This window comes from Schistocerca serialis, chromosome 2 (genome assembly GCF_023864345.2).
Source record: "Schistocerca serialis cubense isolate TAMUIC-IGC-003099 chromosome 2, iqSchSeri2.2, whole genome shotgun sequence".
In the NCBI taxonomy this organism is placed as follows: domain Eukaryota; kingdom Metazoa; phylum Arthropoda; class Insecta; order Orthoptera; family Acrididae; genus Schistocerca; species Schistocerca serialis.
Window position 1 is genome coordinate 710,225,855 of NC_064639.1, and position 144,179 is coordinate 710,370,033.

Below are 144,179 nucleotides of genomic sequence, written 5' to 3' on the forward strand. Positions count from 1 at the left end.
TGTCACAAACAATCCTGTACAGGTTTATTTTATGTGTGTAATATTATCTGTTGTAAACCATCTACCTTAAAAGATTGATCATCAAATGACAGGGAATGGTAATACAACGAGAATTTCCAAGGGAGATCTTAAGATAGCATCCAATAAAATCAGCACATTTAGAAAAGCTGGATAAAAACAGAAGCTTGGTAGAGTAAAAAGAAGACACTGCAGGAACAAATGAAGATCCTGAAAAATATCCCAACAGAGGGGTCAAAACAACAATTGTTCAAGAAAAAACTGAAGAGGAACATGATAACTTACTACTAAGAAGATATTACCTTCAACTAGTCATAATGATTTTATAGTATACTTAAGTAACATTCAGCTGCTTATTCTATATGTTAATATGTAACTTGCCTTGTTACCAACCCCTGAAAGCAGTTATAGGGATACCCTGTCTGAACGAATGGACACAACACCACTATGTCCTCAAAATGCTGCACAAGTTGTTATGCTGTTTTCTAAAAGGGTCTTTATGTTTAGCAGCCCTTCTTGTTTCAGTGTATGAAAACATCCAAACCAAAATAATCTTAACTGAGACCCTGAAAATTGTATTTACATATTCTAAATTTCATTTTATTACATCAAAATATCTTTTTATAATTAGTTCATTATGGGGAAATGTTGTTGTTTTCACAGAAGGAATGAAAAGGTTTAGTACATTTGAACAGATGCTGTCTCAGAGATAACCATACATTTAGATCTAAGACTTATAATGCACTGGAATTTTGCTTACTGCTCTTCTCTTTCAAAGTTCAACTGTTACATACGTCTGACATTTAGGCTACTGAAATACATAAGAAATCTAAAAACTATAATAACAGAAATTAAAGTTACATCATATACATTAGGCACAAGGTAGAAGCTACTCAATATGAAAATCAAATGATACTTTGTCAGAACATGAACTAGCATGCGAATTACGCTGAGATGGATGTCTTCTTAGTCAAATATCTATCCAGTTCTATCAGCAGTTCTACAAAAACAAAAGGGTTGACATTCTTGCTAAGCTGAGTGAGCAAAAACCAGTTTCCAACAGGCAGAGAATGTCCCAGGTGTTCAGCAACATTCCTTGGAAGCAGGCGAGCTTTTGCCCACAGTAAATAGACTCGGGTATTAACACTCAGCAAGATGATTGCACGGTAAACTAGTGCCACTGCAGACACCACAGCCAAAGCCACAAACCAGAACCATAAGAATAGGAATACCTGGAACAGCATTTTGGGTAATCAAATACAATTTTAATCACATGTGATATGAAAGTATTATGGAGGAAGAACAGAACTGTAGGTTACACTGATCTAAATTTGTGAAATATATATGCAATTCATTCAGATGTACTGTTGCTATGTCCAATAATTGCAGAAGTTCAACAATATAAATGTTGTTAACACTTTACAACAGGCAGGGCAACCTGTGGTGACCCTAAGGCCTGATTTACATACTTTCTTAAACTTGTGATCTGCTTCATCACGTGACAGATCAGTAGCACTCCCAATGCATAAATTCTAAAGTCAAAATATAGTGTACATGTCGTTTATGTTTATGGGGTAATGCACCAATATGAATGGCACTTCTTTCCCAACATGCCAGGCCATCACATTATGCCTCAAAACACCATTTTTGAGAGTACATTCATTTTATGTTCACCCCGTCTTCAGATGTTTACATTTACTTACGTGCTGTGAATGCGTTTTCCTTTTTTTTCCCCTTAGGATGTTTGTCAATAGGTGTCTTAAAAATTTCACTATGCCATTAGTAAAGGAACAATGTTCATGAGATGTCAATAATATACCATGGGATGTCAGGTACCTTGAAATGTCATCATAGAAAAATAAACACTTAAAGGGCAACTGGCTGCAACTAATTCATTATAAATTAGCTTAAATTTCAACACTGTAGTGTTCTAATGTGTCCACAGCAAAGAAGAATTATTTACTACTGTAAATATGAAATATCCTAAAATATGTTCTGAACGAAGCACAATGTGAGGGCCTTGCTTGCTCTCTCTCTTTCACAAATTTCTCAGGCAGGCTATATGGAAACCAATCGTGGTCTGAATCCAGCCTTTGGGCCACTAGATGCCCACCTGTACTCTAGAACATGACAATTTCTATTACACGTATATTCATAGCACCCATGAGCATGTTTTAATCTTGCGTGGTAAGTTCAGGTTCATATATTATATGTGGCTGAAAAGAAATACATTATCATGAAATATATAACTAAATCTGAGGGGGAAATTTCTAAGAATGTATGCCAGAATCATGGACTATAGGAAAAAGCATCATTTGAGATGTGATGCTACAGAGTGGTGACGAAAATTAAGTGGACCTAACAAGGGGAGGCCGCCAATTGTGAAATTCAGATTCGATTCATACTGCGCATAATAAAACCTCATGACCAGAGGTGTAATGTGGCAAAGCACCAAGATGCACTTCTCAGCCGTTGACGAGAAAATCGACAGTTAAAAGAAACCGTTGCGGTGAAATACTCTCTACGTTTAATAATTTTCTACAGCGTCGTGGAGCAGCGGTAAGCGCTCGGGTTCGTAATCCGAAGGTCGCCGGTTCGAATCTCGCGCCATGCAACCATTTGTTTTTTGTAATATATATATATATATATATATATAACAAAAAACAAATACTAAAGTTGCAACAATTATGCATATAATAAGTTGTTGAAAGTCGTTTGTCGTGGAAAAACTGGCGACTTCGAACGTCATTATGTTTTCCGCAAACAAAGTTGTATTTCACAAATGTTATTAATTATGTTCATAATGTTATCCACGTATAGTTAACGGAAGACGTAGAAACGATATTCCGAAACGAATACGTATAGCGTAAGTCAAACGTTCGAATTAGAATAGAGACCCCACGAACACAAATTTGCTGTCGCAGGTATGAAATATAAACTCCGTTATTCGCTCGTTACACTTGAAGGACAGATGTTGAATGGGCCGAAACGAGCCGCCGCATAACAGCGTAGTTGCGTGCTAACTTCGAAAGAAGGTAGATGCGGTCCCTAGCGCAACTTATAACATGGTCGAAAATCAGTGTCGATATATATATAACGCTGTAGGAAACTAGTAATCGTAGAGAGTATTTCACCGCAACGGTTTCTTTTAACTGTTGATTTTCTCGACAACGGCTGAGAAGTGCATTTTGGTGCTTTGCCACATTACACCTCTGGCCATGAGCTTTTATTATGCGCAGTATGAATTGAATCTGAATTTCACAATCGGCGGCCTCCCCTTGTAAGACACAAAGGACGAGAAGGTTATTTGCAGAATAAGCAAGGAAAGAATACGTAGAAACAATGGCTAAATGATGAGACAATGCTATGCTAAGAAATAACTTCAGTGGCACAAAAGGAACCTGTAGAGTGCAAAAACTGTAGGGTAAGACAGAGACTGGAAAACATACAACAAATAATTATGGATACTGATGTGTTATTCTGAGATGAAGAGGTTGGCATAGGAGTGAAGTCAGGTAAGACATATCAAATCAGTCAGAATTCACATTTTCTATAATGTTCACTTGATTCTCCTAGCTGGTACACCAGTCCTGATGAACCACAACTTAGGGCTTTTTCTAGGAAACTATTTCATAAAAGATTTAAGTTTTATATTTTCCACCAAACTTAGGCTTAGTTTAAAAATGAGGCAAGATGAAACAAAGAACACTGTCTACTTCTTTCTTCTAGTGTTACACAGAGGGTATTATCACAATACATAACATTTTCTTACATCCTGTGCTACTTGTACCACTAACATTGCAAATTAATCTTGCTGGACTTTTACTGTTGGCCTGGGCACCCTGAACATTTTCTGTTAACCATTATTTCCTTTCTTTGTAATACTGTCATTCACCACTTCAAATCACCAGCATTTGGCAAATTAAGTATTAATATCTTCATAGACTTCTGAATCAGTTGCCTATTCACAAACAGGCATACCTCAATAATGGCAGTGTTGTTAAGGAGAAAAGGAAGAAAGGATTAGGGTTTAGCACCTCATCAATATTGAGATGATTACAGATGGAGCATAGGCTTGGTTCACACAGGTTTGGTATAGCGTAATGAGCATGGCTTCATTAAAGAATCTCCCTAGTTTTCACCTTTACTTATCCAGTGCCACCACAAAATTACTATATCAGGACAGGACTTTTAATTCCACTTCTGCTGAAGTTGAGTCTAATATTTTAACCTCTGTGTCGTCCTACTCTAACTGAAACTATGAATTTTAGATTCTATAATGACTTAATATGCTTACTTATGGTCCTGCTACTAAAGTGGCTAGAAAAGAATTGCACTTCCACATTAAATCAAATGAATAGATGTTTTAGTTGTCATTGCTTGGCAACTCAAGACAGTTAGTACCTTATCGTTGATATTGTTCAGAGGTAGAATACACAGGGAATCCATCTTGGACATTCCCCCAGATGTACCAAAATAGTACATCCTGCATTTGGCTACTTTGGGAAACATGTGATCCAGAGGAGATGGCATTGTTTGATTTTTTAGACCAAAATCTGTTGATGATGCATATTTGATAAAATTTGGCCCAAGAAATGCAAATTCTCCTCCAAGAAACCTATCCAGCAAGATGATCTGCAGTACCTGAAATTAAGAAAATAACGTCAAACTATTTTTAGTTACATGAGGAACACATAACTAATGAATATAGATTTTTGTTGAGCTGCATACACACTTCCTCCAAAACGACAACCATTTGCATAAAATTTGAAAGGAGAACATTTTTTATAGTTATGTTAGAAATGAGAAAAAGTAGAAATACATCCCTGCAGGGGGATATAATTTTAGATATGAACTCTGTAAGGATCAAGATATAATACTTAATAAGATATGACATTTTTTCTCTGCCATAGAATTTTAGGTCACACTTTACATTTAATTTCAGAAGTTCATTGTGCTGGGTCTTACAATCACAACACTGTCACACTGTGACTGGAATATCAACACGTTACTCTTGGCAGTTCTTTTAATAGCCTCAGGTAAAATTCCTTATGGTAAAATATCAGCCAGTTTTCCATTACACTGACCCATGTTGCAAGTTTTATATAACCATATAAAAATATGATTTCCTTTTGTGTTCAGGTAGGTCTCTAATAAGATGTGGTTGTGGAGCAAACAGGATACATAACATTTTATCAAGACTATGCATGAATCAAATTACACTGAATGCTAAATAATGCTGTATGGCTAGAGTAGTCACAAGAAGGCTCACAAGCTGCATGCAGCTCTTGCTTCAATGTATTGGGGCTCATGAAGTAAAGTATGTACTTATACAATAATGGAAAGGCAACCTATCACGTGTGGAGCACAGTAACACATAACAGCATTTACACTAGCTTTTGGGCATGCTCTTTTTCTGGCTAATGCTTTAAAAATAGTATGAATGCTGTATTCTATTAGGTGTTACTGTGCTCTACTGATCAATGTGCTGTATGTGAGTGCTTGCCTTCCCTTACTTTACATATTGCTTCATCCATGAATTTCCATTATTGTAATATAAAAGCATAAATAAAGTATAAAAATAATAAACATTTGAAATTGTATGAAGTAAAAAGTAATGCCCATATATATGACACAAATGATACTCCTTGCATAGATTCACAACTGAGCAACCTTCTTGTCACTGCACCGCACCGGCTTTGCAACAGCAGAGATCGAAGTTCAGGCAGCGGCTAGTTACATTCACAGCTAATAATGTGATTACTTTTCTCCGTGCAGTATCACTGTTTAAGTTAACTTATGATTATTGCTGGTGTCCTAACAGTAGCTATGTTATCTAAGAAGTGTAAATATGAAGAAGAGAACAGTGTTTAACATTTTTTGTAGAGAGGAATGGTAAACCAATGTGTGTTTTGTGTCAAATGATATTGTCATGGTACATGGCCAATAATCTGAAACATCACCTTGACACTAACCACAGTGGTTTCAGGAAAGACTTTCTTGTTGGTTCTCAGTTGAGAAAAATTAATCTGACATCACTATAGGAAAAACTTCAAGGACAGAGTAGGGTTATGGCTATGTTTACCATAGGTGCAGATTTAAGAACCTTACACAAAGGGTGAGTTTGTAAAGAATGATATTGCACATCTCGTTTCTACACTCCTGCAAATTGAAATAAGAACACCATGAATTCATTGTCCCAGGAAGGGGAAACTTTATTGACACATTCCTGGGGTCAGATACATCACATGATCACACTGACAGAACCACAGGCACATAGACACAGGCAACAGAGCATGCACAATGTCGGCACTAGTACAGTGTATATCCACCTTTCGCAGCAATGCAGGCTGCTATTCTCCCATGGAGACGATCGTAGAGATGCTGGATGTAGTCCTGTGGAACGGCTTGCCATGCCATTTCCACCTGGCGCCTCAGTTGGACCAGCGTTCGTGCTGGAAGTGCAGACCGCGTGAGACGACGCTTCATCCAGTCCCAAACATGCTCAATGGGGGACAGATCTGGAGATCTTGCTGGCCAGGGTAGTTGCTTACACCTTCTAGAGCACGTTGGGTGGCACGAGATACATGCGGATGTGCATTGTCCTGTTGGAACAGCAAGTTCCCTTGCCGGTCTAGGAATGGTAGAACGATGGGTTCGATGACGGTTTGGATGTACCGTGCACTATTCAGTGTCCCCTCGACGATCACCAGTGGTGTACGGCCAGTGTAGGAGATCGCTCCCCACACCATGATGCCGGGTGTTGGCCCTGTGTGCCTCGGTCGTATGCAGTCCTGATTGTGGCGCTCACCTGCACGGCGCCAAACACGCATACGACCATCATTGGCACCATGGCAGAAGTGACTCTCATCGCTGAAGACGACACGTCTCCATTTGTCCCTCCATTCACGCCTGTCGCGACACCACTGGAGGCGGGCTGCACGATGTTGGGGCATGAGCGGAAGACGGCCTAACGGTGTGCGGGACCGTAGTCCAGCTTCATGGAGACGGTTGCGAATGGTCCTCGCCGATACCCCAGGAGCAACAGTGTCCCTAATTTGCTGGGATGTGGCGGTGCGGTCCCCTACGGCACTGCGTAGGATCCTACGGTCTTGGCGTGCATCCGTGCGTCGCTGCGGTCCGGTCCCAGGTCGACGGGCACGTGCACCTTCCGCCGACCACTGGCGACAACATCGATGTACTGTGGAGACCTCATGCCCCACGTGTTGAGCAATTCGGCGGTACGTCCACCCGGCCTCCCGCATGCCCACTATACGCCCTCGCTCAAAGTCCGTCAACTGCACATACGGTTCACGTCCACGCTGTCGCGGCATGCTACCAGTGTTAAAGACTGCGATGGAGCTCCGTATGCCACGGCAAACTGGCTGACACTGACGGCGGCGGTGCACAAATGCTGCGCAGCTAGCGCCATTCGACGGCCAACACCACGGTTCCTGGTGTGTCCGCTGTGCCGTGCGTGTAATCATTGCTTGTACAGCCCTCTCGCAGTGTCCGGAGCAAGTATGGTGGGTCTGACACACCGGTGTCAATGTGTTCTTTTTTCCATTTCCAGGAGTGTATTTTAGACCTCAAAAATAAGAAACTACATAAAATACCAACTTCTAGACATACAACAGGAAGGCATGATTCTGGTATTAGTGATGATATTGTAAGTAATGTGCAAATATAAAAAAATATATAAAGTGACTGCTCAGCAATGAGTCTGGCTTCAGATGAGTTTACAGATATACAAGATAAAACTCCAAGTTTCCATATTTGTAAGATATGTATTGAATTACTTGGATTTGGTGGAACAGCTCTTAGAGCTTTTTACATTGAACAATACTGCTCTATGTTGTGACACTGAAGAAGCCCTGGAGGTGTTTCAGTGAAATATGCAGTGCCTACTGGGAAGATTGTCAGCATATAACAAATAAAAAGCATGACCCTGTGGGGCTTTTAAATGCAGACACTTCATATTGTGTCCACTGTTACTATTCACAGACAACATTAAGCATATAAATATTTCCAATATTGACTTGTTATGCAGGTGGTGCTAAAATTGTAAGCTACATTCCTTCAAGTTCCAGAACACACTGGCAGGTCAAATCTTTCATAGAAGAAATGTGTACTGATGACCCTTCTACTGATGTGTCTTGGCATTGCTTAGTGAAGGTAATGTTCCAGGCAGATTTTTCAAATTATTGAATCCAATAAAGCTATTTTTGCAAGAAAAAGGAAAATCTTTCCCTCAACTTTATGAGCCACAGTGGCTTACATTGGCTCTTATTACTGATGACGTTCAGCATTTACTAACACTAAACACAAAGTTACAATGAAGAGTGAAATTTATTTGTGATTTAGTGCAGCCTGTGTCATCTTTCATAACAAATTAAGACCCTTTCAGAAATAATTTGAGACTAAAACATTTGCTCATTTCATATGCCTGAAGACAATTACTGAAAATCTGCCTCTATTTCAGGTGCAAATACAATGTTATTTATGAGAATGCCTGCACTTGTTGAAGAAATATAAATGTAAGATTTACTAATGTATGGAACATTCTGGTTGAGAATAACAAATTATTTAGGAGTGAAGGACACGACTCACTTAAAGACAGAAGCACTGCGTCGTCGACAGATACATACACAAAAGGTACTGAGCTTTACTTTGCTAGCTTTCAGAATGGAATTCCTTTCTAAAGCTGTAGGAGGAACATCCACACAAACACACAGTCACTCACATGCGCACACTTGTCTCCCTACATTGTACTCATTCAACTACTGAATCGAATGAGCACAGTGTAAAATCTAGTGAGGTTATCACAGATTCCGAATGTGAATTAATCAGGATGAAATTGAGTATCAAAGAACAGTCAAAAATGGTGATCAGACGCTTCTTTTACAGATCACCTGGGTCAGAACTTGCAGAATATAACTAGTAATTTACCTGATCAAACTGTTGTAATAGGGATGACTTCAACTTACCAGGTATAGATAGGGAGTGTTATGCCATAAAAACTGGTGCCAGAGACAGGGATTGGGGCATTGTTCTGGGTGTCTTGTCTGAAAATTACTTGAGCAGATAGTTTGAAAATCAACTCATGACAGTAACATCTTAGACCTCCTGGCAAAACTTATCAAATCAATTAACGTAGAGGAAGGAATCAGTGATCATAAGGCTGTCACAGCATCTATGATGTATCGAATCAGTCAATGTAGAGGAAGGTATCAGTGATCATAAGGCTGTGGCAGCATCTATGATGACTCGTTCTACAAGGAATGTTAAGAAAAGTAGAAAGATAGATTTACTCAGCAAGGGTGACAGGATACAAATTTCAGAATATCTCAGCAGTCAGCATCAAATATTTGGTGATGAGGATGAAGATGTGGAGGACAAACAGAAAAAATTGAAAGGCATCGTTCAATATACCCTAGACTAGTATGTTCCAAGTAAGGTTATAACTAGAATGGTGGAAGGGGTCAAAATGACCCCTGTCAGATGTTTTTTTGTTCATTGTCATATCCAATTTATTTACTTTGTTAATGAAATTATGACCTTTCTGATTTTTTCTCCTCTTTCTGAAGATATTTTAGTATTTACAAAATATTTTACTTTTCCTCACCATTTCATTCAGTATACCTAGAACGGTGGAAGGGGTCAATTTGACCGCACTGTAATCTCTTCTAAATGTAAGTAAATTATCCAACAATAGTGGCAACAGTGAGTAGTAATGCAGAGCAGTTCCTCCTCATTGTTGTGACTTGGCACATGTACATTCCAATCTGCCACAGCTTACGTTGTGTCATTCAGGCAGTCTTTGTCTGTGGAACACATTTTCAAACTTGTATGTCAGCGTGGACTTTCTGATGGAGAAGTGTCACATCTCTTAGAGAATTCCAAAGTCGAATCAGAAATTGACTTCTCTGATGAAGATGATGGTTATGTACCTGACACAAATGAAGATGAAGACACTGTGAATGAGAGGCGATTAATGGAAGAGGATTCAGATGCTGATATATATCAATCATCACATCTTTCACAACAGCAGGTATGGTTGTAAGCGTCTACAAAGATGATTACAAGGGATGAAACTATGTGGGAGATTGGAAATTATTCATTTTCTGGAAGGCAGTCCGCTGTGATTGTTCTGAAGGAGAGAGGAGGTTCCACTGCTTATGCTTGCAACAAGTTCTGTCACCAGTTCCTTCTGTCTTAATTTTGCAGAAGCAATGCTATGTCTCATGATACACAGAATCAAATGCTCACAAAGTACTAAAAAACAATGACTGGACTGTTTCACTTGAGAAACTGAGAGCCATTGCGTATGTTTGGGGTGTATTGTGCATAAAATGTATGCCTGTGGATGATCTCTGGTCGAACTCTTGGGGGCCTGCTTTTATCAAGGACATAATGCCAAGGGACAGATTTCAGGAGGTTCTTAGATTTCTCCGTTTTCATGAAAAATCAACCTGGGCTGAATGCCTGGCAGCCAACAAATTCGCTCTTGTATCTGAAATTTGGGGAAAGTTCACTGAAAACACTATTTGTGCTTACCACCCAGGAGAAACTATAACCATTGACAAGCAACTGTTACCAAGCAAAGCAAGATGCAGGTGTCCAACAAACCAGACAACTGTGGTCTCCAAACCAGACAAATATGGTCTCAAATTCTGCTTGGCTGTTGAATTAACGACAAAGTATATATTTAATGCTTTCCCATTCCTTGGCAAAGAGGACACGCACAAAGAGAAACAAGCACTTGGAGAGTACGTCGTTCTGCGTCTCATGGAGCCATTTGTAAATCACGGAAGAAATGTGACCACAGGCAATTTCTTTACACCTCTTCAACTTGCTAAAAATCTCAAAGGAAAGAAAACTTCATCAGTTGGTACAATGAACAAGATCCGCGGTGAAATCCTCGATGAAGTAACGAAGCCGAATGCTGAAATACACTCCGCCACAATACTGCACAATAATGGTAACACAGACTGCACCTTGACTGTATATCAAGGAAAGAAGAATGAAAATGTCATTCTTCTGTGTATGAAGTAGCAATAAGCAAGGAAGGAAAGAAAAAAACCTGTAACTGTAATGTTCTACAATGCAGCAAATTACAGGGTGGACGCGGTTGATCAAATGACTCGTAAATATACTACGAAGGTTGCATGTAGGAGATGGCCAATGAATGTCTTCTACAACATACTGTACATGGCAGCAATAAATGCATGGGTCATCTATAACACAGTAATGAACAAGAAAGTGGAAAGGAATAAGTTCATACTTTAATTGACAAATGAACTCGAGGGAACGAAAGAGCAAGAACATCAGGCAAAGGAAGAGGATATGGGACTGAAATCACCTAGAAAGCCAAGGAAGTGGCAAATCAGGGTCTGCAAAGGCAAACAGACCAGCAAAAACTATGGGAAGTGCCACAAATCTGCATGCGGAAAATGTGTGCAAGAAACACAAATCACCTGTGCTAAGTGCGTCTAGCAGCTTCAAATGACTTGAGTGAAAATTAATACAGAGCTTTTTGTAAAACACATGTGAATGTAAAATGGACCAAATATACTAAATGTGTCTTGAAGGGTGTATGAATAGTTAATAAATTAAAATTTATAGTTAAGAAACTTGTTAGCAGTAGTAACAATAAATTAGTATGGTATATTGTTGTTCAATGAAATTAGTAATTATTATTTATAGTTGTAAATAATTATTGTGATTACTAGAAATAAAGTATGGATCAACAAACACTAAAAAAGTGCTTGTTTAAGTCAAATATGAAAATATTTTATACGGGTCAAAATGGCCCCTTTTCGCTGTTTTAGGAATCTCAGAAACTCTGCCATTCTAGTGTTAAGGGATGGAAAGATCTACCTTGGTTAATAGCCTTGTTAGAAAAGCACTATGTAAACAAAGAGCACTTCATCTCAGATTCAAGAGAAGTGAAAATGTAGGTGACAAACAAAAATGAATGAAACAAAAATGAGTAAGGAAAGCAATAAGAGAAGCGTTCAATGATTTTGAAAGTAAGACGTTGTCAACCGACCTGAGTAAAAAACCTAATAGATTTTGCTCATATGTAAAATTGGTAAATGGGTCAAAATCATCTATTCATTCTCTCAGCGACCACACCGGCACCGAATCTGAAGATAACAGAGAGAAGGCCAAAATACTGAATTCGGTCTTCTGAAGTTGTTTCACAGTGGAAAATCATAACACTGTCCCTCCTTTCAATTGTCCTACAAACGTCAAAATGGTGGATGTTGAGATAACTGATGGCGGAATTGAAAAGCAGCTACAATCCCTTAGTAGTGGAAAGGTGTCAGAACCAGATGATATACCTATAAGATTCTATAAGGATTATGTGAAAGACAGATCCACACAATTATAGACCCATATTATTGCTGTCAATATGTTGTAGAATTATGGAACACGTTTTATGCTCAACAATTATGACATTTTCCGAAAATCAACAAGTCTTCTATAAAAATCAACATTATTCTGCAAATAGAGATCCTGTGGAACTCAGCTCATTCTGCTCCACCATGAGATCCACAGCACAGTGGACAAAGGTGCTCAGGTTGATGCTATGTTCCTTGATTTCAGTATAACATTTGACACTGTCCTGCATTGCCGTTTGTTGTAGAAGGGGGGGGGGGGGGGGGGGGGGCAATGCAAGCTTACGGAGTATCAGAGCAGACTTGGGATTGGATTCAAGACTTTCTTGCAGATAGAACTCAACATGTCGCCCTTAATGGAACAAAACCAACAAATGTAAAGGTAATATCCGGAGTACCACAGGGAAGTGTGATAGGACCGTTGCTGTTTATAATATATATAAATGATCTAGTAGAAAGCGTTGGATGCTCTTTAAGGCTATTCGCAGATGATGGAGTTGTCTATACCAAAGTAGCAATGCTAAAAAATAGTAAGATTTTGCAGAATGACCTGCACACAAAATTATGCTAACAAAATACACAAGTTTCATACATAGCACTGACCAGACACTACTAGATCCTTCTGTACAAGTTGTGATACAGCATCAAATATCCAGTTATTACAATCTCAATCTCAGAGATTGGCTTAACTTAGATATGCTATGTATGACATTGCGTGAAGCTGAATTTTTCAAGGCTGCGATTAATCATGGCGACTGGATCACCAGAGTCAGAAAAACAATGACATTCCACAGTGTAATGGATAGTGTATAGAATTGATGTGTAAAAGGTTGTAGGTTCATCTCTTGTCAGTCATTTACATTCAATTAAATGATTTAAAAGGCAATGGTTAGCATATAAACCTGACATATGGATAGTCATAGGTTCAAATCTCATCAATTGCAATGAATATTTTTCAAAATCTAATCAAAGACTTATTACTATTTTCATCAACATATTGACTTTTTTGCTGTTAGCACTAACACTGTAATTTTTCTGTTTTGAGTTTGCTCGTAGAGGTTAGTAGTAAACAGCATGAACAAAGAAATTGTGATTTCAGTTTCACCACAGATTGTTGCTCACCATTTTCTCAGACACATTGTACATTGTGAGGTTGTAGTTAGTTAGGACGTAAGTTTCAATTCAGGGCTACAAAACATGTCGATTGCCTCCGTTCAGACACTGGACACTTAAAATAATCTGTCAACTGAGCACCTCCCATTTCTGTCACACTTCGTGGTGGCTGCTTCCAACATTGCTTCACATTACAGGTCAACAGCATTTGTGAAGCAATCCACCATGTTTGTGTGTCTCCTCTAACCAAAAGGTAGCTGGTAGGAGATGGGCGAACACTGTAGCTGCAAGTGACAGACATGAACTATCACGTAATTTTAACCATATTATAGAATGGATCTTAGATCAAGTATGTACCATTGCTAAATTAAAATAGTGAAAGCAAGAGCTTGGAAACCTGTTAAAATGTGTCATTTGAAGTGCAAAGGTTACCTTTAAAAATATTTACTAGGAAGTGGGGTTAATTTTTTTCATTAATTTTGGGCTGTAGGATATCATGGCAGGAAAGTACATTGCAACATTGCTCTTGTTGACTTAGAGGTGCTCAAAATATCAACAAGAACACAGCACCTACACAATGACATGGCACAAGTATTATATTTCTGCAAATATGTAAAATAAATTTATATTAGCACATGAACTACGCAATGAGATATTCTACATATTTTATTTCTGCAAAAGTGTTAAATGATCCTGTATTAGCATATGAATTATACAATGAGACATTCTAGATACTGGCACAAGTATTTTATTTCTGCAAAAATGTAGAACGATTCTGTATCAGCACATGATCATTTCATGATACTTATAATGCAGGTATCTGCCAACAGAAGTTCAAGTGTACTGACATCACATATTGCAACGAAAGCAAAAGGACTGTATTTAGAAATAAGCATTTCAATATTAAATGAAAGGCAATTGTGGATCATATACAACAATTTCCTCAATGTAAGTCACGCCACACATCATATATGTGGAACCTTAGACCTGTCCATTTATACAGCCCTCCATTTCTTTTGAATCTGATCCAGCCATATTCTATTTCAACATAAGATATGTAACTGATCATACTGGTCACTATTAGTGACTCACATTAAGCTGATGCGATAAGACTTGTGCAAAAATACAACATATTTTCTCCTTCTAGGGCCTATTACTCCCTTTGATTACTGGTGTACAAAGTTGTACTATGATGACATGCTAAAATGTAATGCCTCCACGGTGGCTACTCAAACTTAGGAGATAAAAAGAAAAATTCTTCTTCTTCTTTTGCTAATGCCTTTGCACAGGGTCGGCGTGGTTACAATCGCATTTGGCAAGGTTAATTTGAAGGGGTGGCCAGATGCCCTTCCTGCCGCCACCTCGTACCTCCCGGGATGGAATCAGTGTACCCCAGCTGTCTGCGTCTAGTGTAAATCATGAAATAGTGTGAATGTGTTTCAAATGTCTGCAAGTCATGTAACTGAGGTGGGATGTGGGGACCAGCCCAGTATTCAGTTAGTGGGATGTGGAAAACCACCTAAAAACCACATCCAGGCTGGTCGGCACATGGGCCCTCATTGTTAATCCGCCGACTGGATGCAATCTGGGACCAGCACGCCCACCCGAGTCCAGGAAGCAGTACATTAGCGCTCTTGGCTAACCTGGTGGGTCTGGTATAAAATGAAAAATAAATAAATAAATTTGCTGAGAATTCCAGGTGTGAGGGTGAAGATGGTGTCAAAAGCTCCTGATAAGTTAATGGTGAGCATGGTGGGTGGGTTAGGATGGTGGGCTAAGCTATAAAAACCACATTTTTTGAACATTGATCATTCATGTGGAATAATGTTCATATAAGTATTTTAAAATTTGTGATTTGTAATGGTCAATAAAATTAAATGCCAATGCTACGTTAATAACACAGGGTTCCCTGAGATTTTATGAAAATCCTGAAATTCCCAATTTTTCTGGGTAAAAGGTAATCTCCCAAAAATTCAAAGCTTTCCAGAAGAATTGTCATCCTGGCAACCACTTTTTCTATGGCAAAACATGCAATGTTGGGTTGTTTATAATTGTAATGAAGGAAACGGTGATGATAACCTCAACATGTGTGACAGAGACCGGAGTGGACAACCGCACATGGAAACCAACGAGACTCATTGGAATTGGATTGATGAACTCATCAGAGAAAATTCTTGGATAATGCAGACACAGCTCTTAGGTGTGACAGAAAACTGCTTGCACAGTGGGTGTCTCAAATGCTCACTCCTGACATGAAACAGAGAAGAGTGGATATCTGTCAACAATTTCTTTTGTGTTTTGAGTGCATGGGTAATGGGTTTCTCAACAACTTTGTGTCAGGTGATGAAAGCTGGATTCACCAGTTTGATCCCAAAAACAAGAGAGCCAAAAAGGATCACTGAAACCAAATAAGTTCAAGACCGTGCCATCAACAGGCAAATCATGTTGGTGCATTTGGAATTCATATCTAAGGCACCACCATAACTTTTGCAAGATACTGCGAGACCCTCGGAAAACTGAAAGCACAAATTCAAAGATTTTATCCACACATGGAGCACCATCCCATTTAGCACTAATATGCCAGACCACGCACAAGCACTGCAACATATGCAACAATCCAATGCCTTGGGTTCACTGTAACTGATCATCCTCTAAACTGTTCCCACTTGCCCCCATCCACTTTTCATCTATTTCCAAAACTTAAAAAAACATCTTCAAGCACTTTACTTTGATAGTAATGAAGTGGTGCAAACAGAGATGAGGTTGTGGCTCAGTCAACAAAATCAAACATTCTAAGTGATGATACAACAAGCTGGCCTCTCGTTGGGAGAACACAAAAGGAAGCTATTATTCTATGCATACTGTGATGTCCTAAAGTCTAATACTTATTATGAAATCTACAAAACCATCAGAAACCAATCACTTCAGATAAATTTAAATACCAAATTTGTGTAAAAACTGAACTTTATAAAGATTGTGAACTACCACTCCATTGAACACTCATTTAACGTTTGTGTAATATTAAATTTTACTACAACCTACAAATTCTAATTTTGTAAAAGCAATTGCATAAATATTTATGCAAACTTTTGTAATATTTTAATGTCACTTCATGAGAAAATAATTTCAAAAACATTTCTACTGACTATTTGTGACAATCACTCACTTCTTTCAGGAACATGTACAAAAGGATCTACATCCTGCTCATTTGCTAACACTTGGTGGGAAAAGTTGTTGATGATGGGAGTGTAGGAAAGACAGCTGTAAAGAGTAGTCACGTTTAGTGTTAGTATTGTAGTTAGTATAGAGTTTTGTCAGGACTGGCTCTCCCAAGTCCGTCAGTAGTTCTAATGGAATGTTGTCTTCTCCCGGGGCCTTGTTTCGACTCAGGTCTTTCAGTGCTCTGTCAAACTCTTCACACAGTATCATATCTCCCATTTCATCTTCATCTACATTCTCTTCCATTTCCATAATATTGTCCTCAAGTACATCGCCCTTGTGTAGACCCTCTATATACTCCTTCCACCTTTCTGCTTTCCCTTCTTTGCTTAGAGCTGGGTTTCCATCTGAGCTCTTGATATTCATGCAAGTGGTTCTCTTTTCTCCAAAGGTCTCCTTAATTTTCCTGTAGGCACTATCTATCTTACCCCTAGTGAGATAAGCCTCTACATCCTTACATTTGTTCTCTAGCCATCCCTGCTTAGCCATTTTGCACTTCCTGTCAATCTCATTTTTGAGATGTTTGTATTCCTTTTTGCTTGCTTCATTTACTGCATTTTTATATTTTCTCCTTTCATCAATTAAATTCAATATTTCTTCTGTTACCCAAGGATTTCTACTAGCCCTCATCTTTTTACCTACTTGATCCTCTGCTGCCTTCACTACTTCATCCCTCAGAGCTACCCATTCTTCTTCTACTGTATTTCTTTCCTCCATTCCTGTCAACTGTTCCCTTATGCTCTCCCTGAAACTCTGTACAACTTCTGGTTTAGTCAGTTTATCCAGGTCCCATCTCCTTAAATTCCCACCTTTTTGCAGTTTCTTCAGTTTTAATCTACAGTTCATAATCAATAGATTGTGGTCAGAGTCCACATGTGCCCCTGGAAATGTCTTACAATTTAAAACCTCGTTTTTAAATCTCTGTCTTACCATTATATAATCTATCTGATACCTTCTAGTATCTCCAGGATTCTTCCATGTATACAGCCTTCTATTATGATTCTTGAACCAAGTGTTAGCTATGATTAAGTTATGCTCTGTGCAAAATTCTACCAGATGGCTTCCTCTTTCATTTCTTACCCCCAGTCCATATTCACCTACTATGTTTCCTTCTCTCCCTTTTCCTACTATCGAGTTCCAGTCACCCATGAGTATTAAATTTTCGTCTCCCTTCACTACCTGAATAATTTCTTTTATTCATCATACATTTCATCAATTTCTTCATTATCTGCAGAACTAGTTGACATATAAACTTGTACTACAGGTAGTAGGTGTGGGCTTCGTGTCTATCTTGGCCACAATAATACATTCACTATGGTGTTTGTACTAGCTTACCCGCACTCCTATTTCTTTATTCATTATTTAATACATTCACTATGCTGTTTGTACTAGCTTACCCACACTCCTATTTCTTTATTCATTATTAAACCTACTACTGCATTACCCCTATTTGATTTTGTATTTATAACCCTGTATTCACCTGACCAAAAGTCTTGTTCCTCCTGCCACCGAACTTCACTAATTCCCACTATATCTAACTTTAGCCTATCCATTTCCCTTTTTGAATTTTCTAAACTACCTGCCCGATCAAGGGATCTGACATTCCACACTCCGATCCGTAGAACGTCAGTTTCCTTTCTCCTGATAACGACGTCCTCTTGAGTAGTCCCCGCCTCTCCAGGAATGGGGGACTATTTTACCTCCAGAATATTTTACCCAAGAGGACGCCATCATCATTTAACCATACAGTAAAGCTGCATGCCCTTGGGAAAAATTACGGCTGTAGTTTCCCCTTGCTTTCAGCCATTCGCAGTGCCAGCACAGCAAGGCCGTCTTGGTTAGTGTTACAAGGCCAGATCAGTCAATCATCCAGACTGTTGCCCCTGCAACTACTGAAAAGGCTGCTGCCCCTCTTCAGGAACCATACGTTTGTCTGGCCTCTCAACAGATACCCCTCCATTGTGGTTGCACCTATGGTACGGCCATCTGTATCGCTGAGGCACGCAAGCCTCCCCACCAACGGCAAGGTCCATGGTTCATGTCATATTACATTTTAATATTTATTTTCAGTTACTAGCTTCATCCTACACCTGATCAATATGAGATGAATCTCAAGGATGGTGTTATGAAACTGTATTATATACCTGACGTTAAGTCACTGAAGATAATAATTTGCCATTTCCAACTGTCTCCATTGAACCTGTTGTAAAGTTGTATGATTTTGACAAAGAGAAACACTGATGGCTGCTTGGAATCTACAAGGAACACTGAAGGCTGCTTGGAACAGACAAGAAAATACAATAAGACCAGGGCATTATGATAAAACTAAACCTGGCCCTGCTTAAATACTTTTAAACCAAAGTGTTTCAGCAGCAGCTAAGTATGCAGTAGTACTATGGATACTTTGAGGTTGTGCTGTGTCAACTGCATATTGTGTACACGTAATTTGCTAATGGTTTAAACTAAGAATGTGAGGGAAAAGAAACATTGCTATGTGCAAAGCTGTTGAAGGAAATCATGATGAATCTCTGTGTTATTGCACTGTCTGAAAATTTTAAAACTGAGAAAAATGAGGCCTGGAAAATAATAGCAGTTCTGACAATAAACACAGCAAATGACAATCAGAACTATATTCTGATCCAAAATGTTTCCTCTTTGTTTTATTGTGCACAATTTTGCAAGTTACCCTGGAAAACGTTTTCAGCGTGGTCTGAACAAATGATCTAGTTCCAGATTCCTTCAGTTTTTAAGACAATACTGTGACTTATTGCTGTGTCACAGTGTTCCCATTCTAGTCATCATTCAGTGCAGTTTTCATGTTTCTCATTCGAGGAACATAAAAATCAAGATAGTTCATGAAGAACAAAATGACCATAAACATATTATCTTTCAGAAGGTTTCCACAATCATCCTTCATACAATTCCTTTATGTTGTTACGTGAAAGCTGTAAAAACATTTTCTATCAATAAATAAATAAATTGTTTGCATAAAAATCCTCATAACTTAGGCTAACACTTCTATAATACGCATACGGTTTTCTCTTACTCCTAGTCAGCAACATCGCCAGAGCTTCACCCAACAAGAGTATGTTTTCAGTTAGGTGACCACATCTTGAAACTTAATGATTTTTAAGCTTTAATTACATAAAAATAACAGATATATTGTTGGAATATTGACCTAAAATGCTATTTACATGTTTCAATCATTCAGAATAACAATCTGAACCATATTTTTAACATAGGAAAGTAGTTAAATGTCACCCATTGTGATGCCAAAGTTTGGAATTTGGCTCAAAGATGCCTACAACCTTCCTCTGTAATTGTGCAAAAGTATAGTGCTTCTGCGATGTCACCTTCAGACTGGGTGATGCTTCTTACAGCAAGGAGCTGACATATGTGAAAAAGAGGCCAGAGATCAGAAGTTCATGTGAGGTGTAAGGTGCATCAGTGATGCCACAATAGCACTAAATTTCACCACAGTTCTAATCTATGCTGCCATGGACATGTCATATGATGGGAGGGTCATCACACCTGCTCTTACCCTCATTTTATTCCCTCTCTTGATATCTCTGCAATGTAGATCAGAATCGTAACACCTAGCACTGAAATCACAAGGTTTTCTTCTGGTTAGCCAAGAGAATCAGTTCCAATACAATTTTTCTTAGAACTGATATGAAAGGGCCTCAGGAGTTGGCATAATGAGTATCAATGAAACCACCTCTTGTATTGGGGCATTGATTCCCACACCAAAAACAATAGTTAGATGAGCAACGGGATGATATTCTTGACAACCTGTGACACCGATGACAGGTCCCCCTCCTCCCCTCCCATAGACAATTCATCCTTTTTCTAAGGACACTGTAGTCCTGCAACCCCACTGAATGTGATTACACTCCTTTGGAATGTAGGACAATCACATCTTTGCCCTGATGTACAAGATGGAACAATTAGGTACTATTAAACACCATGTGACAAAATTTGAGCATGATTTGAAGCAGCAACAGTGTTTGTGTTTTTTTAGCCATACTGTGGCATGATAAAATGGGGGCAGAGGGTGGAACACTGACATGTATGAATGACAAAATACTTTTCAGATTTCATTACAAATGGTTCTAAGTACACTTGAGACTTGTCAATGTCCATTCATGTTCTCACTTTCTTCAAATTGATACTCAATTGATGTGTCTCTTTTTGGCAGGGCAAGATGTGAGCAGGGTTGATTCAAGTACATTTTTCCACACAAGTGACTTCTTGTTTGGTGCCCATTCCTCTATGACTCCCCAGTTCAACAACACCCTCAGAGCCCAAGCACATCTGTTGGGAACCTTAAAAATGTCCCTGTATGGAGACAGCCATTCACTGATTCATAGGCACTGACGTAACAGTCAATCATTTCAACACACATCAGCTGAGTGGCGTTACATCACTGAACTATCGCCTTCTACCTGCGTGCAAAATCTAAGGGCTGTGAAAAGGGATGCCTGTCATGATGGTGCTTAGAAATCAGTGAATGGCTGTATCTTTACAGCAACATTTTAAAAGTGCTCAACAAATATGCGCAGGTGGCACATAAGGTACTGCTGAATTGGAGGATCCCGGGGGGATCCATGCATATGTTAATGTCCCCGCCCCCAGACCACCTCTAATCATACCACAAGAGAGAATAAAACAAGAAGACTGGAGAAGCACAGACACCTTTTGCTGCTTTGGATCACATTCAAATTCTGCTGAATGGTTTTCAATGGTCCCTAGTGCTTCCACTGTTCACACCAGAGCAAAAATTGCAGTTGAACTGCACTCCAAAGGAGTGTGATTAAAGTTCAATGGGGTTGCAGGCCCATGATGAGCTTACAGCAGGGTTAAATCATCTGGGGCTGTCAGCAGTGTCAAAGGTTGTCCTGTTGCTCACTACACTGTGAACTGTTGTTTTCAACAAACATGTGGGAATCAACACCTAAAGTGAAGGAGTGGTTTCATTGACTCCTTTTATATCAACTCCTGAAGCCTTTATGTGTCTATTCTGAGCACAATTGTGTCTGAAATATCTTCCTTGGCCACCCATAAGAAAACTGTGGTTTCAACATAGGGTGTTGTAGTTCTGACCTCTATTGTAGAGTCATAGAGAGAAGGTGTGTAATGTGAGTCAGGGTGTGATGACCTTCGAATAATGTAGCACATCTGTGGTGGTGGTGGGCAAAACTATGCCAAAATTTGGTGCCAATGTGACATCCATAATATACCTTACACTTCACATGAACTTCTGATCTCTGGCCTTTTTTTCACATATGTTGACACATTGCTGTTTGAATTGTTGCTGAGCCTGAAGGGGACGGCAAAGAGTGACGCACTTTCGCACAATTGCTGAGGAAGTTTGGAGGCACCTCTGAGTCAAATTTCTGTATTACATTGGAAGTTAACTATGGGGTTTCAAGAAAGTTACTCTCTAATTGTGTTGCTCAGTGCATTAGACAGATTCTGATTTGGCCAATATGTAGACAGCTAACAGCAGGCTGTGCAACGTTAAAATATTTTGTTTATGGCAGTATAGGAGGACCAGTGGCTATTTTGAAAGTAGCTGTTTTTTCCCTAACATACACATATAATATTATCTAGAAGTAATTGCTAATCATAGTCTGTTGTTAGTATACTTTACAGAAGTAGCCAGCAATTGTTTCTTCTATTTATAAGATGCATTCAAATGAAACTCGGTCGCTAGTGTAAAGTAATAGTAATGATTTTATTAACTCAAAAGTTTAGTTATACACAGTACACATACTCAAAAATAGCCACCAAAATTGTCGGCACATTTATCCCATTGCAACACTAGTCGGTCCATTCCATCCTTGAAAAAGCTAGTAGGCTGCTGTCACATCCTGGCCTGGACCTAGTCACACACTTCGTTGTCCATTGCGAATCGATGTCCGTGAATAGCTTGTTTTAGAGTGCCAAACACTTGAAAGTCATACGGTGAAAGGTTGGGACTGTAGGGTGGATCAACACATTGGCCATTTGTGGGCAGGCATTAGGAGGATAACACCACTGAACAACATGCCTCGGCATTTCGACTACATGGCTTGTCTAAGGTTCTGTAAAGTGGCTTAATAATGCTGGACATTGATGGTGGTTCCCCATTCTAGGAACTCGACAAGCATTGGGTCCTTGTGCTCAAAAACCAGAACTGGTGTGCACAGCCTTTGATTTCTTTGGAGGTGGTGAAGTCGCATGTTTCCACTGCTTGCTCTGATGCTTGCTTTCTGGTTCAAAATGGTGACACCATGTTTCGTCACCTGTGACGGTATGCGACAGAAAGCTGTATTCCTCCTCATGACAATGTTGCAGATGCCTCAAACACAGTGCCATTCAAGTGTTGTGCTGTTCGGCAGTCAGTTGGTGGGGAACCCACTGCACACAGATTTTTCGAAAGTTCAAGTGTTGACGCATTGTTGTGTGGGCACTGACCACGCTAGTACCCAGTAACTGATGGATGGTGATTCTGTGATTGTCCATGTCTAAAGCATTCACTTCTGCAACCATTTATGATGTGTTGACACGAAGAGTCTGTCCAGGATGAGCATTGTCTTCCAGTGACTCATGTCCCTCAAGGAATCATTTGCATCATTCCCCAACACTTGAACGACTCAGACAGTACTCACTGTACACAGTCTTCATCTGTTGATACATTTCATGGTCTCCCTCACAGCCAAAAATCGTATTATTCCTGCTTACTCCTCTGCATTTTCAGTAGTGGATGATAACTTGTGTGACCACCTTCTCTTCAGCGTGAAACACACTGCCACTATGCAACCTCAAACGGTGCGCATGTGTCAATCTCTCTACCAACAAATGGCGCCACCATACCCGCAGTTACGTGGTGCTACCTTACATGTAAGGCTAGGGTAGACGCACTCATCAGGTTTCATTTGAATGAACCTCATATTAATGAATGAATACTATTTCTCTCGTTCCACATCCCTGAAGACTCTCCTTCAAGAAAAGACTGACAGAACTCAATGTGTGAATGTATGAATTTACGATGATGTCAGTTACTGTGCATGTTGTTGGTGCAAGACACATAAGATTAATCACTGGTTTATCAGTGAGTATTGATTACACTAGTCTGCATGGTATCAGATGAATGAAAACTAATATGTGATACTACCTCAACTTTTTTCTGCTGATTCCAAATCTGTTTTCAGTTTTTTCTATCACACACAGTTTTGCTGCAATTCTGCTGTGCCAGTAGGTTATGCATATTCTTGAAGGGAAATTTCTGAATACAGCCCTGTATATCTTTAGATCGTTACACCTGTTGATGCTAGTCGTGATTGTGTGATGGTGAAAGCGCTAGTTATCACACAGGCTTGGATTACCAGTGCTACATTGAGATTATTCTGTATATTTAAGACAGTAAAAACTTTGCGTAGTATTGATAGTTGCTACAATGTCAATAGGCAAGTGTGTGCAGAACCTAAATATATTCTGTTACATCTTTCATGAAAGAAGGTTGTATACATGGAAGAACCCTGGAGATACTAAAAGATATCAGATAGATTATATAAAGGTAAGACAGAGATTTAGGAACCAGGTTTTAAATTGTAAGACATTTCCAGGGGCACATGTGGACTCTGACCACAATCTATTGGTTATGAACTGTAGACTAAAACTGAAGAAACTGCAAAAAGGTGGGAATTAAAGGAGAAGGGACACGGTTAAACTGATTAAACCAGAGGTTGTACAGAGTTTCAGGGAAAACATGAGGGAACAATTGACAACAATGGGGGAAAGAAATACAGTAGAAGAAGAATGGATAGCTTTGAGGGATGAAGAGGTGAAGGCAGCAGAGGATCAAGTAGGTAAAAAGACGAGGGCTAGTAGAAATCCATGGGCGACAGAAGAAATACTGAATTTAATTGATGAAAGGAGAAAATATAAAAATGCAGTAAATGAAGCAAGCAAAAAGGAATACAAACATCTCAAAAATGAGATTGACAGGAAGTGCAAAATGGCTAAGCAGGCATGGCTAGAGGGCAAATGTAAGGCTGTAGAGGCTTACCTCACTAGTGGTAAGATAGATAGTGCCTACAGGAAAATTAAAGAGACCTTTGGAGAAAAGAGAAGCACTTGTATGAATATCAAGGGCTCAGATGGAACCCAGTTCTAAGCAAAGAAGGGAAAGCAGGAAGGTGGAAGGAGTATATAGAGGGACAATATTATGGAAATGGAAGAGGATGTAGATGAAGGTGAAATGGGAGATATGAAACTGCATGAAGAATTTGACAGAGCACTGAAAGACCTAAGTCGAAACAAGGCCCCAGGAGTAGACAACATTTCATTAGAACTACTGACAGCCTTGGGAGAGCCAGTCCTGACAAAACTCTACCATCTGGTGAGCAAAATGTATGAGACAGGCGAAATACCCTCAGACTTCAAGAATAATATAATAATTCCAATCACAAAGAAAGCAGGTTTTGACAGATGTGAAAATTACCGAACTATCAGTTTAATAAGTCACGGCTTTAAAATATTAACGTGAATTCTGTACAGATGAATGGAAAAACTGGTAGAAGCCGACCTCAGGGAAGATCAGTTTGGATTCCGTAGAAATATGGGAACACGTGAAGCAATACCGACCCTACGACTTATCTTAGAAGCTAGATTAAGAAAAGGCAAACCTACGTTTCTAGCATTTGTAGACTTGGAGAAAGCTTTTGACCATGTTGACTGGAATAATCTCTTTCAAATTCTGAAGGTTGCAGGGGTAAAATACAGGGAGCGAAATGCTATTTACAATTTGTACAGAAACCAGATGGCAGTTATAAGAGTTGAGGGGCATGAAAGGGAAGCAGTGGTTGGGAAGGAAGTGAGACAGGGTTGTAGCCTCTCCCTGATGTTATTCAATCTGTATATTGAGCAAGCAGTAAAGGAAACAAAAGAAAAATTCAGAGTAGGTATTAAAATCCATGGAGAAGAAATAAAAACCTTAAGGTTCGCCGATGACATTGTAATTCTGTCAGAGACTGCAAAGGACTTGGAAGAGCAGTTGAACGGAATGGACAGTGTCTTGAAAGGAGGATATAAGATGAACATCAACAAAAGCAAAACGAGGATAATGGACTGTAGTTGAATGAAGTCAGGTGATGCTGAGGGAATTAGATTAGGAAATGAGACACTTAAAGTAGTAAATGAGTTCTGCTATTTGGGGAGCAAAGTAACTGATGATGGTCGAAGTAGAGAGGATATAAAATGTAGACTGGCAATGGGAAGGAAAGCGTTTCTGAAGAAGAGAAATTTGTTAACATCGAGTATAGATTTAAATGTCATGACGTCGTTTCTGAAAAGTATTTGTATGGAGTTTAGCCATGTATGGAAGTGAAACATGGATGATAAATAGTTTGGACAAGAAGAGAATAGAAGCCTTTGAGATGTGGTGCTACAGAAGAATGCTGAAGATTAGATGGGTAGATCACATAACTAATGAGGAAGTATTGAATAGCATTGGGGAGAAGAGGAGTTTGTGGCACAGCTTGACAAGAAGAAGGGAACGGTTGGTAGGGCAGCTTGGAGGGTAAAAATCGTACAGGGAGACCAAGAGATGAATACACTAAACAGATTCAGAAGGATGTAGGGTGCAGTACTTATTGGGAGAGGAAGAAGCTTGCACAGGATAGAATAGCATGGAGAGCTGCATCAAACCAGTCTCAGGACTAAGACCACAACAACAACAACAACATTTTTGGGAATTATGCAGTGGCTAAGCAGATGTTTTGTAAAAAGCTTACCACTCTTATTTTAAAATGAATCTTAGTGACCAGGACTTGATATGGGCGCCAGATAAAGTTTGCCACCATTGTGCGGAAAGCTTAAGATTGTGGACAAAGCGAAAGAAAACATTCATGCCACTTCTGATTTCAGTGGTGTTCGGGGAGCCTAAAAGTCACCTTAATGACTGTTACTTCTGCTTCATTAATGTTCAGGGGCACAGTTCAAAAAATAAGACAAATTGTGAATCCAAGCATTCATTCAGTCATTAGGCCAGTTTGCACACAGAGAAGATCTGATAGTTACTCTTCTTCCAGCTGCCGCAGAGAACGTGGCAGAAGATGATGAAGAAAATGAAGTTTATGCAATTACCGAAGATGATAGTGATGTCCATGAATATGAATTTACTCCATAACTTTTCCCAGAGTGAACTTAATGCTCTCACATGAGATTCGAAGTTGCCTAAGGAATCTGAGGAACTATTTGTTCATTTATTTTCACAGAATGAGTCTTTGATGTACTGCAGTAACATAAATGAGATAATGCACTTCTATGGCATTGAAAAAGATCTTATACATTAGAGACTTTTCTAGACTCTTCAACGAGGAGCCTGAAAGGTGTGATACTGCATAATGGAAACATGTACAGGTCCATTCTTGTTGCCTATTCACTCCTCCTGTTCAGATCCCGCCAATCCTTAGCCCTCACCAACAGTCCTGCAAAACCACATCAACAAAGCCCAAACTTCCTTGCAGTACCTTCTCTCCATCCACAAAATTCTCCTGCCATGCAATCCCAAATTCCTGAAACCCATTACACACATTGAAACTCTTGCGCTCCACGAACTAAAGCAAAATGCACAACGGCACCTCAAAAATCTCTTCACCCTGCTTACTTCCTACTTCTCCCACCTTGGAGTACCATTGTCCACCACCTCTTCAACAACCTCCAAACCTCTACCACGTCCCCTCATAGCTGACAAATGCTATCTTGCAGACCTACTACATTTATCCCACCCTCCAAAACTCCCTCCCACCACCACACAGAATTCAGAACACAAACAGACCTTGAACCACTGTCATGAACCTTTCCTACAGAAGAGTTAGCCCCACAGGTATATCAGTCCTTTCCAAAGGCCTCATCTTTTGCCCCACTCCCAAATTCAATCTTGCAGTACCTGTTACAGACCTTCTCTCCTTCTCCTGGTCTTTACAGTGGAAACTCGTTTTTGCCACCAACCCTACCAATCAGAATCACCCACTGCTGCTCGCACTGTGGCTACAGTTGCCTGAGACTGCATTTGTGTGTGTGAGTTGTGTTTGTGCGAATGTGCGTGTGTGTGTCTTGACGAAGGCCTTATGTGCTGAACACTTTATTTGTTATAGTCTTTTTGTTGTGCCTTTCTGTGGCTCAGCATCTCTGCTATATGGTGAGTGGCAACTTTCCTTTGCATAATATTGTTACATTCCATCCCAGCTTTTCTATTTTTGATTTTAAATGTATTTCATTTTTAAATTTATTTTTATCTCTTCTTGTGTGAAAAGATGTTCTCATTTTTAAATTTATTTTTATCTCATCTTGTGTGAAAAGATGTTCTAACACATTTGTGGGCTCAGAAGTGAAAATTGCAAAATATTACTTTTTATTTTGTGTAAAAATCTGATGCAATAGACAAAAATGGTAGTGATTTCTAGAATCAGCATTAAGAATTCATTCAAGAACACCTACTTCCAACAAATTATCCAACAAAAAGTTTTAAAATGCAAACTAGTGTTATCAATGTAGAGTTTTGTTCATTATTCTTCGTATTTACGTTGGTTACAATTGGGTGTGTAATAAAGTTATTTATTGAGTAATATTGTGTCCACAATTCACAAGGAAATTATTTATTGTTAAATTACCCATAATGGTGACACTGACATGATTTCTCAAAGAGAAAATTCAGGACTGAGATGGACGTGACATCAAAATCACCAGAGACTGAAGTTAAAGTGGCAGAAACCACATCTCCAGCAATGCCACTGCATGCAGTCACTGACATAAATCAGCAGGATATGTATTCCTAAACCCATTCTGGTCTTGACAAACTTCTACCAATCTGGTCTAATCACCTGCTGATGTGCTTTGTGCACATAAAGTGCATCTTTCAACAACTCAAAGAGTGCTCACTGATAATGACAAGTATATTGTCGTGGTTGCATATTTAGGAGTACCAGAGACAGAGAAAGTAGATGTTCCACTGCAATACTACTACATATCATGAAAGGAGACACTTGTAAGACATTATACACTATCTCTGGAGTTTCAGCTGAAGGAAGTTTGTAATGACAAGCTGCTAGGTTAACAGATTCCTACATCAGATGTTGTGAGCTTTAAATGCTTTAGACGGTCCTGATCTGTTGCCTGAAATGTTGCCACACATGCTGTGGCTTTGTAAGCTCCCAGTTGGTATTTGCACAGTCAAAGCAATACATTGAGATCTGTCGCTGCAGGTATCAGCATTGAAAGCTGATGTATTAGCGAGTATCCTGTCTGAACTGCCATTAGGCATTAAAACTGAGAGTGTGACTGACAACAGTCATGGGAAGCACTGAGTACTGCTCCTAGTACCAAAATGCATATGTTAAGTCCAGATGTGTCAACTAGGAGCAAGGAGTACAACAGCAAGATGATCACAATTTTGCACCTGAGCCTCAAGCTATCAGCACAACACAAATTCTGAGCTGCTTTGACCATACTTCTGAGCAGTGGACAGGGCACTGGAAAGATGATTAGTGTATACTTGATATGAATACTGACCAATGATGCTGGTACCATGGGTGTTTTGGAGATGCAGCTTGCTAGTGCACCAGCCCTCTCTGTTACCCAAATATAGCAGATTGACATTAGAGGAGACTGATGTTTAACATCAACAATGCATGCATCTGCAAGTGAAGGGTGAAAAGCAGCATGAAAACACAACACTGTCAGCATTGCACCTGTCACAGAAGATAGTCATGTACACTCTCACCTCTGGTAAAAATCTTCTTGTATATTATGGGTCTGAAGTAAGTTTTTACCCAAAAAGTCTGAGTGTTGCACCTGCCACACTGGTGCGCCATATACTCACTGCAGTGAACAATTTGTGCACTGAAACTTTTGGTGAAGAGAGAATGACATTGGATTTGGATCTTCAATATGAGCATATGTGGCCATTTATTATGGCCAATGTCACCTATCCTGTACTCAGTGTAAATTTTTTATCTCATTTTCATCTTTCACTGGATTTTGTCAAATGTCATTTAATTACAGCGACCCACAGTGTCAATCACCAACCGTGTTATTTATGCTGGTAAATGAGGAGTCAATTGTGTGCATACAACAGTATGGAAACCACCTGGTGTTGACCATGGGCCCGAATGTTTTTTTGGCCAACGGAAAACGCTGTTACGGTAAATGATGACAATCTTTTTGGCCATGTACTTCAAAAATATAGCAGCTTTTTCAGTGCCTACAGTATGGCACAGAGATTAAAAAGGCAAAGAGTGTTTTTGGTAAATGAGAGGTGCAATTTTTGGAATATGTAGTCACAAACAGTTAGTTTGCCACTGCTTCCTGGATATGGAGCAGTAGTGCATGACATGACTTTATCAACAACCTATAAAGGACCACACAGATTTTTTTGGAATGATAAATTACTACCGGCAACACCATCCGACCCTGACAATACAGCAGGAATCACTTACCACACCATTCTCAGGCAAGTATACAACAGGTAATTGGAAGGTACAATAAACTTCAGTGAGTGAAGCTGCACAGCTAGTTCACCCACACATTAGGGACCCACTGACGGTAATGATCGATGTGAGCCAAAATGCAATCAGCGTAGCACTGCAACAGAGAGTGGATGGTTGATTGCAACCACTTGCCTTTTACTCACAGAATCGTACAACACATCAGAAGAAATGGAGTGCTATTGATCATGATATGCTGGCGATCTACATGGATATTAAACATTTTCAATCATCTATTGAGGGAAGACATTCAACACATGTCATATTTTAGGTAGAAACAACAATGTTGCAGATTGCCTGTTGCGAAATTACACTAGCCTACAGGCAGTTCTATGGATTGAGATAGCAGCTAGGCAAAAAGAGAACACAGTGCTGCACAACTTGCTCCAAAATGAACACATAGCTCTGCAGCTTTGATGTATTTCTGTTCCATATTGTGTGCTAAGAGTGTCTAGTGTGACACATCCTGGGACAAAAATGGCCATGCATTCCTGCAGAATTTCAGCAGATATGTAGTTTTCTGAGCACTACATAAGCTGACTCATGAAGGCAACAGCAATGTTAGTTTCACACAAGGTGGTGTGGCCAGGAACCCAGAAGCACTGCCGAGAACAGGCACGCTCCTGCCTAAATTGCTAGACAGGAAAGTTGACTAACATACCCTTGCATTGGTTGCACATTTTCCAATGCCAAAAGCAAGATTTTAACACATACATGTGGGCATAGTATGCCCGTTACCCTTCTTCGATGGTGGCTGCTGTCTAGTTGTGGTAGCTCATTTTATGAGGTGGCCTGCTGTTATTCTCAGGACTGTAGTCATCAGTAATGATGGATCTGTGATGTCCACCACCCCAACTGGTCTACAATGAGAAGCTGAAAATGCCAAGCGAACTCACTGTACCAACACATCATCACCACCCACTCAGTAAACAGAGACAGATTTCATACTACAGTTCAGCTCCAAGATGAGAGGTTTGCACAAAGACCCACCTGCCATATATGGAGAAAGAAAGGTTCTTATCAATAAAGATCTGCTTGCAGCATCACATCTATGGCTCAGATATGATACTGTGCTCACACCATATACTGATCACCACAGAGTGCTGTCAAAAGAGAGTCTCCATCAGCTGTTTACCTCCACACGGAGGCACTTCCACAGCACCAACCTGTCAGTTTTCCACTAACCTGCACTGAGACTAAAGTGTGGAGCATGGAGCGACAATGCAGTTACTCTCCCCCCTCCCCAACACAAGGAGTCTCAGGACACCTACACTATTCCCACAGCAATGTCACCCCACACCCTCCCAGCTGATCAACATGAGGGCTGCATGACAGGTATATCACCAGCACTCCAATAGGACTGGAGCACCCAGCTTTAAAGAGAGGGGGGGAGGGGGGGCTGGGGTGTGACATCATCACTATCTACTATCTGTGCAAGAGTAGCCAGCAAGCATAAGAGCAAAAGATGAATTGCTGATTTAGCAGAGAGTATTTATTATTGATGTAGGGTTTTGTTCATTATTATTTATATTTTGATTGGTTATGATATGGGGTGTAATCAAGTTACATATTGGGTAATCACCATATCTGCTATTTACATGGTTATATTTCTTGTCATCTAATTACCCATAAATTAATTATGTAAAGTTAACATTGATAAAGCGTTTGACTCGTATTTCTGTAATTATAAATATGACTGTGAAGTTGCAGTCCTAATTTGAAAAATAAAAGTTATGGTTAAATCAATATATAGATCAGGGTTTTCCAACTTGTGGTCCCTGGACCCCTTAGGGGTCTTCCAGCTCTTTCTAGAGGACCCGTGGCCACCTTTGATCAAAACCTGTAGAAAAATGAGCAAAATTATAACTTAAAAAATGTAAATTCATCAATATCATCTTTCTTTCATTTGAAAAATATGTGTATGTTTATGTCAGGTTGTGTTTCCATGCAGCAACTGCAGCTGCAGTTTAGTGCTGGAGAATGTGGCCTCCCTGCTTGACTGTTTCTGCAACCCTCCATGGGTCAAGTGTGTTCCAGCTCATGATGCTTACTGCACAGAAACCATTTATCACATGTGACACGAGCTCAGTCAACCAGTCAGAGTGTTCTCTGACACATGTGTGTTCATTCAACATTAAACTTCCTTTGTGAGTATGCTGCCTGCTTCATCATTCACTTTTTGACTAGTGTATTACTTCGAACATGGATCAATGGCTTAAGTCAGGATCACTGACAAAGCGAGCAGTTTCTCCATCACCTTCACAGCAAGTAAACTCCTGGTTGAAATCTAGGAGGGAGGACAGCCAAATGAAGAAAATAACATGAAGTGCCAGTGTCAGATTTATTACTCAAAAACTCTGCAAGTGCTCCTCCAGTTGCAATACCATGCAGAAGTGGAATAACTAAAAAGCGTCAATGCACTGAAAGGTATTTCTTAATGGGCTTTATCAAGACAGAGGAGGATAAAGCTCAGTGGTGTAATTTGTGCATGAGTCCTTCCAAACAGTTCAATGATTTCAGTTAAATTGCACCATCATTTTGAGGGTACTCATGCAGATTTACAGACTAAAGAGATTGAGTTTTTCAAAATGAAGAGCACTGAATTAGCTGCTTCTCAACACTGCATGAAAATGTATGCAAAATCAATTAATGAAAACTCATTAAAAGCTTTTCTTGGTAAGTTAGTGAGTGGCAAAGGCAGGCAAAGCTCATAAAACCATGTGTTAGTGATATTGTTTCTTGAATGTTACACAAAAAGGCAGTAAAATTAGTATCTTTGGTGCCACTGTCAAACAATATTGTCAAGAGACAGGTAGTTGATATGTCATGTGATGTGAAAGAATCTCTGGTTCCTCGCATCCAACACAAGTCATTCTCTCTCCAAATAAATGAATCTACTGGCTTGTGGGACTAGTGATTTTATTAGCTTTTGTCCATTATGAACCCTTGGGATGTTTCGAGGAGGGCCCCTTATTTAAGAAGCCATTACTTGCCAGTATAGCAGATGGTGAAATATTCCATTTATTGGATGATTAGTTGAAGACCAACAAAATTTCATGGTTGAATAGGCTATTTTCCTACATTAAAAATATGGTTCGGATTGTTGTTTGGAGTGATTACAGCATTCAAATCTCATTTACAGTCAGTTTTCTTACAAAATATCTCTTATTTTTATGTAATTAAAGCTTAAAAATAATTAAATATCAAAATTTAGTTATGTGATCAAAAACACTCTGTTACTGGCTGAAACTCTGGTGACATCAGGCTAAGAGTAAGATGAAGCTATACATGTGTTACAGGAGTGTTAGCCAAAGTTACTATGTTTTTATGTATGTTTTCTACTAATAGCTTAGATATTTGGTGATGGAAAATGCATTTACAACTTTTGAGTAACAATAGAAAGGAATTTTGTGAACGTTAATACTGTAAACCTTACAAAAATCGATGCATTTATCTACATCTACATGGATACTCCACAAATTACATTCATGTACATGTCAGGGCTTCTTCGAACCACCTTCACAATAATTCTCTATTATACAAATCTTGTGCAGTGTGCAGAAACAACAAACAGCTTTCCGTGCAAGCTCTGATTTTCCTTATTTTATTATGATTATCATTTTGCCCTATGTAGGCCAACGTCAACAAAATATTTTTGCATGCAGAGGAGAAAGTTCGTGGTTGAAATTTCATGAGAAGATTTCGCTGCAACGAAAAATGCCTTTGTTTAATGATGTCCACCCCAAGCCCTGTATCATTTCAGTCACACTCTCTCCCCTATTTAGCGACAATACAAAATGTGCTGTCCTTCTTTGAACTTTCTCGATGTACTCCATCAGTAATATCTGCTAAGCAGTGCAGCAATATTCTGAAAGAGGAAGGAGAAGTGTAGTGTAGGCAATCTCTTTAGAGTACCTGCTACATTTCCTAAGTGTTCTGCCAACAAAACACAGTCTTTGGTTAGCCTTTCCCACAACATTTTCTGCGTGTTCCTTCAAAGTTAAGTTGTTTGTAATTGTAATTGCTAGGTATTTAGCTGAATTTATGGTCTTTAGATTTGACTGATTTATCATCACTCATGTGGATGACCTCACACTTTTCATTGAGTCAATTCCCAATTTCTCCACCATACTCATATCTTTCCTAAATCATTTTACAATTTGTTTTGATCTTCTGATGACTTTACTAGTTGATAAACAACAGCATCATCTGCAAACAACCTAATATGACAGCTTAGATTGTCTCCTAAATCACCTATATAGATAAAGAACAGCAAAGGGCCTATAACACTACCCTGGGGAACACCAGATATCACTTCTGTTTTACTCAATGACTTCCCATCTGTTAATATGAAGTGTGACCTCTCTGAAAGGAAATCACGAATGCAGTCACATAACTTGAGATGATATTCCATAAGCATGCAATTTCACTACAAGCCGCTTGTACGGTAGAGTGTCGAAAACCTTCTGGAAACCTAAAAATAAGGAATCAATTTTAAATCCCTTGTGAATAGCACTCAACATGAGTAAAGAACTAGTTGTCTTTCACAAGAAAGACGTTTTATAAATCCATATTGACTTTGTGTCAACAGACCATTCTCTTTGAGGTAAAGCATAGTGCTCGAACACAATATATGTTTCAAAATCCTGCTGCATATTGATGTTAATGATATGGGCCTGTAATGTAGTGGATTACTCCCACTATCTTTGTTGACAATTTTCTGCACCTTTCCAGTATATTTGATTGTTACAATAGGGCTGTTGTATCAGCATACTCTGAAAGGAACCTACCTGGTATAAAGTCTTTTGTTAAGTGATTTAAGTTGTTTCACTACTCTGAGGATATCTGTTTCTACATTACTCATATTGGCAGCTTTTCTTGATTCAAATTCTGGAATATTTACTTTGTCTTCTTTGGTGAAGGAATTTCAGACGGCTGTATTTAGTAACTTTGCTTTGGCAGCACTGTTGTTGACAGTATTTCCATTGCTATCATGCAGAGACGGCACTGACTGTGTCTTGCCACTAGCATACTTCACATATGACCAGAATCTCTTTTGATTTTCAGCCAGGTTTCAAGAGAGGGTTTCATTGTGGAAACTATTATAAGCATCTCGCATTGAAGGCTGCATTAAATTTTGAGCTTCTGTAAAAGATCATCAATCTGCCCATTTAAATTTGGCATGTTTTTTCATTGTTTCTGCAACAGTGTTTTAACCTGTTTTGTGTACCAAAGAGAATCAGCTCCATAATTTGTTAATTTTTGTGGTATAAATCTCTGAATTGCTGCCAATACTACTTCTTTGAATTCAAGCCACATCTGGTCTACACTTGCATTGATAATTTGGAAAGAGTAGAGATTGTCTCTCAGGAAGGTGACAAGTGAATTTTTATCTGCTTTTTAGAATAAGTAAATTTTTTATTTACTTTTGGAGGATTTGGGGGCTGTTACATTCAATCTCACTACAACAACCCCATGTTTACTAATCCCTGTACCCATTTTGGTGCTTGTTATTAGCTCAGGATTATTTGTTGCTAAGAGGTCGAGTGTGTTTTCACAACTGTTTACTATTTGTGAGGGCTCATAAACTGACTGCTTGAAGTAACTTTCATAGTTAGAAGGGAAAACAAGATGGCAGCTAGTGTTGATATGCATGTTATTCATGTGGAAAAAAGTGAAAATTACACCGATAAAAACAGCGTGTGCACGAATTGTAGTGATGAAATCAGAAAGTTAAATGATCGTTTAAGTAGTCTGCAACTAACCATTAATACTTTGATGAGCGAACTAAAAAACCTTACGTCCAGAAAGTGTGAACCTACATCAAACTTGCCTCACAGTAACCACGAAATTCCAGGCAAAGTGAAAAACAAAGTGCCTCATTCTCAACAAAGGTTATTGTATGACCCTAATACCGCGTTTACAAGCAGGTTCAGTGTGCAATCAACTGTGCAAGGTAAGAAATGTTGTGCATGTGATAAAACTAACTTCCGAGCTGAATATGAAACTACAAATACGCAGAGTGATACATCCAAAAGAATGCCTAACAACTCAACTACTGTTATGAAAGGAAATGAAACTGAAAGACCTGAACACTTGCGTGACCCAAATATCAAGTATTTGTCCAGCGCTGATACTAAATTGTTTGGCCATAACGACGGTGGACCTTCTAAACAGGCAGAGAAACCTAAACGAAGAAAAGTGGTTTTGATGGCAGATAGTCATGGTCATGGATTTGCTCGCCTTCTGAACGGTCAGTCCAGTTTACAAACAATCGCTTACATAAAGCCTGGTGCTTCTATGTCGGAAGTTTGCAATCATGTACGATCCACAGATGTTGCTGACTTATCCTCTGGAGACTTTGTTGTGCTAATTGGTGGGTCAAATGACGTATATAAAAACGAAACCCACAATGCAAAACAAGAACTAAAAAGGTGCTTAGGACAGTTGACACACACAAATGTTTTAGTGCTGAACATTCCACATCGGCATGACTTACCATTTTGGTCATGCGTAAATAAAGAAATAATCAATGTCAACCAACAAATTTCATTACTTTGCAAACCTTTCAAAAATGTAGAATTCGTAAATGTTAATAATATTGGGCGCAGATTCCACACATTACATGGATTGCACGTTAACAATATGGGGAAAAAACTGCTCGTCGGAAAAATTGAAGAAATTATCACCAAGAGGCATCAAACACTCAAAAGCGAAATCATCTTGGATTGGCCCCCCAAATATTCGAAGGAAACAACGCCAGCAAGACCTCACTCACCAACATCAACAACAAAAGAAGGAACTAGGTGCCTCCAATATTCAGGCACAATGAATGCAGTAACAGCTCTACCAATTGCAGACCCAGCTCTCACCAGCAGCAATATTATCAACAGTAGGTGCAGCAGCTGAACAACTACAAGGGGAGCCAGACACAGAAGAAAATTCTGCTGCAGATGATAATAGAAGAATAGGTGCAGTCGGGAAAAGAAAAGCAGTACTTCCAGCACACCTGAATGATTTTTTATTGACAAGGTAAAGGTAAGTGATCAATTAAATATGCCAAAGTCTAACAATATGCCAAAGCCTAACAAACTCTTTAATTTCATGCTGATTCATCAAAATGTCGAATCATAGCTAAACAAATTAAGTGAAGTTGAAATTTTATGCACTGATGAGCTAAAAAACGTTTCTGTAGTGTGTATAACTGAACACTGGCTGCCTAAAGGTGCAATGTCAGTCACAAAACTTGCAAACTTCAATCTTTCTTCATCATTTTCTAGAATTACATCCAGTCATGGAGGGTCATGTATATTTGTTAAAAGTGGCATTGATTATTGTAACATAAAACCCATTGAACTGTTAGCTGAAGAGAAAATTTTTGAAGTATCCGCAGTTGAACTCCCTGCATTAAAATTAATAATCATTTGTGCATATAGGAGCCCTGATGGGAACTTAAATGATTTCTGTCACCAACTAGAAGCAGCTTTAAATACTATAAAAAACTTCAACAAAACAGTGATCATATGTGGAGATTTTAATATTGATTTTCAAGAAATCTCAAAAGACCAGCAAAGCTTGATGACCCTACTGGAAACATATAACATAAAAGCCACCATAGACTCTCCTACAAGAGTTACACCAACAATGAGCTCAACAATTGATCAGATATTAATAAACACACATGTAAATCACAATTTCTGTGCCGGAAATTTTAATACTGGCTTCAGTGATCACTATGCACAGTTTATTGCTTTGCACACCCCAAGTGAAACAACCGAGAAAGAGGAATTTGTAAAAGAAGCAAGGAAATTCACTAACAAACAAATAAACCTTTTTGTACAGAGACTAAGTGAAGAAACTTGGTATAGAAAGAGGAATTTGTAAAAGAAGCAAGGAAATTCACTAACAAACAAATAAACCTTTTTGTACAGAGACTAAGTGAAGAAACTTGGTATGAAGTGTATACTTGTGAAAATACTAACAAAAAGTTTGAAAAATTCATGGAAATCTTCATGTCATACTTTGAAGCTGCATTTCCATTAAAATAAGCAAAAATGTCAACCTAACTTCAAAAAGAATAAATGGATTACAACAGGTATTAGAATATCTTGTGCAGAGAAAAGAAGATTACACGATATAGCAAAGACACAGAACATGCCTCATGAATTTCATTTGTACCTGAAGAATTACAAGAGGATCCTCAAAAATGTTGTAAGGAAAGCCAAAACAATGGCAAATGACAAATACATTGAAAACTCAAGAAACAAATCTAAAGCTATAAGGGAAGTTATAAAAAATCAAAACAACAAGTGAAACTAAACAATATAAAAATGTGAACTTACGTTATGAAGAACAAATGATTTCTTGCCCAACAGAAATTGCAGGGACCTTCAACAAATATTTTGCAAATGTAAGTGAACAGTTGGTGAGTGGACTGGAAGAACACAAAATATCACCTCCAACATGCAATAGTGTGAGAAATGTGTCTACATCTTTGTTCCTTTCACCCACAAATTCTGAAGAAATTTTATCAGTTATAAAAACCTTGAAAACAGGGTACTCAAGTGGAATTGATGGAATACCAGATGCAATTATTAAAAAATGCTGTCTTGCCTTAGCTGAACCCTTGACACATTTGTGCAACAGCTCACTGGCATCAGGAACCTTCCCTTCATGCTTAAAAACAGCAAAGCTGAAACCACTGTTCAAAAAAGGAAATCCAGAATGTGTTTCAAATTATAGACCAATAGCCCTACTGCCTGTATTTTCTAAAATTTTAGAAAAAGTTTTTTTATAAGAGATTGTCCGATTTCCTAAATAAAAATAAAATTCTCTCTCCTTCACAGCATGGCTTCAGGAAAGGCTATTCAACTGAAAGTGCAATATTTGAATTTCTTAATGAAATCTATACTAAACTGGATGCAAGTGAGTTTGTGACAGGCATATGTCTTGATTTATCTAAAGCTTTTGACGTCATTGACCATAGTGCCCTACTGCAGAAGCTTGACCAGCTAGGAATTAGAGGTATATCCAATGAGTGGCTCAAGACATACCTATGTGGTCGCAAACAGGTGGTTGAAGTGCAATATACTGACCATAACAAAATCAGCTACTACTATTCAGGATATGAAAATGTGAAATATGGTGTCCTTCAAGGATCAGTATTAGGACCCATCCTGTTTCTCCTCTATGTCAATGATCTTATGTACAACAAGTATTGCCAAACTGCCCTCCAATTTGCAGATGATACAAGCTTCCCTATTAGTGGTAAAACAGAAGAAAAACTAAAAGACTCCACTATCCAAACAATGAACAGTGTAGAACAGTGGTTCAGCTACAACAAGCTAATTATAATCAAAGAAAAGACAGTAGCACTGAATTTCTATAATGTAAAAGGAAGACACCACCCAAACATAGAAATAGAACTTAGAGACAGAGTTCTTGAAAAGTGTTGACAGCACTAAATTTCTGGGACTCTGGCTCCAGAACAACACAAAATGGGAGGTACATATTGAATATTTGCAAAAACTAAGCAAAACCTGTTACATGATACGGATCTTAAAAACTTGTTGCAGCAAAGCCAGCCTGTTAAATGTATACTACTCCTATGTGCATTCTGTAATTAAATATGGCATAATCTTCTGGGGCAATACAACAACAAATATTAAACTTTTCAGGATGCAAAAGAGAATACTAAGAATTATTGAAGGGGCAAACAATACGAAATCGTGCAGACCCATATTCAAAAAACTGTCAGTTCTTCCTCTTCCTTGCATTTTTATCTATGAAACATCAATTTTCATCAAACAATATATTGATAGACACTCAGATATCTTATTAAAAAATGGAGATATACATGCACACAATACAAGGCAAAAATCTGACCTTCATGTGAAACAGGTGAGAACATCATTGTACCAGAAAGGCACACTACATACTGGGATAAAGATTTTCAATAATCTACCTAAACACATTAAATCAATAGGTAAACTCTGTAGTTTTAAGGCTGAAGTAAAGGCATATTTAATTGATCATTGCTTTTACAGTCTGACAGAATATATAAAAGCCAAACAACAAAAATAAAGATGCATTATTAATATTCTACTTTGTATGTTGCCTGTAATGTTTGTTGTATTTATGAATCTGTGCTAAATTACTTCAATATCAAGTCCTTAGGATTGCAATACAAACTGAATTTTATCTTGTAAATACCTAACCATGTCCAATATCCTTGTATATATTCTATACATATAGGATTTGAAGGACTAAATAGATAAATAAATAAATAGAATACATTTAGCACAATTTCAGATGATGTTTTATGTGTACATGTACTTTCGCCAACATATCGAGGGTAAATTAAAGTCACCACCAACTATAGTTGAATATATAAAATATCACCATACTCCCACAGAACAATGAGTCGTATGCAGATGAGGTTTTGTATGTGGAGAAATATAAAGCACACAATGGAAAATCCAGAGTGGGATCCAACAATATTATGAAAACGAAAGTTGCTACTCACCATATACCAGAAATGCTGAGTCACATATAGGTGCACTAAAAAGACTGTATGTGTGAGTTGCATTGGTGTGTGTGTGTGTATGTGTCTGTCTGTCAAGTAATTTTGATGAAGGCTTACTGGTGAAAAGCTGTACTTGTGACAGTCTTTTTAGTGTACGTATATGTGACTCAGCATCTCCGCTATATGGTGAGTGCCAACTTTTCTTTTCATAACATTGAGATATAAAGCACATACAACATACAGGTAACACAAATGTAAGGGCACTGCTGTTTGTGAGTGTAAACTAATGTCAGTGCCTTAAGCAGACTTAAGTTCATCTTATGTAAGATCATGAAATTTCAGGTGGTCAGACAATAAGGATCCTAGCTGGACAATATGAAGATAGAAAAGAAATATTGTTTCTAATCAAGTAAAAAGTGTGTGCTCACATCAACTAGAAAATATATTGTTAAACATGATATGTGTGAACAGCTATTCCAAAATGTAAGCACATGTAAACGTCAAGGAAAACAAGTAATGCAATGTTTCTAATCGGAGTTGTGAAGTTTTGTAATTTTAGTTTAATTTCATATGAAAGGACTGTCAATTTGTTTTATAAATAAGTTCCAATATTTTTGCAGGCTATATTCAATGCATCAACCTACGGATATTATCTATTTAATATTCACCAGTTCGCTGCTTTATCAACCGAACTACCAGCAGTGTAAGACAGAGGGTGTAACAATAACTTTTACTATGAGTTTAATTTTGTCGACTGCTCTATCCTTCTTTGTACCAGTGGGAAAGTATATCTCAGAGATAAATCACTGTTAACTTCAGAGTGCAACACATTTTTAATTAAGTAAGCGAACTTGGCCATCAACGTGATCGCATTTTGTTGGTACAGTGCAACTAATTATTCTGTACTTTCTCATTCCCTGAAACACTCAACATTAATTTTTCAAGAGTTTCTATGGATGTATTTGTATAGTGTGATGTTAAACACTATTTGCAATCCATTTTCTGAAATGTAAATTCTAAAAGAAGACATCACTGTGAATTAGCATTATGACAGTACGAGCAGCAAGCTAGCCAGTGATGTCACAGGCATCACACAACTCAAATGGAGCATTTCAGCGTGCTTTCAAATTATTTGAGTTTCATTTCTGTTTTTGTAAAAGAATACTGAAGTTCAAGAAGGAAAGACGTGTTATGAGCATAAAATGATATAATTAACCATTTAAGATGATTCCCAGAAAACAGGCAAATACACTATTACATCAATGTGTGCCTAAATGGTGCAAAAGCTATGATGGGTACAAATGATGGAGCAATAACTAAAATAAAAAGAAGAGCTTTGAGGACTGCAGCAGTAGTCATTGTGCTCTCCAGAGACATGCTTTAGCTATGAAATAAATGCCTGCTTCCTTCAAGAAAGTTTCAGTTGAATCTGTCCAAATTATTAATTACATAAAATCACAGCCACTGGCGCCAAGACTTATCACAACACAGTGTAAAGTTATGGGAAGCCTTCATTGTTCCTTGCTTCTCCACACAGAAGTGTGCTGTCTAGGAAACTACTGCGAAAGCAAAGACAGCTTCACTGGAAATTTTAACGCAGCCAAAACTCTCTGCAAGAGAGGCACTCTGCACCGCAGAGTAGCTTGCTGTCCAGGTTTCAAGAGGGTGCATTTCTGGATGAGGTATCGAATATATTGCCTCCCCCTACTTATGCCTCCCAAGGAGATCACGAATGTAAAATTAGAGAGATTCGAGCGCGCATGGAGGCTTTGTGGCAGTCATTCTTCCCACGAACCATACGAGACTGGAACAGGAAAGGGAGGTAATGAGAGTGGCACGTGAAGTGCCCTCCGCCACATACCATTGGGTGGCTTGGGGAGTATAAATGTAGAATGTAGATGTAGATACATTCTCTCAATTATATGAATTACGTTTAAAAGACCTAGCTTCACTTTTAGACCATAACACCAAATTAGCAGATGTTATTAATGACAAAAAGTGGCAATGCCTACTTGCTTATTTGGCAGATATTTTCTCCAAAAGGAACAAAATTAATATTTCACTGCAAGGCAAATGTATAACAATGGTCACTGTGAATGACAAAGTTTGAGCATTCAAGAGGAAAATCAGTTTTTGGCCAAAGAGTGTCAAGGAGCGGGAGGTTAACTGTTTTCCTCTTCTTAACAATTTCTTGAAAGACAAGAAGTTGGATCTTGGGAAGAATTTGTTTCATAAAATCCTCAAACATCCCTGAAACTTGTCACCATTGTTGGAGCATTATTTGCCAAGTTCAAGATGAGAAGCTGCAGAAATGTGAATGAATGGTCAACCCATTCACTGTATCCAAAGAGGCAAACACTCCATCATCAAAATAATCAGACTCAACCTCAAAATCTATTTTTGATAATGACAGTTATCCACACTTTTGACTCCATTTGAAAAACAAAATTTTACCCCTTGTTGATGAAGGCAAAAATGTTCTACTTCCATTTGCCACAACACACATGTCAAATCTGGATTCACAATTTATGCCAACAATAAAACTAAGTAGCAAAGCCATCTAGATGCTAAACCAGACATCCATCTCCTGTTGTCAAGTACTGAACACGACTTTTAAGAATTCTGCCAGCAATTAACACATTAAAAGCCCATTATTAATCCTACGGACTCATCTCTCGTAAAGAAGAATGCCATTTTGCTTCATCAACGAGCAGTGAACATTCCTGGACTATAAATTTTGTAGGTATTTTGTATGTTTTTTCTGTTAATTACTTAATATTTAATTGAATTCTGTTGGTACTGACATTTTTGTTCCAAAAATTAAAATGATATCCAATGAAATTTGTTTTTCTTTGCAATATATTCCCCTCCACTCAATTAGAATATGGCCTTCCTACTTTATTGAACAAATGGAGTAAACCTAACAGAAAGTATCTCAATATAGTGAAAATTCAGACAAATGGGAACATCATTAGTTTGAAGTTGTTTCCATTATCAGTAAACCAAAGACTCTTGGTTATTCATGGCATTAGTGGAGTAATGGCACTTGCATTCAGAAGTTTTTCATTCCCATGGGCTTCACACTGCATTTCAACAATTACTGTGTGAAATTACAATTAAATAAATACCCTTAGCTTCTTACAGGGGGGACAGCTAAAAATGTATGCCCCAACCGGGACTCGAACCCGGGATCTCCTGCTTACATGGCAGATGCACTATCTATCTGAGCCACCAAGGACACAGAGGATAATGCGACTGCAGGGACTTATCTCAGGAATGCCTCCCGTGAGACCCACATTCCCAACTTAGTGTCCCGCACTATATTCATAGTGCCCCTGCCCATTATACTAATTACTCGCGACTTTACTGCCTATTCCCGTAATAGTTCGGGCACTGTTTGTGCAACTGCACAGAAGAAGATATATAGAGGGAAACATTCCACGCGGGAAAAATATATTTTGCCTTTACAAATGCCTGCTTGTGTCTGTGTATGTGCGGATGGATATGTGTGTGTGTGCGAGTGTATACCTGTCCTTTTTTCCCCCTAAGGTAAGTCTTTCCGCTCCCGGGATTGGAATGACTCCTTACCCTCTCCCTTAAAACCCACATCCTTTCGTCTTTCCCTCTCCTTCCCTCTTTCCTGATGAAGCAACCATTGGTTGCGAAAGCAGAATTTTGTATATATATATATATATATATATATATATATATATATATATATATATATATATATATATATATAATGGAAGGAAACATTCCACGTGGGAAAAATTATGTCTTTAAATATGTCTGCTTGTGTCTGTATGTGTGGATGGATATGTGCGTGTGTACGAGTGTATACCTGTCCTTTTTTCCCCCTAAGGTAAGTCTTTCCGCTCCCGGGATTGGAATGACTCCTTACCCTTTCCCTTAAAACCCACTTCCTTTCGTCTTCCCCTCTCCTTCCCTCTTTCCTGATGAGGCAACAGTTTGTTGCGAAAGCTTGAATTTTGTGTGTATGTTTGTGTTTGTTTGTGTGTCTATCGACCTGCCAGCGCTTTTATATATATATATATATATATATATATATATATATATATATATATATATATTAAAAAAAACCAAAGACGATGTGACTTACCAAACGAAAGCACGAGTCCTTTCGTCTTTCCCTCTCCTTCCCTCTTTCCCGGCGGGGCAGCCGTTGGTTGCAGGGGCTGGAATTTTGTGTGTATGTTTGTGTTTGTTTGTGTGTCTATCGACGTGCCAGCGCTTTCGTTTGGTGGGTCACATCATCTTAAACCAAAGATGATGTGACTTACCAAATAGTGCTGGCAGGTCGACAGACACTCAAACGAACACAAACATACACACAAAATTCAAGCTTTCGCAACAAAGTGTTGCCTCATCAGGAAAGAGGGAAGGAGAGGGAAAGACGAAAGGATGTGGGTTTTAAGGGAGAGGGTAAGGAGTCATTCCAATCCCGGGAGCGGAAAGACTTACCTTAGGGGGGGAAAAAGGACGGGTATACACTCGCGCACACACACACACACACACACACATATCCATCCACACATATACAGACACAAGCAGACACCCTCTCCCTTAAAACCCACATCCTTTCGTCTTTCCCTCTCCTTCCCTGTTTCCTGATGAGGCAACAGTTTGTTGCGAAAGCTTGAATTTTGTGTGTATGTTTTTCTGTCTATCGACCTGCCAGCACTTTCGCTTGGTAAATCACATCATCTTTGTTTGTGTGTGTGTCTATATATAAACAAAGATGAAAGTGCTGGCACGTCGATAGACACACAAACAAACACACAAAATTCAAGCTTTCGCAACAAACTGTTGCCTCATCAGGAAAGAGGGAAGGAGAGGGAAAGACGAAAGGATGTGGGTTTTAAGGGAGAGGGTGTCTGCTTGTGTCTGTATATGTGTGGATGGATATGTGTGTGTGTGTGTGTGTGTGAGTGTATACCCGTCCTTTTTTCCCCCTAAGGTAAGTCTTTCCGCTCCCGGGATTGGAATGACTCCTTATCCTCTCCCTTAAAACCCACATCCTTTCGTCTTTCCCTCTCCTTCCCTCTTTCCTGATGAGGCAACAGTTTGTTGCGAAAGCTTGAATTTTGTGTGTATGTTTGTGATTGTTTGTGTGTCTACTGACGTGCCAGCGCTTTTGTTTGGTAAGTCACACATCTTTGTTTATATGATATGAATATAATAGAGGGAAACATTCCACGTGGGAAAAATATATCTAAAAACACAGATGATGTGACTTACCGAACGAAAGTGCTGGCAGGTCGATAGACACACCTTACCTTAGCTAAGGTAAGTCTTTCCACTCCCAGGATTGGAATGACTCCTTACCCTCTCCCTTAAAACCCACATCCTTTCGTCTTTCCCTGTCCTTCCCTCTTTCCTGATGAGGCAACAGTTTATTGTGAAAGCTTGAATTTCATGTGTATGTTTGTGTGTCTATCGACCTGCCAGCACTTTCGTTCGGTAAGTCACATCATCTGTGTTTTATATATATATATATATATATATATATATATATATATATATATATATATATATATATATATATCTAAAAAGAAAGATGATGGAACTTACCAAACAAAAGCGCTGGCAGGTCGATAGACACACAAACAAACACAAACATACACACAAAATTCTAGCTTTCGCAACCAATGGTTGCGTCGTCAGGAAAGAGGGAAGGAGAAGGAAAGACAAAAGGATATGGGTTTTAAGGGAGAGGGTAAGGAGTCATTCCAATCCCGGGAGCGGAAAGACTTACCTTAGGGGGAAAAAAGGACAGGTATACACTCGCACACACACACATATCCATCCACACATACACAGACACAAGCATATTTAAAATATGTCTGCTTGTGTCTGTATATGTGTGGATGGATATGCGTGTGTGTGCGAGTGTATAGCCGTCCTTTTTCCCCCCTAAGGTAAGTCTTTCTGCTCCTGGGATTGGAATGACTCCTTACCCTCTCCCTTAAAACCCACTTCCTTTCGTCTTTCCCTCTCCTTCCCTCTTTCCTGATGAGGCAACAGTTTGTTGTGAAAGCTTGAATTTTGTGTGTGTATATATATATATATTACTGTGTGCTTGACTGACAAGGGGCCTACTGTGCATTTTCACCTGAAAAAGGAGCCCGCAAGCTATAAAGTTTGGTAAGTCCTGTTATAGATTACACAGGGCATAAGAAAGCCATTTGAAACTCTTTGAGGCCTTAAGACAGCAGCATACCAAATTGCAACCTAGAAACCATATGTTAAGAAGTTACAGGAAGGTGTACAGAAAAGTTATAGTAACAATAAATAAGTTAGCAAATGAGATCAAATGAGATAGAAGGAATTAACAAAATGAAATCACTCTGGAATGTTTTTAATGACAGCGTGGACAGCAATAAAGTAGTCCACAATAAATTCATAATAAAATGTGAAGGTAACGATAACCACATTTATGGAGGAATGTACAAATATATATTTTACAAAATTAATGTGAATTTCTAACAGCTGGGATAGAGGAAATGCTACAAATAAAGTTATGAAAAGTTTTCAGAAATGACTGAGAATGATTCAGGAGAAATTGACAGGAAAAGAACTACAAATTATACAAGGAAAGACAAAGTATAATCTGCAACAAACAACAAGATACATGGAAGTTCAGGCAGTTTGTTTCTACAATTCCTATTTGAGCTGTAATGTTATCTGCAAAGCCACAAAATCAGATTGTATAATGTGGTTATAGACTCCCAACTTTTCAATGTGAAATAAGTAATTTTGTGCTGAAGACTCACATAAGGAACAGAGAAAAAACTTTCACATAGATAAAATGTTCTTGTTTGTTATGTGGCTAAAAAAACATGAATATTATTGATGACACGTTAGCAGCCATAACCATGTGGATTGTGAAATTTATAGTTTTATGCCTGAGATCCAGATACTAACACCAGTGATGAATTTACATGATTGATATCAAATTGTATGATTTGTTAACATGTACAGTAAATTTGGTTGTTGAATCATTCCACCAAAGGCATACACAAAGAGGATCAGGGGAGGGTAGCTGCCACCTGCTCCTCCCCCACAGAAAAAAGTCTTCAGAAGCTGTACACAATTTCAGGGCCAGCTTAAGGTCCAAGCGACAAAACCTTCACTTGGTGTGCCACAGGTACCACAACTGTAACATTTCTATACATGATGTATCACAATATTCAGTTGCTGCTTGAGGTGCTGAGCTGAGATGGGTGACATGGGCATTCAAGTACAAGAGCTGTATACAGCACATATCACAATTAGTAGCGAAAAGAGACACAGGTGAAAATGTGTGCGGGAAAAGGTGTGAGGGGTGGGGTGTGTGCCAAAAGAAAAGTCAACTGAGTGAAAAATGTTCTTGGACCTGTCCCACTCACATCCTGCCCTGCCAAACAGAGATATCAGTTTGAAGAAAGCCAGAACATAAAATATCTCTGACAAGTATCAATTGTATTTAGAACCATTTGTAATGAAATCTCAGAACTATTTTGTTGTTTACCATGAAACAAACATGAGGCTTCCCCCTTCCCCCTCCATTCCCTGTTGCAGAGTTAGGTCCTCTTGACTTCCTGTGCATTATAGATATGCCGAAATACAACTTTCCAATTCCAAGCAGTGACACTGAGGGAAACCAGTTTAACTGATGCTACATAATATTGTACTGTTTCAGAAACTATAAAACACTGTACTTTTTAGTGGTAACTTATTACTCAAGCCATTTATGTTAATGAGATTCTTCAAATTACTGCCATCTAGCTCTTCTAATTTAGAAAATGAAGTTTAACTGGATAGATAAAAAATCTGCTCACCAAGTGGCAGTAGGAGAAAGCTTGTATAAAGGTTAAGTAAATGTGCAAGCTTTTGGAGCCAGTGGCTCCTTCTGGTGGAAGGGTTGAAGGGGTAAGGAAGAAGGATGAAGGAAACGGACTGGCAAGATTTAAAAAATGGGGAGGTTGTGGAAAAGTCACCCAGAATCCTGGATCAGTGGAGACTTATCAAGTGGGATGTTGGGGACTTCACCGGATGAGATTGGAAACCTAAGAGCTTAAATGTAGAAGATGAGGTAATAAGCGAGACAAAGATTGCTGAAAAAACATCATCCCAGGGATTAATAAGAGCGGAAAGCTAATCATATCGTATGTGGCAGAAGTGAAGGGTGGGGAAACATAAACAGTTTAGAAAGTAAAAGATACCGGAAACTAAAAGCATGTGAAGCAAGAAATGGTTAACGAAAAGAAATGCTGTGACCAAAGAAAATGATGTAAATTAAGGCCAGATGGGTAGCGAGAACCTAGGACATGTTGTGACATCAATTACCACCTACAGAGTTCTGAAAAACAGGTGTCTGGGGAAGAAATTAGATGGCATGTGTGGTGAATAAGTCACCAACTTCTTGTGAAATTTAATTGGAAGAATATCATGAAGTTCTATTCCAAATTCCAAGCCACCTTCCTTGATGTTGACCTCATCCTCACTACATACTTCTGTTTACATTTAACATATTAACAACAGTACTTACATCAGTACTTACATGAAACTTCCTGGCAGATTAAAACTGTGTGCCCGACCGAGACTCGAACTCGGGACCTTTGCCTTTCATGGGCAAGTGCTCTACTAACTGAGCTACCGAAGCACGACTCATGCCCGGTACCCACAGCTTTACTTCTGCCAGTATCTCGTCTCCTACCTTCCAAACTTTACAGAAGCTCTCCTGCGAACCTTGTAGAACTAGCACTCCTGAAAGAAAGGATATTGCGGAGACATGGCTTAGCCACAGCCTGGGGAATGTTTCCAGAATGAGATTTTCACTCTGCAGCGGAGTGTGTGCTGATATGAAACTTCCTGGCAGATTAAAACTGTGTGCCCGACCGAGATTCGAACTCGGGACCATTGCCTGGCATCCCCCAGGCTGTGGCTAATCCATGCCTCCACAATATCCTTTCTTTCAGGAGTGCTAGTTCTGCAAGGTTCGCAGGAGAGCTTCTGTAAAGTTTGGAAGGTAGGAGATCGTGTGGTATTGTTGACCGGGAGGCCCCATCTGGCGAAGTCTGGCCGCCGGTTTGCAAGTCTTATTTCAGATGACACCACATTGGGTGACTTGCATGTCGATGACGATGAGGACAACACAACACCCAGTCCACAAGTGGATAAAATCTCCAAGCTGGCTGGGAATCAAACCCAGGCCCATCGCATGGCCGGCAAATGCATACCATTCAGCTAAGCAGGCAGACTAGCTTTCTATATCTTTTATTTTCTGGCCTGTCTATTTTTCTCCTCTACCACATACAGTTCACTTAGTTTTAAGCTCTTATTAACTCTTGCGTGATGCTTTGTCAGTAATCTCCATCTTGCTTATTACCCTATTTTTCACCTTTAAGATCTCAGGTTTTCAAATCTTGTTTGGTGTGGTCATCATTTCCTAAACCTCACCATTAGTTTTCCTTCAACCCTCTACCTTACCCTTCAATCCTTCTGCCAGAGGAAGGAGCCACTGTCTCTGAACACTCGCACATTTACTAACTTTTATATATGTTTTCTCTTGCTGTCACTTGGGAAATAGATGTTTTTATCTATACTGTTGCATTATATTTTTAAAAAAATTGATCATTTTCACTGATAAATTGGATCTTATAATTTAGAAACAGAAGAAGACTATCTAGATTCATTTACAATTCACAACTTCTACAAAAAAAAGTGGTAATTTGAATGGAAATGCTTCTGACAACCAGTCTGTCTTTGAGCAGTTGGTGAGGGGCGAAATTTACCTGCCTGCATAGGACACACATCCTTTCATTTTTTGTTGTGCAGATATAAATACAGAACTCACCACATTGATGAAGTTTAGAATCTCACAGAAAGTAAATCTTAAGACGTAGACTGTAAAAGGGCGCAGTTTTGTGTCAGCAAGGTACTCCACAATAGTGTTCTTTCGTTCCGGATTCCATTCATTTCCCAGTACTGGAGATCCTGAAATAAAATAATGAATAATTATTATCTTAACCGTTTGGATGCTACAGACATGCTGAGCTTAACACAAAGTCATTACCACCAAAGTGGGCCACCTGTCCTAAGTAGCCTGCATTTGTGTTTCTAACTCGACTGCAGTTACATGAGTGGCCTATCTCATCCTGTGCTAAATATTTCTTCTCCTTCTGTCTCTGAATGGTTTTTCCCCACTCAGATGAACATTATTGTACGTGCAAAAAATAGTTGCTCACTCTGAAACTTCTCTGCAAATTTATGGTTGTTACAAATCTGCAGAAATGTAAAGATAGCGTTTCTTTCAACAGTGTCTGACCCATTTTTAAAAACACTTTCCAAACCTTGCTGTCATTTTCAGATTAGAAAGAACTATGAATTACATTATGAAACTCTAATGTTACACCTGCTGAAGTAGATGGCTTAGGACTGTTACTTCCAGAATTTGTGGAGAAGTTATCACTTATGTCGACATCAAATAATTCATCCAAACTGTTACTTTTTGAGAGTCTCTCCATAACTTCTTTATCAGTGCAGCCATGACACCTTTTCATTTTCTTCATAGAACAGATTATGAGAGAAGCATTGTTATGCCAATCCTGACGAACAGTAAGACATATAGCGAAGTTGAATGCAGCATACTGAGATCAAAACAGACTAAGCATCCAAACACAAATTAGTAGCCAGACCTGTGACAAGCTACTGAGATACGGGGTGGAGATTCTGTTGTATGCTGAAAGTCATCAGCAATACGCAAAGCTCCTGAATGGTGATGATATTCACCTTTAGAACTCAGGAGTCAACAAGGAGGCATGACATTTTTTTTATCAACAGCACTGAAGGAAATCCCCAAGGCCATGCTTAAACTTATCAACAGCACTTGCGGAGTGGTGACGTGTGAACAGTAAATACACCAACAGCAGTCAAAGGGTTAATTATACAGATATAATTAAATGCCAGTAACTCCAATCACCTACATTATCTTCCCACTGGTAAAGGCACCTACATACTTGCAGCGCATGAGCTGTGTGACACTAGATGTAAGGTTTCTATGGCAAGCATAAAGAGGTGCTCAGGCTCTGTGAGAGACCGCTGTTGTGTACTGTCAGATGGCTCAGGTGAGGTTTGCAATCCAGCTTTTTTTCATTTTTTTCATGCAAGTGTATGAAAACTACTTTGAGCATAGTAAAAAGATATTTTTTCTGTATTCTTTATATCGTTAACTGCAGTTCAGAATCTGTATGATACTGACCATACAATCAAAGGTAACAAAACAACAGAGCTTCCTATCAAAGACAATCTAGGATAATGATTTTCATTGTTCCATACTCCGTCAACACCATTACCAGAATATCGTTTCCTAAAAAAAATTTGGAGTACTTTAGTGCATCAGCCAAATCAGCACTTCATCAAATAGCAGCACAGAGATACTGCCAAACACAACAAATGGTATCCTCTTTTTGTCTCCACTGCTTTGTTTAGCAAATATGCATGTAGTTCCACACAATAAGCAACTACATTGTCTTAATAACACACTTAATGAAAATTCCTTTCAAATTCATTTTCCAGCATAATCTGATTTTGGTTTCAATTCATTCATATTATCTTCATCTACACGCCACTGTTTCACACAAGACAAATCATGCTGAAAGGTTTGTGGAGCAAGATGTGCTCATAAAACGAAGATGCACATAAATGTGTTTGAGCTTATAGCTGACACCTAAATATTTCATGGCAGACTATGGCAGAAAATTACTTTAACATTAATAATGAAAGACACAATAAATTATACAATGAACACACTTCTCTAGAAACAGTAAGAGTGAGGAGAAAACCTGCACCATGGTTTACAGACCATCACAAACACCTTACAAGTGTTAGAGATGCAGCACACGGAACACAAATGGCATACAACCCCTGATAATCACCTCATCTACAAGCAACTATGCATTACACAACCAAGTTAATCAGTCTGTGAGGAATGAAAAACTCAGGAATGCCCACTAGTTAAATAAGGACTTTCAAAGACCTGCCGTTCTGTCGAAAAATCCGCAAGGTCTAGCCATGGGCAACTTAAATCTGCTCTAGTTCCTATTGATGATCTAAATGAGTGTTTCATCATGCTGATATCTTTACCTGACCAACGCACAGAAACCATCGATTCCCTTACGGTATCACCGGCTGGTACAAACAGAAATTTTTCACGATGTTTTAACAGTGAGAGAAAATGTCAGTTTTCTCACTGATCTGCTAGTACCAAAATAATGGACATTTTTAACGATTCTCTGACCTCCAGCATCTTCCCAACAGCCTGGAAGCAGTAACTCATAAAACCACTACCCAAGAAGGAATCAGCCAAATAACCTTCTGACTATATGCCCATTTGCAATCCACCAGCATTATCCAGGGCTTTAGAATACACAGTTCATGAACAGCTCACTAATTATTTAACGTCAAATAACCTTTAAAACTAATACCAGCCTAGTTTCTGGCACAATCACAGCATGATGACTGCTCTTTCAAAATGTGACCGACAAGAGTGAAACAAGCTATGGATGAACAACAGGAGACTACACTATGTGCTTTTCGGATTTCAGCAAAGCTGTTGACACTGCTGACTTACACATACTACTAGCTAAACTCACAAGAAAATATTTCTCTCTTCAATTGCCTTACAGTGGTTCCAGTCATACCTTACATTTCATCAATGGTATGTCATAAATGGAACAGAAAAGTCACAATGGAGGGGTGCAGTACCAGGGTCCCTACGAAAATCAATACTGGACCCATTACTCATCTCATTATATGTTAGTGATAAGTCAAATATTCTTTCAGGTGATGTGTCAAATATTGTTTCCCATAGCAAATAGCACCTACACACTAGTGACATCCACTTATATCTAAGTGCAAATCCAACAAATCTGTGCACATTCATCCAGCATGTAAATGCCGATATCCTGCCACTACCAGTGTGAGCACAGGGCACAGGTATGAAACTTAACCCATCTACAACAGAAGCCATCTTAGTTGCTCACAAAAACCAGCCACCCCACAGTTCAGAAAATCTCTTCCACCATTAATCCTAAATGACACAGAAATAACATTTTCTTGTTCTGCAAAAAGAACTTGGTGATAATTCTGGATCATAACTTACACTGAACACACAACTGCAGTCTATAAGAAGGTGTCAGCATCACTATTATCTGAACAGCACAACAGGAATCTTGTTCTAAACAAAGTAAAATTCTCTCTGTACCATCACTTGACAATGAAATGTTCTCTAAATTATTGTCAGTATCAGGAACACAGCTTTGGAACAATCTGCCTCAAACTATCAGAAACATTTAATTCCTTGCAAACTTCAGAAGGCAGCCAATGACCCACTTTCTGTCACATAGCAATCCCTCTAATCAGTCCCCCATCCATAAATTTTCTTTGCCCCTTGTCAGTAATTCTGTGTTTACATTCTGTCATTTCCTAACAACCACTGTCATTGTTACTTCAATCTGCTCCTTTTCCTCTCTTTACAGCTTCAAATGTGCTAAGCCAATCCATATAGTTCTAAATGCCCATTACCATGATTATTGTCAATTATTATTGCCATTATTATAATTATTGGGAATATTTTGTAATATACTTGGTATGCTTTCACGGTAAAATGTGAGAGAAGGCCTTCAGGCCCTAATCTGGTCAGGCTAAATAAACAATAAATAAATAAGTATTCTTGTGAAATAATTACAAACATATATAACTTTTGCCACTACTAGTTTAATATTTTCACTAAACTTCCTTATTGATTTGAACTCTGCTACAGCTTTAACATTTTCTAATGACACATCATGAATCATCAGGAAAACTGTATCTCAGACTGACAGGATGTAATTAAGATTTTTTTTAAAAATCAAGAGAATACCTTAACTTCAAAAATGTATGTATAGTATGGATCTAATTTGTTATTTTGTTACGCGATGAACTCACATCATATATGGTGGCATCTGATTCTCTCACATAAGGTGGTATCTGATTCTCTCACATAACATCACACAAACTAAAGGGATTTTCATAACGTAAGCTTCCAACTTGCGGATGAGGTCAGAGCTCATATCAAATAGACTATATTTGGCAATTAGTGCACATAAAATAATAAACAATAATCGAAAATCAAGTGTGGAAAGCAGCTCAGAATTCATAAAACTGTTACTAAATGGTTGGCTCAATACACACACACTGCTCAGAAGCAACTATGGTGCGTTACTAGAGCTTTATTACTACTCTATGACCTTTTGGACATAATTTTTTTAGCATCATCAAAAAGGGATAAAATGTACAAAAATTTAATTCACCTTGACAAATAATAATTCAGTACAAAATTGTTTACATACCTAAATCAACAGCAAGCATATGAATACAACCTCCTTCCCATGCTTTCCAGAGGTAACCAGGTGTGGCAAAGAACAGAGCTTCAAGAAACAGAACAAAACACACCCACTGGTAATAATGCTGAGATGTCAGCTTGTCCTTACCCTCTTGCTGTGTTGCAACACCTGGTTTCACAATGTCCACTCCCGCAGAGCCTGAAAGTTCAAAAACACAATTTTTGGAGATTTTATTTCTGTAACACATTGTGGAAATATGTGTAAATCTTCCAAAATGTGAAATTACCCATTATGTTAATCCCTTTAATAGAAGGAACAGTCTAATGAGCATAAGGTTACCATATTATGAAACCCCCAAAATGGGGAAACCCTCAAAGGGATTGATTAACATGCTTTTAGGATGGTTGTAATCTAGATCTTGGAAGGATGGTAGAATAGCGTAAATATTGCTGACATCATATCACATATGGCAATGCTAGAATCTTTTTTAATAACAATATATGATTGCAGTATATCTTGTCTGAGCATAGCATAGGTAATAAGTATTAGGTTTGGATGTTTTTTGGCTTTAAATAAAGAAGTATGACTGCCACAAAACAGTGGGTGTTACGCTCCAATCAAGATCTGGACTAATCCCATTAAGACTACCAAATTAATCTTTCTACAGAGATCTGGACTAATCCCTTTACGACTACCAAATTAATGTTCCTACAGAGATCTGGACTATCCCTTTACGACTACCAAATTAAACATAATTAGTTCAATTTTTTGTTGTCAAAAAACTATATTACAAACGAAACAAATAAACAAAATGTTACACACATCACACATACCTACATTACTTTACAACCCACGTCCCACATGTATTTTTCACTTTACTGAATGGGATTAAATGTTACTTTTATTGACACAAACAAAATTTTACACAAATTGATTTTACCACTGCAATCTAATTTTAAGACTCTTTAAGTATAAGTTTAAATTTAACAACAATAGCAGTAGGTCATACTGTAATAAAATAAGTTGAACAAAACATTAAACATGAACTGATAAATGTGCAATGATATACAAATGCAATGAATTTTTGTAGGCCAAATATAACATGAATTTCCCCTTTCAGATGGCAGGCAATAAAGTAAGGAAATCATCACAATAGTCTTGGGATGCTGCACAGATGCAGCAGGCTACAGATGCTGTTACCAGCAGCGAGATGGGATAGCTGCTGGCGTTTCCAGCAAAATTTCACGTCACGATAGTCTTGGGATGCTGCACAGATGCAGCAGGTTATATAGATGCTGTTACCAGAGGTGAGATGGGATGGCTGCTGGCGTTTCCAGCCAAATTTCGACACTGTATTGGTGTGTGAACTGGTACAACTCCTGAAACTGTTGGAATCACACATGTTGGTATGACTATGAAGGATGTGGGTCAACTTCCATTCCAAATAGCTGAGAAAAGCAAAGAGGTAACTTAGTTTTGGGAAAGATATATTGTACAAAAATGATCTTTTTTAGCGATAACAGTGATGCTTCTAAAGATTGTCTCTGTACTGCTTGTAACTATACTTGGTTTTAAAACCAAGAGAACTCCGGTTAAGGTGTCATCAATGTAATTTGTGAGCACACACTGAATGTGCTGGAGTAAGCCATGAAAAAAACTTTATTGGTTATGTATGTATTCAAATAGATATGACTGGTGAAAATTATTTTTTCAAAAACGGAACTAATTTTGTTTCTCGTGGATTAACATTCATAATTCTAGTTTCAGTCTTGAATTTTTGTAAGATTTAACTGAGAAACCTTAATTGATACTGTTGAAGAATTGTTTCAGGAGTGGCCTTTTATTTGTTAAATACAAATCTATTAAATATATGAAGTATATAATGTTTATCTGCATTTCTTACTTTTTCTTACCCCTATGCCATTTTGTCCTGACATCAGTCTAAAATGACATATTATGCCTTTTTACAAGTGTGTCAAAAACGTATGGTTTACGGTACATTAATTTAAAAACATGGCACTAAAACTGTGAAACCTACAAGTGAATATGGCATGGTTCTGATAAAAATTTTATTTAACATCATGGTTTATAAGGGAATAGTGACCTAAAAACAAAATGGTATGTCATTTTAGCTGGACTTCCCCTAACTGTACCTTTGTTCTGATTTTCCATCACATTATATAAACTTTATGAACATGCAAACTTAGCAAAAATCTTATGTAAGTCCATGATAATGATATAATTCGATAACAAACATAGAGAATATAAATTCTTTAAGATATGAGATGAAAGCAAAAATCGGAAGTTCTTAATTTCCGAAACTAAAAAAATGTGGACATCAGTAGAAATAGAGAAAATGTATGTGGACACTAATTTAACGCCGAAAATGCGGGCGTGTCCTTTTTTAGACGGACCCTAAATGAGCACATATTTACGTTGTGTATGCTAGACAACATATATATGCCATATATAGATATAAAACATTAGCATGGCCCTTTCAATTTTTTTTTGCTTTGTGTGTGGAAGATTTACTGTTATTTGTTTTTGAACGAATTTCCTGACACTAGCTGGTTTCATGACTTGTACACCTCATCATTGCTAAAGTCGCTATCATGGTACACCAGCATGCCAGTTATTCAGTAGTAGCAGTATGTGTTTCTGTCATTTGGTCTCATTTCTTACGGTACCACACATCATACAACAGTTCTTGTGTATTGTAGAAATACAGCCAAGTATGTGTGCATTATGACGAGACTTTGAAATTCCAAATCCATCTGCCAAGTACAAATGGAATGGTTCACAGACAACTGTCAACAGATTGCTGAGACAAAGAAGTATTCCACCACCTACAGTATAGTAACAGGCAGTCCTAGAGGTAAATACACTACGACTAACTACTTCTATGTGTTACATATAGGAGACATAAAAGAATACGTATGAATGCTGCTCAGTTCCAATCTGTGACTGTGAGTACAGGAAAAGAATGCGTATAAATGCAGCTCAGTTCCCATCTGAGACTGTGGGTACAGAGGTAGCAAACATATATGCAAATGGGAAAAAACTTTAATTTCGAACTACATCATTGAAATAATTCCCATAGCAAAATTTCGCAACAATAATCATAATTATCATGCAATAGTAATCATAATAAATAGCACTATGACAGCTGAAATGTACAGACACGGATATTTTGAAACGTTTAGAGTACAATGACTAGATTTGATGCGTCCATGTTACCGACGCGCAGTTACCCTGTACCGAAAATAGTGAAATTCAGTATCTCCATACCATATGCTTGAAATAAGAACACGAAACAATGAAAACGGGTGTGAGTTGCATATCAGGGTGATCAGAAAAAACTGCAACATTTAAAACGAGTTATTTCGGACGATAAAGCTAGTCACTGCATTTACTAGAAAAGCAGAATACGTGAAAAGTATCTTAGCGAATAATGTCCGGAAAAAAAGGATACTGTGGTATGGGTACCCAATAATACAATAAATTAAGTAATCACAACTTGCGAAGTGATAAAGAATAATAATAATAATAATAATAATAATAATAATAACAATAATAATAATGTGCGCTCATATTGATAACCAGGACTAAAAATGCAAAAATCTTAAACTATGCACACCTTTGAAATGGCGCTCCACCGTGAAAGTCGCATGGATCCAACAAAAAGTGTTTAAAGTCTCGCGGTTAATGTCCGGAGCTCCAGGTATACAGTCAACTGGTTCACCGAAATATTGTTTCGATGTCACAAGCAGTGAAAATGCTATTAACATTAACGACGTTAACTTGTAATGCAAGCGAAACACATTATTGTCTGTGCAAGCATTTTCGAGCTTCAGGAAAGCCGACAGATTGCGGACCAAATCTATCATAGTGACGAAATCCAAAGTGGTCTCCAAACAACTAACACTTCTCCAAGCTGTGAAATGGAACAATCAACTGTTACGGCGCCTCTGACCTACGTTCATTGTTGCGCTAAACGCAACGGGCAATACTGAACCAGCAGTGGTGCCAAAGTGACAAGTGTTCTTACTGGCGCCATTCGTAAACTTTCCGAGATCGTGTTTCATTATTTTTTATTTTATTGGCTTATAGCATACAAACTTTTTAGCCATCACCATTTAAATGGTTGATACACAGTCATACACAAAGCAAGATATCATTTGTTCTTCATTCATGTATGCCTTCAGATCGAGATTGTTGGGCTTATATTCGAAAGACACAATTGACAGCTAACCGCCTAGTTGCCATTTAAATTCTTTAGTTAAGTTCAGTGATCACAATTCCGTTTAAATCTTTATGTCTTCTTTTGCTATAAATCTGGATATGGCGTCGTATCGTATGTTCTCCTGTTTGTGTCTCTGACAACTGGGATCGTGCAAAGTGGTTGGCAGTACCCGTCTGAAGATCTCCTTTAAAAGCGTCTACATTGAAATGTCATTTATATTACCAATCTTTCCTTATTCACACTGACACTAGGGTGTCTCCGATACTCCGATTTTATGTCAATGGGTAGGGAAAGATCCACAAGTGAGTCGCATTCTCACAATGGATGTTATAATTTTCCTTGAGTGTTTGAACCTCGGCAATCACGGCTTTTTTGGTATGACTGTCTGTATATGTGCATAGCTTTTAGCTCTTGTTTGTTGACTTTCATTCCATTCTTACCCACACGAGAGAAGCGCTGACCGTGTTTCTGTAGTTCTGTCTATTCAAGCCGTTATTGCTTAGGGCAAGCGTTTTGGTGTCACTTTTGCGGCCACATTCGTTAGCTTGTCCAAGGACCATAGTGAATAGGTGCGTTCTAATGCCTCTCTAACGACGAGTGGACTAAAAAGTGAAGCAAAAAAGAAATTGAAAAGACGACGCCATCATAAATGATGACTGCTTTTCTGTATTGGAGTCCGTAAAACTATGTCATGAGTCGTTATTTTACCTCTGTATAAGTTATTAGGTAGATATCTGATGTGTACTGTTAGCCTAGAACATGTAGTATGCGGTGAAACTGGAAAGCTGAGCATTTACTTAGAAACAAATTCCATCTCTAAAGATGTTTGCGTCGAAGGTTTATTAAACCAATGATCTCTACCTAGAACAGTCAAAGTAATTAGTCAAGTGAAGTGCTTTACTATGTTAAAATAATCATGAATGGCTGTGAAAATCATTGATCCCCCGTACCGAGTCAGAAACGCGGGTTCACTTTCGGACAATATTTTCAGATTTTTTGTCCACAGTATGCTACAGGATTTAAAACTTGTTCTGTGAGCTGTTCGAAGTTAAACCTTGAGTAGGATTGCCATCCGTCCCAATACATCGAGAGCTTCACCGTTATGGACCTTCTTGTCCCGACAAGACCCATTTATGTCCAGATTTTGTAAAATAGTGCCAAAATTATTCAAGTATTTATTTTCTATTTCTGCACACAACGTCACTGTGGAAAGGGTATTTTCGCTGATGTTGGCCTAGTGAACTGATGGAAAAAATCGATTGCTGCGATGGATTGTACCAGCTACTTCTGCCGCAACCAGTTCCCTGTGATTTGTGTTCTAATCAGAAAGTAATTATATTAAATCAATTTTTTAACTTTATTTTTACACTACCATCTGAGAGTATCCCGACGAGGCCGAAGCTAGAAATGGGAACCCTTCCCTAAAGACACATCTCTATTGACTCAATGTTAGGGAGACGAGAAGGCAAGTAAGTTACATACGGTAGAGTTGCATTGGGACTGAGGATACGAAATGCACTGGCACAAAGGAGTTATAGCTGGTCCACCTTATTTAGTTACAGGTCTGCAGAAATAACGATTTGAAATCACATTTCAATTCATTAAAGTTTAGCCGTTTAACACTCCCAGATTTAAACGGCAAATTAGCTTCCTAACAAAAACAGGAAGCTTAATGCATAAAACCCACATACAATGCCTTATAAATTCTCGTGAAAATATGTTATTTCTAATGATATATGAATGGTGAACCACGGCGATAAGAGCCGTACCAAGGTGATCCTGCGCCATTGGCAGCCAACTACCAAAGCTGTTCCCCCAACCCAACTCCTGTAAAAATAAACCAACTTTCGGTAATTTTTTCTACAGATTTAGCAGAGTTTGGAAATAGGTTTAATGAAAGTGAAACATTGTTGAAAAATTTTGTCGGCATCAGTTGCCATGTCAGGCGAACTTGCGTTTCAATTTGTCTTCATAATGACGCTGTCCACTTTTCGGAATATTGGCTTTTCCCGAATACTTTACTCGGCTGCATTCTCGTAAGTCATATGAACATTAGTTACAGAAGAAGATCAATTTTCAGAGGGACCAGTAAACTACAAATACTCTCCACCTTTTCTACCTACTTTCAGCACGTCGTGTCTAGCTTCGCTCATCAACCAGCAGAAATATAGAAAAAATGGAAACCTTCGGAAATATAGCATATACGCTTCGGCACCTACGCGTCGCCCTTTGGAAACATAAAATACTGTGTCGAATTAGCAACAAAAACTCCACTGTCGCACATGAGCAAGCTGTTTAGGCGGCTGTCATATGAAACACGTGCACTGTTGCCACTGAATTCTGATAGCGATAGATGATACTACTTTGGCGAAAAGACACTGTAGAAGTGGCAATGGCCACAAAATGCTAGTTTACAACCTTGAGCTGCAGTTAGGGTTGTTTCTCGTACGCAGAAGATGGTAGCAAGGGAGACAGGTGACTGACGTACCTGTTCTGATAAATTCTTAAGCCATTTCCTATACTGAATTTTTTAGGTCGGTTTTGTGCACCCCATTCGCCTGAAGCCTTTGCGGGGGCCACTCCCACCGTAATACACTCGACTTGTCGAACGTTATTTGTACTAGTGAATGCAGAAGGGCACTTAGAACAGAAACTTCAGAGAAGAATAAATCATTTGTAATACTCTGGTTTTCCTGCAATTAGAATGTTTTTAAAATTTAGGCTTCTCCAACATGAAGTGCTTTAGACAATCCGTGACAAACACTCTGGATGACTGGTTTCACAAAATGAAGTCACTTTGAGTATAACTGTTGTTTCGGTCTTGATATTCATAAAACACACATGCTTGTAAGATTTTATGTTGCGCGTCCACGGAAAGATGCCATAGATTTTATGTCTGTGTTTTGGGTAAGTGGATTAGCAGAACTCAGATGTCTGTTGATGGCTCACCTTCTGATTGCTGTCGGTGCTCTGTGCTCTTCCTCCATTCGCGGATTTCTCGTCTCGAACTGATGCTGAGCAACGGCGTGGGGCGCTGCAGGGACCATTGCATTGTCGAGACTTCATCTCAATAGTGATTTGTTATTTACCCTTCGAGGATAAACGGAAAATAATCAGTTCAATTAATGAAGCTACAAGGGGCGGAAAAAATATGAGAACACAAAAAATACAGCACATTACCATGCCTACTAGGCCTACGTTAGCGTTCGAAAAAGCTTCCAGTCGTCTCTAGATGTATACATATAGCTCCTGTATGGTTTTCAAGGAAATATTATACCATTCTTCCAGCAAAATAGTGGCAAGTTCAGGTTACGATGATGGAGGACAGCGACACATACTCTTCTTTCCCAAATAGGCTCAAATGTTCAAATGTGTGTGAAATCTTATGGGACTTAACTGCTAAGGTCATCAGTCCCTAAGCTTACACACTACTTAACCTAAATTATCCTAAGGACAAACACACACACCCATGCCTGAGGGAGGACTCGAACCTCCGCCGGGACCAGCCGCACAGTCCATGACTGCAGCGCCTCAGACCGCTCGGCTAATCACGCACGGCCCCAAATAGGCCACAAAATATTGACATCTGGTGACTGTGGTAGCCAGGGGAGATGCGACAATACACCCTTTTACTCACAAAACCAGTCCTGAACGATGTGTGCTGTTTGAACAGGGATTCTGTCGTCTTGGAAGACAGCATTACCACCATTGGGGCACTCACATTGTACCGTGGGATGGACCTGACCATCCAAAATGGTAATATAATCCTTGGTGGTGGTGTGTTCTCGCTGAATAACCATGGGGCCCGTGGAATACCAAGATATAGCTGCCCAAATCATCGCCGAATCCTCTTCGTATTTTATTCTTGAGACATAAACTCGGCCAGAACTTGGAAACAGTGTGAAAATAGACTCATGCAGCCAAACGACTTTCTTCCATTGGTCAATAGACCGGGTTTTATGGTGTCGGTATATAGTTTTCCTATTACTGGCATGTGCATCATTGATGAGTGGTTTTCGAATTCCAGGTCGCCCTGCCATATCTAGCTTATGGAGCTCCCCTCGTGTTGTTTTGGTGCTGACAGGTTTCGCAAATGTGACATTCAGTTCTGCTGCGACTTCTGCAGCTGTTGTTCTCTTATTTTTCGCCACAATATTCACTGAGCGTCTGTCACAGTCCCGCACCACTCACTTTCGTCCGCGATGTAATTTAGAAGATGACGGCTTTTCGCATCCCACCAAACACTTCGGCTACCACCATAAGAGCACCAATAATTTGTCCACATTTGGACTCACTTAGCTCCGACATAATACACTCACAACTACACAGAACATTGTTTTGACTTCTACTGACAGTTGCGGCGTGTTGAAGACATCCCATAGGTGCCACTGATGGTCAACTGTTAGCTGCACCAGGCGGATGACGTGCTTTGTTGGTGCTGCAGACTTGCGGCGTATTGAGGACATCGCACAGGTGCCACTGATGGTCAACTGTTAGCTGCACCAATACCCCGGTTATTCATATATAAAAGCATACTTCGGAATCTTCTTCTGTGTAGGACCAGGTGTACGTGTCCATCATTATATTTTATTGATTGTATCAGTACCCGTTTGTATTGTAGCGTATTGTGGCATTTCGAACATTCGCAAGTGCCGCGATACACTCGTACCATTATCGTCAATTATAGGCTTTAACTTAACTATGCTCTACCAAATTTTTTTAGAACACTAGGCCTATCCTCGTTGAAAACAATCGTTCTCTAATTTTATTGAACAATTACATGAGAAATAGGTTAATTTTAAGAATTTTGGGACAGTTAAAAAACTATATTTTCGTAAGTTACTGGTACGTGTGTTTTGGATATGTAATTTATTTCGTAGCAAATCGGAGTTTGTGGTTCACAGTTCTGCCAGCGAATACATAATCCCGGAATTTCATTGTATATCAGCGCAAATAAACATGCGTTTTTGAGAATTTTCAGAAGTTGCCATTGTCCTTTGCGTAATATACGAGCAATCAGTAGTAGATTGGCGTTTTTTATTTAGTTACTGTAGCAGATATTCTAACATGTCGTGTTACGTCTAGTTTTCCCTTAAAGAGGAGAAGCCCACTATATTATCTGCGTTTATCGTAAATTAACTCTGTATTCGAGTTTGCAAACAATTATAATTAACCTAAAAAGGTTTTGGGAAACTAGTAACTTTTACCACAGGTTTTTGTGTTATCTTAATAGAAATGTCGTTTTGTGTATTTGCTTCAATTATTATTGGGAATTAGTAACTTTTTAGCTCAGAAGATTAAACGATAACGAGCGGGCTTAATTGAAAGGTATTTTTCACTGCCAAATGCAGCCCTACTGTGAAGCCGGCCGGTGTGGCCGAGCGGTTCTAGGCGCTACAGTCTGGAACCACGCGACCGCTACGGTCGCAGGTTCGAATCCTGCCTCGGGCATGGATGTGTGTGATGTCCTTAGGTTAGTTAGGTTTAAGTAGTTCTAAGTTCTAGGGGACTGATGACCTCAGAAGTTAAGTCCCATAGTGCTCAGAGCCATTTGAACCATTTGAACCTACTGTGAATGCTGTTTTCGAACACGAGGTGAATTGGCTGACTTTTGTAAGCAGCTGTAAATCGCCCTGACTACTGTCAAACGATTGGCAGCTGCTGCGAAGCAGTGAGTTGAAGAGCTCTTGAGATTCGCGTAAAGTGATACCTGTACCAGAGGCGCCTCAATTACTTTCCTCACCTGCGGATCCTGTCTCCTCTATAGAAAGTACAGGATTATTCACCTGACTGACTGCAAATGATGTGTTAATGGTAGATCTAGGTGTCCTGTACAGGATCAATGAGAACCAGGGAGGACTAAGGGTGTAGTTCTGATCCCTCTAACGAACAAGTTTGAGGTGCTGTCTCTCACTGAAACTGAAACTCAGCCAGTGAGACTCACATCACCTGCTTTGGGGCAACCTATTTTGTCCAGGGTGAAGAGGGAGCAAACACAAAAGGGTAGGGGTCCGTTAATGTCAGCAGTTCAAATGTGTGGTGAATGACGATACCCCTTAGGAAAATGGCAGCAAGGTACAGGAAAGGACACCAAGTGCACTCAGTGTGTGTGTGCCTGGGGGTCTCATTCAACACTGAGGGAACAGGCTGCAACCAACTGCTGATTGTGGCGCTCATTGGAACAAACGAAGCCTGTCAACTGGGCTCTGAGGTCACACTTCGGTCATTCCAGCAACTGGCAGAGAAGATTAAGAAGACCAGCCTTGTGCAAGGCGTTTCAACGAAACTCACAATTTTCAGCATTGTTCCCATAACTGATAGTGGACCTTCGGTTTTGAGTTGAGTGGAAGGACTGAACCAGAGACTTTGAATGTTCTGTGTCAAGCTAGGCTGTGACGTACTGGACTTGCGCGATAGGGTGAGAACTTTAGGGTCCCCCTAAACAGGTCAGGTGTGAACTACACACCAGAGGCTGCTATTCACGTAGCTGACTGTGTGTTGGAGGTATACAAAGCTTTTTTAGATTAGGCGACTCTCCATCCAATCTAGATAACGATAGTTGTAAGAAAGCGAGAAGTATCAGTGCAAGATCGAAAGAAATGCATCCCACAGGTGGGAGTATTAAAATCCTAATGGTAAACTGCCAAAGCACTCGCAACAGAGGGCCGGAGTTTGAAGCGCGCAGAAAAGCAGTTAAGCTCACATAACACTAGGTACAGAACGCTGGTTGAAACCTGAAATTGATAGCACTGAGATTTTTGGGAAAAATTTAAGTGTATTTCGAAAGGATAGGGTAATGGAATATGGAAGTGGTGTATTTGTCGCAGTAGACAAGAAACTCAAATCCAGTGAGATAGAGATTGGAGCTGCATGTGAGATTGTTTGCGCAAGACTCAGTATCAGGGGTGAGTATAAAATGATAACTGGATCCTTCTATCGCCCAACAGATTTGTCTACTGATGTAACCGAAAACTTTAGAGAAAATCTCAGTTCACTTGTACGTAAGTACTCAATTATACTGTAATCACTGGTGCAGACTTTACTCATCCAACAATTAACTCGGAAAAGTACAGTTTTGTTAGTGGTAGGTGTGATAAGACATCCTGCGAAACATTACTAAATGCCTCCTCTCAAAACTACCTACTCATGGTGAAAATATATTGGATGTAATGGCAACACATAGACCTGACCTCTTTGAGGTTGTCCACATCGAACCTGGTATCAGTGACTATGACGCGGTTGTGGCTACAATCACTACCAAAGAGCAAAGGACTGTAAACAAGAAGAAAGATATATATTTTCAGTAAACTAGATAAAAAATCAGTAGTGTTATATCTCAATGAGGAAATTGAAACTTTCAGCACAGGGTAGGAGCATGTAGAGGAACTATGGCTCAAGTTTAAAAGAATAAATGATCATGCACTTGACAGAATGTACCTAGTAGAACAGTTCACAATGGGAGGGACCCTCCATGCTGTGCAGTCACTGTAAGGAAACTTCTAAAGAAATGGAGATTACTGCATAATAGGTGTAAAACAAAGCACAGAGCTACAGATGGAGACATGCTGAATGAAACGTGTTTGGCTGTCAAGGGAGCAAGGCGTGAAGCCTTCAGTGACTACCAAAGCAGAATATTGTCAAATAATCTCTCACAGAACCCTAAGAAATGCTGGTCTAATGTAAAGGCTGTTAGTGGCACCAAAGTTAGTGACCAGTCCCTAGCGAAGGGACAGGAGCTGAAACTGAGGGTAGCAAAGCAAAAGCTGAAATGCTGAACTCTGTTTTTAAATGTTGCTTTACAAAGGAAAACCGAGGAGAATTGTCCCAGTTTAATCCTCGTACCACTGAAAAGATGAATGAAATAAGTATTAGTGTAGGTGCTGTTGAAAAACAGCTGAAATCGTTAAAACTGAACAAAGCTCCAGGGCCGGATGGGATCCTTATCAGCCTCTATACCTAATTTGCAGCTGAGTAGGTCCCTCTTCTATCTGTCGTAGATCCCGCGGACAAAAACCGTGACCAGTTCTTGGAAAAAAGCAGAGGCCACACCTGTGTACAAGAAGGGTAGTAGAAGTGATGCACAAAACTACCGTGCAATATCCTTGACATCGATTTGTTGTAGAATCTTAGAACACATTCTGAGCTCAACCATAATGAGATATCTTGAACAGAATGACCTCCTCAGTGCCAACTAGCATGGTTTCCAAAAACATCGATCATGTAAAACCCAACTCGCACTTTTCTCACGTGACATACTGGAAGCTTTGGATCAAGGCAGTCAGGTAGACGCAGTATTTCTTCGTTTCCGAAAAACATTTTAATCGGTACCACAAAAAGTACTATCATATGGGGTATCAAGTGAAATTCGTGACTGGATCGAGGATTCCTTGCTAGGGAGGACTCAACATATCACCTTAGAGTTGTTGTTGTTCCAATTTTAGTATATGTACGGCCGAAACGAGTACATCACCTTAGATGGAGAGTCGTCGGCAGATGGGGAAGTAGCTTCGGGTATACCCCAGGGAACTGTGTTGGGCCCCTTGCAGTTCATGTTATAAATTAATTACCTTGCAGACTACATTAATAGTAACATCAGGTTTTTTTTACGGATGATCCAGTGATCTATAATGAAAGAAGATGCACAAATATTCAGTCAGGTATTCATAAGATTTCAAAGTGGTGCTGGGATTGGCAAATTGCTTTAATGTTCAGAAATGTAAAATTATGCATTTCAAAAAACGCAAAAAAGCAATATCCTATGACTATAATGTCAATGAATCACTGTGGGGATCGGCCAACTCATACAAATACCTGGGTGCAACACTCTGTAGGGATATACAGTGGAGTGATCACATACGCTCATTCGCGGGTAAAGCAGACAGCAGACTTCAACTTATTGGTAGAATACTGGAAAGTGAAATCAATCTACAAAGAAGACTGCTTACAAATCACTTGTCTAGCCCATGCTAGAATATTGCTCAAGTGTGTGGAACCCATAGTAAATAGGACTAACAACGGACATTGAACATATACAGAGAAGGGCATCACGAATGATCAAAGGTCTGTTTAATCCGTGGGAGAGTATCACAGAGATACTGAAGGAACTGAACTGGAAGAGTCTTGGAGACAAACTTAAACTATCCCGAGAAAATCTATTAACAAAGTCAAATGGTGAATCTAGGAATATCCTACATTCCACTACGTATCACTCACATAGAAATCGTGAGGATAAGATTAGAATAAATACTGCACGTATTCAAACAATCATTCTTCCCGCGCTCCATACGTGAATAGAACGGGAAGAAACCCTAATAAGTTGTGCAATGGGACGTAATCTCTGCCATGCACCTCACAGTGGTTTGCAGAGTATAGATGTAGACGTAGTTATGTTCAAGCATGCTTATGTCACGGTGTCTCCGTATTTTTGTCCAGCCACTGTGTTTTGTGATAAGAGCGGGATGTAGGTTAGCTGTGACACTTGAGGCAATGCTGCAAGATTGCCAACGACAGGGGGTCCACAGTGCGCGAAGAAAAGAAAGGAAAACTTTAAAGAAACAGGACAATTGGAAATATAGGAAAATTGATCAGTCAATCGCAATATTTCGATATTCTAAAAAATCAAAGATGGTTCTGGATATCATTAGCATCTTTTGTGCACAGCAGTGGTGTAACTAGTGTGTGGCAGCCTGGGCACGTGCAATGGCCGCTTTTTCTGTGAGGGGTTGTTGGAGTAGTTTTGTGGCAGACGAAAGAAATGGAGAAGAGTAAAACCACAGTCGAAGCGGGAAGGTGAAGCAGGAGGGGTAAGAACTAGTAGTCGTAATAATACTAGTAGTGGTGATAATAGTAGTAGTAGTAACAGTAGTGTGAGCAGAGGAAGAAGAAGAAGACGAAGATGTGTGGGCAGTTATTCACAAAACATACTTTCATTGTTACTTCACCCTTGTTTCTTTGATGGAGTTCTTCATCTCATTCCAATAATCCAAAGCAACGAAAGTATGAAGAGTTTATTTTGTGTTTGTTATTTACAATTTGTACAGAAAGCAGATGGCAGTTATAAGAGTCGAGGGACATGAAAGGGAAGCAGTGGTTGGGAAGGGAGTGAGACAGGGTTGTAGCCTCTCCCCGATGCTATTCAATCTGTATATTGAGCAAGCAGTAAAGGAAACAAAAGAAAAATTCGGAGTTGGTATTAAAATCCATGGAGAAGAAATAAAAACTTTGAGGTTCGCCGATGACATTGTAATTCTGTCAAAGACAGCAAAGGACTTGGAAGAGCAGTTGAACGGAATGGACAGTGTCTTGAAAGGAGGGTATAAGATGAACATCAACAAAAGCAAAACGAGGATAATGGAATGTAGTCGAGTAAGTCGGGTGATGCTGCGGGAGTTAGATTAGGAAATGAGACACTTAAAGTAGTAAAGGAGTTTTGCCAATTGGGGAGCAAAATAACTGATGATGGTTCAAGTAGAGAGGATATAAAATATAGACTGGCAATGGCAAGGAAAGCGTTTCTGAAGAAGAGAAATTTGTTAACATCGAGTATTTATTTAAGTGTCAGGAAGTCGTTTCTGAAAGTATTTGTATGGAGTGTAGCCATGTATGGAAGTGAAACGTGGACGATAAATAGTTTAGATAAGAAGAGAATAGAAGCTTTCGAAATGTGGTGCTACAGAAGAATGCTGAAGATTAGATGGGTAGATCACATAACTAATGAGGAGGTATTGAATAGAATTGGGGAGAAGAGGAGTTTGTGACACAACTTGACTAGAAGAAGCGATCGGTTGGTAGGACATGTTCTGAGGCATCAAGGGATCACCAATTTAGTACTGGAGGGCAGCGTGGAGGGTAAAAATCGTAGAGGGAGACCAAGAGATGAATACACTAAGCAGATTCAGAAGGATGTAGGTTGCGGTAGGTACTGGGAGATGAAGAGGCTTGCACAGGATAGAGTAGCATGGAGAGCTGCATCAAACCAGTCTCAGGACTGAAGACCACAACAACAACAACAACAATTTTGTTCGTTACGGCTTATCAATGATCGGCAATAAAAAACGAGGTCCGATATTGTTGCAACCAATATAAATTTCGTCTGTGTATTGGTTGGTTGATTTGGGAGGGGGGGGGGGGGTGGGGGAGGGGGACCAAACAGCAAGCTCATCAGTCCCATCGCATTAGGGAAGGATGGGGAAGGAAATCGGTCGTGCCCTTTCTAAGGAACTATCCCAGCATTTGCCAGAAGCGTTATAGGGATTCACGGATAACCTGAATCAGGATGGCTGGCCGCAGGTTTGAATCGTCATCCTCCCGAATGCGAGTCTAGTGGGCTAACCACTGCGGCACCTCCCTCGGTGACATGTTTTGAATTGCGTCGTACAAAATAGAGTTACTGAAATGTGTTCCCTTTACTTCATTGATCTGAATCAACGAATAAACGGTGTAAGTGATGATGATAATTTATCACAAATAACAAAATATTTGAGGTGTGGGACCGAAGGGTGTGGGTGGAGATAGGAGGGACAAAGTCGAAGTTTGGACTGGGCCCCAGTTACGCCACTGGCCACGTCAAAGATCGATGTCAAGTAGGATTCGAACGTTCGAGACAACTGGCAAAGTTTATAAATTTTTTGGCAACAGCATGCTACGGTGATAGGATTGTTACGTTGAGTACTTCCGCTGTGACGCTGAAGACAATAAACCCAATGCGGAAGAAATGACAACTTCACACTTAACGAGAGATTCATTGACGTTCTTTAGTCTCTGAGAAACATAATTGTGACTAGCAAGAGATGTAACGAACGAAGTGTTGTTCATTACAAAGTACTAGAAAGAGTCAACATAGTACCTTAGGCCTCGAAATCTGAGGGAATTGACGTTGCAGCTGCATATGACCGGTTAGTAACGCAGTTGTCAGAAAGGATTATTCGAGAAACTACTTAACGAAACTCGAAACTTTCAACAGCTGTGAAAGATAAAGCATCGAGTGTAAATTATCTAACAAATGAATAGAAAAACTAATGAAGACTGACCAGTCTCTAGCTAGACTTAGAATGACATTTTATTTCCCCGATAACTGACAAAATTTATTCGCTAATAAATACCTAGTTTTAGTGAATGATGTAAGTTACAGATGCAAAAAATGCTTCAAATGACTCTGAGCACTATGGGACTTAACATCTGAGGTTATCAGTCCCCTAGACTTAAACCTAACTAACCTAAGGACATCATACACGTCCGTGCCCGAGGCAGGATTCGAACCTGCGACCGTAACAGCAACGCGGTTCTGGACTGAAGCACCTAGAACCGCTCGGCTACAGCGGCCGGTGTACAGATGCATACTGAGCAATATCTACTCTTTTGTTTCTATTATACGAGGGGAAGATGTACAAAAATATAGTATGAGAGTTCTCCACTGGTCTCTCCTCATGACACTTAGCTTCTGCATCCAGTTCAGCTGATGCTGTTCACACTTTATTTGAAGTGCGAGCAGAGCTGGTATCGAGTTACACGTCTGCACAACCGTTCTGATGTACGAGTGTGTAACAAAATCTGTGGGTGTAGAAAAGCTGCGCTTTTTTTTTTTCAAACTAAAAACATTTGAAAAATAGGCCTGCTTACATTACTTACACTCTACGCTCACAGTCAGTCACTATCGGTTATTTGGGCTGACAATAGTATCAGTAGGAAAGGGGCTGTAAGTAAAGTTTCGATATTGTTCGACTCGTGTGCTAGCGTAATAGCAATGTTAAAAAATCGTAGCTAGCGCAACTCGAAGCAAAACGCAGCACATCTCGCCATACCCGTCTATCTGCGCAGAAACTAGAAATATTCTTCAGCCGCCCACGTCTCCATCCCTGATAAAATGAGGCAAACAGTAGTTCGCACAGAGAATTACAGGTTGGGGCATATAATAGTGGAACTGAGTGGATTCGATTTGACGTGAATGTATGCACAAAATCACACCACTTGATTTGAACAGGATGGAACAACCGCCTATACAGCCGGCCGAACCTCGGAGCACATTCACATAATCTTCACGCCTGACAGAGCTGTCAGCAGAGGTCAGTCCGGTCGCAACCCTAAGAGGCCACCCGGGTCACCTGATCTTTCAGAGTGCGATTATTTTGTGTGGGGAGCACTCAAGTCGAAGGTACATTGCAACAACCCTCATGATTTTCAGGAACTGCAGCTGAATATTTCAGATGAAATTACAGCAATTTCGGCTGTACAGCTTAGATTACCTACGGCAGCTTACTGACCAGGGCCCAAAAGTGCCAAAAGATGAATGGTGTACACATTCGACATGCGCTATAGTCCTGTTAATACTGTATTTCCTTTCCTCTGCTGTGTTTCTTTGTACCTTGGAACTCTATTCTCCTGCCACTTTTAGCTACCCCGCTCTGTACAAACAGTTATTCTTCGCACGCTCCACCTGCGCTCGGAAGAGGAACAGACTTTCAGGCATGCTTCAATAAAAAGTATCCTCTGCCACACACTTTGCACTGGCTCGCTCAGTATAACTGAAGATGTAGATCTATCCATAAAAAATGAAAGAGCACGAAATACTAATTTTTATAAAATAATATACCATTTTGCAGATACATACGAACTCCAGGAAATACACTACTGGCCATTAAAATTGCTAAACCAAGAAGAAATGCAGATGATAAACGGGTATTCATTGGACAAATATATTATACAAGAACTGACATGTGATTACATTTTCACTCAATTTGGGTGCATAGATCCTGAGAAATCAGTACCCAGAACAAACAACTCTGGCCGTAATAACGGCCTTGATACGCCTGGGCGTTGAGTCAAACAGAGCTTGGATGGCGTGTACAGGTACAGTTGCCCATGCAGCTTCAACACGATACCACAGTTCATCAAGAGTAGTGACTGGCGTATTGTGACGAGCCAGTTGCTCGGCCACCATTGACCAGACGTTTTCAATTGGTGAGAGATCTGGAGAATGGGGCTGGCCAGGACGGCAGTCGAACATTTTCTGTATCCAGGAAGGCCCGTATATGACCCGCAACATGCGGTCGTGCATTATCCTGCTGAAATGTAGGGTTTCGCAGGGATCGAATGAAGGCTAGAGCCACGGGTCGTAACACATCTGAAATGTAACGTCCACTGTTCAAAGTGCCGTCAATGCGAACAAGAGGTGGCCGAGACGTGTAACCAATGGCACCCCATACTACCATCACGCCGGGTGATACGCCAGTATGGCGATGACGAATACCGCGATGTCGCCAAAAACGGATGTGATCATCATGATGCTGTAAACAGAACGTCGATTCATCCGAAAAAATGGCGTTTTTCCATTCGTGCACCCAGGTTCGTCGTTGAGTACACCATCGCAGGGGCTCCTGTCTGCGATGCAGCGTCAAGGGTAACTGCCCCCATGGTCTCCGAGCTCATAGTCCATGCTGCTGCAAACGTCGTCGAACTGTTCGTGCAGATGGTTGTTGTCTTGCAAACGTCCCCATCTGTTGACTCAGGGATCGAGACGTGGCTGCACGATTCGTTACAGCCATGCGGATAAGATGCCTGTCATCTTGACTGCTAGTGATACGAGGCCGTTGGAATCCAGCACGGCGTTCCGTATTACCCTCCTGAACCCACCGATTCCATATTCTGCTAACAGTCATTGGATCTCGACCAACGCGAGCAGCAATGTCGCTTTACGATAAACCGCAATCGCGATAGGCTACAATCCGACCTTTATCAAAGTCTGAAACGTAATGGTACGCATTTCTCCTCCTTAAACGAGGCATCACAACAACGTTTCACCAGGCAACGCCGGTCAACTGCTGTTTGTGTATGAGAAATCGGTTGGAAACTTTCCTCATGTCAGCACGTTGTAGGTGTCGCCACCGGCGCCAACCTTGTGTGAATGCTCTGAAAAGCTAACCATTTGAATATCACAGCATCTTCTTCCTGTCGGCTAAATTTCGCGTCTGTAGGACGTCATCTTCGTGGTGTAGCAATTTTAATGCAGTTACACATGCCGTCCTACGCTAACAATAAGACCATTGCGCCACAAGAATTGCTCACTGTGAGACGTTAATAAATGTTCCGGGTTTTCACTTACCAGACACAGTTCTGCTGCGGCACGGATAACGTAACAGGTGCATCACAGTGTGGGTATGAAATGGCGGACCATCTGTAAATGTAGATCTACTCCAAAGTTTAAGGCGCTACAATGCGATTCTTGTCGGCAAACGCGCAAGACTGTTCGCACAGTGGCACCGATGTCGAGGGATTCCGCCGACGACCGCCATCGGCCGAAGACGGCCGTTTTTTTTTGCAAATCAGTACTCCACGTCATGCGCGGTCACCCCGTAGCCGATCTCATCGTCAGATTGTACAGACTTCGGACGACAATAGGTGGAATTCACATCAGTTTGTTTTCTTCGTTCAAATCCGTCGACGTTCTCACATATAGAATATGGGCTATGAGAACTTGAGAAGTTCAGTCCAAGCAAGAGTGAGTTTCTGGCATCCTGAGGAAAAAAAAATAAATATTATGATCGGAATTTATTTCGGAATTTGTGGACTGAAATTACAGGCTTACAGGAAACAACAAGTAGGCAAAATCTTAATCGGAAATTTTAGGCTTATTCTATTACTCCAAAAAATAATTTGTTCAAGTGAAAAGCGTGGCATACTTATGCTTATATAGCTAATAAAGTTGATCTTTTTAGGGCTGTGGTAGGTGTAATTAGGTGTCTACAAATTAATACTACTGCTTTTTAGCGTTTTTATGCCACTGTTGTGGTAATTCTGTTATATGAAGTGGTTTGCAAATGTGGTCTACATGTTTCTGCTTTTCAATGTTTCATTTGTTCAGAGTATTTTATTCTAAAAATCGTCTTTCACACGTATGCTGAAAGATATTCGTTGAAGGTTAACTGACGTTTTTAGATTAGATTTACTTTCATTCCAGTTGATCCGTAGTGAGGAGGTCCTCCAGGATGTAGAACATGTCAGAAAAACAATAATACATGACAAATATTTACAACTGAAACAAATAAGCTAATGTAGCTTCCACAGGTCCCAAGTAGAATGATCGTCATTTTTTAATGAACACTATATGAAAGAATCACTGCACATGCACTGAATTTAAAATAAAAATGTTTTTTATTTGTAAGGTAATAAACATGTAATAGTACTTATTATAATAATTATTTACAATGACACATTACTGCACTGAAATGGTGCGGAAGTCAAATTGTACTTACACATACACACACAAACACACACTTATTTACAATGATTACATTACTGCACTGAAATTGTGCAGAAGTTTATATATAAATCATCTGGTTCTACTGAGAATTTCATCAATGGAGTAGAAGGAGTTGGCCACCAATAAATCCTTTAGGCTTCTCTTAAACTGAATTTCATTGCTTGTTAAGCTTTTTATGGCTGCTGGCAAGTTATTGAAAATGTGTGTTCCTGAATAATGCACACCTTTTTGTACAAGAGTAAGTGCCTTTAAATCCTTGTGAAGATTATTCTTATTTCTAGTATTGATTCCAAGAATTGAGCTGTTGGTTTGAAAAAGTGATATATTTTTAATGACAAATTTCATTAAGGAATGCCGGCCGAAGTGGCCGAGCGGTTCTAGGCGCTTCAGTCTGGAACCGCGCGACCGTTACGGTCGCAGGTTCGAATCCTGCCTCGGGCTTGGATGTGTGTGATGTCATTAGGTTAGTTAGGTTTAAGTAGTTCTAAGTTCTAGGGGACTGATGACCTAAGATGTTAAGCCCCATAGTGCTCAGAGCCATTTGAACCATTTCATTAAGGAATAAAGATATTTGGAAGCAGTAGTTAGTATCCCTAGTTCCCTAAACAGGCTTCTGCAGGATATTCTTGAGTTCACACCACATATAACTCTTACTGCACGTTTTTGTGCCCGGAAAACTTTAGCTGATGAATTACCCCAAAAAATAATCCCATATGACATTATGGAATGAAAGTTGGCACAGTATGTCAGCTTTTTTTCATTTTTATATCCCTTATGTCTGACACAATTCCCACTGCAAATAGAGATTTGTTAAGACTTCTATACAACTTCAAATAAATACAGCAAAGCGAAGTGTTCGTAATATTTTTACCTTTTAATGTCACCACGAATCATGTTGAGTATGTAACAGAACGTTTCTCCCTTCATCTCCTATTTTCGTAAAACTTGTCTGGTTACTCCAATATCTAAGGACAGATCATACAGTACTCGCCGCATTCTTTTCGAGACAGATATAGCTCTTTCACATGCATTTGGTGGCTATTGCCATTAAACTCGACACATAACTGTGTTGCGTTTTCTGAACATTGTTTAGCGACTGCACTGATTTCATCTCTAAGTAATTTTGTTGTTGCTGCATGTGTATTATGTAATTCTTGTGCAACGGGTCTAATTTCTTCACTACTATTCCTAGCACAAGCCTCAATTTCCTCACGTAATTGTTCTTTAGTATCATGACATTGCACGGCAACGGCTGTAATCTGTTCATTAATCTGTTTAAAGTTCTCATTAGTTTGTTTGATAGACCTGTCCTGTTTTTTATTAAGTTGTCTATAATTGTTGTCTTGTTTTTCATTACGTTGGTGGAAAGTGTTGTCATGTTTTTGATTGAGTTGTAGCAATAATGCCACAACTTGATCCATGCCAAAATTAGCGACTCTATTCTCAGGACTGTCTGATGGTGTATCTACATTTGTCACATTTTGTGTAAGCATTTGGTCATTGTCTGATTCACGAAAAGGTTTGCTAATTGGATGTGCACTGTTGGTCACTACATCGAAATCAAATAAATCTGACGTATTTTGAGTACGTTGTTCATCTTTGTTAGAAGCATTTATCTGTTCACTGTGTAAATTTTGCAAATCAGGTGTGTCAAACTGGGCAGCGTTCATTGTAGCGGAACGTGCCGAGTCAACAATTGTCATTAAATTTACTGTGGACGTAATAGAATTTGTTGGCTCAACATTTAGATTAAAATCATTACTGGTGGTCGGCACGCACTGATTATCTGTAATTGGAGGATTATCATTATGACACGTCGCAAGTATTATCAGTCAAATTACTCGAGTCCGCTTTTTCACTCATTAGGCATCGCGATACTGTTAGCAGTTTTTCGCGGCATTTTCACAAGGCAAAAGTGAGCACAAAATCAAACAAAGACAAAGCGAAATGGAACAAATACAATAACAACAATTCGCAATAAATTTCCGATGATCTGTGAAAGAAGGAGTGACAAATTAGTAAATACGTTGCGCCAGATGCAAACTACATTTAACATTAGGTAATTAAGAGCAGATACGTAACTGACTACTTCTCAGAAATTCACAAACAAAATACGATCCTGGCCGGATGTCGGCAACCGTTTAAATAACTATAACATTCACATTCAGTTTAACCTCCCAACAGATAAAATTATTTCCGCAACCTTGGAATAATAATGTGACTAGCCTCTCAATAAAAATTGTGACTTATACATAACCTGCCAATAATTAACTGACTGTGAAACTAAAATGGTAAATCTGGACGTCAACAATGCTGCGTCATGGCCCTGAAAAATCATTCTGAATAAATTGAAAATTCTTACCTCAATGAAGTCGCAAGAAATTTTTCTGGCGCAGTCCAGTGCAATGATGGCCACTAGATTTGTCATGTATAAAAAGAAACAACTGATTTTTCTTTACGATAATCGGGATGACCATGGATAAGAGAAATTAATAAAATCTTTAAATTCAGATGAATGATTGTCAAAAGTTATTTTTATAAGAAAGATTATTATTAAAAGATTTAAAAAAAAAGTTTACATGGGACTTGATATAACAATAGTACAAAATCAGTTGTTAGAAATACATATGCGCATGACTGCTTTTACCTTATACTGCATCGTTCAGGGACTGCCATCGCTCTCCATGACCGCCCAATCCCCAGACTGCGAGCCACTACCACTACTGACCGAGCTACAACTACTACTGCTGACAACACTGCTCTCTGGTCTGCGATTCTATTGTAGCTTACATATCGCAGGCAGCGCGTGAGCAATCCACCGAAATTAAATCTGCTCGAGTGCGCTAGCAATAAATTCCTTATTCATGGACCACTCACAATGGTGAATCGCGTAAGACATAACACCCCCTGTATTGCGAGGGCGATTGCACGTATCTGTATGCGGTTTTCGGCGAATCATAGCCGACTGTGGGGCACATACGTTGGTACATGCACAATAATCACAACGTTTATATTGACCGAGATAATGAGGCAAGTATATATTTTTTAAATGGGACGCTATACTTTTTTTACCATCATTCGAATGCTCTGGGAAAGACGCGTATAGTGGTGTAACGAATGTTGCTGTTGTGATTCAAACTTTGCTTAAAAGACGCTGGGAAATACTGAACGAGTGAAGGTCGAGGCGGTCGGAATCGGCTGCAGACTGTAAACACGCCTCGCGCGACCCGGAAAGCAGGCCGCGTCGTACAAGTAGTAGGTCGTGCGACGTTGAACCAGTAGGACGTGCGTGTCCTATCCAGACGTAGTTACTGCTGGAACATTACTTCCAGATATGTACACAAATCAGGAGAAGTTAGACATGTTACTTCTGTATGGCGAATGTCGTAGGAATGCTGCCGAAACCGTGCGCCGCACAGGGATATGTATCCTGATCGTCGGTGTCCTACTCGCCAGGCCATTTCAAGAATGATTACTACACTAGTGCGAACAGGCAGCTTTAACAGCAAACAAAGGAGGACGAAGAAGACTGCGACCGACAGAGACCACGAAGACGCTGTTCTGGCCATGACGTTTATCAGTCCTCATTGTGGCACGAGACGTACTGCCGCGGAATGTGGGGTCAGCCAGATGAGTGTCGTGCGCATTCTGCACCGGCACAAGTTCCACCCATATCACCTTTCACTCCATCAGGCACTCGAAGGACGCGATTTCGAACTTCTTATGGAATTTCGTCGATTTGCTCTGTGACGCCTGCGAGATGATAATACATTCTTCAAACGTGTGCTCTTCACCGACGAAGCAACATCCACTAATCGCAGGGATGTAAATTCACGTAACATGCACTACTGGGCAGCTGAGAACCCACATTGACTGTCAGGTACAGCACCAAAGGCCATGGCGCGTCAACGTGTGGTCTGGCATTGTAGGAAATTACATCGTAGGACCTTATTACATTACAGGAGTATTAAATGGAAATAAGTATGGAGACTTTCTTAGGAACATTCTACCCGTTCTGCTAGAGGAGATACCACTCAATGAGCTCCTGTGTATGTGGTTCCAACACGACGGCTGCCCAGCTCACTCCTCACGTATTGCAAGTCAAATATTGAACGAGACATTTCCTGACCGCTGGATTGGACGGAATGCTGGTGGCCTGCCAGGTCCCCCGATTTGACTCCACTTGATTTCTTTTTGTGGGGAACACTGAAAGTTGCGGTCTACCGCGAAGCCCCAACAACGCCAGATGACATGCGCCGCCGAATCGTCACAGCTTGCTCCGCCATATCATCCACTGACCTATCGTCTGTTACCCATTCTCTTGGAACGTCGAAGGTAAACCGTTTGAGTACATGCTTAGTAAAGTACAACGTCATGTTTTGTTAAGAACACTATGAATTGTGGAGGTTATCAGTAGGTACCAATGTATTATTAAACGATATGTGTCAATGACCAGTAACATCCTTGAAGTATAAATTTAACGTGTGTGGACAATGTGTATACCACGTAGATTGTCCTTCTGTCGTATTGTTTGGTGGGAGGTGGTCAGCATATGAATGTGAATAAAATGATTATCGTATCAAATGTGTATTCTCTCTAATTATTATGTCCAATACTATCTGTGGAAACAATAGTTTCACAGCAGACGCTTTGTTGCCCCACAGAAACACTCAGGCGTCACCCGGTGAAGAGTTTCCCATGGCGCATCCATCAATAACATTATCAGCGGCTTACAGTGCGTCAGATGTGACATGTAGGCAGGAAGGGGGCAAAGCTTAAATGAGAAACTGCGTGACAAAGCGGTTGCTACGTTCACACGATAACTATTCATTTCAGCCTGGGAATGGCCATGGATTTGGCATAGTTCCCATAATCCCCTTTTGATATGCAACTAGCTAGCGGCATGTGCCACAGATAAATACTAAACGCGACTTGCCATCCCTGTACCTAAGGTGTATCGTGAGGAGGACGGATGAAGATTTACCTACATATCAAGGCCGTGCATGCTACATAGAGCACGGCAACTCGGCCTGCGGGTCGCGCGAGGCGTGTTTACAGTCTGCAGCCGATTCCGACAGCCTCGACCTTCAATCGTACAATATTTCCCAGCGTCAAAGTTTGAATCACAATAGCAACATGCGTTACATCACTATACGCGCCTTTTCCGGAGCGTTCGAATGATGGTAAAAAAGTATAGCTTCCCATTTAAAAAACATGTACTTGCCTCATTATCTCGGTCAATATAAACGTTGAGATTATTGTGCATGTACCAACGTATGTGTCCCACAGTCGGCTATGATTCGCCGAACACCGCTTGTCGGTACGTGCAATCGCCCCCGGAATAATGGGGGTCCCGCCCTCTTGCACTGATGCATGCCTGTATTCGTCGTGGCATACTATCCGCAACTTCGTCAAGGCACTGTTGGTCCAGATTGTCCCAATCCTCATCGGCGACTCGGCGTAGATCCATCAGAGTGGTCACGTCGTCCATAAACAGCCCTTATCAATCTATCCCAGGCAAGGTCGATAGGGTTCATGTCTGAAGATCATGCTGGCCACTTTAGTCGAGCGATGTCGTTATCCTGAAGGAACTATTTAAAGGTGCGCACGATGGGGACGCGAATTGTCGTCCATGAAGACGAATGCCTCGCCAATATGCTGACGATATGGTTGCACTATCAATCTGAGGATGGCATTCACGTATCATACAGCCGTTACGACGCCTTCGATGACCACCAGCGGCGACCCTCGGCCCCACATAATGCCATCCCAAAACATCGGGGAACCTCCACCTTGCTGCACTCGCTGGACAGTGTGTCTAAGGCGTTCAGCCTGACCGGGTTGCCTCCGAACTCGTCTCAGACGGCTGATAGATTGAAGGCACATGCGACACTCATCGGTGAAGAGAACGTGATACCAACCCTGAGTGATCCATTCGGCATGTTGTCGGGCCCATCTGTACCGCGCTGCATGGTGTCGTGGTTGCAAAGATGCACCTCGCCATGGACGTCGGGAGTGAAGTTGCGCATCATGCAGCCTATTGCGCACAGTTTGAGTCGTAACACTACGTCCTGTGGCTGCACGAAAAGCATTATACAACATGGTGGCATTACTGTCAGGGTTCCTCCGACCCATAATCCCTAGGTAGCGGTCGTCCACTGCAGTAGTAGCCCTTGGGCGGCCTAAGTGAGGCATGTCATTGACAGTTCCTGTCTCTCTGTATCTCCTCCATGTTAGAACATCACTTTAGTTCACTCCGAGACGCCTGGACAGTTACCTTGTTGAGGGCCCTTCCTGGCACAAAGTAACAATGCTGACGTGATCGAACCGCGGTATTGACCGTCTAGGCATGGTTGAACTACAGACAACAAGAGCCGTGTATCTCCTTCCTGGTGGAATGACTGGAACTTACCGGCTGTCGGACCCTCTTCATCTCAGAGTCGCTGCTCATGCACGGTTGTTTACATCGTTGGGCGGGTTTAGTGACATCTCTGAACAGTCAAATTGACTGTGTCTGTGATGCAATACCCACAGTCAACGTCTGTCTGAAGGAGTTCTGGGAACTGTGGCGATGCAAAACGTTTTTTGGTGTGTGTATATGATGCGAGTAATCTGACTGAATCTGGAATCGAACCACATTCCCAAGAGCTGGCTGACGGTTCAAATTGTATGAATAACTCATTGCACGAATTTTATTACGATGCACATGTCCTCATGAAAAAATGATAACTGAAGACTTCGAAGAAGAAATTTAAAGGCCATTTGCACATAATCAACCATCCTTTTCTATTGCTGCCTCCACCAGCTTTCCGACTGCGGAATTCTCCGTGGAACTACGTAGATGGGTGCAAGCATATATCATCAACGTACGAGTACCAGTATATGAACATCTGGAGGAATAATTTCTTCGAGATCATGAGAATAAATTATGCATAACTTGGGGCTAAAGATTGCTCCCTGGGGTATGCCCCTGCAGAGAGCCAGTTGTCCTACAAATGAAACAATACATAAATCGTTCTCTTCGAGAGAAAAGTACTAATGTCGTACATCCGAATGAAAGGAAGACCATTTCGCTTCCCATTGGCTGCCGAAACTATAGCGTTACCAATCTACGCACATACGCAGGAAAGATCCGCTGCATTGAGCCTATTCTTGACGTCGAAGTTCGCATAATTAAAAGTTCTCTTTCTCTTGGCAGTCCCCTAGTCGTATCCATCTCGAAAATCACAAAACAAAACTCAGTAGTCGTATCTCGGACGCTTTCGAAGACATACAAGTCAGTCGGCAAAAATTCATTATTAGTCCGGACGGAAGGGAAGCTGGCAACGAGGGCTGTGATTACGTCTCTTCCAGATAACATACGAAATTGTTTTGAATAGTCCCAGATGTAGCGGCTTTTGCGGAAAATGTGGGAACAATGGGATTTGTTGGAATATTATTTCGTGGAAAAATAGATTAACATTGAGTAGCAGTGAGACGTTAATATGTGACGTATATCATGCGTAGCGTAACTTCTTCGCAATCCAGCGATTTCCGAGTTGGCGGTTAGGTTGGAACCAAATAGCACAGCTCATATTTTATATACGAAAATTTATATTATGTTGTGCATATTTATATTTCATTGTACCGCCATTGTCTACGACAAACTGTTGCGAAACTCTATAGGCAAAGAAAGATACAACCTTTTCATAGCTGCTACGATGCTATTCCTCCAACTGGTTGGCATATAATAACAGAAGGGCACATGATATCAACTGAGAAACTGCTATTTTTAATGTTGTTAATTACATATTTCCCAGTCACTAAAGGATGGCGATTTTTATAATACGGAAAACTGCCAATGTTAACACACTGTAACAAAATCTGAGTGCAATGTAATATATACGGTTCACCGTAGCCGAGTCCTAGTCGTATGATCTCAAATTACGTAGGTCAAACAACGAAAATTAATTGTGTCCTAATTAAGTTAAAAAATAACTGATTACGAGTATATCTTCGTGCCTTTAAAATACCTTTTGTCCTTGTCCTGGCTTCTATGTCTTGCGTGTACGTACAACGCTTATCTGTTCTGCTTCCCAGGTACTAAAATGTATATATCCCTTCCAGATTTGCTTTCCCGGCTGCAGCACGTCCATTTATGACGCTTTCGTCTTAATTATGTGCACATCTTAACCTACAGCTAGCACAAGTTCCATTACAACTAGCACAAACCCAAGGTCCTGTGATTTTCGGCTACCACAGCTTTATCATCTATTAATTGTATATTACTAGTTTTCTATCCCTGACAAAGAACAATAGTCCATTATTTCCCTTATTCCCTTTTCAATGAACAAATAAAAGTGCTCACAATGAACTTGATTTCCACCTCTCCTGGTTTTTACCTAGGTTTCCACCTCTCTCTGCTACTGAGAGCACTCTGTCTTTCTTCCTCTTTCTTAAAAAAAAAAAAAAAAAAAAAAAAAAAAACTAAACTGCCTATCCATATTTATAGCATCACAACAATCTTCGAAACTCGACGTCATATTCATTTTGAGTGTGTTTCTTCATATGAACTAGAGGTGCAAAAAGTAACTTAAAGTAACTTATTAGCGAAATAAGCAGTTATAGGTATCAGGCTGTTATTTCAAAATAATTGCCAATACCGCCCGCCATCTTTCAGCCGAAGTGCGTACGTCGTGCTTAATACTTCCCTTTCGGTCTCGCTCTGTCGCACCACGAATTACGAACACATTTTGTTCATAGCGGACACAACAGCAAAGAATTTATTAAAAGAAGCTGGCATGATTCCAGCAAATGTGACGTTCGTACTACCATGGAGATAACTGGGTGAGTAATTGCCAGTACTACGCCATCTATTTACCGATGAATGTACTTGTAATTCGGTCTCGCGCTATCTGTTCATTAATAAATCGCAGTGACTTTCCGATATTCGTACTATCATGGAAGTAACTGATGGAATAACTGGTTATTTCCAAGGATATAGGAATACTAGTGGTTGCTAGTAACCGTTATACTAGATAAGTGAAATGTCAAAGAAACAGAACTGCGTTGAGATGTACCTCCATGCAGAATAAAGTTCTTGTTTTATTAGACTGTCAGTGCGTTAGTTTCACTGTACGGTAGCTTACACATCTTCTCATTTAGAAATATTTCCTATGATGCGTCATTCATGTGCGACCAATAATAGCAATGTACAAGTTAAAAAAAAGATATAATTTTTTAAACATGTTCCAGCATCAAGCAATATTATAAATGTGGTGAAGGGAGTGGTCTCAAACGCTTAAACCTCGTAAAATGGATATTTTGCTTTAACATATATTCAAGACTTTTTTTTTTTTTTGTTTTAGCAATGATAGCCTAACCTGCGTAACATGTAGGCCTACTTACTTTTCCAACAGTAGCCTGTTTGCTTCTTTTCTCGGAACCTCAGTTTTTCAGGAATAACCGAACATCTCACAATTGGAATGTACGTCTACTGTGATCATCTCCTTCATTTTGCTCTTAAATGTCGTTTTGAAGGTTTCAAAGTACAGAAGTCTACATCGTCCTGTGTGACACACCAAAAGTTAGTTACTTTACTTTCATATTCCACGTAACATTTGCACAGTAAATCTTAATGATCTCGAAAGAGTCATTTTATATTAACATCAATTTTTTTTATAAATATACCTCCATGTTGATCATTTGTTAGTTTTTTAGTTTTTTAATTAAAGACAGACAGACGTTAGTAATTCCTAGTCGTCACCATTTACATAATACAATAGTAGGTAGTCTTTTTGCGGAACAGGATGAGTTATCAAAGAGAAACGTTTACAGTTTAGTTTCAAATGTCAGGTATTTTATATCACTGGCTAAGTGATAAAAAAATTTCATTGCAGCATTGTGAATGCCTGTTTGTGCTAAGACACCCTTAGTGTGGCGTAATGAATGTCCTTTTTTTCTTCTGGTATTGTAATTATGTACAAAATTGTTTCTGTTGAAGTGCAGTAGATTACTTAAACAAATTTCGCGAGGAAATAACTGTGCGGCGGTTAGATTGCTACTCACACCCCGAGCAGCAGGTGGGCACAACGACATGAGCGTTCACGTAACGTTTCGGCCAAAGCTAAGGAAGCAAGGAGCACGCATGCCTACACACATTCATACATTCACACACAGAACTCACAGACACGTGAGGGAGGGATAGAGGGAATGTGAACAATGCATAATTATCGTCGGGAGGAATTTAGGGCATTAGATGCTGCACCAGCAACCGGAGCGATCATGTAGCCGTGTGTTTTGTGGGGACGAGACCTTTGATGCGGTGTGGTTCGGTTGTCAGAGCGTTTGCAGTTTAGAAGGCGATGAGAAACAAAGGAAAGATTAAACGTAAATATCGCACCCATAATTCATGTATACCATGTATGTTTGCTTGAACGGCTAAACTTACGAATAAAATGTGATTCTTTTAAATTGTAGACTACGATCGGATCACCCGTAAACGAAGCAAACTGGCATTTTTTACGAAATAACTGCGACTCCACAAAATCGAAGCACTGGATACGACCACGAAAGGTGATAGATATCAGAGAAGATCACAGGGAAGTATTACTGTGGTGGAACACGGAGGTATAAATGCGATGAACCTAATGCTTTCGACTATGTGAGATGACGGACGTCGGCTTCAAGTTTGTGACGTTATGACAAATCCCTTCTTATTTTACCTCCATCATTTCACAGTACGTACAAGTTATCTTTGACAGTTATTTATGACCGCTATAAAGAACCGTTACCGAAAAATAACTTAACCGCGATAACTGATATCGGACACTAAGTGATTTGCCCGTCCCTAAAATTCAGAATATACTATTATTTCGCTGAGTGCTTCTACACGTCAGCCGCTTGACGGCGCTTCGGTAGCGAAAAACATCCATGAGAAAAACGGTGGGTGTTTCGTGACTTATAGTCTTGTACCGTCGTGTAGCTTCCTAAAGGTAACGTCACGATGATGTTTCTCGATCCCAATACTGTTATTGGCTCTGCAGTCTTTTGTATAAACAGTCAGCGTCTCTCGTTGCCAACTGCTATCTGGTATTGCGCATTATTTTCCTTAAACTGTTATCGAAAGATACAGCAAATACGTAGCGGTAGATACACAACTTGTCTATATTTCAGTATCGTGTATATTTATGTAATGTAGGCCTACGGTTTTTAATCGTTTTGTCTATCTGCTCAAGTTTTGTCAGTCAGTTGGTTAACTCGTCGCAAAAAAGGAACAAAATTAATCTGTGGAAACAGTTGAAGACCAGCGTTGTGTGCAGTCTCCCGGACAACGAAGCGGCGAGCGGCATGTGGCCACAATGCAGGGGGAGGCGGCTGCCTGTGAAACTCACGGGCGTCACCGCCGCCCCCGCGGCGGCCACCGCTGTCGTCCCAGCAGGGGGCGAGGCCGCCCCCAGTGGAGGAGGCGGCACGGCCAGCAGTCCCCCGATCTCTCTAATGCTGAACTGCACACTGCAGACGTCTCCCGATGGCAGCGAGAGACGTGTCCAGGCAACGGCAAATCTCCCTGCTTCTGCTGACCAACCATGTGGTTGCAGTCGCAAGCCCTGCTGCTGCCTCCCGTCATCGGGGGCGGCGTCGACACCAACGACTCAACACCAACCGACGGATCAGCTGCGACCGGCGACCCATGAACCAAGGGATGGTCTCTTCTGGTAAATATGCGTTTACATACTCCCTGTCTGATATGGCTTTAGAGTAAAAGGGTCCAGATGACTCTGTGATATTAGTCGTCTGCTTTGACCAGTGGTGTAATGTTAGTGGCTAGCTCTTCATACGATACTAGATTTGTTTCACTGTTAATGGCTGCTGTGACGTCACTTCTTGGTGCGTATTTTGAACTGGATCCCTTTATAGCATTATTTGCTATCGTACTGTCGGTGGTTTAAAGATAAATTATTTTTTTAAAATCTCTAAAGTGTTTGGGAAACAAGATACTGTCTCTTCTGCATCGGCGGAAATTCTAAGATTTCGTCCTCTTAGTTGCGTAGTATGGACATCGCGGTCGTTAGCTCTCTCACTGCCTTCGAGAACTTAGTATGACAGATTTGATGACGTCACGCTTTGATTCAGCGATGAGGTGGCAGATTCGTAAGCAGGCGTCAATCATATTCCACTCACGTGCGGTTGCATTTTCAGATATAAAATTAATCACGACTTATACGGTTTTAAATTCGCAATATTTTAAAGAACTTTTAAATGGTATGCATTGGGAATTAACAACAAATGTACAATGACAATCATTACACTGCACTCTATTTGTCATATATAGGATACATGTATATTACGTTAAAATATTTCCTAAATAGTTTTCGTGTCAGTATATGAATTAATATTGCACAGATGCATACGTTAAAAAAGAAATTATAAAATGCATATGACGAAATATCGAATACAGTTTACAGAACAGTAAACGGTTATAGGATGTCAGGTAAGAGATGAAATAGTCAGAAACGCAACTCTCCAGGAAAAGCTAATAAGCATTTATGAATATTGTCATTTGACAATATTGATTCGAAATAAATCTAGTAGACTAGAGGATTAGCTATGTTTTTGTAATACTTGTACCCTCCAGACAGGGGGTACGACAACCAATGTTTTGGTTGACTCATGATATTTATACGCTCGCAGCTACCGTTAACTACCCGAGAGTGGTTCTGCACGTCAAGTAAAGATAAACCATAGAATTCCGTCAGTAAGATGCATTTCGAATCGATATTGGTACCTATAGACGCAAATAAAACACTTATTACTTGTTAATGCAGTTTTCACCTGTTCGTCTTTTACCTATCGCGATAGTATCGAAAAATAATGATTTACAATGCTCAAGTGTTTAAATACCCTTTGTCATTACAGTTACATAAATATTGAAGCTTTCTTAAAAGTATTTTTGCAGCTAAATAAGATTGAGGTCCTTTTGTGGATTGGTGAATTTTTTTCCTCAATATAAGAGTTGATTTCGATCTTAAAATAGTTGTTTAATAGCACATTCTCCCAAGTGTCTTTGCTATTGCCAGAAACTTCCATTACAGATTTACCATATTCACAGGTTATTTGAAAGTACTGTAATTCCAACATATGAAAAATTAATGACTTCAAAATTACATTGGTCGTGACACGATTTGCTAATATTGTTTCACATTTGTTTGAAACAAGAGTCTGAAATATTTGATTAATAAGATTCCAATTACAGTTGAGAATGAAGAGGGATATTTCAGACGTGCACAGTTCAAAATGTTAAGATTGCTCACTACTGCTGAATCTGTCGTCAAAAGGACTGTACGTGTTACAGATGTTAATCTGTTATGCATCTTAATGTTAACACATTCAGAAAGAAATCCAATAACTACTGAATTACAAGAGTCCATTTCAGTTTCTAATGCTTCTGCTACAGCAACTTTTACAAACTTGTAACCTTTAGTTTTCTTCCAGATTCTACAACTGGCTGGATTGAAACACTGCATTATAACCACCCATTCTTCCGTATTTTCTAAATCTTTGTTCTAAACAATCTTTCTGGAATGTTCCTAACACTACACAATGCAGTCCTAAATGACTGAGCTAATATTCACACAACTTTAACCAATTTGTCAGTGGTATGTAATGAAGCTGCAAGTGTTACTCTGCTGAATTTCCCACTGATCTTAGGAGAATCAGTTACAGTCATATCATCTCAATTTTGCAGCCAAGTGCAGAGTGACTGCAAATACTTGATATTTTCTTGATTCGTTCTACTAACAGAATGAGTACACTTCTCTTAAATGAACCCCCTTTTCAGGATGCTTTACATTAACTGTAAATCTATTAATTTCTTATTATTTCTAACCACACTCTAACGCCATTACCGTCAATCCCTGCTAAATTTGATACAGCAGCTATTGTTTTCACGTCAGCCAGAGAGAGGCACAACAAGAGTAACATTTTGCCTTTAGATAACAAACTCCTTTAGAAAGGCGGAAGTCTGCTATACCATGTTAAGTCTTTGTTTCTCATATATTTGTCAGATATGCTTGAACTGATTGTTTTATGTTATTTGCATCGTACATAGATGAATAAAGAAATGAATTGTTCTTCTCATTCAACCAGCTATTTCTTATGATTTTTGAACAAGTGACCTGCATCAAACAGAAGAAAAACTTTTTTACACATGCCACATGGATGAGTTACAAAAGAAGGAACCACTGAATAAAGTTTTATATGCCTTATTATTGGCCTTATTACTATTAGCAATGATATGTACAACATTATAAGCAATTTCATGATGTATTCTTAGGATATTCACTGTTGCCTTGTGTAAAAGTTCTGCACCTAAGTGCTTCACAGTAAATAATGTCGCTAAGTTTTTATTATTAGACAAAATTCATTTGACCATGAATGTCTGGACAACAGAAGCTGCTTTCATATCCACTGAATTACTGGCCATCACTACCAGTCCTTTACCCTTGTATGTAATTTTTGGCTTCAGTTTTTCAAATGATGTGGATGTGGCATAACAGTAAGTTTAAACTCTCACAAAAATTTGTAATTTACTGGGACTGGGAAAAAACAAAAGAAAACTGGAAGCAGTGAGAAGCAATTCTGAGGAGTAACTCAAACGTTTGGATATGAGGAGTCGCAACTGCTCACTTTAACTTGAGACCTGGCGTTATATCATCATCACCTTCACTTTTTTCCATACATTTAGTTGGCAGTGTCTCAATTCTACATATGTTTTCCTTAATGCTAATTTCACTGACCTCAGTATTTTTAATAGTAGCTAATAAATTTTCCAGTGTAGCATATGAATTACAAAGAGACTGTGACCCTAAAATCAATTCAACCTACTAACTTCTATGTTTTCATTATCACACACTAAGTAAGTTTCAAAATTATTGCTGAAAATGAACACTTTGGTAACAGAGGGACATTCGTAAAATTCTAATGTGATGAAGTGTAAACAATCATTGTGTTTTTTAATGAGCCAGTCTGTGTAGCTAAATGTTCCTCGATTATTGGTAATACCATTTAAACAGAAAGCGTTGTCTTCTGAGAGACAGTCAGCAAGTCTGTCAATTTTACATTATCACGAACTTTTCTTCAGACCAGTGAGCGTGTACGTTGATGAATAAAATGGTTCAAATGGCTCTGAGCACTATGGGACTTAACCACTGAGGTCATGAGTCTCCTAGAACTTAGAACTACTTAAACCTAACTAACCTAAGGACATCACACACACCCATGCCCGAGGCAGGATTCGAACGTGCGACCGTAGCGGTCGCGCGATTCCAGACTGTAGCGCCTAGAACTGCTCGGCCACCCCGGCCGGCAGGAATAAAATGATAAGACAAGTATGTGGGTAAATTTGGAAGTAAGTATGGAACAGTATCACTTTCAAGAGCTAACGCTTTATGAGGCCAGAAGCTAAAAAAGAATAACCTTTGAGAGGCACCCACTTGCCTTTCTCATACTGTGGCATCAAGCAGTCAGGCCTGCAAGATGAGTGGTTTGCCAAGCGAGTGGAATCTTCCTTAATTTATCGAGCAACATGAATTCTCGTATCTTACTATTTAGTTACAAATTATCCTCCTGTATGAATAATACGCAACGGAAACACGCATCTGACTATCAGTGATTTATAGAACTCTGACTGTACACTACGCACTGGCAATACCACATTTACCTTTTGTCTTTGATTTAACGGCTTTTATATAAATTCGGGACATTACGATAACATACAATTTAATGAAAAAGGCCACCAATCTCTTTCTTTTCACTATTTGATTTATTCCTAAACACACAAATTCTACAACCTACAACAAAATCACATGAGAAACTCCGCCCAGTGGGCATGGCTTTACGTTAGTGAATCTCTATACTATGGTCTCGTAATCTATTTACCGCAACAGTGCACTCCCTGGATCGGATGGTGGATCTTTTATTATACCTCACACTTCGCCTCTCACAATAATCCTCACGAAACTTTCCTCCAGATCGAGCGATACAGAAGGAACAGGCATACCCACAAATCTTTCGAAACTACCTTGCTACTCCCATGCAAAACACACATACCCAAATTACAAGACATACACAACACAACAATATGAAATATTACACAAAGAACGGTTACAACTTCATCACTTTCCGCTTTCCCACTTCAATCAATATTTATCCCAGTTTCACACGACACTGCCCCACTTTGTAATTCTACTTTCCTACTGTGAACTCTGGAGATAAACGCACGTCTTCCTGTGCAATGCAAGCCAAGTGGCGTTGCTGGAAAAACGGCCGACTCACCTTGATTCTCTCTCAGAGTTTAAATTCAGCGTCACACGGAATGATATTTCTTAAATACTTCAACTTATGATACACACGCTATTTCTTAAATATTTCAGCTTATTGTACACACGCTATTAATTCTATTTCAGCTTATTGTACACACGCTATTAATTCTTAAATATTTCAGCTTAAGCTCACGGAAGTATCTCAACTTATAACTACACGTGGGCTCTTTGTGACCGTTGGTTTACTACAATCCCCTTAAAATTACCTGCCTCACTTTGTAATTTTCCCCACAAAAGGTCCTGTGAAAGAGAAATTATTAATTCTAACTACTCTTAAATATTCCACATCCATACCATGCCTCCACTCTTTCATTACGGAGCACAACAAAAAAACAGGTCTTTACAGCAGAAGGTTCAGCGGCAGAGTACCTGAAACATGGCCGTATTCCGATTCTCTCGCACCTCTCTCGAAGTGGGAGAAGCACCCTGCTACCTTATTGGTCAGCCACATTTCAGACGCTCAAAGCTCTGGTAACTTCCATCTCTTTGGTCTCACCAAAGGTAGCCAAAGGATCGACTCAAAGATGATCATATATTCCGATTCACTATCTGTGGTTAGCAGACGACCATACATTCATTCCTTTCACAGATCTCACCAAACTGGATGTAGGGATTTATTTTGAGGGAGTGCACATGTGATCAATTAAATAAATAAATTGTCATTCTTTCCCACACTGGTATCCGGCTTCGCTGTATTAATTGAAATTGAGTTATTTTACAAAAAAAATGTGTTCTTCTGACAAAAATTTCGTACCTATTTTCAATGTTGGGCGGTACTGTACCCTTTCACCTTATCTTCAGGACCAGTGTTGGTGCTTTTCATACCCTATAAAATATTTTGTAAAGTATTAATAATTAGTTATAATCAGATCGAGTTGCTCTGAGTTTCCGAATAATTTGATCCTCAAGAAAATGTAGTATGCTGACTCCTATGTTCTTTGCAACTACCAGATTTTCCCCTCGGAGTTTTTTTTACCCACGTTATCCTCTTTCCTTCTTCAGAAGGAAAAGAAACCACTGGCACAAGTTTGCCTTTAATTAAATCTGCAGGGCGGGACAGTATAGCTTCTAGGAATTATATCAACAAAAAAGAACAAGAAATCTCATAGAAACACGCTCTGTTAGGCTGAATCCACCTACTCACTAAAACAGCAGATTGTGTTAGCGTCAGTTCTACACTAAGGCCTGTATCTATCTCGAAGGCAGTGGTACTGCACCATATTTGGAAGTTATTTTGGAAGAGAGTTGAGTACTGAAAGTGAAAGTTCTTAGTGTGTTTCATTGGGCTAAAAGTGGTTGTGGAGCTTAGGGAGCCTACCAAAACTATTTTCTGTTTCATTTTGTATTATCAAGGATCATTTTGTTTAAATAGCTTCATAGTTAGCCTTGCTTTGTTGCGTGTAATGGTACGTAGGAATACTTATCTGCTGAACAGCCTATGATTGTAATTCTTATTTCTGTAGTATCTTTATATTTGACAATTTTGTGCTGTCCTGATTAAATACATTTGAGTTTCTTTCAGTTAAATGTTGAACCGATTATGATAGGCTGTCATACCGTGGCTCACCTTGCATTCTGGATCTATGACAGTTGGTTAAGTCACATGTGTGAGCTATATAGTAAAATTCGGCGTTGTAGCTGAACGTGGGTATCCCAGTCCCAACTTGAGGTATGTTGCTTAATTGTGTTTTCTGATACTAAATTTGATTTGTTTATAACTGCTATTTTTTGATTGATATGTGTGTCGTGGTCTCCATACAGCAGTAGACTCTACTCAGTTTCTATCTGACGAATAGTTAAATTTCTTATTGTCACAATCGATTCGATTCACTCCTGATACCTTCGTAAGTCTGTATCACGATCATTAGTAGAGCTATATAGCTAAGGTGTATCTTCCAACGTTAACTCTGATTTATTTTAATTCATACAATTTCTGTTGAATTTCACTAGTGACGTCGTAACAAGCCCCAAAATGCAACGCAAACATCATTTCAAGATGGCAATCAATAACATTATCTCTTCGCATGATGCTGAATAATACATATCAAACATAGAATCGTACAAATGCTGAATAATTACTAAAGCTAAAGGGGCAACCTTCGGCAGTTGGGGGCTTTGGGCGCGAACAAACTAACAACCACGAACTAAAGATAATTGCAAAATATACAAAACGAAGCAATCAGAAAAGTACGACATAATGGCTGGTTTGAAAGACGCAAAAACACAAAATTAGAGCGTTTTAACTTCAGCAGATATGGAAAACATCTCTTGACCTTTGTAGTTCAGCTTAAAAGACAAATACGAATATAAAATGCCAAAAACCTTTAGCAATACAAAAAGCGATAACAATACCGTTAGCCAAAAATTATGGCACTTAACGAAAAGTACTATCGACATTTTCATTTAATCTGTATGTCAGCTTAAAAGGCTGATAGCAGTCCAGAAAGCTCAAAAGAGGTACCAATACAGAAACCCATAAGGCGATACCGACATACTTCGCCAAAAATTGAGGAAACTAATCGAAACACTGTATCGAAAACTTTACTTTATCTATACAGCTCAACCTAAAACGCTGACAGAAATACAGAAAAAAATCCACGATAGCAGCATAGAAAGCCCAATAGCGATACCAGTACACACAGCCAAAAATTGCGAGAACTAAGAAAACGCAGTTTCCAAAACATTACTTGATCCCCCAGAGATAATGTTTAATCTCAGACTGATGAATTACATCTACCACCACAAGAGTGGTGCGATACGGCTCAAAGCCGATGTGCGGTATCGATTGCTCAAGTTGAGCAGTATGTTTTATCTCCACTACAGCTGTGGAACTCTTACTCGATTAGATTTATTCCTAAGAATTGTTTCTCTTATTAACACGTCATTGGGTTATAATGGTTGTAATTCGAATTATATTTTCCCAACGGAGTGTAGGGAAGCAGCTTACTCACGCCATATAAAATTCACATCAGTCTTTCCATTGTGTGCCAGCCTAGTCCGCTGTAACTAGCTCTGACGTCATAAATGTTGCGCAATACTTTAAGAATTAAGTAAATAACCTGAAACGTTTCTAGCATGTCAGGAGTAATACTAAATCAATATGTGTTGAATATCAGTTCGATAACTTTAACCATTTTCGAAATTTGGACGTTTTTCTGTAAAAATCATTGGCGCAACAGAAAAGAGCTAGAAACTTAAAAATTTATATTCAGATTCCTTTTTCATAATAATTTAGTAGAAACAGTCTTCTGGATCTCTCAAATTAAAATTTTAATTGAAATTCATGATTTTCTGGTTTTTGTCTAAGAAATTAAGGAAGCAAGATAGATTAAGTAGGCGAATAAATAAGGCTAGGATGTCTAAATTGAAGTAGAAGGGAGATCCGCTATAATCATAAAGATGTGAGAAGTTTCAACTGAATAACTATAAAACTATAACGATAGCGTATCTCCAAAGGGCAAGTTCAGAGCTCGTCTACTGCGGGTAGTGTAATTAAATTGATTCTCTCGCCCAAAATATTTGACTTAGCCACGTCAGACTTTTATTATGATTACTTACCTGTGTGCTGATTGCACATTTAAATTGAGAGCTTCATCGGCCATCAGCAAAGGAAGCAATGATTTATTCGATAACTCAAAGTGGTGCATTACTAGCCCAGCGGCTAGTCGGGAGAGCCGATTTGATCAGGCGTTCCCTTAGCCGTCCGCACCGCGGCTTTATATATACGAACGCTGCGCGAGAGAGTAAGGCCCCAGTTCTCTCCAGACGCTGATTAGCGCACCATCTGTGCCGGGAGTCGCGTCGCATCGGTATCATTGCTATAAACAGCCTCGGATGCCGTAATAAGTTACTCGGGATACGCATAACCATGAAATCGTTTTCGAGTGAAGTGTTAATTCTGGGATGACTTTAATGATCTGTCTTCAGTTTGCGTATGTCGTATTTTCACGTGCCGCCGCGGGACAGACATTCTACAATTATTAGCGTGGTGTTTGATGAACATTATCATCAAATTATGGCGAGCATTCACTTAAACCTTTAATTTGAACAGTTATAGTTGCATCAGCGCATTAGACTCTGAACTGCTCTGGTAGTTGGATTGTGTGGATTCTTTTTTGGTCCGTGACTTTCAGAATATAGTGAACATTTTAGAGAGAATCGTTTTTGATTATGAATCCCAGACAATCTCCTAATTCCTCAGAGCTATAAGCTGTAGCTATAAGTGTATTTCTCAGATTAAGTGGGCACTAGGAATTCTAATTACAGGCTTCACGTTTTGCTAATCACTTTCTGGTTGCCAATATTGTAGTTAGAGAGCCAGTGTTGAGAACGGCAAACAACAGCATTAAATAAATAATAGGAACATTCTACATTTTATAATAGCAATTATTCCACCTGCCGCCCACAGTAGTAAATTCTCATAATCATAACTGTCTATGTTATTTATGTTTCAGAACACAAACACTAATATGACCAATTATGATCGCCACGTTGTTCATGTCTCCTGTCACATGCTCACCACATCATATTGAAAGCTGACGGCTAGTATTGGAATTTTCACTTTATCTGGCAAGGGGACCACGCAGCAATGGGATTTTTGTAATTTTTTGTATTTATGGTACATGAAATTTAGAACCCAAATATGCATCTCCCAAAGCAATTTAAACTCCCATAAATACCCGAGAAAATCAAGTCTGTAGTTTCCCAACCATTTTTAACGTGCTAATGTAAAGCAGTGTAGCTATGTGGTGTAGTGCTTGGGTGATATGTGCGGGCCTCTGGTTCGAATCCTGGCAGAATCAAATTTTAAACAAAGGTGTGTGGTCTAAGAAAATTTACGTGAAGCGTAAAATACAATAGGTAGAAAGAAATTCAATTTGTAATTTTTTAAATTACACCTTCTTGGTTAACAACCTTTTATAAAATATTGGTAATCGAGAATTTTTGTTTGCAATGAAAACTTAATTCATAATTAGAAATATGATTAAAAATACGAAGATGAGCATTTTTCGTAACAATGATGATTAGATATGTTAATTATCATATATTTGAAGAATTTTATATTGAAATGACGTAGCTATTTTAACTTAACGGAAAAAAACAAAAAAAAAATAATGACGGAAACGAGACTGGATCTAGCGGTTATAACTCTCGTGTGCTTCGTGTCATCTACGCTTCGTGGAAATGCACTTAGAACACAGCCCTTTCTTTAAGAAATTTATTTCACCTGGAATTTGTATTGCTGGGGATTATTTTGTTTAAACAGCTCCATAGTTAGCCTCGGTTTGTTGTGTATAATGCTATATAGAAATATTCAGCTGCTATTGGTAAGCTTACAACGTGATGGCACTGCACCCCTGCATAGAGTTTGACCTGTATAATATATTAGATATGTTAATTAACAGATATTTGATGAATTTTATATTTAAATGCTATAGGTGTTTTAACTGAACGGAAAAAATCAGAAAGAGAATGACTGAAACAAAACTCGGTCTAGCGATTACCAGTCTAGTGTGCTTTATTCTACGCTTCACGGGAATGCTCGTAGAACACGCACTTTTGTTTAAAAACTTGATTTCACCTAAAATGGAACCCAGGACCTCCTCTTTCCAGTCCTTCCACGATGGTCCCAGGTCCACCAAGCCTGTTCTCCCTGGATTTTTCTCGCCGCCCTCCCTCTTCCTCAAGCCACGGCGAATATAAAGGCTGCACTCGACGTGTCCGAGCCTGGGCTTGCGCCACAGACTTTACCTTTACTTTCACAGTGATGTTTCGACTCTCCAGAAAATGAGAACCGTAGCCAGTAAAAAACTGAATGAAAAAGAAAAAGTTGGACGATTTTTTGTGCGAATGCGAATTAAAAGCAAGTGATACGAAGTACAATTTGTTTTAACAATAATTCTCTAAACAAATTATAAACTGCAGCGATAGCAGTTTCTCTAGAACTGATAAAAAAGGTATGTTCCTTTTTTTAAACCGCTATCATTAATGTAAGTTGAGGAGAAGTGGCTCCTACCTACTAACATATGCTTAAGCTCAAACATGGGATCGCAAAGGGGTGGCTTCTACTCTTTGTAACATTCTACTATCCTACTATTGGAAGCTTCGCTTTCACCTTATTAAATGATTTTGACTGATTGCCGGGAATATTTGGCAATCGTGATGAAACGCTTGGAATTCTGTACGATCATATGGTAGCAAGCATTCCTCTGTGGCTTAATTTGTCATACTAAGAGCCAAGATGCCACTCGGATGCTCTTACTATCTAAGGGGTCTCTTTGGGAATGTGATCTCATAATCATTTAACATATACAGCAAGATCGGTAGGGGTGGAGAGGGCGAGAAATGTGAATCGACTAACCTGACTATCTATTACTTAGAATTCTTTCTCCACATCGAAGGCCATCCTTACATTACGAATAAACATACGCTCATTAAGGTCCCTTACACAATGAAGTCTATATCTAATTAACTAAACTGGCCAGCAAGAATTATTGACTTTGATGCTATGTTAGTTGACTTAAACAAATAAAGCTGAATCATTCCATATAATGAATTATACAATGGGTAGGAGAAACCTAAGTTCGTCACACCTGACAAAAAAGAATTAATTCAATATGACCCAGGGACCGATTTGCATGCATAGAAGGATTCGTTACATTCGGGATAATTAATACCATGGAAATAAAGAGGAAGATAATGGAGGGGTAAGGGAAAGACAGAGCTACTCCGTCAAATAAGCAACATCAATTTCAACAAAACCGATTTACAGATAGTTCTAATCATCTATACAGGGAGTTGTTATACTCAGGAAGATGTACACTCTATTAGTAAAATAAAAGTGAAACACCGATTCGAAACCACGTGGTGGCCAGTACCATACAAAGGATAGGTTCAAATTACCGGACGCATATTATGGAACGAGAAACCAAAAGATCACGTTTGGATATATCAGGGAAAGATCACTGAAGTGGGCCAAATGGAAGGACAATGAGTGGAGTTTAGATTGCTAGGTACGGGGGTTCCTCGCTTATTATGCACAAAAATTCGCTACACCTGAACAAATTCATTCACGATGCGTACCATGACAAACTAACACTTCACGCAGACACTGATATTAAACAATCGTATCGAAACCCGCGAGATACTATACTTAGTAACAACTAATATGTAATCATAGCTTGTAGGCTTTCACGGCCGCCGCCTTCAGTAATTAAAACTTCCAGGCTAAGAGGCCGTGGTCCAATAGTAGAAATACTTCTCCCTGACGTTTCGTTGCCAGCTACGGGCAACAGTGAGTCTACGACTGGCTGCTAGGCCGTGGAGGTCCTGTTTATATAGAGCGTGTAGAGGGCGCCACACAACACGTGACGAGTGGTGGCGCCCTCTACACGCTCTATACAGGGTGTTACAAAAAGGTACGGCCAAACTTTCAGGAAACATTCCTCACACACAAATAAAGAAAAGATGTTATGTGGACATGTGTCCGGAAACGCTTAATTTCCATGTTAGAGCTTATTTTAGTTTCGTTCTTCCACCGCCGCTCAGTGGAGCACGTTATCATGATTTCATACGGGATACTCTACCTGTGATGCTAGAACATGTGCCTTTACAAGTACGACACAACATGTGGTTCATGCACGATGGAACTCCTGCACATTTCAGTCGAAGTGTTCGTACGCTTCTCAACAACAGATTCGGTGACCGATGGATTGGTAAAGGCGGACCAATTCCATGGTCTCCACGCTCTCCTGACCTCAACCCTCTTGACTTTCATTTATGGGGGCATTTGGAAGCTCTTGTCTACGCAACCCCGGTACCAAATGTAGAGAATCTTCGTGCTCGTATTGTGGACGGCTGTGATACAATACGCCATTCTCCAGGGCTGCATCAGCGCATCAGGGATTCCATGCGATGGAGGGTGGATGCATGTATCCTCGCTAACGGAGGACATTTTGAACATTTCCTGTAACAAAGTGTTTGTAGTCACGCTGGTACGTTCTGTTGCTGTGTGTTCCATTCCATGATCAATGTGATTTGAAGAGAAGTAGTAAAATGAGCTCTAACATGGAAAGTAAGCGATTCCGGACACATGTCCACATAACATATTTTCTTTCTTTGTGTGTGAGGAATGTTTCCTGAAAGTTTGGCCGTACCTTTTTGTAACACCCTGTATGTATATAAACAGGTACATTAAAATACACGAAGAATATCCAGTACCTCTCGGCGTAGGAAAGCGCTAATCCATTCATACAGAGTGGTCATAAAGCCCCGATCCATTTTTACGAAATAATGGATGCATTTATATAATATCACATATGTTTATTTTCAATCTATGTATACATTTTCATCGCACATCGACATGGCCTCCACTGACTTCAAAGCATTGTTCCCATCGCTGAAGAGCAGACCTGAATACATTCCGAAGAATATCTTGTGCAATAGCCGACACTGCATCCCGACATCGATCTTCTAGATCCTGGAGATCTCTTACCTCTTTTTTGTACATTCTTGTCTTCTTGTATCCACAGATGAAGAAACCCAAGAGTGTCTAATCAGGTATACATGATGGCCACAATCTTATTGAGCCTCTGCATATCCATCTTTTACCGAATCTTCGATTTAGGCACTCCCTTCCTACGAGAGCAAAATTACAAGTTGTTCCTTACTGTTTGTACAAAACGGTGTCAGCAATGTCTTCTTGTTGAAGCCCTGGTTTCAGGAATTGCTCCAGCATATCATGGTACATATTTGCTGTAAATGTCTCTTCCGCAAAAACGAAGGATCCATAAACAGAAGTCTTTGTAAATCCAAGCAAGGTATTTATTTTTTGTGTGTCTCTTTGTCATTCAGTTGTGGCGTTGCTCGTTACTACATATGCGGCAGTTTTGTTCGTTAACTTTTCTGCAGCTGTGGAATGGGGCCTCAACAGTAAGGAAAATGTGATCCACGAGGTGTTCGTTGTGTGCAGCTTCCCTCAAATCGTAACACACAGCTTGGCGAACTGCGTAATCTTGTGGTGTGATCTGTGAAGTACTTTAATTTGGTACTCTTTTTCCCTTAGAGTAACGGCAAACCTTTCAGAATTGTTGTTTCTGGCACAAACAACTCGATGCCACGAATATGAATTATAGTTATGTACTATTTTTTAAAAAAATGGATCGAGCCTTTCCTATCATCCTATATTTTAAAAAGTGGAAGTGTGTGGTTATGTTCCACATCTCCTCCCAAACCACTGGATTGCTTTCCACCAAACTGTCTGGAAAAAGCCATGGTGGGGATTAAGAACCACATACCTATCAGAGGGGGTGGGGTGATAAGAAGCGAAGCTCACGACGAGCAATTAGCTAGACTGTATTCATCCGCTATATGAGAGCACTTAGTGACTTGCAGTTAACTTTACACGTAATTTTAAGCATTTACGAGACTTTCTCTCGCTGAAAGCCCCCATAAGCTGAGGAAAGGAGAGAGTTTACCGCTAACCACATTTTCGCTGTGCATCCAGTTAAACTGCCGCATTAGGTATGACCATTTAATTTATTACTTCTATACTACTAACTCTATTCGAATATGTTTCGCAGACAGTATTCACATACACCACTAGATGTAACTGCAAAAGTGTATCATTGTGCGACACATTGTTCAGGAGATATGGCGTCATAAACACTGAGGTGCATGAAAACGAAACTGCAGGGCGACATTCGATAGGGAGACATGTGAAATATGTGTATAAACATGTGTGAAATATGTTAAATATGTGTAAATTACATTTGAACCTTGCATGGGGGCTTAATTATTATGCAATAATTTTAGTAGCTGTGTGTCCGGTTACGAAGTCTCGTAACCGGTTGGCCCTGACTAGTATTAGTACGCAATCTGATTGCATAAAATAACAATAAAGAGTGTAAGGAAATTTCCGTTAACACACTTGATTAATGAAGTCCCCTGCAACTATAAAAGCTACGAAACAACAAAACAAGTGTAACTGTTCTGTGTGTGGAAGTGTGATTCAACGTACATGTATCTGGCACGGTTCTCCCTCAATACGACAAGATATTTTAAACACCATTTACAATGAACTAATTGAAAAACCAGAAATACTATAATTGCACATAGAAACCAGAATTACAATTCTAATACATGAATACGAGCCAGATTCTTTGTTGACTGAACCTGTGACCAAGAGGTATTGTCATTAAGGAAATGTGAAATAAATTTTTTTTTACCTCCATATATATTGACTGTGATCATTGCAATATCTTCCATCTATACATTAGACCAACCGAACAGCATCTATTATCTCACCCAACAGATCAACAACTGCACACGACATCCTCTGAACTAGTACTGCTCTCGACATCCTCTCAACAAGTACTGCCATCGGCAACCTCTGAACTACTACTGTACCAGTGGAGGCGGCGGAATAATAATCTTTGGCGCAATCTCTGGCGCTGTGGCTCAGTGTAGCCACCTTTCAACCTCTGGATCTATTTCAACCAAACTTGGTGCAACATACTATTTACTGTCTGGAAAGAAATACTGTGGGAGTGAGATCCAACAACATATTGGGTAAATGTGATAACATGGAGAGAGCAGTGGGGAGGAGGAGACAGACATATAAAGAGGGGGAGGGGATATGGTCAGAAATGGAAGAGGAGCCGAGAGAGACAGAAGAGGGGAGAGGAGAAAATGGACAAGAATGGTAAGAGAAGGAGATCGACAAAGAGAGGGAGGACAAAGGGGTGGTCTGAGAGAGGGGAGGGAGGAGATGGACAGAGAGAAGGGGAGAGAGAGCGGTGGAGGACATGGAGAAAGGAGAGATGAGCTGACAGACAGAGGGAGAGAGAGGGGAAAGGAGTAGAAGACTGAAATGAAAACATATATGGAGTACGTTGGGTAGTCTATATACATTGATAAGCCAAAAAACCATGGCCACTGGCCACTGCGATGATGCATGCCGCCTGGTGGCGTTGCGGGCACGTGACACTGTAACTTATACAGTGGAGCAGACACGGACAGGGGATCACCCTAGCGAAGATATGGGCTACAAATGGGGAAATCCTTTGAGATAAGCGACTTTGACAAAGGGCAGATTATTATTATGCAGCGTCTGTGAACAAGCGTCTCTAAAATGGGGAAGATGTTCGAATGTTGATGTCCTACTGTCTTCAGCGTCTATGGTAAGAGGTAGAAGGACAGTGAAACTACCACTAGGCGCTAAGTGGTTGGACGTGTATGACTCTTCACAGAACGAAGGGTTTGGAGGCTTGTCTGCTCTGTTAAGTTGGATAGATGCTGCTCTGCGGCATCTCTGCCGAAAGAGCACAATGCTCTGCTGCACGCACGAGTGTTTTGAGGCAAACTGTTCATTATGTATTTCGTTCCAAAGACGAACAAACAAGCTATTAAGCAGGTGGTCATAATGCTTTGGCTCATCAGTGTGTGTGTGTGTGTGTGTATATAAAGCTGGGTACTAGAGGAACAGAGAGTTTTGGGAGGAACAGATGGACTGATAGAGAGGGAAGTAGGAAATGGACAGAGAGAGGGATAGGAGGAGAGAAGACAGAGAGTGGGGGAGGAGGACAGGAAGAGGGGAGAGAAGGAGATGGACAGAGAGAAGGACAGAGGAGATGGAAAAGGAGAGGTGGAAGGACGGGTGGGCTAATGCAATAATTACATACATAGGCAATGCTGTCCTATCTCTCTCTGCCTCCACAATTCTCTGTCTCTCTCCTCCTGCCCCTCCTGTCCATCTGGCCATCTGTTCCTCCCAAATCTCGCTGTCCCTCCGCTCCTACTCTGCCCATGTGTTCCTCCCCCTATCTTTGTCCATCTCTTCCTCATCCCATTCTCTGTCCATCTCCTCTCCCCCTCATTGTGTTCACCTTCTCCTCCCCAATCTGTGTCCATTCCCTCCTCCCCTCTCTCTGTCTGTCCATCTCTTCTTCCCCCCTTCTATCTCCACTTTATCACTCCCATCTCAATAGGAGGTTGCTGCTTCTTACCCCCAGACTATTTTATATGTATTTTATATTTAGCGATATGTTATCAAATTTGGTCGAAATCGATCTAGACCTTGAGGAGGAGTTTTTACCCACAGCTCTGCCTGTGCACGCACATGTCACATATGTTTCACATAAGTTTAACGTATTTCACACATGTTTGTACACGTTTCACTTGTATTTCTAGAGAATTTTGTACTGTAGCTTCATTTTCACATAGCTCAGTCTCTATGACGTCATAATGCGTGAACAATGTGTCATAGAATGATATAGGTTTGCAGGTACAGTGATGCTCATAAGTATCCGAACGACCTGAATTGCATTTCTCTTGATTCGCATGCAACCCGCATAACGCAGCTGTCTAGCAGGTCCTCTAATCGCTCCTCAGTACAGTCGTTTGACTATTGAAAATGGTTCCAACAAGTCACCATTTGAAAACACTGCCTTGTATCACACTAACTCAAGATGTAAAGTTATACCGCGATACTACAAATATCAGGGAACACCTTATCACAGATAAGACTGTCCTTAAGGTTTGTAAGCTCACATTTATTACAATAAATGACATACCTGAAATGTTACCACTCTCATTATTACGTCAGATAGGTAATGGACGTAATAAGTTCGTCGTATTCATGATTTCCTCTTCAAAGTAACATACCGTGCTTATTATTTAACACAAAATGACATTAAAACTTTATATTATTCACGAGCAGCTAGTTCAGAATATGTATGAACTTCAAATGAAACGACGAACCGTCTCGTTCTGCATACGGGTTCAAACCCAGGTCATGCAGACTAAGCAAAGATTTCGTGACTGACGGAAACTGTCATTCCTGACTATGCATACAGAGAGTGATATACCTCGATTTTAGACAGTTTCAGTTGGCAAATATCAACTTTAAATTACATAACGTAAACATTATTAACAGACAGGAATTCCTACGAAGCAACTATTGTCCCTCTTAACGAACTACGAGAGATGTTAAATACTGATTTTGACAAGTAAATTACTTGAAATGCAGTGAGGTAAGGCTTTGTGTTGGACAGGCATTCGAACCCAGAACCGAATCAGATTGTTATCGAAGCACAATCAACTGCGCATATCGGATTTTCTCGGCAGTAGCTATATGTTTTAACTGAAATGATGAGACGAAACTAATTTTTTCCTTCCCAGGGCTCCAACACGACACCTATCGCTGTTGTATTCTAGAGAAAACGAACGTTAAATATGGGTTTGTTACACCAGCAGCGACAAAAATGGTTCAAATAGCTCTGAGCACTGTGGGACTTAACCTACTGTAGAGAAGACTCTCTGCCAGTGCTCTTTCTCACTGGAAAATATGCAATTCACTCACTGGGCTCCATAAGTACACTGTAACAGTAATTGCTGTGTGTAGGCAATGCATACGGATTGTAGAATTTAGTGGTGCTCTCTCTTCCACTTCCACACAGAAATTACTGTTACTATGTACTTATGGAGCCCAGTGAGTGAATTGCATATTTTCCAGTGAGAAAGAGCACTGGGAGACAGTCTTCGCTACATTAGGTTACTTAAACTAGTGTCACTCTGAGCTACACTTTATGGTCAGCGACGAAGTGTAAGGTCAATGAGGCGGATGCGAGTTTTGCAACTGTGAAATACTTTCCTACATTATAGAAGCGAATATTAAATTTGAACTAATATTGCGAAAATTTTGAACTTGGATAGCTTAGAATGTAAATCTTTCTGTTTATTGCAAAGAAAACAATTGATTTTCTAAAACATTCTCTGTCACACACGACTTGAAGCAGGTCACGTCGACCAAATTATATGGAAGAAGTGACAGGGACGTATATCTGAAGGCAGTGAGATCCCTTGGCTTTTGGTTTGGCAGTATCCGACAGCCATTTCTAGTCGCAAGTAAATGTGAAGAAAGGTAGCGCGTTTTTGTTATCAAATAACGTCTTCATAAATTACTTTAGTTTTAATGTAATCTACAAGTAATAGTTGATGTTTGATGTTAACATGAAAAGGATTCTGTAGACCGGTAAAGAACCTGTTCTTGGGCAACTACTTCTATAATGACCAAAAGGCATTAAATGATCTTCAAGCACATGTGTTCCAGCAGCGGTATGAAGAAAAAGATAATAATAATGACGGTACTAATCGAATTATCCGGTAACTTCACACTTCACAGTGGATTTTCTCGAACTAAGAAATGTGCTGAATTAGTGAAAATTTCAAAATGGCTTCACATCGAGGCTATGATAACTAGAAGAGTCTTTCCATCCTGCTGACATGAGAATAGCATAATCTCCGCGTCAGAAGCGTACTTCTACTTAACCATTTAATAGACTCGTATTTTTTCCACCGTGACTAATTTTGTAAGCTAAGCACATCATCCGTTACAGCACACCCCTGGGCTTGGAAATGTGGCCACAATAGTCTGGTGGAATGAACTATCACAAGTGCAATGCGTAGGTTAAGGCATCTACTTTTAAGAGGCACAGACGTATTTACTTTACATCTGGGAACCTCGAGAGAAAGACGTTATAATCCAGAATCTGCATTAAACATCATGTTCCTTCATTACCAACTGGGCAGAGCCGGTTTACGTAGGGAAATGGTTCAAATGGCTCTGAGCACTATGGGACTTAACTTCTGTGGTCATCAGTCCCCTAGAACTTAGAACAACTTAAACCTAACTAACCTAAGGACATCACACACATCCATGCCCGAGGCAGGATTCTAACCTGCGACCGTAGCGGTCGCGCGGTTCCGGACTGAAGCGCGTAGAACCGTTCGGCCACACTGGCCGGCACGTAGGGAAATGACATAGGCGAAACTCATGGTAAACACAAATACTGTCGCCAGTGAACTTACTTACATTAGAAAATTTTATTTTATTTGATGAACTGGTAGCCATTTAAAGGAACAGGGCTCGTATTTTACTTGTACTTGACTGAAATAGAGTCGTTGAAAAATTTGGTGCTGGACTGTGATTCGAATTCGTATCTCCACTTTCAAGGATCTCAATCTCTCGGAACAGTATAGTTCAATCATTTCGTTCCTTTTCCCAAGACTGCAATCTTCTCTAGGTCTCCTCCAAAGGTAATTATGTGGGTCCGAATCCTGATACAGTGCAAAAATATTCATAATTTCATTTCAAGCCATATCACGTGCACACTGGCCTGCTAGTGAAAATTAAGGTGCATTTTTAATGTCTGTTCATGTGTTGCCAACAATCGCAATAGGTGTCATTACTTCTGATCAAAACACGCACACATCTTACTGTTGGTGAGTAAGCAATTGATACTTAAGCTATATTCGTCGATGATAAAGAAAGACGGTAGGTGTGCGGTTCGATTGTCGCTCAGGCACAAATATTTGTATCCTTATTTTAGATTCAAACACCTAGCAGCTGGTAAGAAAAACCGGTAAGTAACATTTTATTTTACTTAGTTAACAATCCGATTACGTGTTGGGTTCGTATCTTTGTCACAGAACTTCACATCATCCACTTCATCTTTAAATGCGTGCACACTTTGTTACCTCTGAATGGAGGTGTATCAGACATTTTTCGTGGTTAGTTAACAGGGACGAAAGGGTCTTGATAGGAGCCCTGGTTTATTACAAAAACTGTCGTCTTTTATTTTCAAGTTTAGATTTGGTTACTGATTTTGGCGAAACTTTTGGTAATTCATGACGCTTCATGGATAGTTAGCAATATGATATGATTAGATTAGATTAGATTAATACTTGTTCCATAGGTCATGAATGCGACATGTTGTAATGATGAGGAATGTGTCATTTTAATGAAAGATTTCTTTACATACCATGATTCAATTTCTTCACAACAGTTTTTTACTCTCTCTCATTTTCTTTTATATATATATATATATCTTCTGTCTCTCTCTCTCTCTCTCTCTCTCATACACACACATTCTTTTTTTATATTTGTTTGTTGTGCTCGACTATTGGTGAGGCTCGAAACAGTCCATGAATGAGTTTCTAAGTTTTGAGTACACTTACGAAAGAAATATAAAAACAACTATGAGAGTTATTGATTTATGATGCTTAGTTTGAAGTCAGTTCTGAGTATTGTTAGTAACTACGCTACAGTCCCTAAACCTAGTTACAGAAATGCGAATCAGACGCATTACGTATTCCAGGTCGTAGCAGCTGTGTCTTTGAGACTCTAGCTATGGTCACTTCCTAGCCCGCTGTAGTATCACATCGATTCGTCTTCTTCCTGTTGGTACTGTAACTGAGATTTGGCAACAAGGCAAGGTATGTTTGGCAACTCTATGATCGACGAGTTACTTCTTGGTGTGCACGGAATTAAGCATCAAAGTTCACTTGATTTTTCCTGTCATTTCCATTGAATAATCTGAGTTATTATCATCTGAGGTGTAACAAAAGGTTGTAAATTTACGGTTTTCGGCCCAGGACAGTCGTTGCACGTGGAAATCGCAACTAATCTCGTCTTTTAAATAGCTGTTTACGAGTTCTAGCCACTATTGGGCTCGTAAGAGGAAACTAAAATACGTACCTCTTCGCCGGCTCTGTAGTTATGTGCTAACTTGTAAAGAAGTGTCTGTTATGGTTCGCGGTTCCAGTCTCGCTGACGGTAACGTTTTTATCTCCTATGTGAAAGACCTACAAGCAGTCACATTAAACATCGATAAGGGAATCGCAAGAAAATACTTTCGGCTCATGGTGTAATGGTGAAAAACTTACAATGCTGCATTGCAGGTAACGCCTCTTTCCGTTGCTGACAATGAATGTATAACTTTGTTTATGAAATGCCACAAATGCATACCTCTTGAGTATGATACAACATACCAATTAAGCACAGACTCAATCGAAATATAAGCGTGTAGTATTTTACTAATTCGTGCCAATAGAGGCACACTTGTGACAGATACTCAGTTTTATTAAAATAGACTTTCGTCGTAAGGTCATCATGCGTAGTTTTATTTCATGTCTTATAATACTGCGCATAATTTTCGTAAGGTTCTATGAGTGTTGTTAAAAGAATAATAAACATGAGAGAGAAATTAATCATCAATGATATATGCGATTTCTCTGAAGTTCTTTATAACAGTATGACAATGCATCAGCAGTTTATTGATTACATGCATGTAGAAAACTTGTTCTGAGATAAAGCTGTCAAACAAGGTTTGAAGAAGAATAAAATGCCACTACCACACGACAGATAATGTAGAAAATACTTTTCTGGCGTATTTCGGCACGATGCGCTCTTCCCATACATAATACAAAAGTTTCGAGATTCGTATGCTTCCTGGTTGTCTATTAAACCTGAAAATAACAAAATGTTGCAGAAGTTAGCCCTTTTTCCACATGCGACTATTTTGGGTAGAGAAGTGAAGGGATTATGTTCAAAGTTCCATTAGATCGATACCTTCAGCAGACAGCAGAATTGCGTTTTAAAACAGTAGCAGTGAATGTACTCGAACTCGCGACAGCTTATATACGGTGTGTGATGCTGACCATTATGCTACTAACTGATACGGAGGTATAGCACCCCCAGAAGTCAATAACAATTCCTCCAGAATTTCCGCATTCCACAGTGCTGTGAGATAATGCATATGACCGGATCTAGACTTCTGAGAGACAGACAGTTACAGCTTTTCTTTTGCACTGCACGACGTTTTCAGCAAACAGATAGCGCAATAGAGTGGCTCAAGTGGAAAGGAACACTTCCTATTTAAATTTCCGCATCCTACACTGTTGGTAGTTCTGTGTAGGTGGCAGTTACGTGGTTTTATTTCGGTGATTACAAAACAGAGTCGAATGTATGCACTGGGTAATTGAGGCAGCTAGTTCATGGCGATTCGGTCAACCAAGTAAATGAATGTACTGAACATGCTGCAAACCACTACAGGGAGCCTGTGTCAAAATTCTCATAGAGTGTGCCGCAATGGTGTTATGGCAGAAAAATGAGTGTCAGTGAAGAGGATTTGGTGGTGTATTAGATTGCTGATTGGTTACTATGATGATGGTCTTGGTTCGGTTCCAACTTCTGCTGATGGTTTTTAATAGGGAGAGACAGATTCTGTTCTCTTCTGGCTACGCAAGTGAAGAAGGTATAATGGCATTGTGGTTTGAAAGTCAAGTTAAACATGATTTTCCTTCCCTACCATGTAGACGTTAGGTTGAACCACAATAAAGTCAAAGTGGCGAAATGTGGGAATTCTATCACCAGTAACCTTTCTTATACTAATTATTTATTTCTAGTGACGAAACATACGCTATGTAAGGTCACAGGACACTTAATCCATCTTTTATTTGAGCTTCTGTTTGTCGATAATATTTTTCTGAACTTGGAATGCAACCCAGACCGCCCTTAACGCGGAATTTGATCCCTTCATGACAATACAGCTCGACTACTATTTGTTGTTTGTTCAAAACTGCAGATTCCTCCACATCTCCACATATTGCACGTGAATGGGTTCGAATCCTGGCCTGGGGATAATAACTTTGGTTTTTAATGCATTTTCATTCGTTGTCAGTACTAACGGTATCTGACGTTTTTGACTCCCAGTGAGCCGTCCGAGGTGGCCGAGAGGTTCTAGACGCTACAATCTGGAACCGCGCGACCGCTACTGTCGCAGGCTCGAATCCTGCCTTGGGCATGGGTGTGCGTGATGTCGTTAGGTTAGTTAGGTTTAAGTAGTTCTAAGTTCTAGGGGACTGATTACCTCAGAAGTTAAGTCCCATAGTGTTTAGATCCATTTCATCTATGTTTTGACTCCCAGTGAGACACAGTACTATTTGAGAGATCACTGAAAGTTCAAGGATTTTATTCCGAGCTGCTGGTGGAGAAAAATTCGGTAGCTGACGTCTCTTTGTGAGTAGTGAACAACGATATGTCTGGGGTTCGATTCTCCGTCAGCACTGTGCTCTTCATCATATTATTTCTAGTTCAGACATGCTCACATGTCGCTGCTGGTGTAACAAACCCATATTTAATGTTCGTTTTCTCTAGAATATAACAGGGATAGGTGCCAGGTTGGAGTCCTGGGAAGGGAAAATTAATGTCTCGTGTCGTCATTTCAGTTAAAACATATAGCAACTGCCGAGAAAATCCGATATGTCACAGTTGATTGTGCTTCGATAACAACCCGATTAGGTTCTGGGTTCGAATCCCTGTCCAACACAAAGCTTTACCTCACAGCATTTCAAGTAAGTTACTTGTGAAGAAGCAATATTTAAGATCTCTCGTAGTTCGTTAACAGGGACAATAGATACTGGATAGGAATTCACGTCCGTTAAAAATGTTTACGTTGTATAATTTAAATTTGATATTTGCTAACTGATACTGTCTAAAATCGAGGTATATCACTCTCTGCATGCCTAGTCAGGAATGACTGTTAGTTTCCGTCAGTCACGAAATGTTAGTCTGCGTGATCTGGGTTTAAATCCATATGCAGAACGAGACGGTTCGTCGTTTCATTTGAAGTTCATACATATTCTGAACTAGCTGCTCGTGAATAATTTAAAGTTTTAATGTCATTTTGTGTTAAATAATAAGCACGGTATGTTACTTTGAATAGGAAATCATGAATACGACGAACTTACTACGTCCATTACCTATCTGACGTAATAATGAGAGTGGTAACATTTCAGGTATGTCATTTATTGTAATAAATGTAAGCTTACAAACCTTAAGGACAGTCTTATCTGTGATAAGGTGTTCCCTGATATTTGTAGTATCGTGGTATAACTTTACATCTTGAGTTATTGTGATACAAGGCAGTGTTTTCTAATGGTGACTTGTTGGAACCATTTTCAATAGTCAAACGACTGTACCGAGGAGCGATTAGAGGACCTGCTAGACAGCTGCGTTATGTGGATTGCATGCGAATTAGGCGAAATGCAATTCAGGTCGTTCGGATACTTTTGAGCATGACAGTACATTCAGTGATATAATTTGATACTGTCTGCCAATGAAGCTAATAATAAAGACGTAATATATAAAAGAATAATAATTAAAATATTGTTCATGAAGTGTCAGTTTTTCACGCATCTCAGTGTTCATAACGTATATCTCCTGAACTATGCGCCATACAATCATATAATTGTGCACATACATTAAGTGGTACGTGTGAATACTGCAAAAAAGTAATAAATTAAAACCTAATGTTTGATGTGCCAATTTTACTGCCTGGACAGGAGAAGTGGCTTGGTTCAAATGGCTCGGAGCACTATGGGACTTAACAACTGAGGTCATCAGTCCCCTAGAACTTAGAACTACTTAAACCTAACTAACCTAAGGTCATCACACACATCCATGCCCGAGGCAGGATTCGAACCTGCGACCGTAGCGGTCTCGCGGTTCCAGACTGTAGTGCCCAGAACCGCTCGGCCACACCGGCCCGATCCGGCGACAGCAGAAGTGTAGCAAGCGATAAAATTTATCCCTTTCATCATTTTGTGGTGTCATCAGTGAGAAAAAGTTCGTAAGGGCTTGGTACTACGTGTAAAGTTTGTTGCAAGTCGTTAAGTGCTCTCATTCTCAAATATTGAATGAATAACGTCTCTGAATCCGCACGTCGTGAGGTACACTACTTTTCCACTCTCACCTCCACGTCTTTGGTTGGTACATGGTTATTATTCCCACAGCGATTCTCTCTAGATAGTATGCGATATATATTGGTTTGAATCAGTCGAATGGTTTAGAAGAAGTTGTGGTAGATACATACATACATATGTCTATACATACACCAATTTTTATAAGATGTATGGACATATCCATAAATATTATAAAAATGGTTGTGCATACGCAGTCCATTCACATTAATGTCACCAACGCCTATGTTCACTGTCAACGTACAATAAATACTCGTAAATGGCATGTGGCAAGCAATGAAGGATATATAAAGCGTGTGCAGTCATTGTGCTAATGCCAAAATGGAGCGATTTATCTGACGCCCAAGAGGCTTTTGGGTCGAGTGTGGAAGCATTTCCAAAACGACTAACAAGGGGAGGCCACGACGTTTGGAACGTAGATTTACTGCAAATTTCGTACACTCGTAGTAATCCATGAGGACAGCAAAAAGTGTAAGCAGTAGCGCGCACTTCTCAAGCGTTATTGAGAAAATCGCAAGATAATTTCGGTCGTCAAATATATATATGTGCGTGGCCATTTTAGCCATAACGCGGCTGCAGGCGAGTGGTGCCGGCACGGTAGCTCAGCGTGTTGAACGACGAAGTAGATGTATGCACTGCGTCCGTCTGTTAATAACGTTGATGGCAGTGTGTTAGGTTTTATTTTATTTTATTATTTTTTTCCCCGTCCATATACTCCACATCACAACCAGTGTGTGGCGTCCGGCAATTGGGCACTAAGTGCTAAGAGAGGACAACTGTTGACATAGAAGATTACATACAAATGGGGAAAAAGAAACGGGACCAAGCTATATGCTTGGGATATACCATAATAGGCAACCCTCGAGAAGACGAGCGTTGAGTGCCGTCAATAAGCCGAGATATATCACGCAGAGAATAGTGGAAACAAACAATTAAAAAAAACCTTTTTTGTATATTAAAAAAAGTTAAAAAAAAAACAAAACAAAAAACGGAAAAAACAAAAAAAGAAAAAAAACAACGAAACAAGATGAAAATAACAGTTTTGCAGCAAAGAGTCATCGACAGGAATGAAACGTTTCCCTTGCTGCAGAAGCAACGCACCTTGAACTTTCCACTGCAGTGACAACACGTTTTCTTTTCGTGATGTAGAAGAAGCATCCTTTGTATTAAACATTCTTTTAACGGCATAGAAGGCAAGACGAGAAGGCAGAAATTGGCGAGCGTAAAAAAAAAAAAAAAGTGTTTTAAGGCGTCTGACTAGAGGAAAAAAAAGCATGTTCGGTCAGAGCGTTAGCTTTGCATTGTAATAAAAAAACTGAACGAACGGACCATCGAACAAACTGAATGGGTATCATCGGACGTCCGCCCTGAACAAGTTCAGCGAATAATATAGAACAAAGTGTTTATTTTTTTTTTTTAAGTGGTTGGCGTTCAAGCCGCTGGATCGCTAGATCGAGTTCCTTTCGTCAGTTGTTTTTTATTTTCAACACAGTCATTTTCTTTATTAGTTATATTACAATTGATATAATGGGGAAAATATGTGCAATCAGATGAACTTTTATTAAATTTACAATGTTATTTGGATGTCTACTAATTTTTATTATCACAGATAATGTAATATTCATAACTATCGAGTAGTAAACTGCCAAACGCATAAAGTGATACCGAAAATGTATGCTTATCCGTGGTTTGAGAAATCCCTTATACCTGGAAGGAGCCCGAAACGACTTGTTACCTCCAATATTTGACCGGCACAGACAGCTTTCGAAAGATGTACAATTAATCGTCGCTTTCGACTTTAGGAATACAAGTTGCAGGATGGTATTTTTCGTAAAAACATGGAAAACATGAAGTTAAACGGCACCAGCTGCATTGAATAAATGCTGTGTTTCCGCATACGCAAGGTCTTTTGACGTTTTCCGTGGAAAAACAAACCTCGTTAACATTTTCAAAAACCTCTCATTCAGATGATAGTTTGGAAGCAAACCATCATAACGCAGTATTTCCTTAAAAATCGGCGCTGATAATTGGTTATGCAGTATCGAGTGTATTTTAATAGCGTCTTCCAAGAAGCAATTTCTCGTTCTCTTTCGATTAAATACGAACGGTTTTGAAGACACGGACAAGCACACATTTTCAATATCACTTTATGCGTTTGGTCGTTTACTAGTCGATAGTTATGAATATTATATTATTTGTGAAAATAAAAATTAGTATTCTGCCATATAACATTGTAAATTTAATAAAAGTTCATCTGATTGCACATATTTTCCCCATTATATCAATTGTAATATAAATAATAAAGAAAATGACTGTTGAAAATAAAAAACAACTGACGAACGGAACTCGATCCAGCGACTTGAACGCCAACCACTTAAAATAATAAACACTTTGTTCTATATTATTCGTTGAATTTGTTCAGGGCAGACGTCCGATGATACCCATTCAGTTTGTTCGATCGTCCGCTCGTTCAGTTCTTTTATTAGAACGCAAAGCTAACGCTCTGACCGAACACGCTGAGCTACCGTGCCGGCAGCAGCTTTATGGTTAAAATGGCCACGCACACACACACACACACACACACACACACACACACACACACACACATATATATATATATATATATATATATATATATATATATATATATATATATATATATGCCAACCGAAATTAATTTGCAATTTTCTCAATAACGCTTGAGAAGTACGCGCTACTGCGTACACTTTTTGCTGTCCTCATGGATTACGAGTGTACGAAGTTTACAGTAAATCCGCGTTCCAAGCGTCGTGGCCTCCCCTTGTATGTTAGTAAACGTTTCGCATGGTGCTGTGGTTAAAGTATACCATGCATGGTAAAATGACGCAATCCAAACAAGTGTCGAGGCAATTGCGGTCACCATAGGCCAAAGATGACATAGAGAATGACGTCTGTCGAGATGTGTATGAGCGAATAGATATGCAACTGTAGAGCAACTGACTGTCCAGATGGTAGCGCGGAGTGGCCGCGCGGTTTGAGGTGCCATGTCACTGATTGCGCTGCCCCTCCCGCCGGAGGTCCTCCCTCGGGCATGGGTGTGTGTGTTGTCCTTAGCAAAAGTTAGTTTAAGTAGTGTGTAAGTCTAGGGACTAATGACCTGAGCAGTTTGGTCCCTTAGAAATTCACACACATTTGAACATTAAACATTTGACTGTCCAGATGAACCACGGAGCTACCAACAGTATCTGCTCCATGAGCGTTCAGCGAACGTTGCTGCGCCTGGTTCGTGCACACATGCTGACTTCTGTTCATGGGCGACGAAAGCTGGAATTTGTACGGGATGCCCGCTGAGTGGCGACAGGTGGCCTTTTCAGATGAATCACTTTTTATTTCCATCTGACAGATGGCCGTTGGCGTGTACGGAGTGAAACATCTGAAACCAAACCTCCTGCAACAACTGTCGGAAGGCTCAAGACTGGACGGCATTCCCTGGGTAATGTCGTCATTCTGGAAGGCGCAATGGATCATCACCAGTATGGACCTATCCTCGGGGACCACGTCCACCCCTACATGCAGTTTATGTTTTCCACAGCACGATGGCATCTACCAGCAAGACAATGAACGTGTCACACAGCTCGCAGTGTATGTTCGTGATTCGAACAGCACCAGGATAAGTTTACACTAGTCTCCTGGCCACCTAACTCCCCAGTCGAGAATCTGTGGGACCACCATGATCAGGCTGTTCGTGCCATGGATCCTCAGTCGAGAAATCTAGCGCTGCTGGCGACTGCACAGGAGTCGACATGGCTCCAAATCCGTGTCTCTACCTTCCAGAATCTCACTTATTCCCTTTCTGCGTGTCCGCGTGCCAAAAGGTGGCTATTCAGCCTTTTGGGCATTAAAGTGACTGCGCACCGTATGTGTCTATGTATTTATGTTCCATATCTCCTGCTAGACCACTGAACCAAATGTAACCAGACTTAGTACACATATCACTGACTATCTGTGAAGAATCACTTTGGGTGTAAGAACCAACTACCTATGAAAGGGGTGGTGGAGGCTGTGGTGAAGAAGCAGAGTAGCGAACGACGCGCGAATACTCTTACTTCAGTTATCCAGTTTTGAGAATGAGAGGACTTTGTGACTTGTAAAAAACATTACACATAATTTCAAACCCCTACGAAACTTCTTCTCGCTGACATTTGCCACAAAATGATGAAAGGAAAGAAGGTTATCGCCTACTTCATTTTCGGCATTCATGCATTAAAACTGCCACATGAAAAATGACGTTTTAATTTATTACTTCTTTAAAGTCTATTCGCAACACATTACGCGGACGGTAACCCCATATGGCGCTGAATGTAGAGGAAGGCGGGGCAAGATGGGGAAGCTAATTTCAAACCCTTACAAAAGGGACAAAAATAAACAAATTCAAGTAGGTTTGATCATCATTTGTTTATTTAACCACTGAATTACAATAGCATGCAAAGAAACCTGCAAACTTGTTACATTTAGTTAGAAATATCTCGATTTGAAACATAAACTACCAATTCCCCGTCTTGCCCCATATGCGGGGTAAGATGGGGAACTAGCATGAATTCATCTCTAAAGCTTAAATAAGGACTGGAGTAACGAAATCATGTGACGATAAGGTTTCGAAACATGGTTCTACGAATGGTAGAATCAGGTATTACGTTTTATTTAGGCCTCTTACTTTCACATAGTACACAAATGTGGACAGCCTCGTCATCATCACTTTCTGTCCCTGCACAAGTGTCGTGGGCACCCCGACGCTGAAACACAGATTTCTGTGGCACGTTGAACTGTCGAGCAGCCCTGAAAGAACCCATATGACCTTCTATAACAGCATTTACAGCGCCTTCCATTGACTCCAATGACCAATCTTGCCTAGACGTTTGTCGTCGATACTTGCGAACCATCTGAAATAAAACACGTGGAACGCACTATTGAGTCAGATCATTCCTGGTAATCTATATTATACAGTAAATATCATATTTCCAATAGTGAGTCGTTAAAGCATAGCAAGAATACTGACTCTGCACGTTTTGTGTATTTTTATTCATCATATAGCCTAAGGCATAATCTGTAATTAATTAGGAAACGTTGGAATAACGAATACCATTCTATTTACAATTGTATTCAACGTATAATGTACGTGTTCAAAACCCGCAGCGAGGTAAGCACCTGAGACGATAAGAATGTAATGGTTGGACAAATAGCACGGGCAAGACGGGGAAGCTCCCCATCTTACCTCACCCCGTCTTGCCCTCTACCGTTCTGTCACGTTATATTACGCCTACATGAACACTGTGTAGTGAATATTGACTACTGACACAGCAGTTTACTGTTAATAAGACGTACTATTCAGTGCTATATATACAGTCTGGACAAATATTCACGAAACACATGTTTTAGGACCTCGAAAAGTGTAAAACATTGCAAATCAGTATCACAATTGTACGTACCTTGCAAAGCTCACAGAAACCGCCTCGAAACTAAGGTTTAGCAATGTCAACACACTAGGACCTGTGTATTGATGATGTTGACGTAGCTATCCACAGATGGCAACACTCTTAACTGTAGCTTATAGCCCTTCCCCGTCTTTCCCCACCTCCCCGTCTTGCCCTGCCTTCCCCTACGTAAAAAAACTATCTCATTGTTCAACACATACTTCAAGAGATATGACGTCATAAACACTGAGATGCGTGAAAAACTGCCACATCTTGCATGACGTTTTAATCGATCACTCATTTACTACTAACTCTACCTACAACATATTTCACAGACAATAGTCACATATACCACTGGATGTACCAGTAAAATTATGTTACGGCACACCAAATAGTTCTGGAGATACGACTTCATAAACATTGAGCTGGAAAGCAATGAAACTGCAGGGAGGAATTCGCTAGAGACACACGAATTCCAGAAAAAGTTGTATATCTACACAATAACTTGAACTTATGCTCCGAAACAAACAAGTTTATGAAAACGTTAAAAAGTAAACTACTATGGAATGCAGTACCTATGGTACTTAAGTAGCAGATAAGGCACCATAACTGTATTTGAAGAGAAAAATTAGCAGACAGATATTTTAATAAGAGCAAAAAGTTAAATAAAATCTCTTTTCCTACTCAAGAGAAACTACTTTCGCAACTGTTGCTACATCAGAGTCACAAACTAATGACCATGGAGACAATGTTAACAGTAAAGCAGGCTTTTTGCAGATGATGCAGTCATCTATAACGAAGTACTGCCTCAGAGAAGCTGCATAAATATTCAGTCAGATCTTATTAAGATTTCAACGTGGTGCAGAGATTGGCAACTTGCACTAAATGTTCAGAAATGTATAATTTTGCACTTCACAAAACGAAGAAAACGTAGTATCTCATGACTATAATATCAATGAGTCGCTGTTGGAGTCGGCCAACTCATACAAATACCTAGGTGTAACACTTTGCGTGGATGTGAAATGGAATCACATAGGCTCGCTCGTAGGTAAAGCAGGTGGTAGACTTCGATTTATTAACAAAATACTGGCAAAGTACAATCAGTCTACAGAAGAGACAAGAGACAAATCACTCGTGCGACCAGTTCTAGAATAATGCTCAAGTTTGTGGTACCCGTACCGGAAAGGACTAACATGGGATATTGAACGTATGCAGCGAAGGGCAGCACTAGTGGTCGCCGGTTTATTTAATCCTTGGGAGAGTGTCACAGAGATACTGAAGAAACTGAACTGGAAGATCTTGAAGAAAGACGTAAACTATCCTGAGAACGTCTATTAATAAAGTTTCAAGAACCAGCTTAAATGATTAGCGATATACTACAACTCCCTACGTATCGTTCACATAGGGATCGTGAGAATAAGATAGAATAAGTACTGTACGCACAGAGGCATTCAAACAATCATTCTTCCCGCCCTCCATACGTGACTGGAATAGGAAGAAACCTTAACAACTGGTATAGTGGGACATATCCTCTGCCATGCTCCTCACGGAGGATTGCTGAGTATAGATGTAGATGTGGAAACGTCAGAATGTTTCAACGCTGTCGTTTTTAGAAGAAGAAGTAATTAGATTCAACAACTATTCGTGAACTGGAAGGTCGAGTGAAGCGCAAAACTGGGCAAATCTTTAGAATTCGTGCAAAACTGTTGCATGACAAAAAAGTGCTCATCAAGACAACAGCTGGCAGCAGAAACTTATCCTTCTCATGCATGAAATAGTTGTTTATATTATCTTCAGTTCATTAAATTAAGTTGCAATTACATGAAATTTCGAGAGTATTCCTTCACGAAGATATTGTAGCTTATGTTACTTCGTTCATGAGTTTTGGCTCTGTTTACATTTATATTGCGATTACTAAGATCTCTTGTTGTTTTACTATCGCTTGCAACACAAAACTATAGTAAGTACTTCGTAGATTATGTAGAAAAAACTGAAAACAAACGTTAATGGTATGATACAAATAACGTTAAATGGCCCCAACAATGAGCGACAAGTCGTAGCGAACCGTCGCCACATCGTGCGAGTTGTCTGCATTTCGCACGTGTGTGAGCATATCGCAGACCTAAGCGATCCATCACTGACCGTTAGGAATTCCCATGCTATCTGATGAATCGCATGGGACGTCTGACAACACTGACTTCTTGGCTGCCACTCGTGTGTACAGTTGTCAAGCGTTGTAGTGTAATTTTGTTTTGTTTCGCTTTGCCTACTTTGAGTATGACTTCACATTTAAATAATTCAGGGACAACGAACCACTCTGAGAAGTGAAGTTGACGCCAGAGTTGTCATTTATACAAAGAAGTCTTACAAATGTAAAACCATCGACACCCTCCGATTTTGCACTGATTAGCTTTTGTAGCTTGTTCAAATTCAAATGGCTCTGAGCACTATGGGACTTAACATCTGAGGTCATCAGTCCCCTAGAACTTAGAACTACTTAAAACCTAACTAACCTAAGGACATCACACACATCCATGTCCGAGGCAGGATTCGAACCTGTGACCGTAGCAGTCGCGCAGTTCTGCACTGAAGCGCCTAGAACCGCTCGGCCACCGCGACCGGCTTTTGTATCTTGTGCTGTAGCAGTAGAACTCATGGTAAGTTCATAGTAATAGTCGCAATACACTCGGTTCCAAATGGTGATTTTTAGTTATTTATGAATCACCTGGCGATTCTGAGTTATTTACGTAATAACTACACACATAACTAAAGTTTTTATCTTCTAAACGGAATGACACGTCGTAATATTAAGTGAACATTTTAATTTAAATGTTTAGGGCGAATCTATTATACAGCTATATTCAAGTCCCTTGCTATTTCACAGAATCTATCTCTCATATATAGAATTTATAACACGAGTTATGGAAGTCAGCAGTTCTGCCATTGACGTCACTAGAGATACGTTGAGATTGCAAATCAATTTGTGTAAATACTTGCAGGTACTATAAGATAAATGAACTAAGAACTGATATATGAAAAATGAATTCTGTCAACAAGGACTAAACGAGAAACGAATTTTATTAACAATGCAACAATTCAACTGACGCTAGGAGAAATATACACGACCAAAAAAGTTTTGTATCACCTACGTTCCGAGAGTTCCGGAACTTGTACAGATAATTGGAATAGAAATCAACATAAACATCATTTGCCCCCTTCTCATTGCTCATGAAAACCACACACTGCATGTTGTAACACCATACAGCGAGACCTTCAGAGGTGGTCCAGATTGCTGTACACACCGGTACCTCTAATACCCAGTGGCACGCCCTCTTGAATTGATGCATGCCTGTATTCCTCGTGTCTTACTATCCACAAATTCATCAAGGCACTGTTGGTCCAAATTGTCCGACTCCTCAACGGCGATTCAGCGTAGATCCCTCAGAGCGGTTGGCGGATCACATAGTCCATAAACAGCCCTCTTCAATCTATCCCAGGCATGTTCGATTGGGTTCATGTCTGGAGCACATGCTGGCCGCTCTAGTCGACGGAGCCGGCCGCTGTGGACGAGAGGAACCCCGCTGCTGCAAAGGTCGCAGGTACGAATCCTGCCTCGGGCATGGATGTGTGTGATGTCCTTAGGTTAGTTAGTTTTAAGTAGTTCTAACTCTAGGGGACTGATGACCTCAGATGTTAAGTCCCATAGTGCTTGGAGCCGTTTGATCCAATCGACCGATGTCGTTACCCTGAAGAAAGTCATTCGCAAAATGTGCAGCGCGAATTGTCGTCCATGAAGACGAATGCCTCGCCAATATACTGACGATATGGTTGCACTATCTGTCGGAGGATGGCATTCACGTATCGCACAGCCGTTACGACGCCTTCGATGACCACTAGCGGCGCAGGTCGGCCCCACATGATGCCACCCCAAAACATCAGGGAACCTCCACCTTGCTGCACTCACTGGACAGTGTGTCTAAGGCGTTGAGCCTAACTGGGTTGCCTCAAAACACGTCTCCGACGATTGTCTGGTTGAAGGCATATGCGACACTCATCGGTGAAGAGAACACGATGCCAATCCTGAGCGGTCCATTCGGCATGTTGTTGGGCCATCTGTACAGCGCTGCATGGTGTCGTGGTTGCAAAGATGGACCTCGCCATGGACGTCGGGAGTGAAGTTGCACATCATGCATCCTATTCCGCATCTTTTGAGTCGTAACACGGCGTCCTGTGGCTGCACGAAAAGCATTATTCGACATGGTGTCATTGCTGTCAGGGTTCCTCCGACCCATAATCCATAGGTAGCTGTCATCCACTGCAGTAGTAGCCCTTGGGCGGCCTGAGCGAGGCTTGTCATTTACAGTTCTTGTCTCTCTGTATCTCCGCCATGGTCGAACAACATCACTTTAGTTCACTCCGAGGCGCCTGGACACTTCCCTTGTTGAGAGTCCTTCCTGGCACAAAGTAACAATACGGACGTGATCGAACCGCGGTATTGACCGTCTAGGCATGGTTGAACTACAGACAACACTAGCCGTGTATCTCCTTCCTGGTGGAGTGACTGGAACTCATCGGCTGTCAGACCCCCTCCGTTTAATAGACGCAGCTCATGCATGCCTGTTTACATCTTTGGGCAGGTTTAGTGACATCTCTGAACAGTCAAAGAGACGGTGTCTGTGATACAAAACCCACAGTCAACGTCAGTCTTCAGGTATTCTGGGAACTAGGTCTAACAACCCTACCACAACAAAGGCAAAAAATTAATTATGATTGTAGTGTTGCCTACGCTGCTAAATATTGCATTTTCGGGCAACAACAAAGTTGTATTATGTGGCAGGTGTCATTAGAGCACAGTTAATTAAGTCATTTCTTGAAATAATGGATAAACTATGCACTCATCTTTTCGTGTTTCCCACGCTGGTCTCGTTGTGAACTCATGGCTCAATCGTCGAAAATATAGGTAGTGATGATTCCAAGCTCGGATGCAAAGAGGCCTTGGTGTTATTCTGCGATATTCGAAAGTTTTATAGATGTGTTTCATAAACCATTCTTGAAGATTAAACTTTTGGAAATTAGGGCAATGGTGATGTAAGAAAGTAATCAGCTCTCCGAATTTAAGTTACACTTCTTTTTGATTACTTTTGTTGCAATATCACGTAACTCGTTCCAAAACATCACTTCACAATATAAAACATACTTGAAAATATCGTCCTCACTGTTAAAGTTCAATTTTCATAAACTGATTACAATTTGCGTCTTTTTAACATGACGACCAAAGCTTGACTCTCTAATAACCGCTTACGTGCCCAAAAATCAGAGTTACAAGTACGTCAAAGATCATAGTGACAAAAGAAAGAATACACATAAGAATAATATCATTGCAGTATATACATATCGATGTATCGAAGTACCTCTACATTAATGAAATCAAATGTGAATGTTGTCACAGAAATATGTTAACTATTTTACAGAAACACAGTAGAATATTGCTGGTATCGAGAGGTTAAGGTGAGGTGCCGTAATGGTTACGTAATTCAAGTACCATTACATGGGGAGAGGTAAAACATATTTTGATGTGTGTAATATACTCCGCAAAGTAGCCTATAGTGCTCAAGAAAAATGTTTCAAAACAAGTTTTGTAAATTGTAGTTCCCATTTTTTATTTTATTTTTTTTATTTTTTTGCAAGTATTCCTGAAGATAGGAAATCGGATGCCACTGCTGCTAAACATAGCAGGTTACTCTCCACAGCAGAACTTTCCGGCGCAGTGGTGTTCGTAATACTGCTTGGGAGTATAACCGCTTTGCGAGCAATCTGTTTTGTAAATTGACAGGATATGCCCAGAATCCTAGCAATGAAGCGAAGTATGGGAACTGTTTTAACTACGATTGAGCCTACGTGATCATTCCATTTCACATCCTCATAAATTGTTAGACCCAGTTGTCTGAATGAGTTGACCAGCTACCACTGTGATGTACTGATGTCAACTTTCTCCTTTTTGTGAAACCTTATTAAGATCTGATTGGACATTTGTGCAGTTTTTTTTCATACAATACTTCATTATAGATAACTGAATAATCTACTAAAAGCCTGGAATTATTATTAATATTGTCTGCAAGATAAGTAAAATACAACACTATCAGTAAAGGCTCCAACGCAGGTTCCTGGGGCACAACTGAAGTTACTTTACATCTGTCGCTGATACTCCATCAAAGATAACTTCCATCAAAGATAACTTCGTGCGTCCTCTCTGAAGGAACCTTAAACCCCGCCATAAATTACGTTTCATGTCGTATATGATCGTGTTTTTCTTAGTAAATATTGGTGCAATGCTGAGAAAAATGCTTTCCGAGAATCAATAAATACTAGGGCTATCCACAAAGTACATTACGTTTTGGAATTAAAAATAAATAAAGTATTGGAACTTTTTTTATTATATACAGATGAAAGCTACACTTATATACTACTTTTCTACATAGTTGCCATTTAAATTAAGGCACTTATCGTAGCGATGGACGAGATTGGAAATTCCTTCGTAGTAAAATTCGGCCGCCTGCGCCTTCAACCACGTGGTTACCTCTTCTTGAAGCTGTGCGTCGTCATCAAAACGCTGCATAGCCAACCACTTCTTCATTGCTGGGAATAAGTGGAAGTCGCTCGGTGCCAGGTCGGGACTGTACAGCGGATGGGGAAACAACTCCCACTTAAAAGATTCGAGAACTTCACGAGTGGCATTTGCCATATGGGCCCGGGTGTTGTCGTGAATCAGCAAGATCTTTGAGCCCAACTTTTCCCTGCGCTTGTTTTGTATTGCTCTTCTGAGGTTGTGCAGAGTTTGGCAATGCCTTTGAGAGTTTATTGTAGTGTCTCTTTCCAGGAAATCCACAAAAATCACACCTTTTCTGTCCCAAAAGACAGTCGCCATCACCTTCCTTGCCGACATTGTCTGCATGCATTTCTTGGGTTTTTGGGGGGAATTTGTGTGCCCCCACTGCATTGACTGCAATTTTGTCTGGCAGTTCACATGCTTAACCCATGTTTCGTCACCAGTAACGATGCGATCGAGTAATGAGTCGCCATCTTTCTCGTAAGCGTCCAAAAACGTTAACGCTGCAGCCATTCGCTGATTTTTGTGAATCTCTGTCAAGATTTTTGGTATCCATCTTGCACAAAACTTGTGGTAACCAAGCTTTTCGGTAATGATTTCGTGCAACAAACTTCGTGAAATTTGTGGAAAACTCATAGAGAGTTCCGTTATTGTGAAATTACAGTTTTTACGGACCACGGCATCGACTTTTTCGACAAGTTCAGCAGTCACCATGCTGGGTCTTCCACTTCGCTCTTCGTCGTGAACGTTAGTTCGGCCATTTTTAAATTTTATGGCCCACTGATGCACTCCACCTTCAGTGATTATGTTGTCTCCATACACTTCACAAAGCTGCCGATAGATTTCTATCGGTGTACAGTTTTTTGCAGTCAGAAACCTTATTACAGCACGCACTTCACACTTCGCGTCATTTTCAATTAACGCTGACATTTCAAACTGTCACAGTAACTCAACGGAGTACAGCGCGAACCTCTCACTAGCACGGCAGGAAGACGACTGAGCGGCGGAATGCCATGACACCAAGATGGCCGCGCTAGCCCTGTCCCTAACGGACACAAACGAAAACGTAATGTACTTTGTGGATAGCCCTCGTATTGTATCCACTTGTTTGCTTGATTCTTGGGTTTCGGAAGTCATGTAAAATAGAAGCGAACTGGGTTTCACACGACCGATGCTTTCGAAATCCGCGCTGGTTGGCGTTGGGGAAACCACGCTGTTCGAGATACCTCATTACATTGAGCTCAGGAAATATTATCAGATTCTACACCAGATGAACGTCAACGAAACTGGATAGTAGTTTTGTTGAATGTCTCTGCCACCATTCTGGTAGACAGATGTGTCCTGTGCCTTTTGTCAACAACAGGGCGCAGTTTTTTATCGAGGGATGTATAATATATTGCGGTTAAACTGATCTGTAAATTCTGCATAAAGCCTGACATGGAGTTCCTCAGGACCTGGAGCCGTGTTCGGTCTTAACGATTTCAGATTTTTTCTCTACGCCACTAATACTAAAATCTGTTTCATTCATCTTTGCAGTGGCGCAATAATTAAACTGAGGCAGGTTACCTAGGGGTTTCTTTGTAAAGGAACACTCGAAAACAGAGTTCTGCATTACTAATTTTGCTTTAGAACCCTCAGTTTCCGTTCCTATGATATCCACGTGTGTTTGGAAATTACGTTTTGTGCCAATTAAAAAATTCACACACGAGCAGAATTTCTTTGGGTCCCGTGAGGCTTCCTTCGACAATATTCTGCTACGACAGTCGTAGAAGACTTCACACCCCTATGTATTGCGGAATCGACCGCTAGATGTTCGGAGAGGAGGGGAGTAATGTTTTGATGGTACATAAGTTTGTAGTAACAGCATAATGGGTCGGTCGGGGAAAGCTCAGTGACTTCGAAAGTGGAATAGAAATTGGATGTCGACTCAGAAAGAAATTCCTCAAGACCATGTCAGGCCGTCTAAAGCTGTCCATGTCGCCATATAGGCGACGGGTGGCCACAGCCCATATTAATCTACACTACTAGATATCCGAATGCCTTTGGTAAGATAGTGTATAATCGGAAGCAGTCGTTGTATACACCTCTTAGACCTAATGTTTGTTTTTTATTTAGTAGAATCTCAAAATCAGCAATAAAAATCAGCAATAAAAATCAGCAATATCAAAAGCATTAAACAATCCAAAAAATGTACCTGTGACACAGGCAACTCCTCCGTACATTTTTTTATTTAGTTATTTGCTAATATAAGTAGCTGGTCTGTGGTGTGTTTGCTCATTACCACACTACAGCGAAGTATCTTATGATAACCTGTTAATATGTTTGTATTTTATATTTTAATAGCTTCTCTACTATTGTAGTAAAAGTAATTAAACGTATCTATAGGATGAAAGTTATTTCATTACTTGGTTAATTGACCTTCTCGTTCGCTGGTGACACAAAAATGGATTTGTGTGTGTGTGTGTGTGTGTGTGTGTGTGTGTGTGTGTGTGTGTGTGTGTTCATGATAGCTTTGGAACGCCTGGAACAACTTACTATACCACCCAACTATAATAACCTCCTTTTATAGACACCTTAAAAACCTTTAAATAAACAGCTGTGGGTAGAGAAAAATAAACGTTCCTGAAGACGTAAAAGTATAAGATAATGTATCTGCATGTTTCCAGGTAGCTCCAGAGAGCACTCTGCAACTAAACAGACTATTAAATATCACTGGAACCGTTACTAAACAGCCCCATAGCGACTTCAAACCATAACTATACCGCTTGGAGCTAAAAAAGTCAGCAGGAGTGTCACCAACCAGAAGACTATGACACTGACGTAAATGTCGTTTTTTCCGACAATTTTTACATGTGAAGCCATTCCCATTCCCACTTCGACTTCTAGATGCGATTACACGAGAAGATCCCGTCCCAACGAAATATGCCTTCGTTTTAATGATTGCGATCCCAGTTCGCGCATCATACCCATGACACTCTCTCCCCTATTTCGCGATAATACAAAACGCGCTGCCTTTCTTTGATATTTTTCGATGTCCTCCGTCAATCCTATCTGACATGGATCCCTCACCAGGCAGCAGTACTCTTAACGAAGAGTGGACAAACGTAATGTAAGCAGTCTCTTTAGCAGCTCTGATGTAAATTCTAAGTGTTATACCAGTAAATAGCAGTCTGTGGTTTACTTTCCCCACAACATTGTCTATGTCATTGTTCCAATTTAAATTAAGCGTATGTATGATCATTAAGTATGTATACAGAATGAGATTTTCACTCTGCAGCGGAGTGTGCGCTGATATTAAACTTCCTGGCAGATTAAAACTGTGTGCCGGACCGAGACTCGAACTCGGGACCTTTGCCTTTCGCGGGCAAGTGCTCTGCCAACTTAGCTACCCAAGCACGACTCACGCCCCGTCCTCACAGATTTCCTGGAGACGAGATACTGGCAGAAGTAAAGCTGTGAGGACGGGGCGTGAGTCGTGCTTGGGTAGCTCAGTTGGCAGAGCACTTGCCCGCGAAAGGAAAAGGTCCCGAGTTCAAGTCTCGGTCCGGCACACAGTTTTAATCTGCCAGGAAGTTTCATATCAGCGCACACTCCGCTTTAGAGTGAAAATCTCATTCTGGAAACATCCCCAAGGTTGTGGCCAAGCCATGTCTCCGCAATATCCTTTCTTTCAGGAGTGCTAGATCTGCATGGTTCGCAGGAGAGCTTCTGTAAAGTTTGGAAGGTAGGAGACGAGATACTGGCAGAAGTGAAGCTGTGAGAACGGGGCGTGAGTCGTGCTTGGGTAGCTCAGTTGACAGAGCACTTGGCCGCGAAAGGCAAATGTCCCGAGTTCGAGTCTCGGTCTGGCACACAGTTTTAATCTGCCAGGAAGTTTCATTAAGTATGTAGATGAATTCACAGACTTTAGATTGGGTGTGATATATCGTGTAACCGAATTTAGCGGATTTCTTTTAAACTGAATCTTTCCACATCATTTCGATAAAAAAAATAATCGTTCAAATAATCTAAGGAACATGTAACTAACTAAACTAATTAACTAATTATCCATACCTACTCAAAAAGCCCGAGGAACTAAGGAAAGAGCGGGAATTTAGGAGCTGTGTCAGACAAATCGATATGATGTATTTAGTTGATTAATTACCATGGGCGGGTGATGAATGTATCGCTATGATCCAAAGTCAAAACAGTAAAGGAAACAGTGAAAATATGCGGGTTCACCACCACCGAAAAAGCAAATAACCAGCTACTTCCGGGAGCAGTCATGCTGAATGCGTTTTGGGACTATCGCGCTAACAGATTACGTTCGTAAGGGGCAAATCATCACAGGACCATACTACCGAGGTTATGGAGAAACGTCAAGACGTAGCGCCGTGAGAAGCTGCCGAAAGGTGTGAAATGGTGAGCAGAAAGAGGAGACGGGGAAGGTGCGGGCAGCACGAGGGGGGGGGGGGGGGGGGGGGGCGGAAGAGGTTGCCCAATGAGTGGGAGGGGGGAGTGGCACGACAACGCCCCTACTCAGTATGCACAGAAGACACAGTCACATGTACTGCTTCTCCAGGTTATCAGATTTTGCTTCATCCCCGAATTCGTCTGACAAGGCACCCAGTAATTCATCCTCTTTTCTCGGATAAAGAAATCACTGCATGACAGGCATTTCCAAAATGACTTTGAGATTATTTACGAGATGGAATGTTACCTCAATTGCCATAATAAAGACTTCTACAACCAGTGTCTCCGCAAAGTCATGAATCGCTAAAAAAGAAAAAAAATGGAAGAAAAAGTGCACGCTATCACAGTTCCTAGTGAACAGATATAATGGTCTTTCGTCCACCTAAAAATAAAGAATATCTTATAGACATTACGTTATCGAGGTATCTCTTTCATGTGTTTTCAGCGAAAATAAGGGTTTTTCACTTATCATGCGTGAAAGAAAGAGAGTTTCATCAATCATCAGTCTACTCTACACATTGCTTTGTTCTCTACAAATGTTTTCTTCTGTGACGGGTAGTGAAATGGTAGAAACGTTGCTGGCAGCATCGCATACAAGCCACTTTCATAAGAGCGCTGGTGCTCATTGACCAACGCTGACTGCCTACAGCAATGTTTGACTGTAGTGAGAATGAGATCTTTGTTACGATCTTCCAGTGTGTAACCTCGGTTGAAGTTCATCAGTAGGCGTCGCTCATGTTGGAACTCCATGGCCGAACCTCCTAGCTGCCGAAATCATGGTCAGATATTGTTGCTATCGTCTTTGAGCAAGAAAGAGACAGAAAGCGAAGCACCTGCTCACCTTTGTTGGTGTTCGCCTTGCCTTCAGTCTGCCCGGGACTAGTCATCACAATAGATCTGGAAAATGATACCTTGACACCATTCGACCAAGCTCCCCCTTCCTTCCCTCTCTAATGGTGAAACATCGGCAGTCTACCCCACACATTTAATTATCTACTATGTATAGACAATGTACAAAAGCACACACCTGCCCTACATATCATGGCGGTAAGAGATCAAATGTCTCTGAGCACTATGGGACTTAACATCTGAGGTCATCAGTCCCCTAGAACTTAGAACTACTTAAACCTAACTAACCTAAGGACATCACACACATCCATGCCCGAGGCAGGATTCGAACTTGCGACCGTAGTGGACGCGGTTCCAAACTGAAGCTCCTAGAACCGCTTGGCCACAGTGGCCGGCGATAAGAGATTGTTTATAGTAGGCCTGTTCCACATATTATTACACGCACTGTATGACTTGGCACTTTGGCACTTTTATCACAGCATCTTGGGAATGTAAGCACTAGATCACTATCTTCTAGCACCTTGGCTGTTGCTTGGGGAGAAGAGGTGTTGCGGGAAAAATCCCCTCCTACTTCTCGCAAGCACCCCACTGGAATCGTAATTTAGTTCATTATTCCTATTGCAATACTATATTGCTTCGGCACGATCGACTGTTTCGTAGCTCAGGTTGGCATTGAGCAGAAACAATCTGCATATATGTAATTTTTACCACAATCATTGAAAAATTTACCACTCTCCACACAGTAAACATGAGAGGGTGGAACAGTATTCCATGTCTAATCCTAGTTACGTTCGTGCTTAAGTGGGGAGGTATACTTTGCTTTTTTTACCGCCGGTTGCCTTTCCTCGGCCTTTGCACAGGTGGTGCGACCATTGGTCATTCTCATTTCGTGGAACGACAATTATTGTTTTGAATTAGTCACAGGGTCATATTAGAATAGTTAGTTAGCGATTTGTGTTCGTCCTGTTGTTGTTATTGTGGTCTTCCGTCCAAAGACTGGTCTGATGCAGCTCTCCATGCTACTGCATCCTGTGCAAGCCTCTTCAGCTCCGAGTAACTATTGCAACCTGCATCCTTCTGACCCTGCTTAATGTATTCATCTCTTGGCCTCCCTCTACGATTTTTACCTTCCACGGTTCCCTCCGGTACTAAATTGGTGATTTCTTGATGCCTCAGAATACGCCCTACGAACTGATCCCTTCTTCTAGTCAAGTTGTGCCACAAATTTCTCTTCTCTTCAATTCTATTCAATACCTCCTCATTAGTTATGTGATCTAACCATCTAATCTTCAGCATTCTTCTGTAGCACCACATTTTGAAAGCTTCTATTCTCTTCTTGTCCAAACTACGTATCATCCACGTTTCACATCCATACATGGCTACACTCCATGCAAATACTTTCAGAAACGACTTCCTGACACTTAAATCTGTACTTGATGTTAACAAATTTCTCTTCTTCAGAAACGCTTTCCTTGCCATTGCTAGTCTACATTTTATATCCTCTCTACTTCGACCATCATCAGACATATTTTGTCCTACGAGTTTACCATCACTTCTGCTTTTCTGCTCTCACGGTACATAAACGTTTCACAAGATCTACACGGGAAGCACATTTTCAAAAACTCGTCTACATCTACTTCGATACTCCGCAAGTCACTTACGGTGTGTGGCGGAGGGTACTTTGTGTACCAGTGTCACTTCCGGCTTTCCCTTTTGAAGTCGCGCGTGGGTCGCGGGAAGAATGATTACTGGTAAGTCTCAGTGTAGTCTTGATTCTCTCTAACTTTATCTTCATGGTCTTTTCGCAAGATACAGGAACGAGGAACCAATGTATTAGTTGACTCTTTCACGTACGAACGTTGTCGGGATTTTAACGGTAGACCACACCGTGATGCAGGATACCTCTCTTCCTGTGTCTGCCACTGAGATTGACTGAGCATCTCCGTGACGCTTTCGCACTTACTAAAGCGTCGCGAAACAAGTTCCTCTTCCTTGAATCTTCTCTGTTTCCTCTGTGAATCCTACCTGATACGGATCCCAGACTACCGAGCAATATTCAGCTATTGGTCGAACGCTTGTTCTATAAGATACTTCCTTTGTGGCTGGACAACATTTCTTGAGGATTCCTTTGTGGCTGGACGACATTTCTTGAGGATTCCACCAATGAATGTCTGTTTGACGTCTGCGTTACCCGCGATTAATTTCACGTGCTCGTTCTATTTCAACTCGCTCCTCACATATAATCCGAAATATTTTAGGGAAGTAACTGCTTCCAGTTATTGTTCTGCAATCTTGTAGTCATACAATAGCGGGTTTTTCTGGCTGTGTATTCGCAATACGTTGTTGTTGTTGTGGTCTTCAGGCCAGAGCCTGGTTTGATGCAGCTCTACATGATACTCTATCCTGTGCAAGCCTCTTCATCTCCCAATAACTACCGCAACTTACATCCTTCCGAATCTGCTTAGTGTATTCATCTCTTGATCTCCCTCTATGATACTTACCCTCCACGCTTCCCTCCAATACTAAACTGGTGATCCCTTGGTGCCTCAGAACGTGTCCTACCAACCGATCCCTTCTTCTACTCAAGTTGTGCCACAAATTCCTCTTCTCCCCAATTCTATTCAGTACCTCCTCATTAGTTACGTGATCTACCCATCTAATCTTCAGCATTCTTCTGCAGCACCACACTTCAAAAGCTACTATTCTCTTCTTGCCTAAACTGTCTATCGTCCATGTTTCACATCCAAATACTTTCAGAAAAGACTTCCTGACACTTAGCTATGCTAGATGTTAACAAATTTCACTTCTTCAGAAACGCTTTCTTTGCTATTACCAGTCTACATTTTATATGCTCTTTACTTCGACCATCATCAGCTATTTTACTCCCCAAACAGCAAAACTCATTTACTGCTTTAAGTGTCTCATTTACTAACCTAATTCCCTCAGCATCACCTTATTTAATTCGACTACATTCCATTATCCTTGTTTTGCTTTTGTTGATGTTCATCTTATATCCTTCTTTCAAGACAATGTCCATTCTGTTCGACTGCTCTTCCAAGTCCTTTGCTGTCTCTGACACAATTACAATATCACCAGCGAACCTCAAAGTTTTTATTTCTTCTCCATGCATTATAATTCCTACTCCGAATTTTTCTTTTGTTTCCTTTAGGATAAGTCGTAGGGTTAGTATTGCCTCACGTGTTCCAACATTTCTCAGGAATCGAAAGTGATCTTCCCCGAGGTCGGCTTCTACCAGTTTTTCCATTCGTTCGTAGAGAATTCGTGTTAGTATTTTACAGCCGTGACTTATTAAACTGATAGTTTGGTAATTTTCACACCTGTCAACACTTGCTTTCTTTGGGATTGGAAATGTTATGTTCTTCTTGAAGTCTGAGGGTATTTCACCTGTCTTATAAATCTTGCTCACCAGATGGTAGAGTTTTGTTAGGGCTGGCTCTCCCAAGGCTATGAGTAGTTTAATGGAATGTTGTCTACTTCCGGGCATTGTTTAGACTTAGGTCTTTCAGTGCTGTGTCAAATTCTTTATGCAGTATCATATCTCCCATTTCATCTTCATTACGTCCTCTTCTATTTCCATAATATTGACCTCAAGCACATCGCTCTTGTATAGACCTTCTGTATACTCCTTCCATCTTTCTGCTTTCCCTTCTTTGCTTGGAACTGGTTTTCTATCTGAGCTCTTGATATTCATACAGGTGATTCTCTTTTCTCCAAAGGTCTCTTTAATTTTTCATTAGACAGTATCTGTCTCAACTTAGTGATTATGCCACTACATCCTTACATTTGTCCTCTGGCCATCTCTGCTTAGCCGTTTTGCACTTCCTGTCGATCTCATTTGTGAGACATGTGTATTCCTTTTCGCCTGCACATTTACTGCATTCTTATATTTTCTGCTTTCATCAGTTACATTCAATATTTCTTGTACTACCCGATGATTTCTACTAGCCCTTGTCTTTTTACTTACTTGATCCTCTGCTGCCTTCACTATTTCATCTCTCAAAGCTATCCATTCTTCTTCTACTGTATTCCTTTCCTCTGTTCTTGTCTGTTCCCTAATGCACCCTCTGAAACTCCCTACAGCCTCTACTTCTTTCAGTTTATCCAGGTCCCAACGCCTTAACTTCCTACCTTTCTGCAGTTTCTTCAGTTTTAACCTACACTCCGTAACCAATAAATTGTGGTCAGAGTCCACATTTGCCCCTGGAAATGTCTTACAATTCAAAACCTGGTTCCTAAATCTCTGTCTTACCATTACATAATCAATCTGGAACCTTCCAGTGTCTCCAGGTCTCTTCCACGTATACCTTCTTTCATGATTCTTAAACCAAGTGTTAGCAATGATTAAGTTATGCTTCGTGCAAAATTCTATCAGATGGCTTCCTTTACCCCCAGTCCCTGTTCACCTATCAGTTTTCCTTCCCTTCCTTTTCCTACTATAGAATTCCAGTTCCCCATGACTATTAAATTTTCATCTCCCTTAACTATTTGAATAATTTCTTTTATCTCATATAAACTCGTACAACTGTGGTAGGCGTGGGCTTCGTGTCTATCTTGGACACAATAATGCGTTCACTATGCTGTTCGTAGTAGCTTATTCGCATTCCCATATTTTTATTCATTACTATTCCTACTCCTGCATTACCCCTATTTGATTTCGTATTTATAACCCTGTTTTCACATGACCGGGATTCCTGTTCCTCCTGCCACCGAACCTCACTAATTCCCATTATATCTAACTTTAACCTATCCATTTCCCTCTCTAAATTTTCTAACCTACCTGCCCGATTAAGGGATCTGACATTCCACGCTCCCATCCGTAAAACCCCAGTTTTGTCTCTCCTGATAACGACGTCCTCCTGAGTAGTTCATACTGTATGGTCGACATAATGAGAGCGCCAAACAATATGTAGAAGTTTGCATTTGGTGAGAATGAGCTTTACGCTGACATGAACTGTTTTCGAGAAGTGCGGGTCATGGTAATTTATAGTGTGGAGAGGGAGATTGATTGGAACTGAATAAGATTCCAAAGTGACACGTGTATGTAACATTACAGATAACAGACTTGAGTGTTAAGGATGGTTTGATCAGTTTCAACCAAACATTAGCATTGCGACCGAATTATTACGAAGACTGAACTATAAAACAATAATTCCCAACTAACAAATAAATGTATATCTCCAGTTCAGGACTAACTTCTGTGAAAGAGAGAACTGTTAATTTTCAGATCAGTTGTGTGTGTATCATCCTCCCGTAAGCAGTGACCTATGTTCTGGAGAATAAACTCAAAATAGTGAAATTTAATCCACAAACTTTTCTCATTTCTAGATTTCCCTGTGATTTTATATAGTATTTATTCCGGGATTTTAATCATGATCGTTTTTGTTCAGTTCATAATCTAAATTGTTACATGCATTTACGATTGACAGATGTAAACTTCTCTACCAGTTAATAGTCCGATGGTTAGGTTTGATAACCTCCTAATACGAGGGTTGTAACTTTAATAGTGGCAGTGTCATCACTTCTGTCTCTATGCTGTTCATTTTTCATTTTTGGAACACAACGTACGACCAGATTAGAGACAGAAGTGATGACACTTTCTGCAGGACCTGACCATCATTTTGCAGGACAATGCTCAAGCACGTACAGTGCAAGCTGTTACTGATTTGTTTGATGGGGCTGCTAAGCGCTATACCACCACCTACTGCACACCCCTGACTTAAGCCCTCATGAGTTGAATGCGATTTCTAAACTGAAGGAAACACTTCACGGCATTCGCTTCAGAACTGCTTCAAATTCATCAGGCAACAGACCGCGCCGCTCGAACTGTCAATACAACTGGCACTGATAAAGAGTATCCTACGACTTCCACGTCGCTGGCAACGAGTTATACACAATGTTGGTGACTATTTTGAAGGTCAGTAAAACTTTGAAACACGTATCTATTTTGTACGAGCTGATAAATAGTTGCCACTATCGAAGTTCCAACCCTCGTATATTTTCTGGAGACGGTGCATACGGAATGCAAGCGTGACATGTCAATATGGTAGGTTTAGTTTACAGTCAGAAAGTGTAATTAACATAACTGAATTCGAACGGGACACGGGTGTAAAGACTCGTAGCCTGGTGAATTTCGTCGAAGAGATTCCACAGACATCAGATGTCAGTTCGAACTGGTATCAACGTGGAAACACTAAATATCAAATCACCTTTAGTAGTTCTGTGATATTACCTTATAGAAGCTGCTGAACTGTCCAGCGCTCTGTACGAAATCCGCCATTCGTGGTCCAATGATGTCTGCACGGTAGTTCAGCTTGTTCCGTCAGAGGACTGGCTGCCCTCAGTGTGGGGGAAAAAAACCTGAGTGAAGTATTCAACGGTGAACTAGAAGGGATGTTATGTGACGTCCGCCCAGAACAATGGCGAACAAAATAAAGGGAAAAAGTGGCTAGCGTCGCTGCCTCTAAATAACAGCGTCCCTTGTTGCCCGCCTGGCCTGGTTGTGGATATTTTTCCCTCGGTGACTGTATGTTTTTCTCGTCCTAATCATTTCATCTCATCTCCATTGACGCGGAAGTCACCGAAATGGCGTCAAATGGAAAGTCTCACTGCTTGTCGCTGAACAACCCCATAATGGGTATCCTGGCCAATAATACCGTACCATTATGGTTATATATTCGTGTCAATTAACTGCCGAGGAATTTCTTTGCATAGTCACTGGGGGAACGATCCGCCAAATGGCAACAGAATCCATATCTCCTCGTCGTATTGTTAACCACAAGCTGATTATGAGAAACAGCGACGTCACATCGAATGGACGACGCCATCATTGGCCTGAAAAGCTGCGGAACTTTGAAGAAATAATGACTCACAGGTCGCAATATGGCAATCAGCTATGCGTCTGTGGACTCGTTGGATACCTGTCCAATAGGATTTACCTTAGTTTATTGTGACGCAGTGGTTCGTGGCTGAAGTACTCGTAGAATGACGATTCCTCGTTTGTGCTCGGTCCGTTACTTTTGGTTGATGGCAAAACAAACTGAGTTACAAAGAGAGAGGCCTGGTCTTCGGAGACGAACTGATCTTTGACTTTTAGGTTGCCTACATAGTGGCTGTGGAAGGTTTTGTCAGCCCCCACCCCTCTCCCACACACACACACACACACACACACACACACACACACACACACACACACACACTTTCCTCTCCCAGTCACAGCCCAGTATTTCACTGACGCAAATAATGCAACAGGCAATCAGTATGTACCACAGAGCCGGCATCTTCTCCTCATAGTCACTACTCACAAGACCCACACAAATCCTTCATGAGCACGGTCTATCCCCTTTCCCTCTTTGATGAACGACGTAACGCAATATCAAATTACCAAAAGACTTAATAGGGAAAAATGGCGTGGATGGCTGGGCTAATATACATACTAGTTGCACTTACAACTAGACATTTATTTTTAAATGCACACACGCATTAACCTGAAGACAAGTTTGGTTAACAACTTTTTGCTCTGTTAACATTACAATGTACACATTTAACTGGTAAACAACACCACCAAAAATATTTAACCTCTGCACAATTAAAATCAAGTGCCAATGAAAAAATAGTTATCAAACCACAAGCTCGTTTAGAAATAATATCAGTCTATATGCAAAGTTTGGACATGTAGCACAATAATCACAATTCTCTAAAATACCTTGCTAAATACAATTATTAAAAGCTTTGAAAGCTCAAATTAGTGTAGGAAATCATATAATTCCAGAAAGGCCACGGACACGGTCCGACGTCTCTACAGTGGCCTCCACATACACAAATACGAACAAATTACGATCACTGCCATATACAGTGTACTGCCAAAAACGGTGGTCAAACCTTCAACAGCATTCGGTTTTCTTATTCCAATTCGATCGGTAATCTATCTCTAACAAAGGAATGAAAGATCAACATTTAGATGAGGATCTGAAAGGAAACTAGTAGTAATACCATGCAGTGCTAGTAAGAAATTCGTTACTCCTATTAAGTCTCATAGGAGGCGACCTGTACCCTGCACACCTGATATCTCCTGTATGCATAAACATTTAACTATTAAAAACCATTGCCTACCCTGCCACTGAGCTTGACATCCACGATGAGAAACAAATCACTATTACTGTCCGTACCTGGGATTCTGACCTCGTGGAGCCAACTGGACTTCACTGGCTGCATTAAATAGAACGGTGAACGACGCGCACGGGTTGGACATAACAGAATGAAAACCTAACTAAAGCGATGTAGGAGCATTGTAGACATCCGAAACTATGTGTAGATTCTTGGGTATTAACACGTATGAATCCTGAATTATCCTAAAAGGGATATTATTTCACTCCTAACAAAGACTTTGTTCCATTTCGTGAATAAAGTTTGAAAGAGGAAAAATGGTTCCAATAGTTATTGCAATAAAGACCACAACGGCCCAGATAGTTTCAACTTGGCTATCTTGGAAATAAGGGAAGAGGTCTAATTCCATTCTCTTCGTTGTCGAACCAACTATGAGAAAGGGTTGATTATCATATTGTAAAGTGCTACCCACTGCAAGGAGCACTGTCGGCATGAAAATATTTCCTAACATGCTTTCAAGAACCTTAGCAGTGATAGTAAAAGCTGCTGGAAAGGACAGTTGTCCACCGAAACTACGCTGCGCAACAGAATTAAAGGAACACTATTTAGAAACCCCATAATTGGTTCCCATTGCGATGAACAAGTTTGAAATTTGGCTGAAAGCTGTTTACAGTCTTCCTCTGTAATGGTGCCCTGCGACCGCACCCTCGGTCTCGACGACGCTGTCAGTACATGCGAGGAAAAGGCCAGAGCTCAAATGTTCATGTGGGGTGTAAGGTGGGTCGTATTGGCACCACATTTCACCTCAATTCTGTCCAGCTCCACTGCGGACGTGTCACACGATGGAAATGTAACCACGCCTCCGTCTTACTCACATTACACCCCTTCTTTTGACGCCTCCGCGATGGGGGTTGGAACTGCGGCGCCCAGCGTTGAAATCGAGCGGTTTTCTTATGTGTCACCGAGAAAACATTTCAGGAACACCGCGTCTCAGAATCGACACGCAGAACAGGAGTACTGAAAAACTACAAGCACACTTTGGTGCATCGAGTCGAGTTCAGATTTCGTCGAATGGTTTTGAACGGTCCTTTGCGGTTCCATGCCGTACACCAGAGCAAAAACTTCAGTCGCACTGCTCTCCAAAGGGATGCGATCACGTTGAATGGGGTTGATAGAGCATCATGCCCTTAGAGAAGGGTTGAAGCAACCGTGGGGTGTCAGCGATGTGAAAGATTATCAAAAAGTCAGTCAGTTGCTCATTATGTTTAGCAGACTAAGCTTTCTCATTACATGTGAATGCTGCCATCGCACTACATGCAGTAGTTGTAGATATACCTAGTAGACCTACAGCTGTTATCGACACATTTCAACAACTGCAGCCGTACTGGCTCGCAACATTTCTATGCTGTACAACGGAAAGCAGAAGTTAACTTCAGTGTCTTAGACATAGGTCAGAAAAATGTTTTTGGAGGCGAGACGTTGACGCCGCTGTTTTCATATCGTTCTGTCATCGTCACGAGTTGGCGGTGTGCTCGACGTTGACACGAAATATGCCTGTACCTAATACGACAGTAATGTTTGACAATGTAACCGCCTAGCAAACATTCCCATACTGTTCAGGTGAGTTGGCAGGCAAGAAGGGCCGATGTCTACTAACGGAAACATGTTAAAATGGCTCTGAGCACTATGAGACTTAACTTCTGAGGTCATCAGTCCCCTAGAACTTAGAACTACTTAAACCTAACCTAAGGACAATACACACATCCATACCCGAGGCAGGATTCGAAGCGGTCGCGCGGTTCCATACTGTAGCGCCTAGAACCGCTCGGCCACTCCCGCGGGCCGGAAATAATGTGCAATGTGGTTTCGCAGTACATGTGTTGTGAGACACATAAGTTTCTTCAAATATCACTGAAAAATTGGAATTCGTTTATTTTTAGATTCCAATCACAAGTAAGGTTAACCACGTGAAACGACCCATTCGAAGAATTTTTTACTACTTAAACCCACTATGTAAGAAGTTACAGGACTGTCATCACATAGCTACATTATCTTGAAACAGGTTTCAGAAATGTGCTTTATTGTACTGAAGGTGGTGTGACTAACAGAACGTACCCCTCTCTTTAGGGTACGCGGCTGTCGACTGGTACCTCCGGTGCCTTTCCCAGACACCGTGAAAACAGACGAGGAAGAGCGGCCGCGCAGGGTGCGCTTCAAGGCCGCGACAGACAATGAGGGAAAAGATGAGGGTCAAGGTCTAAGACTGTTGGAAGAGCCAGTAACCAGTGCAAGAAATAGCACCACCTAACGATAAATTTTTTCGAGAGCTATTTTGAAACAGTTTCAGCTATTATCTTGTTATTTAGAAAGACATAAATCAAGTTGCTGTCTCTTGAGGTTATACCTTGAGTCACTCGCCAATTTTGCACATGTATACTGGCACGACTATTTGTAATGCTGATGTCAATATTTCGCATGCCTCAGCCCGACCTCCACAGGTTTGAGCGTTGCTTGGCAAGGTTTGCACGAGCAGCTGAAGCTCCATCACCACGACTTGTAACTCAGAACCACGAGCATCTGGCACTGGGCTTTCCCGCAAAACTAGCTTGGCATCGGCATCCAACATAATGATGACAACCTTAACAGAACGTCGTAGCTTGGAAGTAACCATAAAGCGAGTGAATCTGTCGCTGGTTCAATCCACTACTTTAAATGTTTCAAATTAAAACATATTGTGCAATATCTGCACCTCGGAGGCGGAGCAACGATCCACACATATTGAGTGCCTGTGTTGGAATCACGCTTATTGTTATGTTCACCATGAGCTGATGGGACGTCCGTAAATTCTTGGTGATGAATATCATACTTGGATCAATGTAATCATGGTCAAGTGTGTATTTCTATGGTAACTAGTTAGTCTGCTTGTTTCACTAAAAAAGATGAAAACCTTGGACATTTTCACGAAAAACGTGGCCACTACCAACAATACCTAGAGGACGTTTTATTAAGAGAGCGTGAGATCTGGCAATATTGTTTATCATATCTGATGACAAAAAGACCCCTAGAAAAATAAAAGACTGATTTCACCGAGTAGGTATATTATTTTGCAACAGTTGCTTTAGTGTGGTAAAGATGATATAATTAACAGAACCTACCCATTGCTTTAGGGTACTTGGTGGTCGCCGGTTTCGCGTGGTGCTTTCCCCAGACGAGGAAGAGCGATCCCGCAAGGTGCTTTCCAGTCCCATAACAGACAGTACAGGAGAAGATGGGGATCGAGGTGTGTATACGGTAGAAGAGCCAGTGGAAGAGACACCACAGCCAGGTTTGTCTGAAGTTTCCACGGCGGGTACAAACGTTACAGAAATGGCCCCAGCAGAGGCTGATCACTTTAGCGGCCCACATGGAGGAACTTCATCAGGAACAGTAATGTCCACACAGGCCATCATCCCCCCGACAGAGGGTGCGCAGCTTGGTGTTCAACACACAGAGCAAAGTGGTAGCCAGCAGGCACAAGTATCCTTGAGACAAGAACCACAGGCCATCATCCCCCCGACAGAGGGCGCGCAGCTTGGTGTTCCACACACAGAGCAAAGTGGTAGCCAGCAGGCACAAGTATCCTTCAGACAAGAACCACAGGCCATCATCCCCCCGACAGAGGGCGCGCAGCTTGGTGTTCCACACACAGAGCAAAGTGGTAACCAGCAGGCACAAGTATCCTTGAGACAAGAAGTGTCTAGACAAAACATTCCTCCTGTAGAACAGGAAACACCAGTGTCTAGTGAAGTTCGTGCACCTCACATGATGGGGGATGGAACGTTTAGAGAAATGTGTGGTAGGCGTCTTAGAATGTTTCTTGAGGTGAATGCAATAGACTTAGTGACGCCTCCTGGAAACTTTCACACTGGGATGGATGAAGCAGCATTTAGAGAAATAAGCGGTAGGCGACTGAGAAACTTCCTGGTGGATGATTCAACAGAGCTAAGATCACCCATAGAAAGCTCTCTTGCTGTGACAGGAGAAGATATAGACACTGAACACCATCCAGAACGTCACAGGCACCAATTGGAGCAGGCGCCTCCAGTGGGAGATATACCCATACAAGGTTTGCACCCTATGGCAGAGGACGAACCACGAGGGGATCACCATCCAGAAGAGCTAAGTGGCCATCAGGAACATATGACAATAGGACATGACACACTCGTACAAGGCTCCCAACACGTAATAGAAGAAGCGCTAACTAGTGATCGCCATGAAAGCCTTAGTGTTCATTTAGAACGCCATAGTCACCAATTGGAGCAGATGCTATCAGTGGGAGATGTGTCCATACAAAGCTCCCACCCTATAATGGAAGACATACCACAACGCGATCACCAACCCAAAGAGATAAGTGACCATCAGGAAAGCATAACAACAGTACGTGAAACACCCATGCAAGTTTTGCATCAAATAATAGAAGAAACGGAAACTACTGACCATCGTGGCAGCCTTAGTGTCCACCCAGCGCGCCGAAGGTATCACCCTATGGTGGAAGATGAAACACACGGGGAGCACCATCCGGAAGAGCTACGCAGCCATCAAGAACTCGTAACAAAAATACCTGAAACGCTCATACAAGGTTCCCATCATGTAACAGAAGCGCCAACGACCGACCGTCGTGAAAGCATTAGCGTCCATCCAGAAAGCAGTAAATACCGACTGGAGCACAAGCCACCAGAAGGAAGTATGCCTGTGCAAGTCTCCCACCCTACCACGGAAGATGAACCACAAGAGGATCGCCATACTGAAGAGCTAAGCGACCAACATGTACACAGGACAACAGGACGTGAATCACTCATAGAAGGTTCCCATCAAATACTAGAAGCAGCGCCCACTACTGACCCTCATGACAGCCTCAATGTCGATCCAGAATACCACAGCCACCAACAAGGGTCTCACCCTACGACAGAAGATGAAGCATACAGAGATCTCCAACCTGGAGAGCTAAACGGCCAACAGGGACATATGATAAAAGAACGTGAAACACTCATACATGGTTCCCATCATGTAATAGAAGAAGCGCTCACTACTAAACGACATGAAAGAGATAGCACCCATGAAGAGCAGCAACCACAAGGAACAATAAGTTTAATAAGAATGGGTCGGGAATTGCCTCCATACATAAAACCGAGACGCCTCATTGATGACCTAGAAGAGTTGTCTGACAGCACAGAAAGGCCTCCACGAGTGGCACCTGGAATGATGGAGGAAGAATCACATGACGCACCACGCTCTGGGCGAAATATTGTCCAAGACGAAGAGCTTTCAGAAAGTCAGCAAAATATACTGAAAGAGATCTATTTGTCTGACAGTCCAGATACGTCTCCACGAGTATCTCATAGAATGCTGGCCAAAGCATCGAATGACACTCCATCCTCTGAGCGATACAATGTCTTAGATGAAGAAGATGCAAAGGAATGGGGAGCTGAGATGGAAGGGCTGGATGTGATGGCACAGATTTCGCAAGAATGGCTGCCTAGTACCCAAGAATTCAGTGCAACAATAAGTGATACATCACTAGCAAGCATTCGATCGACGCCTCGTGCAATAGAGGAAGATCTGCCTGTGGATAGTCGTATAGAGGAAGTCAGAGGCCGGGAGGAGCAACCTGAAACACAGGAAGGAATCCGGAAGGAGATTCGTCTCGAGGTGCCAGAGCTCGTTGTGACACCACAGACTTCGCAAGAAAGGCTGCCCGATACCGAAGAATTCAGTGCACCGTTAAGTGATGCATCACTACCAAGCAGACGAGACGAGAGCCGTGCAATGGAGGAAGAGCTATCCGCAGGTAGTCGTCTAGAGGAAGTCAAGAGCCAGGAGGATCAACTTGCAGCAGAGGAAGGACTCCACGAGGAGATTCATCTCGAGGTGCCAGAGATTGATGTGAGAACACAGACTTCGACAGAATCGGTGCCTGATACCGAAGAATTCAGTGCATGGTTAAGTGATGCATCCCTACCAGGCACACCAGAGGAGAGCCGTGGAATGGAGGAAGAGCTG

General features: G+C 40.3%; 1 protein-coding gene across 1 annotated transcript; it reads right to left on the reverse strand.

The window, feature by feature from the left end:
* Positions 1-962: 962 nt before the first annotated feature.
* Positions 963-59,085, reverse strand: LOC126456348 (innexin inx2-like). Its single transcript, XM_050092101.1, has 5 exons — positions 58,836-59,085; positions 55,205-55,396; positions 50,671-50,810; positions 4,423-4,662; positions 963-1,250 (listed from the first exon to the last, which is right to left on the reverse strand). The coding sequence occupies exons 1-5, from the start codon at positions 59,083-59,085 to the stop codon at positions 963-965; spliced, it is 1,110 nt and encodes a 369-aa protein (XP_049948058.1).
* Positions 59,086-144,179: the final 85,094 nt, after the last annotated feature.

What these genes read in the sequence shown, in the direction of transcription:
- LOC126456348 (XM_050092101.1), bottom strand. Translation starts at nt 59,085, where the DNA reads ATGATAGATTTGGTCCGCAATCTGTCGGCTTTCCTGAAGCTCGAAAAT. An exon ending in TTCTAAACTTCATCAATGTG is followed by an intron (nt 4,663 to 50,670) that starts GTGAGTTCTGTA and finishes TCTTAATTTCAG; the next exon opens with GTACTGCAGATCATCTTGCT. An exon ending in TGAACAATATCAACGATAAG is followed by an intron (nt 1,251 to 4,422) that starts GTACTAACTGTC and finishes ATGCTGTTCCAG; the next exon opens with GTATTCCTATTCTTATGGTT.